Source organism: Phodopus roborovskii, unplaced genomic scaffold (genome assembly GCF_943737965.1).
Source record: "Phodopus roborovskii unplaced genomic scaffold, PHOROB, whole genome shotgun sequence".
Lineage (NCBI taxonomy): Eukaryota > Metazoa > Chordata > Mammalia > Rodentia > Cricetidae > Phodopus > Phodopus roborovskii.
Genome location: NW_026126410.1, coordinates 38520680 through 38664858, shown reverse-complemented (window position 1 = coordinate 38664858; position 144179 = coordinate 38520680). Strand labels below are relative to the sequence as shown.

The window sequence follows — 144179 nt, the reverse complement described above, 5'->3', positions numbered from 1 at the left end:
AGTTTGAGGTGAAAGGGTCAATGTTTTGATAAAAAAAGCATTATAGTTGTAACAGCAATTATAACAGTTGATGGCAGCCACACTGCTAGTTGCTATGAACATTCTTCAATAGCTTAAAGTCACATATACCTGAAAATTGGAATGGATAAGTGATTTTTAAAATATTATACTATTATGGTATTATGGATTGAGAATATATTAATTATTTATGACTGTTTTATTTATTTGGGAAAGAATAGCTTGTATTTACAGAATATGGAACAAGCCTGTGTGTACAAGCTCACCGGCAAATTTTGTCTGATTAACATCAATGTCTTTTGTTATTTTACCAAATGTGTTAATAAAAAATAATATCAAAGACAGTGAATATATAACAATTTGTATGTAATTCATATCAGTTTGCAAAAACCTGTGCACAATTTTATAATATCATACACACAAAGGCACCAATTTAAGATCATTTATTTACAGGAATATCTAAAACTTCTTATTTTTTTAGTTGTAAAATCCTGGCATATTCTGCTTATTTCTCATGGAACTGAAATGGAGAGTGAATTTAATAATGCTTGATGGTACTTGTAATAAAATCAATTTGCTCTTTCAACTTCTGAAAACCCCAGAGTCACAATCTGCTGTTACTTTCAGTATATTTATCTTGTACACAGCAACTTTGATCTACTTAGCAGAAGAAACAATGGCAAGCTAGAATGAAGAACAGCCTGAGAAGGGGATACAAATTCTTAGGTTATGATTACCTGATATTACTTTAATTTTACTAATGCCCATATCCAGCTATTTCTTTTCTTTTTAACCCCCCCCCCGTTTGCCCATGATTGTTCATTAATTTTCTCTCAAGGATTGCCTCTATCTGAAAACATGAACTCAAAAACTTATTATATTAACTCTATGTTTACAATAAAGTCTTTGGTTTTTCTGGACAAAAAAAAAATCATTTAGAGTTGATTATTGAATGACAGTTAATCGAAGATGAGAGCCATTTTATTATGTTTGCAACATTTCAAACTATCATCGAATCATCTTCACATTCAACCACTGCCTTTGAAATGTGGGTTGCTATTGTTTTTTCCTGTAACCATGCTAGGATTTTAGTGAATTTTGTTGTTGTTCGTTTGTTTTCTTAGCTAGATTTCAGAAATTGTTTTCCCATTCCTGTGTTTTTTGTTTTGTTTTGCTACACTGAAATAAGCTTACGGTTAATCTATTGAAGCTAAAATCTGTGGTATGGACTGGTTATTGCCCCTGAACTGTTGTAGTTGAAATCTGGTCACCAATATTTAGCGGCATGGCTTTAGAGATGGGATTAAGTTATGGAGAGGGAATGAGTGGTTAGTGGGATGTGTGTTCCCTGTTCTGCCCTCTGAAGCAGGAAGTGAGTCCTCACCAGACTCTGCCTGAGGGCACCTTGATCTCAATCATCCAAGCTTTGCAGCTGTGAGAAATCAATGGATGTTATTTATAAGCCACTCATAATATTTTTATAACTCAGTAAATTAAGAGGGAAAAATTGATGTTGAGAAATGAAGCACAACTGTAATAAATACCAACGAAATTTGAATGCAGCATAGCAACTGAATGATGGAGCCTCTGGATTACAAACATGGAACACGGTCTCCCAGATGTCAGCCCAGCACTTTGAATTTGTGCTTTCCAGTTTCCAGAATTTTCAGCACATGAGCTTTGCACTTAAATCATGTGGGTGGTTTATGGTGGTATTTCATATAGAATATATTCCCCAAACTCGACATCTTCTATAACTTTATATTTATTTAGGTCTATATAATTGCTGCATCTGTAGCAGCTTAAATTGCTTTAAAAGCTTCAGACAAAAACCTCCTTTCTCATTGTTAACCCTGGACTGGAAGTTACAGTTCATCCTTGTTTCTTATCAGTGTGTCACAAATTTCATTAGCTCATTACCACAGTATAGAGGAATTTAGAATAATTTGGATTGTGGTTCTAAGCCAGATGTTTCTGGATTAATTTTTTATTTACATTATTATATTCTTGTGTGTTTGAAAATGACCTGTGGCCTGATTTTTGTCTGCGAGGGGCTGTAAAGTATATGAAATAATTAGTAAAACTTTAAAATTAGCCTTTGCATATTGCTATTAATCAATCTGTGGGCTTTATTCACATTGTGGCAACTTATGCAAGTTATTTATTCAAATTCCTATCCAGAATAATTTGTTGCATTTATGTAAATATCTCTATAGGCACCATCTGTATTAAATATTTATTCATATGTTATTACTTTGAAGTAATACTGGTTATTTTTGTGCATGTCTTTAAATTCAGATTTGTTGGAAGCTGTTTTTTAGGCTTAAATTCACAGTATGTACTTTTGGCCTCAATTCTACGAACTCAGGTCTACCTTTCTAATAGCTGGGTAGTAGGGAAAACATGATGTTGACATTCACATCTAATTGTCTTTAATTACTTAGTAGTTGTTATTGTTAAGGTTGCCTAAGTGGCAGAATCGAAAACTCAGAAGATGGGCTTTTTGGCATTCCTACAGAGGAATATATAAATTATACTAACTAGTTAGGATGACATGCCCACTGTGGTGACATTTCCTTCCTGGTCCCAGAGCCGCACCAGCCCCAAATAATGCTCAGAGATGCTGTATTAGATATAAAGCTGTTAGCCTGTTGTTAGCATTACTTATTGGCTATCTCTGTCTTAAATGTTAATCCATTTCTATCAATCTAAGTATCTCCAAGATCTGGAACTTCTACCGTGTTGGTCCTACATGTTGAAACTCCTTTCTACCTCCACTTGAATTCTCCTTGTCTCCTAGTCCCACCTATCTTGCTTTCCTATTGGCCAACAGTGCTTTAGTCATTAACCAATAAGAGAAACATATTGACAGAATGACATTTCCGATCACCATGTCTCCTTCTTTACCATGGGCTTCTGTATGTAGCATCATTTTGTCTCAGGTCTAAAGCAATGGAGCCAACTCACCATGGAATGAAATCTCTAAATCCAAGGGTCAAAATAAAATTTTACTTTATATAACTTAATTATCTCAAGCATTTTGTCAAAGCACTGGAAAGGTAATTAACAGCAAATTCATAAATCTGTACTAAAGACTTGAAAAAACAAAGACATTCCAAAAGAAAAGCTTAGCTTTTAAGTAAATATTACTTGGTAAGAAAAGCTTAGTATAAATTATTTGGGGGAAATTGTGTTCTCTTTGTGATTTATGTATATATGTCTGAGTTACATTCTGATTTGAGCATTGGATTAACACACAAACTACAAGGAACATCTCTGTTGGTATGTTATTTTCTACCCTGAGTTCAAAAATATGTCAAGCATTTTTTTTTTTTTTTTGTAGCAACAATAGACTGTTAGATAAAGAAAATCGATGAAGATTTGCATTTGCCACCTGTATAATTTAGTTGGGTTTTCTGGTTAAAAAATTTCTGGTAGGCAGCAATTGCCATCCTGAAGCTGAAATATACATTTGAAATCTCATTATTTGTCAGAACAATTTTGTAAAAGCGCTGTAACATTATCCAAAATTTCCTGTCTAAAGTACACTTATCTTAAATCTTAACTGATACAAAGACAAATACATTTATTTGCCTTCCAGATGGTGTTTTTAGAGGTAAACAAAGTGTTGTATTTATGTTAATGAAATAATAAGCTAATCCAATGACAACAGTAGAGATGTCCACCTCAGGTGTTCTCATTGTTTTATTTACTCTTTTATGCTGCTGTGATATGACCAAAAGCAAGTTGTGAGAAAAATATTTACATTAATATAACACTTGTGATTACAATTCACCATTGAGGGAAGTCAGGACAGGAACTCAAGGCAGGAACTTTTGGAATAAAACCATGGACTGCTGCTCATTGGCTTATTCCAAGGTTCATGTTCAAGTAGCTGTCTTATACATCCAAGGCCCACCTGCCTAGGGTAGAGCCATCCACAGTGTACATGGCCTCTTAAGTCGATCATTGTTGCAGAATATTTGTTTACACTGTGAAGATATGTTTTTGCCAAGGCACCTTCTGATTGGTTTAATAAAGAGCTGAATGTCCAATAGCTAGGCAGGAAGTGGTTAAGAGTGACTTTCAGGGACAGAAAAGACTATGGGAAGAAGAAAGGCAGAGACAAAATGAGAAACAGAGGGAGTTGGACATATAGGATGAAAGAGAGGTAAAAAGTCACATGGTAAAATATAGATTAATAGAAGCAAGTTAATTTAAGGTATAAGAGCAAGTGGAACAAGCCTAAGATAAGGCCATGCTTCCATAATTGACATGAGGTCTCTATGTCATTATTTGGGAGCTGGCTGGTGGGACAAATAAAGACTCATGACAAATCATCAATGGAGACAGCTCACCACAGACATGCTCAGAGATCAGTCTTTTAGAAGGCAGTTCTTCAATTGAGTTCCCTTTTCCCAGTTGACTCAATTTCATATCAGGTTAACATTGTAAAAACTAAGCAACACAGTTATTAAATTCTGTTATATTTTCTTCATGTAGAATGATCCAGGTTCCCCCCCCCCACCAAACTTATATGATACACTTGAGTACTGTCTGAAAATAGCATGTGTTAATTACTTTTTGCACAAATAATCTCACATATTTTTAAGTAAACTACTATTCTGAACAGTTGTTATTTTTCTTGGTCAATAGGTGGGTACTTGGGTCAAAGTATCTCCCATCCCACTGTTGTAATACAATACGCTAAATCTTATACTAAATCACTATTACTTTTTTCTTACACTGATAAAATAATTTTAGTCTGCTTTCATTAAAGTGGATATAAAACATCTTCCCTGTCTCATATGAACCTTTAATATTCTGATACTCTAGACTGCCACTGCTGATTAAGTTTTACAGATTAAATTCTTCGTAGTGCTAACATACCTTAAAATAGAACTTGTTGGAATTCATAGTCATAAAATCAATAACTAGTTAAGTATTGTGTTTCATACCTGAAATAAATAAAAAACTTTCTTAAAAGAAAACATGTAAATTAGAAAGTGTTTGTGTGTGTGTGTGTGTATGTGTGTGTGTGTGCACATGTGCTTGTGCCTGTGTGTCTGTCTATCTGCACATGCATATAGAGGCCAGAATTTGATTTTGGTTGTCTATCTCTTTTTCTCTATACTTCACTTATTGAGACAAGTTCTCTCAGTCAAATCCAAAATTCATTGACTAGTCTGGCCAGTCAGTTTGTCTCAGGATCCCAATTTTTCTCTTTCAAGAGGTAATTCCAGGGAGGCAGACATGCTGGCCATACATTTGCATATCTGTACTCTATCCATCATGGTTGCACAGCAGGCACTTTATCTATGCAGCCATTTACCCATCTCCAAACATTTACTCTTGAGATAGATGAAGCAATTAGAAAAATACTTTTGTCTTGTCAATGACCAATGGCAAAATTTTCTGTGAACAGAATCTCAAACATCATATGCTAAGATCTTTACCCTCAAAGAATAGTACTAGAAGGAAGGGACTTTTGGGAGATAGTGGCCTTAAAGTAGAATTGATGACCCATAAAAATATTACTCAGGAAACCCTTTTGCCTTCTTTACTGATAGAAATTCACCAAGAAGCACCAACTTTAAACTGGACAGCAGGACCTCGCTAGACACTAAATATACTGGCACCTTAATAATCTGATTTCTCTCTTTCTGAAGTATGAAAACAATAAATTTTATCATTTGTAAGAAATACTCTTGCTAGTATTTTGTTTTAGAATTCCATGTAGGCCAAGAAAAAATACTAATTTAGATTCTTAGCTACTGTTAGGTTGAGATTATAATTATTAATAATCACCATTGTTTTAAAAAGTTATGTTATTATTTATAAAAAAAATTTCACCAGGTTATCATATATGTTAATCCATTTATGTATACATCTGTGTGTATGCATCCATAATAGTACCCCATATTGTTAAGTACATCTGTTACTAAATCCCCCCAAATAAACCTAGTTAATACACAGGGAAACAGGATCATCTTAACAATGAAGATTCCAGGAAACATTCTCTCAGGAGATTAATGTTGCCTATCACATTTTTTTTTTACTACTAAATATCAGTGTATTACAAACTAAGTAGCCTAAAGCAACCACTAAGTATTATCCCACCAATTTGGAGTCTCTGTTAAGGGTGTCACAGGCTAACATCACTTAGTTGAGCTTGTCTGGAGGCTCTGTTGACAAACACATTTAAGTGTTCTTACTGTTGACAGAATTCATTCCCTTGTGGCTACAAGGCCGAGCTTCCCTATCTATACTTTTCCATGTGCTCCTTCAAAGACAGTCATGAAGACTTTCCTTGCTTTGGGTTTCTTTCAAACTTTTCTCTTTAAATAATAGACAGAGACTACATACAGGCCTTTATTGATATACACCATTTGACTTATGCTATGGTACAATCTTCTTATATTTAGAGACTTATATATAATAACTGAGAAAAGGGCGTAAGACAAACATTGAATAAAATTCTGTACATTGGCTCATGAGTCACAGAGACAAGGCTCATTTAAAGAACACTGTGATGAATTCAGCTTATGTGGAAAGAGGTGGCATAGAAATATTCATCCTTTATCTATTATTCAAATTAGGGCAATATCTGCTGTCCTTGTTTTTATTTTCCTTTACAACTTGACAGAAGCTAGAGTTATTTGGAAGAGCACTCTCAATTGAGAAAATGCTACCATCATTTTCTTGATTACTGGTTGATTTTGGAGGGCATAGCCCATTGTAGGTGGTACCATCCAGGACAGATGATTTTGAGTTTAAAAGAAAGCAAGCTTAACAAGCCAAGAGGAACAATTCAGTAAACAGCACTCCATGGTCTCTGCTCCATCTTTTACCTCTAGGTTCTTGCTTTGAGTTTCTGCCCTGACATCCCTTCACAAAGGACTGTATACTATACATTAAAATAAACCCTTTCTACTTATATTGGCTGTGCTTTACCACAGCAGTAGAAACCCAGCTAAGAACTAAATAACATTCTCTGGCAGTCACCAGGAATGTAGAACACTAAGAATTTTCTCTGTCCTATCCCCTCTTCCAAATAATCAATCAGAGGTTTATATTAATTATTAATGCTTAACCAATAGCTCAGGTTTATTATTGGCTAATTCTTGCATTTAAATTAACCCATATTTCTATCTATGTTTTGTTATGGTGTTCAAAGCTTTCTACCTCATTTTTCAGCATGTCCTGCTTTTTGGGCATCTGACATGTATCTTTCCCAACTCTACCTTTCCCCCCTCCCCCGTATTTGGTTTGGCTTTCCCACTTAGCTGTTTTTTTGCCTTACTATAGGCCAAAGTAGCTTTTATTATCAACCAATGAGAGCAACATATATTCACAGTGTACAGAAGAGCTCTCTGATAGCAGATACACTATTATAGGTGTTAATATGTATTTGTCAGTAGAGAAAAGATTAAAGTATTATTTATAGATAGAACTTGGAGGTAGAGCAAAAAGTAGAAGTAAAGAGATTCTAAATATAGTAAAATTAATTCTTAACTATTGGAAGCATGAAATTATGAATGGCCATTCTTTTTTGATATTTAAAAATGTTTAATTTTCTTTTAGAATTTTGTAAACTATATTTGTAACATATTCCTTCTCCTCCCCCAACTCCTTCCAGATCCTCCCTCACTTCCTTGCCTACCAATTTCATGTCTTTTATCTCTTAAAAAAAGATACATTGGAATCTTGAAATTCAGAGACAAATGGACGGAACTTGAAGAAAACATCCCGAGTGAGGTAACCCAGTCACAAAAAGAACATGATATATACTCACTCATATATGGCTGTTAGACATAGAACAAAGGATCACCAGCCTACATAATGCACACTGACAGAGAAGCTAGGATACAAAGAGGAACCTAAGAGATTCATACAAGTTCCCTCACAGAAAGGGAAAGGAACAAGATCTCCTGAACATATTGGGAGTGGGGGTGCAGTGTGCAGTGAGTGAGAGTTACGAGAAAGAGAAGGGAAGGAGTGGGACCAGAGAGATTGAGTCGGGGGACCAATAGACGAGAGCAAAAAAAAAAAAAAAAAAAAAAAAAAAAAAAACCCAAAAAACAAACAAAGAAACAAACAAAAAACAATACGATGATAATAAAAGGAACCATTAGAACTATTATAGGTTTGAAGAGAAAACTGACTCACAGAAATGTCCAGAGACCTACAAGGATAATCCCAACTAACAATCTGAGCAACAGTGGAAAGGCTACCATAAATGCCCTTCCTTGATAATGAGATTGATAAATAATTTATATGTCATCATAGAGCTCCCATCTAGTAGCTGATGGAAACAGAAACAGACACCCACAGCTAAACACTGAGCCGAACTCCTGGAATCCAGTTGCAAAGATGGAGGAATGATCAGAAAAGAGATCAAGACCAGGCTATAGAAACCCACAGAGACAGGTGACTTGAACAAGGGGAGCTCATGGACCCCCAGACAGATAGCTGAGTCAGGATTGGACTGACTCAGACCTCCTGAAGTCTAATGGACCTGGGATAGTGGAACTAGGCTGTATCCCTGGTGCAGGAAAGGACTTTGGGAGCACATTCCCCATGAAGGGATACTCCTTTAGCCTAGAGGCAGGGGGGATGGCCTAGTCCCTACTCCAAATGACTTGACAGATTTTGATGATCCCTCCTGGAAGGCATAACCCTCCCTGTGGAGTGGGGAGAGGATGGGAGGGAGGGAGAAGGAACTGGGATTAATATGTAAAATAAGAAAAAATAATCAATATAATCAAAAAAGAACCACACACACACACACACACACACACACACAATGTATTAGCAAGCTGGCCAAAACACATCAGAATGGTTATTAAGAAAGTTTAGACCTTTCTTGATAATGCCAATCAAAGGTGACTCTGTGATAGTCATGTATTTTCTTAGGTTTAAGCAACATTAAATTAAAAACTGAAATACATAGTGCCTTTTTATAAATTTCTTCAGGTTATTTGAAAGTACCAAGAAGAAATTATTTCTTTAAAATTTTATGTTCCCAACTTAAGGTTGGGTTTAATAAAGACTTCCAGATCTATTTGATTGTGTGTAAAAAAAACAATTTTATTTGCTTCTGTGCATCTCAGTCTTATGAAACCTGACTTTTTATAAATTAAAGTTAGATAGCAAGCCATGAGGCTATACACAGCAAATTTCTCCTCTTCTTCTTTGCTTCTAATGGTCCCTAGAGCCAACTTCATCTCTTCCCCAGTAAGCATACTCCCATTGCTGATCAAGATAGGATACATCAATATTTACCATATTTCCACACTATTCCTTAGTTTTGCAATACTATCTATTTTTACAAACTTTCACCAACCTCCTCTTTTAATATTTTTATACAGTTCCAGAGACCACTTCTTCTCTTCTTATAACTTATGCTCTTTTTATTTTGGTAAAAAAAAAAAAAAAGATTGTGTTCAGACTTTTGTTTAACAAAGACACAGCTGGAATTTTAGTATAAATTAACAAGGGTTGCAAACTAATTTTTATTCATCTACGGTTGCCAGGCTATATCTGTCTCCTGGACAGTAAGTCTATCGGGTGATGCTCTTTTGGCGAATCATCAGTATTGGATGGATTCATCATATTTTGACATTGTATTTAGAGTCCATATGGAAGTGGTTAAGTATCTCTCAGATTCAGGTATTTAAGATGATAAAAAAATTTCAATTTTAGGCCACTACAATTGGAAATCAGTTTATATTTCATCATCTAATATCTGAGTAATGTTTCCCATATACTCCTATTTCATCACAATGACTGAAATCTCTGCCACGATTTTACATTTGACTTTATGCAATGTTAACAGTCACCAGGTTTGATGAATGTTTTCATTTGTTGGCCTATTTTTAGTAAAATCATGATGCTTCCAGTGTAAGTTGTTAAACTCAAAAGAGATTACAAGAAATTTTGGGAGACATTTGCAGGTCAAAGAATACATATCATAAGGCCAATTTCATTTTTAGTCTTCTTTTCTGTAACAATATTGGAAATAATCACCCATCTTCCACCCAAGCATGGAAGAATATGAGTGTTTATCATTTTGAAAAAGGAAAATATGTGATGACTACAGAATTATTTAAAAGGGGGCAGAAAGGTTGTAGGATCCAGAGGAAAAGAGATGTTGTTGTGAGTCTCTGTCTTCCAGAAATGTCAGAGAAGCTATAGCTATGAGGTCTCATCAGCTTGGCTATTTAAATAAGACCTGAACAATTATAACACTAATGGACATGATAACACAGGCAGAGAAGAGCTCACAGCATCTCAACAATGGACAAAGAACTATGGGCACCCACAGAATGATAGGAATGAGAGAGATGGTCTTTCATGGAATAGCATCCCAATTAGTTACCCAATACCAAGATGTCAGCCTTGTGATCATATACATAGTATTAACAATAGATGCATTGGGTGGTTGTATTGAAGCATTTAGTTATTTAGGAATATATCTACATAATATTACATGATACACACACACACACACACACACCTTAATTAAAAAAGAAAATGCATTTGAGAGAAGCAAGAGGGTTGTATCAAGGAAAGGGAAGGGGAGAAATGATATAAGTATATTAATTTTTTTAAAGATATGCTAATTATGTAGACATTCAACATACCATTAGTAAATGCATATTCAAAGTATTGCCAAACCTGTAGCCTAATCTTGTTTTATAGATAACTCAGAACACTACTTGTCTCAGTACAGTTTCTATTACAGTGAAGAGACACTATGAACATGGAAATCCTTATAAAAGAAGAAATCTAATTAGGGCTGGCTGGTTCTGAGATTTAGTCTGTTGTAATCATGGTGGGAAGCAAGATGACATGCAGGCAGACATGGTGTTTGGGAAGTAGCTGAGAGTTCTACATCCCAATTGGTAGGCAATAGGAAGAGATAATCAGTCATTAGGTCTACTTTGAGCTTCTGAAACCTCAAAGCCTACCTCTAGTAGCATACTTCATCCAACAATACTATTGCCTATGAGTCTATGGGGGCTATTTTCATTCAAACCACCATACTACTCCACTGTGATTATGAAAAAGGCCTCATGGAAAGTTTCTTCCTTTGATCTAGTGTGTCTTTCCATGTCAGTGCATTACATCTTATAGCTGATTTAAACCATGCCTTAAAAAAGGTATTTGATTTTCAAGACAATTTTCCTTGTTAATCTCCTCACCTGATACTGATAAACTTAATTTTTTAAGAAAACATTTCACAATGGAAAAAACCCAAGTATAGAAATACATGTCCTAATGGCTCCTAATACAGGAAAGGTGCTGTGTTGTGCAAGGCAATTGGAAAATAAAACATGACAAGCTTAGTAATGAAATAGTCATGGTAGAACTCATGATGAGCCTTAGAAAGTAGAGAGGTTACTAGTGAAAGAGAATAATATATTCAGACCATTGTATGGGCAATATCTACTCACATCTCCAAGCAGTTTCTCCAGTTCCTATAACACACAGTTTCAGATAATTTTTAAATTTCATTTTAATTCTGTGTTGTTTTGAATCATAATATATATTAAGACATATAAAACAGAATTCTTTAAGAGAGAAGTCTCTAGCACTAGATATATAAAAAGGAAGGTGCATTGGATAAAGGGTTATCACTATTGCAAGTTTCACATTATTTGCCTGTTGGTAACTCAGATCAAAGGAGAAAGAAAACAAGCTACCAAAGTAAAACTTCTGGGGGTGAATAAAACCAAGTGTATAGGATTTATTGATTTCACATCTTAGATATGCAGGCTTGCATGCATTTTTCATTTGTGCTGACTTGAAAAGTTAGGAGAATGGAGTGGAAAAACATATAATGGGACGGACTTTACTTTTTTTAAAACATTCCACAAGGAGTTCAGTCCATAAATACCCCATCTGTGGAAAGTAATGGTTGGAGAAATGGTTAAGTGTGGAATTATTTATACAGTTAATAACCAAAATCAAGATCAAAACACATGAAAATCAGTCAAAAGACTTTAATGCTGAGGACTAGAGTAGGGATCAGTGAGATGGCTCCTGGATTAAGATCCTTGCTGCCAAGCCCAGTGGCCTGAGCTCAATTTGCAATATCTTCATGGTGGAAGGAGTAAATCGAAGGCTGAAATTGGTCCTCTGACCTTGAAATGCTTGTTGTGACATGAACATGACTCAGTCAAATCATACTACAAACACAAAGCAAACATTCTGAAAAAGAAAACCCACAGAGAAGCAATTATAACCTTTGCACAGAATAATGATGATACTAATATGTTTTACAATCATTGTAAAGTCAGGGGTAATTCTTTTAAAATATGTATTATTTTTAATTATATGTATTCTTTGTGATGGTGTATTAACATTCATGCATGTGTATGTGTGCCTGTGGAAACAAAAGTCATTGGATTTAATTTGAGTTGGAGACACAGACACTTAATTCACAAGACAGGTGTTGGAGTAGAAGTTGGGAACTCTGGAAGAGTAGAATGTGTTTTAACCACTGAACAATATCTCCAGCCCAAGAGTGGTATGACTGGATCATGTGTTAGATATATTTCTAGTTGAGAGCCACAGTGGCTGCACCAATTGGCATTCCCACTGGCTGTGAACTTTCCTTCACCTTTCCACAGAACTGTGCTAGCATTTGTTATCATTTGTTTTGGGGTCTTTGGAATTCTGAGTCGGGTAAGAAAAAAATCTCAGAATATTTTAATTTCCATACCATTGACGGCCAAGGATATTGAACATTTAAAGAATGGTTCTCAGCCATTTGTGTTCCATGCCCCCTTTTAAAATTGGGTTGTTTCATCAATGTTTGGCTTTCTGAGTTCTTTGTATATTCCAGGTATTATCCATCTACCAGATGGATAGCTAGTAAAGATACACTCTTATTATGTGGGATGCCTCTTCACTCAAATAATCTCGAATAATGGCATCCTTTGCTGTCCCAAAGCTTCTTTATTCTTCTTCTTCATGAGGTTCACTTAAAATTTTGTGTTCTACCAATCAGGAAGATCTAAAAGAAGTGGATGATTTCTAGATAAGTATGTGCTACGAGAACTGAATCCAAATGAAATCACTCCTGTAACATCTGATGAGGCAGAAGCAGTAACTGAAAATCTCTCAACTAAATGTATTACAGAGTTAAGTGGGTTTAGCATAGGTTTCTATCAGACTTCAATGATCTAACACAACTTACATCACCAGGATCTCCAATGTTTCCTTTCAGTTCTCTTGAATCCTGTTAGACTTTTCTATAGTCAGTCTTGCTTCTAATTTTATGTCTTAGCATTTTGTCTATCTATTTTATATAAAATTCTATGTATCTATGTAAAATCTAAGATCTACAGCTGAGAGAAAATAATGAGGTATTTGGATTTCTGAGAGTAAAAATTCACTTCATATGATTATTTCCAGCTGCATAATTTTTATTGGAAAGAGCTTAATTTTCTTCTCTGTAGAAGACAATATTTCATTGTTTGTGTGCACAATATTTTCTCTCTTTACTTTTCTGTCCACAAAACCTAGATTGGTTCTATAACTTAGGGTTGTGAAAAATTCTGCAGGAAATATTGATGTGTAAACACATTTTTTTATATGTTGAATTAGAATCCTTTGTGTGAACATCCAGGAGCAATGTAGCTTTATCACATGGTAGATATATTTTTAGTTTTCTAGGTCATTTCATACCCATTTCTGTGTTGACCAGAATATTCTACCTTCTCACCATAGGAATCTGCTCAGTAATTGCTATATTTTCTTAATGACAGTCATTTTTTATGATTAACTTTCTATTCATAAATCTCAGCTCTTTGATGGCAAGTAAAGTTGAAAATTTTTTCATGTTCATTGCCCATTTTTGTATCAGCTCAAGATAACTGTCAAAACGAACATTTCAAATAACACTAGAGAACTATGATCATGAACATACATTTTCCACAATGCACATGCCACTGATTCACACCAAGTTATAGGTGTAGAACTGAAGGTAAACGATTTAAATTATGCACCATGGTAACATGGCTGAATTTGTGACTCAAAGGAATTTGTCATTCTTATGTATGTGCAAATGGCTTATGAAAAAGACAGTGGCACAAGATAAATAGTATGTTGAGCAAGTAGTGGTTAGAAGCAAAAACGAAGTAATTACGTGTACAGTAAATTTCTTTAAACCTAAATTTGATTGATATTTTGTTTTCATATGGCAAGATTAATCATTAATAAAGGAGTTTATTAAATGTGATTTATTAACAGCAAACAAGGAGGTAATGGAACTCATGGGAGAAACATAGCAGAGCAATTTCTAGAGAGGAATGTATTCATTCTGGTTTATGATGGCATTATAAAAACTACAGGGCAGTCACAACACAAGGCCTCTGCCTCCATACCTCATACATGACCTGTTCTTCTTGCTCCTTCATCCCTCACTCCCATTGCCCTTCCTACACTCTTTACCTTTCTACTACAGTAGTTTCTTCACTGCCTTCATGTCCCAAGTACTCTGTGACCATCTCTTTGCTTCCTCATCCCCTCCCAATTTCCCCTTTCATGGTCCAGTTTCTAGTTTTATGAACTTTACTCATACTCATAATTCCATATACATAGAAAATTAGAGTCTTGCATCTGAACATGAGAGATAACCTGTTTTGTTTATATTTCTGATCCTTAATCATTACCTTTAAAGTAGTATTTTCAAATACCATGTATTTTAATGAAGTTTTCATAATTTCATTTTACAGCTGAATAAAACCCCACTGTGTAAATGTGCCTTATCCTCTTTATCCATCCATTTGTATGGATGCTTGGCCAATTCCATTTCCTTGCTTTTATGACTAGAGCAGCAATAGGCACATACTTGCAAGTATTTTTGTGGTAGGATATAGTCCTTGGGTACATGCCCAATAGTGACATAGCTAGGTCATATAGAGTTCTGTTTTCTGACTGTATCTCTTTACACTCCTCCCGGCAATACAGGGTCCTCTCTTCCCACAACCTCATCAACATTTGTTGTCATTTTCTCTTTTGATGAAAATCATTGTAACTTGGTTGAGGTTCAATATCAACGTAGTTTGGACTTGTGTTTTCCCAGATCGCTAAGAAAGTTCTGGTGGGTAGTGTGAATTATCTTCAGCTTGAGAACATTCACAGTCACCTGAGAAATAGGCCTCTGACAGCATATTTTAATGTTGGCTTATTCTTAGTTATCCCTTTCCTACCCTGGTGATACTAAATTGCTGGTTCATTGTGCTAAATATAATTGTTTCTTTTCCACATCTACGCTACTAACCTATTCTTGTCATGGAATTTATTATTTCTCATTTTCTCATGTATGATATTGTGTTTGTTTTCATATGTAGTCTTTTTTTAAGAATTTATTTTTCTTTCTTCCTCTTTCTTTCCTTCCTTTCTTCTTCCCTCTGTCTCTCTCTCTCTCTCTCTCTCTCTCTCTTCCTTTCTTTCTTTTTTTTTCTCAAGACACGACTTCTCTGTATAGCCCTGGCTGTGTTTGAACTCAACCTCTGCCTCCCCAGTGCTGGGACTAAAGTCATACACCACCATGCCCACCCTTTTTAAGTATTTCTGCAGGGTTGACTTGGTTTTCATTAATTTTATGAATGAGTTTGCCCTAAGTATTCTTATTTCTTCAGCAATTTAAAGTGATTATTTGAGTGTGTTGGTTAGCTGTTTTCATTGATGTCATTAACATGGCACAAGATGGAATCATTTGGGAAGAGGAAATCCCAAATGAGAAGATGTCTCCATCTTATTGTCTACAATAAGCTACAAAAGATCTAAGCCAAATAAACCCTTTCCTCCCCACATTGCTTTTGGTTGTGGCTTGTATCACAACAACAGACAGCAAACTAAGATGGAGGGCAAAAAGAGAACCTATAGAAAGAAAGAGACTGTTTCCCCAGATATACTTCTGAGAAAGGTTCAATATCTAGAATATATAAGCAACTGAAAAATTAAATACCTCCTCAAATCAAAACTGCCAAAAACAAGAGGACTAATGACCTAGTTATACAGTTCTGGAAAGAAGATAACAAGTGACTAAAAATATTTAAAAGTTGTTTAATGTTGCTAGACATTAGGATAACTCAAAATTTTTTTAAAAAAAGTACTTTGAGATTGTTATCCTACCCCAGTTAAATTAGCTATTATTAAAATAAATGGCAACAAATGGGAGATTTTGATAAAGAGGGGCCTTACTGCTTATGAAAGAAATACCAAATGGTACAGCCACTGTGGAAATCATTGTGGATTACTCACAAAATCCTAAAAATAAAAGTGCCTTATGACTTAGTTACACCATTCCTAAGCATACATCCCATGATCTACATCCTGCTGCCAAGACATTTGCACACTCTTCTATTGCTGCTTTATTCACAGCAGTAAGGAAAGGAATATGCCTAGATGTCAATCAACTGATGAATGGACATAAAGAGAATGTGCTACAGATACACAGTAGAATTTTGTTCAACTATAAAGAAAAATAAAATTATGAAATTTTCAGGAAATAGAATGGAGCTGGAAAATATCATATTAAGTAGGACAATTTGGGCTCAGGCAAACACCAACACTGTCATCTTGAATATGCAGCTTTTAACTTTTATATATGTATATTCATGTGAAAATGATTGTGGATAGAAGCCAGAAACTAGAAGAGGGTCCACGATAAGGTGAAAATTAAAGCTCTGAAGGAGAGAAGTGAGGAAGGTTATAGAACACTCCTGGGAGCATAAAGGGTACTCTAGATGCTGAAGGGTGAATGTTAAGGTGGGGCATAGGGAGATGGGCGAGAGAAGCATGTGAGTGGGATGGAGGTCCAAACAAGGATAAGTATGAAAATGTCACAAGGGAGTGCTGAACTTTGCATGCTAAATATAAACTGAAGAAAACGCAATGCATGACTTCTTGGTGTAGAATCTCGTCGATGGTTTTTTTTTTTTTTTTTTTTTTTTTTTACCTCTGGTTCGATATAGCTGTTTGGTTCCTGGCTTTCAGGGTCACTGATCAAAGTTCTAGTGTTACTTTGATGATTCTGTGTGAACGTTGGCATTTTTCTTTTTTCCAATTCAGGCTTTAGTATCCATCCCCTCTTCCCATCCTGTCCCTTCCCCCCCCACCCTCATTTCCCTCCTCTGTATTTATATATGTGTAGTATGTGTGAATGAATTTCTGTATGTGTGTATGTTTAAATGCTTGTGGGGGTAAACCAGAGGTTGTTGTCGGGTGTCCTCAAGCCACTTCCATCTTACTTTTTGAGAAAGGATCTCTTACTGAACCTGGCACTTGCCATTTTGACTATACTGGCTGACCAGCAAGGCAGAGGACTCAGGATCCCTGTATCCCTTCACTGGAAAACCTTGCTGAAATAGGCAGTAAGTGCTGATGGGCAGGCAATTCAGTGATTGGGTGGAGGCAGGCTGATGCAGTGGTTGAACAGCCTACTCCTTCTGGGCTGAGTCTTTTCTCTTCCCTATGCCCATCCACTCTCTTAGGTGTTAGTTCTAATTTGACATGCTACCTGGAAATTTTGAGATTACTTATATCTCTCCAGAGTACAAAATCTAAAATACCTCTGATACTTTTCTTATTAATATTTTATAAACTTTAAAAACTTGGGAGAATACAATTTGATTCACTAATGTTACATATTCTATCAATAGTGAAAATCATTTGAGGATCAAATACATTCAACATCTCTAAATTCACCAAGAACACTATTTTTAAAGGTAATTACATCCTTTCCTAATCAATTACATATGCACGCCTGACATTATTTAATTGCTTTATTATTTACTCTTCTTGTTGCTATAGCAAAATGGCTGAAAAACACAGTTTAACAAAAGCATGGTTTATTTTTGTTCATGGTTGCAGAGGAGAGAGACCTTCATGGGAAGGAAGTCAGGAGTTGGAAGTGGTGCAGCCTTCAGCAGGGAAAGCAGAAGCAGAAATCATACTGGGGCTATAGATGGGATGCAGAGTGCAGGGAAGCGGGGCAGAGCTCCAGACACTATAATTATCAGTGCCCATACCCAAGTGCCTATCTCTTCTAGATGGATGCTGTGTCCCCAAAGTTCTCCAAATTCCTAAAACAGTACAATTGGCTGGCAGCCTTGAACCAAATGTTTGAATTCATGAACCTGTTGGGGACATTTTACATTCAAATCATATGGTGTTTCAGTCCTAAACAAAATATATATTGAGAATTTGTCTTTGTTCATGTGAAATCGAGTGTAGTTTTGACACGTTAGTCCAAAAATCATTATGTTGATCTAATTCAATAATCTGAATCATTTCTTTTTGCTGAGTGAAGTAAACATTCCATTTTCATTGCTCATAGGATTTAAAATTCTCTTAGTAGCTTTTTAAAAATTATCTATTGAATGTATTCATGATAGTTAAGTAGATTCAGTTGGATATATATGTATATATGTCTTTATCACTTACTTTAATCTTTTTAAGAATATTAGATGACTTAGAAAAACAGTATTGACTTACATTTACCATGTTATACAAAGCTCAGTACTTTAGCAAATATTGAATGAAAAGTTAAGTGGTTAAATGTGGAATGGTAATGAATTACTTTCTTTCTGGTCACACATTCTCTTCAGCATAAGAGTAAAATAAATAAAACTCCACAATGAGAAAGCATAATTTCTTTTATCTATCATGCTTTCCTTTGAATAGCTATATGTATGCATAGATAGCATTTAACGTGCTGGATAGCAGGACTCAAGAGGAATGCATGGATCCTCCTAGGAAAACAAAACTGAATAGATTTTTGGGGGGTGGACTGAGGATGATGGGTAGGGATCAGAATAAGTGGGGGTGGGGTGGGATGAGGGAGAGATGACTGGAATTTTGGGGTGAGGTGAAAACCTAGTGCAGTACAAACTCCCTATAATATTTGAGGTTGACCCTAGTGAAGACTTCTAGTGATGGTGAATATGGAGCCTAAACCTGTCATCTTCTGTAGCCAGGCTATATTTTATTCATATACCTAAGCAAACAACAGTGTGCCTCCCCCATCTATCACTGAAGCTTATTTTCATAGCAGATGGAGGCTACTACACAAATCCACAACTAGTCAAAATTCAGAGAAAGAACCACAGGGTACCTCATCCCAATTAATACATCCACTGCACAACCCTTAAACCTAATGCTCAGGAGACATGGGGAGATTTGCAGGAGTAAGAAGACCAGGACCCCTACTGCTACATTTGTCTTCTAAACATGGCAGAGAAGCTGCATCTATGAAACCCCAACAGTATGATTGCCTAAACAAGACCTATATAATTAACATACCAGTTGGCATGCTAACATAGATGGTAAAAATTTACACAGTCCTACTCTTTCCTGGGTAAAAATTATTCTCCTGAAGAGAGGAGCTTGAGGTGAGAGGGGGAAGGGTAGAAATTATATAGTATTCTCATGCATAGAATTGTCAAAGAATGATAATTTTGTAAAAAAGAATATATTGAAATACATTTTAAGTTGTATAATGAAATTATCATTTTAGAAAAGATTATGGAAACATAAAATTTCATCTTGTTCAGTTTTGAATTTCAAATTTTATTGTTGAAGATATCTGAGCCTCCTAGGTAAAAAGGAAAGCTGGATGATGAAGTAAGAGTGATATCTTTAAGTTAAGTGATAGTTTATTCATGTAAAACTTGGCTTCTCATTCTTGTATCATTTAATTGCAGTATAAATGTCCAACATATGATTATCAATAGTATTTTTGTGGTTGCACATTCTAATGACATTCACAATACACTTGAGTACCTTGACATTGATGTGTGCAACTAATCTAACTCAAATTTTCACCTTAAAGGAGAAGAATAAGTTCTACCAACTGTACTTAAGCTATGTTATTTAAAGAGGTATTATAAAATATGTGTGCATATGTTCATAAATGCATGCATTATAATACACATTTTCCTTTTTAACTCATTATTTGAACACCGATTGATATTTAAATTCATTATTAAATATTATTCAGGAATTCTCAATAAATTAAAGATATATTTTTTTTCTAGAATTCAATAAAATACACCTCTGGGAGAAATAACATAATTACTTCTGGTGGTAGTTGATTAAGATTTTTTTTCTGTACAAATTTGAATTTTATAATGAAGACAAATTGAGGATGTAATCTAATTTATTGTAAGTCAACCTCCCTAGAGGTGTGTTGTTTTCTATTATTATGCTATTGCTTTGAAACAACAGCAAGTCATGTGTGGTTGCTCACACTCATAATTCTAATTCTCAGGAGGCTGAGACAGGAGGACTATGAGCTCAAAGTTCACACTGGCTACATAGTGAATTCAAAACCAATGTGTCTTCATATAGGAGATCCAAAAATCCAAAAAGAATAAAAACATAAAACTGAAACTATACTTACAGCATTTTGAACTCTCTCTTTTCTAGTGCTCTCTTAAAAGTAGCATGCTGAGAGTTTTATATAGCCACTTCAAAGTGAACAGGTCACTTGGGATTTTTTTATGGCCCACTGTTTAACTGAATCAAGAATTTCTGATCTATTTAGTCAATTAAGATGTAGAAGAAAAGACCACTAGGTTTTATCTACTACCCATGTAAATAAATTTGAGCTAATGCTAAGGGGCATAAATGGCTCTACTGTACCCCAGGCTTCCTGACATCTGTCACACTAAGAAGAAAAGGACAGGAATGCATCAGAAAATCACAGTATGAAAGAAAAGAAACAAGTTGAAAATGGAGCATTCTAGTGGAAATAGAAACAGTCATGGTCAGAAAACAATGAGAAGCCCCATCTCCTCAATGCCTAACTTTAATTCAAATAGTTATAAATCCAACTCAACCACAAAGATGGAACAACCTAGCAGTAATACTGGGAGGTAGAGATAGCAGTTTTGGTTTGTAGGGGCGATTGAGCTTTACCCTAGATTGGTTTTTAAACTTATTGGTTGGTATGCTCATGTACCTTGTCTAGTTAGGGTTTCTATGGTTGTGAAGAGACACCATGGCCATGGCAACTCTTATAAAGGAAAATGTTTAGTGGGGGTGGCTTACACTTCTAGAGGTTTAGTCCATAATAATCATGGCAGGGCATGGCAGAGTGCAGGCAGACATGGTGTCAGAGAAGGCGCTGAGAATATCTCGATCTGCAGGCAGCAGATGTTTGTGTACTACACTGGGCACAGCTGGAGTGAAGGAGGCCTCAAATCCCACCCCACAGTGACACACTTCCTTCCCAAAAAGCCACACCCACTCCATTAAAGCCACACCCACTCCAACAAAGCCACACCTACTCCATCAAAGCCACACCCACTCCAGTAAAGCCATACCTACTCCATCAAACCACACCTTCTCCAACAAAGCCACAGGTCCTAATAGTGCCACTCCCTATGGGGGGCATTTTCTTTCAAACCATCAAACCTGAAGGGAATTTAAATACACTAAAAATTTCTATGGGGTTCTCAAAAAACAAAACAAAACAAAAACCCAAAAATCAATCAAACAAACACAAACCCGAAAACCACTTATAGGATTAACTTTTATGAGATTGTGCACCACATGTAAATAGTTTTTGGATACTCTCCAAGCCATGACAAAAGTACTTCCAAACTTCAGTCTGGATTTTGGTCATCACCACTGGGAACTCTATGAATGGTATTGTTGAGGGTGTTAAAAGCTCTTTCAAATTCCAGCTCTTGCAGCATCTGTGAGGAATTAACAAGCTCAAGATGCATGGGGATACTTTCATTAGTGTGTTTCATGAAGAGCCGATAAATGACTGATTGCAGGTGAGGTTCCGACAAAAACATTTAAGGGCTAAATGATCAGACTCCTGGACATGTGTTGTGCTTGGCTTAGTGTTCTGCACAAGTACTTCCTTTCTTAGACTTCTCCATGTGATTACACTGAGGTTAGACATCGGGCTTCTTTTGATGTACTCTTTTATGACATTTTCCCCAGGTGTTCCTTAACGACGAATGTTTCACGCTAAGAGGTTGTCTGAACCAAAATATTAACCTCTACATCTTTCCCCACATTATTGCTTTATTCATCTGTGTTGTCAAACAGAATCAGCTTGAAAAACGACATTTAAATGCACTCTTGGGGGCTGCTTAATCATCAACTAAATAGACAGTTAAGAATAGTGCTTTCTAAAAGTGATTCAGCTACAGAGATAAACTTTTCTCAGAGCTAGGATGAAGATGGGGGAAAAAGAGGATGAAAGAAGGAATGGAAGATAATCTTTATTTGTTTCTATATCATCTATTTATTTATCCAGAGAGAGAAAGACACACACACACACACACACACACACACACACACACACACAGAGAGAGAGAGAGAGAGAGAGAGAGAGAGAGAGAGAGAGAGAGAGAGAGAGAGAGAGAGGTGACTTGGGAAGGGAAGTATGGGGAACATGTGAAGTGACACTTTATTTTTCATATCACTTATTGGGAAAGATGGCAGAGGTTTGCTGAGAGAAAGGTATATCATATTCAAACACATAGCCATTCCCCTTTCCTGTACTACAGAATACTGAGAGCCATCCACAAGTGAGTCTTATCTGCTATCTCCAGGCCTGTGATGCTGCTGAAATCTGTGGAAACATCTTTCCTGTGGGTATGTCATTGACGGATCAGTGGCTTGCTCCACATAGAAAAGATCTTACTTCTCTTGTGTCCAACAAGAAGATCAGGAGGGAAATCTGACATGGTTGAGGACTGGGGAATGACTTTCTAAGTCTGGTAGCATGAGGACAAGATTCCATTGTGAAATTATGAGATAGTCAAAGAACCATTATTATCATTATGTGTTGAATTGAACCAAATTGGTGTCCCTTGAAAGTGAGTTATTTTCACGTCATTGTCTAGTTTCCTTTGAGGCTAGTGCTTGATGAATGTACAAGTCCACACTGTTAAATCTTAAATTTTGCTTTCTGGAAAGAATTGCAGTTAAACTTGCACACAGTTTATGTTCATTTATATAGCTGCCCTGCCAGTAATTCAAGTTAGATATACAATTTCAATTCTGTTTACTGTACACACACACACACACACACACACACACACACACACACACACATTCATGGATGTGTTATTTTTAAGAAGATATTTGGTAGGAAACTTCTGTAAAAAATTTGCAGCGAAATATATTATGTCATCTACTGTATGAACCTTTCATTTTAAAAAGAGTATCATTTCTGATTTTTTTGTTTAAGATTGCATATTTCTACTGCATCTAAGGACCTTTGTTTGTTTGTTTTTGTTTTTCCAGACAGGGTTTCTGTCTAGCTTTGGAGGCTGTCCTGGAACTAGTTCTTGTAGAGCAGACTGCTCTTGAACTCACAGATATCTGCCAGCCTCTGCCTCCCAAGTATGAGTGCTGGGATTAAAGATATGTGCCACCACCATTATGTAACCTTTTTAATTAATATATAAGAATATGTTTCAACTTTAAAACTGGATGGTCAATGAACTTCAGTAATTTCCTGTCATCTTTATAGCTTGTCTCTCATGTCATATTCCTGTTGTTGAAGATCAGTACCCATCATTCTGAAGATAAACATTTATTCTCTCATAATGAAAGTTTTCCAATAAAGAATAAATCTTCCAGAGTAGAAAGAACTATCAGCAATATATATTTGCTTGGAAATTCTAGTAACACATATCATTTGAGATATGGAAAGATGTCATATTCTACTGACTTAATATTGAATAATTAGTTAGGAGTGTTTTGCCATATTTTATACCGGAAATGCATTGCTAATTAGAATGGATTTAGCATTGCTTTCTTATTTCCTCTAGCTAAAAGGAAAAAAAGGTTTTGTGGAGATTTAAAAAAATGACATTTATCTAATTTCATATGGTGTTCATATAGAAATTACTTTGAACATTTTTATTTCTTTGAATGATAAGGCTTTCACTTGAAGTTTTCCCAATCTTTTAACTTAATGCATTTTATATTAAGCATAATTTGCATCATTATCATGGTATTTCTGGATACTTCTTAATGTAGAAATACATTTCTGTGTAAGTACTCATTTATTCATTTCAACATTCATCTCTAAGTGTCTAGAAATTTGTTTTCTAGAGACTCTCAATGATATAATCACATATTCCTAGATCATGTGTCATGATGTTTTTTAATTTTCCTGTGCACATTCCTGATCATGTTACCTGTCTCAACTGCTGTCCATTTGAGGACAGTTCCTATGGGCTTGCAGATGTACAGCTTTGAGTGACAGTATCCTATGCACTCCTCCACAGTATGCACTGAGTTGCTCAGTTCTTTCTAGTTCTTGACAAAACTCTTTGAACAGTTATTATCTGGTAATTTTTGGTTACCTAAAAGCCTAGCGAAAGTGTTGGTAAAGGCAGATAGCAAGGAGTGTGGGGGGAAAGCCTCCAAAGGAAACCATCAGTTCCTAATGGTCCACAGGCTGACTCATGGCTCTTGTAAAACCTTTTTATGTGAAACCATCCAGGTATTGTGTGTGTGTGTGTGTGTGTGTGTGTGTGTGTGTGTGTGTGTGTGTACACATGTACATATACATCTATGCATGGTATGATATCTGTTATAGAACTTAATTTTATTGGAAACTTGTTATTCATACAATAAAACTCTACAATTTATTTTCTGTCTCCCTGATATATGGAGTTGCAGTGTTTTAAAGATTTTTAACTTAACAAATGTGTTATCCTGAATATTTGTTTGTAATCACTCAGTAGAGAGGAGTTATTTTTCTTCTGTCTGTCCTGGCTTCCTCCCTCTGCCTCAAATCATCTTTTCTTTTTAAATTAAAGTACAGTTAGAAATATAATCTTTGGGTCATAAAGAGCAGACCAAATTATTTTTTAAGTACTTGAAGTAATTTGCACTTTCATCTAGACTGCTGTAGAAATGACATTGTGTGTGAGTGTGTGTGTGTGTGAGTGCGTGCGTGTGCACGCCTGTTCCTATGTGACCCTGTTTGTGTTGTAGTTTTACCTACTAAATTCCTATAAAACTGTCATTTAACTTGTCTCTTCAGACGGCTCATTAGTTTCAGGAAATTGGTACATATTTGGTGAGGGTGAAGTTTTACCTCAGTGTTTCCATTTATGTTGCTAATTCCATGTGTACTTGTGCCTCTCCATACGATTTACACTTTCATATCTTCTAAACACTAATCTGAATCAGCTACTTCTCTTGACATTGTCTAGAGACATCCTGTCATTGACTCCCTTTTATGGTGTTACAAGCTGAAAATATATTTCATTTTTTACTACTGTAATCAAAGCATAAGTTATGGTTATTGCAAATTCACTGGCACATAAGCCATCTTAATCCATGAACATAAAATATTCTCTTCTTTTGTTTCTTTTTATTAAAATAGACATGTTCAGCCTTTGCTGTAGGGAGTGGCACAATAAAGGCTGATTGCCTTCTTCTCCATATGGAGTGCTGTCGCCTCCATGCTATCCACTGTAAACCATTCCTCTGCCAGATGGATTTACAGCTGAGTGGATGTCTCACACTGAGCTTCTGATTTTCTGTTCTATTGTCCTCTCTGATGTTGTTTTCCTCATCTCTCATTGCTTAGCGTACCTGCCTCACCTTCCTTACTAATACCGAGACCTTAATATGCCAGCATGGATGGCAAGAAATTGTAGGTGTAAAGGCATTTACCACCAAGTTTGATGGTCTCCATTCAGTACTGTAACCCACAAGGTGGAATAGGAGAACCATCTCCTGCATTTTATCCCCTGGTTTCTGCTTCAGGCTCTCTCTCTCTCTCTCTCTCTCTCTCTCTCTCTCTCTCTCTCTCTCTCTCTCTCTCTCTCTCCCTCTCTCTCTCTGTGTGTCTTTCTCTGTCTCTCTATCTCTGTCTCTCTGTCTCTGTCTCTCTGTGTGTGTACAGATACAAGCCTATACACAATACACCAAATAAATAAAATACAATAAAATGTAAAAATAAAATAAGTATGTCAAGCTAATGCCTTTTATTTCTTAATTTTTTTTGACCATTTAAAAGTTATTTTATTGAGTTCTTAGTCAAGTGTTACTTGATTATCTTCTTAGATACTGCATCTTTGTTGCTATGGTAAAGGGCTCTCTTAATTAGATTTTCTTTTTATTGCTTTGTAAAGAAATACCATTTTTGTCTATTGATAGTCTACCTACCACATATTATTCATAATACTTTGTAGATAGATTCTATTAGATCCTTCTACATAGGGAGTTATTTTATGTGCAAATAAGACAGTTTTGTTTTTCCTTCTCCAATTTTGGTCTCCTTAACTTAATTTTTATTTTTCTTTCAGTTTACTCATAGGAAGAAATCTGATTGATTGTGCTTTTTCAGGATGTTGATTTGCCTGTGATCCTGTGCCTGTTGCTGGTCTGCCTCCTGAATTTCTTAGCTTCATAGGAATTAGCTGCCTTGGAGATTCACTCCCATATATATATATATATATATGTGTGTGTGTGTGTGTGTGTGTGTGTGTGCGTGCGCACACACAAGAAACACACACACACACACACACACACACACACACTATACATAATGTATAACATGTTGGACGTTGACCATGTGGTACCAAGTCTCATGGTGTTGATTAATCATATTTCTTAAGATTCTAGTCACATTCAGCAAGCCTCCCCTATTACTTGGTAAAATTTTTTTTAATGAACCACAGCTTGTACCAGTTTCCCACTGTCCTTTCTGTAAAGACCTCATCATTTTTTTTAAGAGACAGAATTTAATTCCCGTCCTCTTGACTGGTGTCCTCATAATTAGTGCCGTGGTTTGCTTCAGTTTACATAATTTGGTGGAGTTTGGAGAATCTTAGGTGTAGAACTCCAGAGAGACCTTCCATTGTTACTGCCCTGCTTCCTTGACTTTAGTGACTATTTAGAACAAACTAAGGGCAGTCTCCTCATATACAATATTTAGAGTTGGGTGAGCCAGCCAGGTCTGTGAATAGAATTTACTAGGAAACACCTTATTTATTACTCTGCATGTGTAATGTAGCAGACACCACAAAATATCTTTATGCTTATTCACTTCTAATAGGATTTCCTGTCCAGAGAATTCTAAGTTAATGCATGCCATCCCATTTGTTGTTGTTGTTTGTTTTTCAAAACACAGTTCCTCTGCATGTCTTTGGCTGCCCTGAAACTCACTCTGTCATTGAACTAACAGAGATCCACCTGCCTCTGCCTCCCTGAGTTCTGAGATTAAAGGTGTGCAGGACCTGGCTATGATTAATTTACTAATTTTTCAGTGATTTTAAAAATCAGTTCTTTGAGAATTGAGTGATTTTAAAAATCAGTTCTTTGAGAATTGAATACAATATGTGTTTGATCTTTTCATCCCTTTCTTAAACTACTGCCAAAGATTTCTTCCTTCCCTACCCACTCAACTTTGTATCATTTTTCTTAATCCATAAAGTCCAACTTGTGATGCCCAGATGTTCTTGGATGTATGGCCATCTACTACAGTGTGGTTGACTTACCAGTGTCCACACTCTTAAAGAAAATAACTCCATCTCTTTCATCAGCTATCAGCTGCTGATAGCTCCTTAACTGCTGTTGGAACTTCACGACTATTTCCCCTTTCCATGCTGGAATTGACTTAACTTTCCAAGGTTCATTCTTCCTTCCCATCCTATCTAATGCTCTGTCCCCTTTATTTGCTTTTTCCCACCAATGCCAGTTTGTGCTCCCAAATACTCTTGGATGTCTGGCTTACCACTGGAGTGTGGTCGACTTACTAGGGGTTACACATTTGGAGAAAGCAGACCTTCCTTTCTCTAGCTGCTTAGAATGGCCAAAAGCTCCTTGACTGGTCATGAAACTTCATGAACAACTCCCTTCTCCATGCTGGGATTAGGTCTGTTTACGGCTTGCAGAGATTTCATGCATGTTACCACAGCTGATATTAATTTATATATGGAGCTGCACTTCTTCCTTGAATTCATCCACCACTTCTAGCTCTTAATTATATTCGCCCCTTCTACAATGACCTCTGAGTCTTTGCTCCAGAGTGAAGCTTATATGAAATCTGTGTTCCCTATAGGGCTGAATATTCTACTAGCTATTACTCTATGCATCTTTCCTGGTTGTGGGTTTCTGTTATTCACCATCTACTGCAGATAGAAACTCTTTCTGGCATAGGCTGAGAAAGATAGAGGCCTTAATTTTTAAGTTATAATAATAGATTTGCTTAGCAGTTGATTAAGGGTTAATTTAACAGTATGTATGCTCATTTAGCAGAATAAAAGTAGTAGATTCTGTCCTTGGGTTTATGACCTATCTAGCTATATGTTTTTGGTTTGATAATGGTGCCAGGTATGGGTTTCATCTTCTGGAAAGGGACATAATATAAATGTGAAATGGTTGGTTACTCCCATGACCTTTGTGACATCACACCAGTGTACATGTCCTGTCAGCTGGGGAATTGTACCTCATAGAGTTCATAGCTGGTTATGACTGATGTTTACTGTACCTCCAAGAATATGCATAGCTCCTTCCAGAACTATGAATGTAGTCAGTAGGGACAAAGTGTCTAGGTAACTTCCAGCCTGTTTTCTCCATGTCCTATGAACTAACTGTGGTGACTCAGCTATAGGTTCTTAAGGTCAAATTCTTTAAGTTAACTAAGAGCACTGGCAACAGCCAGCATTGTTTGGGTAAATTTTTTAACTCTGAGAAATGGTTTATTTGGGTCAAAATTCCAGGTTACTCTCCATCATTTTGGGAGTCACATCACATTCACAATCAAGAGCAAAGAGAGAATAAACCCACCCTTGCTTGCTTACTGTTGTCGCTGTTCAGCTAGCATTTTTTACAGCTCAGGGCTGAGCCTATGAGATGATACTTCCCACATCCAGAGTGGAACTCCTCACCTCAATTAGCAATTCATACAAGTCTAAGAGGCAACTTGATATAGATAATCATTGTACTGAATCTCCCTTCTAGATGATTCTAGATTGTGGCAAGTTGGCATTTAAAAGTAGCCATTACAATACTGGCCTAGAATTAAAGCATTCAGGTCCACAGTTACCATTCTTGGTGTCAATCAGCTCCCTGATCAGCAGGCATTTCAGTTGTCAGCTGAGTCATTGATTTGCTTGACTTCACTGATGCTCACAGTGCACACCCATAAGCTGAAAAGAATCATCAGGACCCAACTGTGTATTTATAAAGATCTATTCATTTATTTTAAATACTATAGATATTTACTATTCTTTCCCAGGTTGTGATAGCATAATTTTGCCTCATTTTAAAACTCTAACAGTATGAATTTTTATCTCATTATAAATGTCAAATTCCTTTTCCAGTTGCCATTTCACACCCAGTAGAGAAGTAGTTCTTACCTAGAAATGTATTTTAATTGCTGTCCCAACCTCTTGGATAGTATCATGTATTTTTCCTTATTTCAATATATCATACATCACATATATATATATATATATGATACACACATATATATAATTTAATATGCAATATATAATATATAATTTAAATATAATATAATATATAATTTAAATAATGGTTTTTGTTTATTTTACATAATGACTGACTCCCTCCTCTCCTTCCTCCCACTTCTCATCTACACCCTTCCTCATCCACTCCTCCTCTATCTCCATTCAGAAAGGGGCAAGCCTCCCATGGGAGTGTACAAAGCATGGCACATCAAGTTGAGGAAGGACTGAGATCCTTCCCTTGCATCAAGGTGGGGCCAGGTAATCTAGCACAGGGAATATTTTCCCAAGACCCAGCCTAGCATCAGGAACAGGTTCTGATTCCAACTGCTAGGAGCCTTACAAAGAGATCAAGCTAAACAACTGTCACACACATGCAGATGATCACTAACACTGGGAACAGAGTCCATGATCTCCTACAAGCTCAGGTAAGCTGTCTCTGTGTCCCCATTATGACACCCTGGCTCATGAGCCCCTACTTCCTTTCTTTAGCAAGACTCCCAAAGCTCAGCCCAGTGCTTTGTTGTTGTCCTTTGCATCTGCTTCTATCAGTTACAGGATAGAGTATCTTTGATGATAATTAGGGTAGTTACCAATCTGATTATAGCAGATGGACAGTTCAGGCACTTTCTCTACTAGGAGTCTTAACTGCTGTTATCCTTGTGGATTCCTGGAGGTTTCCCTGGCTTTAGGTTTCCTCACTAACCCCAAAAATGAGCTCACTATCAAGACTTCACTTTTGTTACTTTCCCTCTCCATCCCACTACCAACTGGCCTCCTGCAACCAACCCACCCAAACCATTTCTGATAATAACATTAGTAGCACAGATACTAAGATGGACAATTTATAAATGGGACCTCCTGAAACTGAAAATCTTCTGTAAGACAAAGAACACAGTCAGTAAGACAAAACAGCAGCCTGAAGAATGTGAAAAGATCTTCACCAACCTCACATCTGACAGAGGGTTAATCTCCAAAATATATAAAGAACTCAAGAAAATAGGAATTAAAATATTAAATAATCAAAATTTAAAAAGTAGAGAATTCTCAATAGAAGAATCTCAAATGGCTGAAAGACATGTAAGAAATTATTTAACATGTTTAGTCATCAGAGAAATACAAATAAAAATGACTCTGAGATACCATCTGATACCTGTCAGAATAGCTAAGATCATAAATACTGATGACAGTTTATGTTGGAAAGGGTGTGGAGTAAGGAGAATACTCCTCCACTGCTGATGGGAGTGCAAACTTGTACAGCCACTATGGAAATTGCTATGGAGCATTATCAGAAAATTGGGAATTAATCTACCTCAGCACCCAACTATACCAAACTTGGACATTTATCCAAAGGATACACATCACAAGGATATTTGTCCAACTATGTCCACAGCAGTATTATTGATAATAGTCAGAACTAGAAAACAACCTAGATGCCCCTCAACCAAAGAATGGATAAGGAAAATGTGGTACATTTATACAATGCAGTCTTACTAAGCTATACAATACAATGACCTCATGAAATTTATAGGAAAATGGATGGGGCTAGAAAAAGAACATCATTCTAAGTGAGATAACCGAGGCGCAGAAAAACAAACATGATATGTACTCACTCATAAGTGGATATTAGGAGGAAAGTATAGGATAACTAACTTACAATTCACAGCCCAGAGAGGCTAGAAAAACAAGGAGGTCCTAAAGAGTGCTGCATGGATTTCTGTGGGAAGAGGAAATAGAAGAGATCTCTTGGGTAAGTTGGGGTTGGGGGATAAAGGGATGGGAAAAGGCTTGGTTATTCTTCAGGATCTCACTGCATATGAGTTACTTTGTAGTACTAGAGTAGTTAACTTGAATGACAGTAACTATTGCTATGGAGCCTGAGAAGTGGAACAATCTTTATTATCTGTTAATATTGTCACTTTTGTTTATTATAGGGTGTGATATATTCTTTTTGCTTAACTTCACTGAGAAGTTCCTGAAATCTATGCAATAACAGATATGTAAATGTCTCTAGTGACTTGTTAATATGGCACTCTTTTTAAAAATGTGAAGCATAGATGGAGAAAACAAGATATTTAATGACAGAGCCAGATTTTCCCAATACATATCTACAAATGCAGCCCTACAGAAAGTATTGGAGGGAAACTACAACCCAAGGAAGGTAACTAACTACACCCACAAAACTGTAGGCAACAGAAAATCTAACTACACCAGAAACCAAAGATAAAGCACAACAAATATATTCACAATACCACTGCCAACAACAAACCTAAAGCAAACAAGCATCAACAATTAATGGTCCTTACCCTCAACATTAATGGTCTTAACTCACCTATAAAAAGACACAGGCTAACAGAATGGATATGAAGACAGAATCCATCCTTCTGCTGCATAGAAGAAACATATCTAAGCTTCAAAGATAGACATTACCTCAGGGTAAAGGGTTGGGAAAAGATTTTCTAATCAAACGGAACCAAGAAGCAAGCAGGCGTGGCTATCCTAATATCTAACAAGTTAGACTTCAAACCAAAATTAATCAAAAGAGATAAAGGCAGTCATTTCATATTAATCGCAGGAGAAATCCATCAACACAAAGTCTCAATTCTGAACATCTATACCCCTACTACAAAGGCACCCACATTCCTAAAAAAACACTACTAAAACTCAAAGCTCATATAAAACCTCACACACTTATAGTGGGAGATTTCAATACACCATTCTCAACACTAGCCAGGACCGCAAATAAGAAACTCAACAAAGAAACAAAAGAATTAACAGAAGTTATGTCTCAACTGGAGTTAACAGACATCTATAGAACATTCCATCCAAAAACAAAAGAATATAACTTCTTCTCTGCTCCACATGGAACCTTCTCTAAAATCGACCACACACTAGGTGGCATAACAAACCTCAACACATACAAGAGAATAGGAATAGTCCCCTGTATCTTATCGGACCACCATGCTTTAAAATTGGAATTCAACAACAACATAAATAGCAGAAAATCTGCAAACTCATGGAAACTGAACAATGTGCAATTGCACCACACCTGGGTCAAAGAAAAAATAAAGAAAGAAATTAAGGACTTTCTAATATTCAACGAGAATGAGGATACAACATACCCGAACATATGGGACACCTTGAAAGCAGTGCTATGAGGTAAGTTCATTGCACTAAGTGCCCATATGAAGAAAACAGAGATAGTCACATAAGAGAACTAAAAGCACAACTGAAAGCCTTAGAACAGAGTGAAGCCAACACACCCCATAGGAGTAGACCTCAGGATATAATCAACTTGAGGTCTGAAATGAACAAAATAGAAACCAGGAAAACAATACAAAAAAAATCAATGCAACAATGAGTTGGTTTTTTGAGAAAATCAACCAGATAGAAAAACCTTTATCCAAACTAACAAAAAAGCAGAGATAGAACATGAAAATTAACAAAATCAGAAACGAAAAGGGGAACATAACAACAGACACAGAGGAAATCCAGACAATTTTCAGGTCATACTTTGAAAACCTGTATTCCACAAAAATTTAAAATTCAAAGGAAATGGACAAATTTCTGGATAACTATCAATTACCAAAATTAAATCAATCACAGACAAACAATTTAAATAGACATATAACCCCCAATGAAATAGAAGCAGTCATCAAATGTCTTCCAAACAAAAAAATCCAGGGCCAGATTAATTCAGTCCAGAATTCTACCAGACATTCAAGGAAGAACTAATACCACTACTCCTCAAAATGTTCCACAAAATAGAAATAGAAGGTTCATTGCCAAAGTCTTTTTATGAGGCCACAATAACCTTGGTACCCAAGCCTCACAAAGACACAACTAAGAAAGAAACTATAGACCAATATCCCTGATGAACATCGATGCAAAAATACTCAATAAAATACTGGCAAACCCAATTCAAGAATACATCAGAGAAATGATCCATAATGACCAAGTAGGCTTCATCCATGGAATGCAGAGATGGTTTAATATATGAAAAATCTATCAACATGATCCACCATATAACAAACAGAAAAAGAAAAACCATATGATTATCTCCCTAGATGCAGAAAAAGCCCTCGACAAAATTCAACACCTTTTCATGATAAAGGTCTTGGAGAGATAAGGGATAACAGGAACATACTTAAACATAATAAGAGCAATATATATCAAACCAACTGCCAACATCAAACTTAATGGAGAGAAACTTAAGCCAATTCCTCTAAAATCAGGAACAAGGCAAGGCTGCCCTCTCCATATCTCTTCAATATTGTACTGGAATTTCTAGCTAAAGCTCTAAGATAACAAAAGGAGATCAAGGGCATCCAAATTGGAAAGGAAGAAATCAAACTGTCTCTATTTCCAGATGATATGATAGTTTACATAAGTGACCCAATAAACTCTACCAGGGATCTCCTACAGCTGATGAACACCTTCAGTAAACTAGCAGGATAAAAGATACACTCAAAAAAATCAGTAGCCCTACTTTTTTCAGATGACAAAGAGACAGAGAAAGAAATCAGAGAAACATCACCCTTTACAAAAGCCACAAGCAACATAAAGTATCTTGGTGTAACACTTACCAAACAAGTAAAGGACCGATATAATTAGAATTTTGTGGCTCTAAAGAAAGAAATTAAAAAAGATACTAGAAAATGGAAAGAACTCCCATGCTCTTGGATAGGTATGATAAACATAGTAAAAATGGCAATCTTGCCAAACGCAATCTACAGATTCAATGCAATCCCCATTAAAATCCCACCACAATTCTTCACTGACCTTGAAAGGATAATAATCAACTTTATATGGAAAAACAAAAGACCCAGGATAGCCAAAACAACCCTATACAATAAAAGAACTTCAGGAGGCATCACTATTCCTGACTTTAAGCTCTACTACAGAGCTATAGTTCTGAAAACAGCCTGGTATTGGCACAAAAATAGACAGGTAGACCAATGGAATTGTATTGAAAATCCTGATATTAACCCACACACCTATAAACACCCGATTTTCGACAAAACAGCTAAAATTTTACAATGGGGTGAGGACAGCATCTTCAACAAATGGTGCTGGCACAATTGGATGAGGGTGTGTAGAAGACTGCAGATAGACCCATGTCTGTCGCCATGCACAAAACTCAAGTCCAAATGGATCAAAGACCTTAACATCAATCCAGGCACATTGAAGCTCTTAGAAGAGAAAGTAGGAGGTACCCTTGAACAAATTGGTATAGGAGACTGCTTCCTGAACATAACTCCAGGGGCACAGACACTGAGATCAACAATTAATAAATGGGACCTCTTCAAACTTAGAAGCTTCTGTAAGGCAAAGGACACAGTGGACAAGACCAAACAGCAGCCCACAGACTGGGAGAAGATTTTCCCCAGTCGTATATCTGACAATGGGCTGATCTCCAAAAAATACAAAGAACTCAAGAAACTATTCAACAAAACACAAAATAACCCTATTAAAAATGGGGTACAGAACTGAAGAAAGAATTCTCAACAGAGGAAATCAAAAAGGCTGAAAGACACTTAAGAAAGTGCTCAATATCCTTAGCTATCAGGGAAATGCAAATCAAAACAACATTGAGATACCATCTTACTCTTGTCAAAATGGTTAAAATTAGAAACACCAATGACAACTTATGCTGTAGAGGATGTGGAGAAAGGGGAACACTCCTCCACTGCTGGTGGGAGTGCAAACTCATACAGCCATTTTGGAGATCAGTATGTTGATTCCTCAGGAAAATGGTTATTAGTTTACAACAGGACCTGGCTATCCCCCTCTTAGGCATATACCAAAATGATCCACATCCATGTAACAAAGACATGTGCTCAACTATGTTCATAGCAGCACTATTTGTAATAGCAAGAACCTGGAAGCAACCTAGATGCCCCTCAACTAAAGAATGGACAATGAAGATGTGGCACATCTACACAATGGAATAATACTCTCCAGAAAAAAATAAGGGTATCTTGAATTTCGCAGGCAAGTGGATGGCACTTGAAGAAACCATCCTGAATGAGGTAACCCAGTCACAACAAGAGGAACATAGTATGTACTCACTCATATATGGGTTTTAGACCTAGAGCAAATGATCACCAGCCTATAATTCACACCACCAGAGGAACTAGGATACAAGGTGTATTCTAAAAGATTCATATAATGTCCCTCACAGAACTGGGAAAGGACATTTCCCCCAGAGCACAGGGGAAGTGGGGCAGCAGTGAATGGAGACAGAACTAGGAGAAAGCGAGGGGGAGGAGAGAAAAACACATGCAACTAGGAAGATTGAGTCCGTATAGGAATAGAAGACAGGAAAGACTGAGACAGAGAGACAGAGAGATAGAGAACATAAAAGTGGGAGCCAATATTTGTTTGAAGAGAAAATTGAACCCAATGAAATTTCTATAGAACTACAAGACTGCTGCCAACTAACATTTTGAGCATCCATGGAAAGGCTACCATAAATACCCTTCCTGGATAGTGAGATCAACAACTAACTTATCCATGGAGCCCTCATCTAATACCTGTTGGAAACAGGAGGAAACACACATACATAAACACTGAGTTGAACTAGAACCGAGATACAGATGGAGAGGACAAGACCAGGCTGCAGAAACACAGAGAGACAGCTGACCTGAACAAGGAGGAGCTAATGGGCCCCCAGACTGATAGCTGGGAAGCCAGCATGGGACTGACTCAGGCCCCCCTGAATGTGGGTCTCAGCCAGAAGGACTGAGCAATCTAAGGGACCTCAGACAGTGGAGCCAGGATGTATCCCTGGTGCACAAAAGGACCTTGCGAACACATCCCCCATGGAGGGATAACTTCCTTAACCTAGAGACAGGAGAGAAGTCCTAGTCCCTACTTCACATGACCTGACAGATCTACATGACCCCAACTGGATGGCATTGCCCTACATGTGGAATTGAGGTGAGGAATGGGTGGGGAAAGTGGTTAGGGTGCATGTGAGAGAGCAGAGGGGGTAAAAGGGAGGAAGGGAGGGAGGGGGCAGGGAGAGGCTACTGCGTTGGATATGTAAAATAATAAATTATATAAAAATTGTGAAGCATAATCAAATGTATTTATTTGTTGCAAATTTTGTTAATTAAATTTTCTCAAGTATAATCATTTTATTTTGGACTAATTATCAGATTAAAGACTCAGTAAAGAACTGTTGGCCCTCCTCTTTTTCACACTGTGCTTTCTCAAATATCTCCAGGGTTTATGCCACCATAAGTAGAGGAGGAAGATAGTGAAGGAGTACAATAGAACTGCCCACCATCCCAGAACTACAGAAGCTGACACACCCTCACCCACACACTTTACAAATGTAGGAACTAAATGTAGGAATCAGATATCTTATGTTTAGCCTCTCTGGGTCACTGTTGAGAAAATAATAGTGATATTGACCAAACCCATATATCTGCACGAGTGAACAATGAGAGTGAGAGTGATACTTGATGAGGAATTCACAGTGATATGGACCAGTCTCCCTTAGCTTCCTCCTGGCCTTGGTGTTTAGCTTCTCATTTTTAGCCTTTCTACCATTTCATTTCCCGCATAAGGTTTTATTGCTGTAAGGCAGTGGCGATACCTTTCTATACTCAGGGATTTACGTGTTTCAATTTTGCCAATCCCATGATAATACTCCAGTGAGGAGATAACTTTTTTTTTTAATATGTGTTCTATATGAGCTTTGCAAACAGGTTTAAAAGTGTGCCTATGGGATCAATGTAAAGGAAGTAGGGGCTATGTCTTAGAGCCTGAGACTTGGAGAACAAGGCCTAAGCTGCCCTGTCATTTCCTGAGGATCTCTTTCCAGTTTCTTTCACTTTGCTAGCTTGTTTTCACATACCCAACCCATTGCTCCTTTTATCCTTAGACGTTTTCTATCAAGCCAAGTTTTTCATCTGAAAAACTTGAAAGAGTGGAAGGGTGAATGTGGACGTTATGCAGCTCATAAATCATTAGATGTTACGGTCTGTTATTGTCTCCCACTGGGGAAAAAAAATGACATGATAGAATTCTTAACTCCAGTGATGATGTTAGGAGATGTAGCCTTTGGGAGTTGGTGAAGTCATAAACACCATAATCAGTCAGTTTAGTGTCCATAAAAAAGGTCCCCAAAGAGATTCCTCAAGTCCGTAGTACCTGATACTCAGAAGAGGGCCCACACCAACTCCTAACTGTTTTACCCTCATTTCGGGGTCTCTGACTCTAAAATGATATGATATGTTTATGTTTTTGTAAAGAGTGTATTAGTCTTTGCATTTTATTATCATGAATTATTACCATCTGAACTGAGGGACACAGCATGCTGTATTTCTCGCTCTTTTGATCACCATTTCTTCTTTTTGTTTTAGCTTTTGGTCTCTTGCCTGAGGCTTGACATTCCTCAAGCATTCCTATGTTCATTCCTCCATGCCTTGTTCTCAGCTATATCCCTTATTCTCAACTTCTTGTCCCAGTTCATCACTCTGGATTCATATTTGTACAAGAAAGAATGGAATTTCTCAACTTACGTGGGTGAAACAGCTCACAGATCATAGCTGGATGAGACTCTCTGGCAAGGCATGTATTCCAAGATTCTTTCACTGTGGTTTACAAGGTATACTGTTGGTTATTATAACACAAGAAATAAAAACCCAGAGACAGACATTGGGGTTCAAGCTTCAGAGAAGCAAAGAAGACAAGCCATTATGTCTTACCTGTACCCAGCTGAAAGGGAAATCCTGTCTCCACAAATCCTCAGAGGCAAAAGGCTCATTTTATTCATCTCTACACCCAGACATATCACTCCTGTCTTCACCACCCTAGTGCTTGGATTGGTCAAAGGTATGAACTCTGTTAGTCTTTTAGACTGATTCAATCTCGTGTAGCCCTGGGTGAACTTGAACTCAGGGAGATCCATCTGCCTTTGTCTCCTGAGTCCCTGGATTAAAGGTGTATGCCACTACCACTACCTGTTTTCTATGGCTAACTAATATGGCTGCTTTACTATTTTTACTATGCTTTAATAAATCATAAACTGTATATCACCACAGGCAGGGGGGAAAGAGAAAAACAACTAGAAACCAAGATAGAAGAAGCATAGATCTCACTTTCTAAGGAGATTAGCCAGGGGACCTTAGTTTATTTCCTGGAATAACACAAACACCCTTTAAGATGCTCTATCAAGGAAAAGGGGCTTAGGACCAATGGGCAGATTTGCTTAATTTATCGTCAGTCTTCATCCAAGCGCACATTTAGTATCATCTAGAGAGGACTTTATATATGTTATCATTATGGACACTTAAGATCATGCTGACTCTGTCCTTCTAGATTCTGTCCATCGATTACTCAGCTTACCCAAGAATACACTCTGGGCTCATATGGTCATAAGAGTTGATGCATTGTAGCTGCATGTGGCTGCTTTCCCACTGGCTGCATGTATGTAACACTACTGCAGGAAATGGCCTTAAGTAAGTACTTATGGGATGCCCTACACAGAGGAGTATCCTTCCCCCAAGTAGATTCATGACAGAACCTGCTGTTGAGGGGTTACATTAGAGATAATGCCCAGGGAACATCCTGCTTCCCTAGGATAATACTTTTTCTTCCCTGACAGTGAGGAGAGTGCCGCAATCACTGCAGCTCCTGCTTCTTTTGTTTCTAGTTAATTCAGTACCAAATATCAGTCTGTCTCTTTTTCTTTTCTTAAACTCTTACTTAAGTGTTTACTCCTATCTCCCCAACCTCAACATCATAGTCACAGCCTGCTGTGTTAATATGACTATGTACTTTCCTCTTAGCCTTTTAGCCTTTTCTGTTAAAATAGTACCTACCTACATTTTCTTTTTCTCTTTCTTCCTTTCTTTCTTTCATCCTTTCTTTCTTTCTTTCTTTCATTCTTTCTTTTTTTCTTTTTTGGTTCCTGGCATGGTTAACTGTACCATGCTGAGTTCCATCTTATGAATCACACCTCAACTTGAATAAGAGAATGGTTGGATATTGTCACAAGATTCATGTCACTACAGATTAAATGAAAATACTTTGCCAGGTTCTTCATGATTGTTACTTGCAGGGGCCACAGCTGATGACTGGTGTTCTACTGCACTAGCCTGCATTGCTCCCCCATCACTATGAAAGCTAACCAAGTAGGGATGTGTAGATGGAGTCTCTGTCCCACCTGATCCCACAGCCACTTTGCCCCAAATAAACACACAGAGACTTATATTATTTATAACTGTTCGGTTGTTAGCTTAGGCTTCTTACTGGCTAGCTCTCACTTAATTATTAACCCATAACTATTAGTCTATGTATTTTTACATGGCCTTATTTTACCAGAGAATTCCCTGTACATCCTATCTTCTGGAGAGCTACATGGCATCTCCCTGGTGGCTTCTCTCTGTGTCCTCTCTCCAGCCTTCTCCTTGTCTGGCAATGAAGCCTATACTCCCTGTTTAGCCACTGGCCAATCAGTGTTTCATTCATCAACCAATAAGAGAAACATATATACAGAAGGACATCCTCCATCAGGGATGAAACTTCAACATCAGTACCAACTTCCTTTCTCCGTACTCTATGACTCAGGAATGAGTCAACTTTCAATTTCTGCAAGCTTGTGACTTTAAACTCCAGAATAGTATTAAGTAGTCATCTAGGATTTGAAATGTTGGAGGTTACCAGTTGTCTTATTTAGGGTTACTATTGGTAATATGAAGCAGCAAGCTGTAAAGGAAGGGGTTTCTTTGGTTTATGCTTGTTTTCATATGCATAGTTCACTGCTAAAGGAATTCCATACAGGAATTCAATCAGGGCATGAACCTGGAGTCAGGAGCTCATGCAGAAGCCATGAAAAAGTTCTGCTAACTGGCTTGCTCCTCATGACTTGCTAAGCTTGCTCTTTTATAGATCTCAGGATCACCAGCCTAGAGTTGGCACCATGAATAAGCTTGGCCTTCACCATCAATCACCAATTAAAAATGCACTGGAAACAGATCTGAAGAAGGCATTTTCTCAGTTGAAGTTCCCTCCTTTCAGATGACTCCAGCTTGTGTCAAGTTGACATCAAACTAGCCAATGTATCAGTTGTGGGTAATGGAGCATATTATTTTGAGGGTAAATAAGAATACCCTTACCAACAACTTAAACCTTAAACCTGTCTGACACTGTTTGTGAAAAGGTAACCAAGAGAAGAGAAAGAGACTTTTCCAGCTAAGAAAAGAATAGTGAATATACCATAGGAAGAACTAGAAACAAAAACAAAACCCCCTAAACATCAAGAAAATAAATAATGCAAATAAAAATGGACCATGTAAAAGAACACAATGTTCAGTTGGTAGGGAGGTGGGGAGAATCACGCTTCAGTTAGTACATAATCAAAATATATCATATACATTTTAAAGAAAAAATGGGTGACAGAACTTAACAGAGAGGATTCAAAAGAAGAAATATATATCTAAGTACCTGACAAAGGGGTGATCTCCAAAATATACAAAGAACTCGAGAAACTAGTCAACAAAACACCAAATAACCCTATTTTTAAGAAATGGGGTACAGAACTGAAGACAATTCTCAATAGAGAAAATCAAAAAGGCTGAAAGACACTTAAGAAAGTGCTCAACATCCTTGGCTATCAGGGAAATGCAAATCAAAACAACATTGAGATACCATCTTACTCCTGCCAGAATGGCTAAAATTAGAAACACCAATGACAACTTATGCTGGAGAGGATGTGAAGAAAGGGGAACACTCCTCCACTGCTGGTGGGAGTACAAACTCGTACAGCCATTTTGGAGATCAGTATGGTGGTTCCTCAGGGAAATGGGAATTAGTTTACCACAGGACCCGGCAATCCCCCTCTTAGGCATATACCCAAATGATCCACATCCATGCCATATAGCTCAACTATGTTCATAGTAGTACTATTTGTAATAGCAAGAACCTGGAAGCAACCTATATGCCCCTTAACTGAAGAATGGATAAAGAAGATGTGGCACATGTACACAATGGAAAACTACTCTGCGGAAAAAGGAAAAAAAAACCCAATGGAACCTTGAAATTCGCAGACAAGAGGATGGAACTTGAAGAAACCATCCTGAATGAGGAAATCCAGTCACAAAAAAGAGGAACATGGTATGTACTCGCTCATATATGGATTTTAGACCAAAAGCAAAGAATCACCAGCCTATAATTCACACCACCAGAGGAACTAGCATACAAGGTATATTCTAAGAGATTCATATAAGGTCCCTCACAGAAGAGGGAATGGTTCTCCAAGCAAATGGGATGTGGGAGGGCAGGGAGCACAAGGGAACTAGGAGAAAGAGAAGGAGAGGAGAGAAAAGCATGTTGGACTAGGAAGACTGAGTCATGGAGGAATAGAATACAGAAGAGAGAGAGACAGAGAGAGAGAGAGAGAGAGAGAGAGAGAGAGAGAGAGAGAGAGAGAGAGAGAGAGAGAGAACCTATATCTTAGGATTGGAGAAATTACTTAGCTGTTTGGAGTATGCACTGCTCCCCCAGAGGAATGAAGTTCATTTCCTGGAGTCCATGTCAGGTGGTTCACAGCCACCTGTAATTCCAGTTCCAGGTCATATAAAATCTCTATTCTTCATTGGCATCCTCCACTTGTATGGACATAACTAAAATAAAATAAATCTTTTGTTGTGACTTGGTTTGTACTCTTTGATTCTTTTGGGGGGCTTGCCACTCAGTTCCCGAATAAATACAAAGAGTCTTATTCTTATAAATTCTTGGCCTTAGTTTGGCTTGTTTCTTACCAGCTTTCCTAGCTGGGAGACTGTTTCCTGGAGTTCTCCTTTCCTCCTTTTATCCCTCCTTGGTCCAGTCATACTGCCAGATACAGAATAAGAAGGAAAGAAAAGATTACAGAAAGAGAGAAAGGTAAAAGGTCATAGGCAAAAGGTGTTTAAACTCTTCTACCTATAGGATCCAGGGAACTAGAAATGGACATCGGATGGGGTTTAAGATACAGAAATAATTCAACACAGGTGGCCTGAAGGGGGAAGACAATGATTATTTGGGAAGGAGAGTTTAAGTGGGAGTGGAGATGGGAAGAAGAGTGTAAATGAGATGATACAGGACGGGTTAACTAACACTAAAGATCTTTGGAGAAGCCATGTGAGTCCTACTGATTTTAATCTTCCTAAGTTTTGTATTCAAACACACATGTACACATACACACACATACACACATGCATGAAAAAAAAACACTCAGCTAAAATAGATTTACCCTGTACTGGAGATTTTCTTCTTTTACACCTAGTAGTCCATCATACAGATAGGATTGATGCTTACAAAATTTTCTCATAAGGTGGGTTTTGGGTTGACATCTAGGAATTTGACATTCATGACAAGTTTTTAATTGAAAATTTAGTTTTTCTGTGTCTAGGACATTTGTGCTATTGATGTGAGTCATAGTAGGAAGAAGGTGACCAATTAACCATGTACAAGAAAACTTTTAACCAAGTAACAAAAAAATTGGACTAATAATCAAGCCATAAAACTGAATGCATACACAAAAGCCAACCATGTTTGCATATAAAAGACAAAGCCAACCAAGTCAAACAAAATTAAAGCCTTACAGTCCTGTGAAAAGGACATTAACACTGTGGGAATCACTAAGCACACTAAGCACAGGTTAAAAAAAAATCACATGGAAGGCAAAGCAGGGGTATAATTTCCCAAAGAGTAAATGAGGGATGTGGTTGTATATGACTGGCAGAGCAACATGCCACTGTTTTTTTTTTTTTTTTTTTTTTTTTTTTTTTTTGTTAAGACAATGGAGCAGATGTGTGGTCCTTAATTTGTGACATAGTAGAAAAGCCTGGCATTGTTCAAAGGTCAGAATAGACATTGGAAGTGTTTCTCTTGCCATCTACAAAATAGTCAGAACTTCAACGTATCAGACAGAGAAGACATGAGTGCCTTGGGTGTAATTGGAGGAGAAGGAAAAGTCATTCAACTCAATGGTACATGAACCCCAGAGATTAGGTGTCTTTCTTTAGAACATGTTTTTTTCTTTGAAAAAGACTCCAAATTGAGCCATGACTGTGGATTCCTGCCCATCTGAACTGTTGTCCATTCAGTTTGACAATTTTCATCCAGACACAAGAGAATTTAAATAGAGTCTGATTCCTTCATTCTTTTGCAGTATGTTTCCATAACCCTCGTATGTCAGATGTCTGAGAAAAACTGCATTACATGTCACATGTGAGATCTATGTAGAAGTGTTATTTTAAAAATGTGGTAACTGCAGTGTGGTTGGTTCTTTGCCTGGCTCATAGATCAGAAACCATTGGCTTCTGTTCCAGAACCTTGGCCATTTACAGGGTTAAAAGATTTGAAGTTCAACCCGAGATAAAATTTTCTTCATCTTTTTTTTTTTCTCTCAATCTACATCTGTAAGTTTGGCAAGTGAGGGAACATTTGTTTCTGTCTTCCATATGGCAATGAAGGCGCAGAAGAAACAAGTCTGATGAGGAAAGAGATTAACTACAAGGAGCTGAGCTGAGCTGAGAAAAGGGGTAGAAAACCAGAGAGGATTCCATTCTCTGCTTGAGTCTTTCTGCCACTGTGGCTGCCTCCTTTCCTCAGAGTCCTGGAGGAACCTTTGTCTGCTCACCAACATGCACTCCTGTGCTCTGAGTGTGCCTGTCCCACAGGAGAGCTGAGATCTGCTTCACTGCCTTGCATTGCTTTCAGTTGGATCAGGGTAAAATTCAGACTCAGCCATGCACCTTAGAAATGGAGGTTGCTTTTTTCTAAACCATCGGCACCATGCATGTTACTATGTGTGTGGCTGATTATCTTGTGTCTCTAAACTGTATGTATTATGTCATTATTAAATATAGTCTGGCATGAAATATACTAACTGCATAATCCAGTAAGGTAAGAGTTGATATTTTCACTTCTTATTGGGGTATGTTTCTCTCTCCACTAACAGTCTCATAAATCATCAGCTGGGTCATACTGTGGTAAAGTCTATGTTGTCAACTATGGCCAGCTTGCCTTGTCACTATTTCTTCCTGTTCTTCCTGTTCTCCCCCACACTTCTCACCTGTTTGTCTTGATCATAGATGCCGAGCCTCTTTCTAATCTTCCCTAGGTGCTCTCTGCTATCCAGACTTTTCTCTTTGCTTTGCTTGACAACCCCACATCAACAATTTATGTTTGTGTCTTCCTGAACTCAGCTAGGGCTTTGTATACTGTCCTGTACAAACTCAAACTTCCCATCAATTCAGTTTTGATATTAATGATTAAACACAAATAAGGGCCAGTTTAGAGGTGAAAACATTCAAATCTTGTTCAAGTGGAAAATGATGACTATTTTTAACTATCATAGTTAAGGTTTCTAGTGCTGTGATGAAACACCAAAACAAAAAGCAACTTGGGAAGAAAAGGTTATAGTTGGCTTACACTTCCTCAGCACTGTTCATCATTAAAGAAGGTCCGGACAGGAACTCAAACAAGGCAGGAACCTGAAGGCTAGAACTAATGCGGAGACTGGAGGAATGCTGCTTACTGGCTTACTCCTGATGGTTTGCTCACCCTGCTTTCTTATAGAACCCAGGACCACTAACCCAGGCATGCCCCCACACACCGTGGGCTGAGCCTTACCCCCATCAATCACTAATTAAGAAAATGCTTTACAGCTGGATTTTAGGGAGGCATTTTCTCATTTGAGGTTTTCTCCTTTCAGTTAAATCTAGCCTTCAAATTGACATAAGACTACCCAGCACATCAGTGAATTTTATAATATTTAAAAAGACAAAAGATGATTTCTAGGAAAGATGTTAATTTTGAGTTCTCTTCACAGTGAGAAACAATAAACTTGACATGGCTTGTCTTTCTTAAGCAGTGCCATTTCTTCCCCAATGCCTTCCTCTTAACCAAGTATTTTAAAGCCAACATCTTAATTCTAATTTCTTGAGTACAGTTATATAAACAGTTGAATTTTCTAGTACATGCTCAGAGTTGTCCGTTTCTCCCCTTTCAACTACAATTGTTGCATGGGCTTCCTCCTAACTCCAGGCATTTGGGCCGTCTTTCACATTCTTAAAATGATCTAGAAGCCTTGCAATCATTTTTGCCAACTCCCAAGTACTTCACTAATTGATCATGAAGAACTAAATCAAGACTGGACATTAAATTCATTCAATTAGAAGCAAGGGACTTTCACAGGCTGCTAGGTCAATGTTATGCCAATCTGTTACTAACAAAATGTAAAATATAATTTTGTTTTGTTTTTCTGGAAAAGTTCTAGCTACCTACCCTCAGTGAATGTCTGCTGAACTGTTAACAATTCCTCATAGTTACTCCTCACCTACTTGCTGCATTTCAAGTGTCTTTCCTTCCTCACTGAGCTGGTGGATGTAAGTAACTTCTTGACTGCAGCTTTGACACACATGTTGGTAAAACTAATGACACCATGATGTCTGCTCCTTTTGCAGATGGCTGTAGGAAACAGATGTTTTCAAAATGTTCAAACATTTATTAAATAACAATTTAAAACCTTTCCCCTTGCCATTTCACTGTTCTTTTGGATTGCAATGTCACATTTAGATATCAGTCCAGAGATTATAATTAAGGACATTCTGTTAGATAAAATGTTTACATTGGATAAGGGCTTCTTTCATACACCTCTAAATGCTGCCCATATTACAGGCATGTCTTCGGATATCAATTAACCTAGTCAGGATAAGCCTTCACAACCTGCCCAAAGGCTACTTGTCGTCTTGATACTGTCAAGTTGAAGATGGAAATCATTACACATGCTATTATCCCTTATTGAACTATAATTCATGTTGGGTATCAGTTTGTATTTTATATATGCAATTCCTTCCATTGCTTCTATTTTAATACTTTGCAATTCAATTTAACCATTCATATGTATTCTAGTAAAATCACATGAAAGGTGTGGTTTAAAATTCAATATTATACCTTTGTATTAAACACAGAATAGCAAATATACTCATTGCTAAAACTCTAAATGCCACAAAATTAAAGTGCAACAAAGATGGAAATTTTAATTTCTGTCTTCTCTTGGAACTATCTTTATAACAAAAAATGGATTAGTTATGGGTGCAGTTGGGGGAATGCCATTTGCCGCATTAGTCTAGAATTCCTTCTGTTCTGAAACAAATATCCAGACATTATTTTTAGCCTGTATTGTACATAACTTGTGAAGATCTGTCCTTGGATACATCCCAAATGCAAAATGTAAGTATAACTGTAGAAATAGGCTTTCTTATTTTAAACGAAAAAGGCGGATCATCATAATTAAATAGAACTACATGGTTTTAATGAATTAAGGCTTAATTACTGGAGACTGTATTTGTAGAGGGAGGTCATTTTCTCATTTATTTCTTAAAACTTCCTGGGGAATGTATCACATACACTGAATGTTGTGGTAGCTACTATTCAAATCAATGACCTAAGAGTTGGCCTTTGCCACCATCCTTCCCCATTTGTTCCAGTTTGTTCTCTTGGCGCCAAACACACAACTTTCTGTTCCCCAGTTCCTTATGAGGCTACTTTTTATGGACAAGACTATCTGCTTTTGGGTCTATTAGTTAGATATTATTTTCAACTGGCTTTAGATTCATAAAATTAATTAAACAAGAACCAGTGTTGGTGAGAAAATTGTTCACTGATGAGGATCTTCTATTCAGTGTTTTTCTTTTTTAATTTTTTAAATTTTTTTTTGCATTGTTCTCACTGTCATTCTCTGCTCCCACACCCTCAGTGAGTATGAACCAAGGGATCTTTTAGTTCGCCATGGTTACTGTTCTTACCACCTTCCATTTATCACTCTTGAAAATTCTTCTCAGAAGAATTTTCTTTTTGCTTCCCTCCCTGGGTTGCTTTATCCTTTTGCTTTTCTGTGGTATTTGGTGCTATTAAGCATACATAGCCTCTACTCTAAGCACTCAAGTATGGTATTACTTCTCAGTTTACCTCTTTTATTCTCCCCATTTATAAAATGTCCCATAATGCTATCTGCTTTTTAAAAGTGAGAAAAGTGATCTAAATACCTTGGAAAAGTGCATGATTTTTTTCGGTCCTAAAGATGATGTCACACCCGATGTATTTACTACAGGGATATTTACTAAAAACCTGCTCTTCCATGGCCTAGAATCTCTAGACTCAATGATGAGAACACACACACTCCCATGTGCATTCATAGACATGCCATATGACATATTTTGTAGATGGTCTGCTACAGGGTCCAACTTATCAAACAGAGCCCAATCCCCATATAGGACATTCCATTTCAGCTTGAGCAATCATGGTGTGAAACAGTACAGAGGTAATATGGTGGTGGGCTGAGAAGTGAAAAACATGTGTTTGTACCAACTAAGGAGTGAAACTGTAACTTAAGTGTACCCTATAATAAAGTATGCTGTCCTACAATCATGCCACCAGGGCCACTCTCCATAGGGCCATCGAGGGGCACAGCCTACTCACTACAGTCCTTGGACATCAACATGGCTTTAAGAGGCAGTCTGGACCATGGACATCTGCAGAAGAGCTGGCTCCAGTGGCCTGGTCATAGGAGAGAAGGCTCCACCCCTCATGTAAAAGCAGGTCCTGTCCCTCCAGGGAGATCTAGCTCTAGTGGCACAGGCACAGGTGAGCTAGTCCTGCCTTTTGCTGGCCAGCACACTCAGGGAAGCTGACCCTGCCCGTTGCTGGCTACAGTGTGGTGATGTTGGCTGCATGGGTGCTGGGGAGATGGGATCCTGCATGGGTGCTGGAGAGCTGGCTCTGCCCCTTGCCTGAGGAAAGAGAGTCCAGGCAGAGGCCTGGGCTGATTAACTGAGCTATCACCTAGGTCCACACTTAGGGTTTTGTGTTGGCCAACCTTAACATCTGCTTCATCTGTGAGCTGCTGGAGAACATGAAGGGACCAGTCTTGTGGAACTATAGCCACAGGATCTCCATGACTCAGAGGAACAACAGGATATCTGAGAGGAGTTTTGGTGAGGGTCCAGCATGGATGGTATAGGGCCTTGAACTCTACTAACAACTCAAAGCAACGAACATCTGCAAATAAAGTTGTTTGGGCAAAAGAGTACAATGCATGGCACACCCTAGCTCCAATATCACTACTTTGAATGACTCTTTGAGGGAGATGTGGGCAAGACTGAAGAGCAAAATGATTTTTTTTAAAAAATGATTATTCAGATCAGCAGTTTCTATGGGTTTCTCCAGAACTGCTTACCTGAACAAGGGGGAGCATAGGACTGACACAGACCCCCTGAACATAGGGGCTAGTTAGGAGGACTGGGCAGTCTATGGGGCTTCTGGTAGTAGATTAGTATCTATCCCTAGTAAATGAATGGACTTTGGGAGTCCATTCCACATAGAGGGATATTCTCTCAGCCTAAACACATAGGGAGGGCAGACTTTGAAGACTCTCCATGAAGGGCCTTACCCTCCCTGGGGAGCAGAAAGGGGATGGGGTGGGGTTTGGGGGGGTGATAGGGGATGATGGAGTGGGGGAAGTGGGATTGACATGAAAAACAACCTTGCTTCAAATTTAAATAAAAATACAATTATTATTATTTTATTTTGGGGGAGGATACAAGGGTGGAGGGCAAGAATGGAAGGACTGGGAAATAAGTGGGATTGGGATCAATGATATGAAATTACCAAGTAAAAAGCAAAAGAACCACAACAACCACAAAAAAAAAACCCTCAAAATGTTGGGATTCAGTTAGCTGAGGTCTGATGCTCATGAAAAGTTATGGGAGAGTCTGAAGTCCTGACTGTCAGAATAAACAATGTCTCTTACCACTTGTAATATTTTAACCATGAATTATTGGAGCAATGAGGTGAGACAGAGAAGATAAAGCCAGTGACCTGACATCCCTGCTTCTTAGTAGCCACAGACCACAGACCTACCTGTGCATCTACATATTTGGATGTAGGTATTGATATACTAATATGATCAATATGTATGCTTTTGGAATTGGGTACTTGTATATTAAGCAACTAATTAAATAAATTGACCAGTAAAGTAAGTATTATCAATAAGCTAACAATTACTGATAATGTTTGTCTAATCAGTAAAAACATCTTTTTTTCTCTTGAATTAGAGGGAGACAGTGCTGAGTGGGCACTCAGGACCCAGTTGTCTGGAGAGAGGATTGCTGAGGAGGTGGAAGGTTCAAGGCTATTTGCACATTTCCCCCAAGATTGTCCACAGCATTATCTTAATTTGAATTGCTTTCTCCAAATATAAAAAGTTTACAGCAACTACATACATATTTTAAAAAGTCCCAATACACTGAGCCAAGGAGATGACTCAGCAAGCAAAGGCAACTGATGCCAAGCCCGATTATCTGAGTTTTGTCCCCTGGATGCCCACTATAGAAAGAAAACAAATTCCTGCAAAATTTCCTCTGAAATACACACACACACACACACACACACACACACACACACACACACACACACACACACCAGAGAGAGTGAGAGAGCAATGGGGAAAGAGAGGGGGAAGGGAGAAGGGGAGGGGGAAGAGGAGAAGAGATGGAGGGAGGGAGAGAGGGAGGGAGAGAGAGAGAGAACCTTAGACATAATGAGAGAGACTGATGTTCCTGGCATGTAAAGAGAGGAATTTAAATGTTTCTTGGAAGTCCTGTAGTTTATCTAAGTACAGCATCAATATTATTAGCTGTGATCCACTAAATCAATCCATCCATGATCAGACAAAATTCTGACACATAAACACAATGTCTACTAGACAAACAAAAACGTATAGTGATGTTGTTAGTATGACTTGCTTTTTTCAAGCTGGTGAAAACTTCATTCAAGAACGCTTTTTTTTAAAAACAATCTCTGCAGATGATGAAATATCCAACGGAGTGGTCTTTTATGCCACTCTTAATTCCTGTGTGTATTTCTGATTATTACACACCCTAATATGTATATAGCATTTAATCACTTGCAACATGTCTTTACTCTTCACTTTTACTATTTCAATTCAAATTACAGCAGTTATGGTAACCAATTTCAGGGAAGCTGAAATGAGTCAAAGAAATTAGCAATTTAGCCAATGTCGAATACAAAGTCATTTTCAGAGCAAATGATTGTCATCAATATTTCCTACTCACTAACACATTGTGGTACTTAGGACAGGATCCTCACATAGGCTCACCTGTCTTGCTGTTGGGAGTCTTCCCAGGGGGACAACAGTGCTCCCAATTAACTGATATAGTGAGTGAAATTAGTGCCTGTAAACATCAGAGCTGAAATTAAACCCACAGTATTTCACTGTAGGCTATAAAATATTTTCTTGTGTTCTGATTACATATTTCCTTCCTCATTTAATAGTCTAAATCAACATATTTTTTATGATGGCAGAAGAATGTGGGTTCATATTTTTAGGTTAAATTATTAAATATAAAATAATTTATAGTTTTTTCCTGGAGGTTTCTGTTAACAGTGTCTTCTTTAAACAACTATTTTGAACGCTAATTTTCTGCCATATCACTGGTGTATTGTAGTAGAGAAAGTTCCTGGTTGGGTTAATTCAGATACTACAACATAAATAAATTGGGCTTGTTTAACACACACTCACTTTTATTTAATTTTTTAACGAGAGATTTTTTTCTTTGACAACATTTAAATAGTAGGGAGAAGAAACCTGGAGGAAGATCCATCATTCTCAACTGTGGTTTCAAATCACTGATCAAAAAAAAAAAAAAAAAAAAAAAAAAAAAAAAAAAGTCTAATGATAAAACCTCCACAAGCAACTCTTTTTATCCAAATAATCAATTTTGGTTTTTCTCAATTTGTCCTGAACTGGACATCTATATATTAACTCCACCTTCACCATAAATCAGAGGCTATTGTGCAAAAGAAGTAGAAAGAATAGAAAAGGTAGAGGTTGGAGAGAATACTGTAAAATGCCAGCCTCTCGATATGTTGGGCCTGCTACAACTACAATAGCTATGGTTATCTGCATAAGATCAAACTACCTAAAATACTAACACAGGTAAGATAGATGGTACCCAGGCACTACTCTTTACTCAAGGCCTATTGGCTGTGGATTATTAATGATGGAAGGAGAATATTTATTGAAGATGTTGCCACTGATAAAGATTTCCCATGCTACAGTGGATGGCTCTGCACATGTGGGTGATAATAGAGAGACTTATTTATCTGTCAAAAGATTAGGAGGGTTGTATGTGTGGAGAGATGAGGGTAACTGGAGGGAAAGTAAGGATAGATGTAATCGTATTTTATTGCAGACATATATGAAGTCCTCAAAAATTAATAATTACTTAAAATTAAATTACAATTCAGTAGTTTTTTCTTATGTGTTTAAAATTTTAAACCATTAGGGAAGTGAATGAATGAATGAAAGAAAATTTTATATCTTGGATGATGTATCAAGACTTCTAACCACCAAGCTAATGGGAAACTAAGTGCTGGGTTAATAAAACTGCAGAGTGGAATAAACTTAAGCCTCATGGAGAATAGATTAGATAGATTAGATGTGTTTTTCTCTAGGAATCAATACATAGCATAGTTGCATATGTTGACAAGGTTACATTGTGTTATTTCAATGCCTCTGAGGGGAGATTTATTAGGAACTATTACTAAAATGAATTTTTAATGCTGTGATATTGATCCCATCTTAAGGTATACAGTGAAGTAAAACTCGATCGTGATTTTTGAAATTGTTGATTCAGAAATACGACTCATCATTGTGGATATGTCATGGGTTTAGAAACTTCAGTAGTAGAACTTACATCATCCAAATACATTTATTCATAGCAGTAGACTCAAATTAGTTGGAGTAATCTGAAATAAAATAAAATTATTGATTACTTTTCTAATATTGTCTTGTTTGACTCTTTCATAACTCATTCCCTGTGATGGTGAGGCCACCTGTGTTTATATAGACCCTTTGGCTTAGCTCTGTGCATGTTTACATTCACCCATAGTTCCCCTAGAATTATCTACTCAAGAGACAATCATTTTTTCTAGATGCAGGAGAGAATGTGGTCATTCATTTAAATCTCTTGAAGAACCTACTACTGGGATATGCTGGTTCCATGAGCAGCACTGCCCTCTTCTGGGCAAGGAGAAATCTTGTGCTGTTAATGGTTTGTGGATTACCTAAGAGTGGATTGATAGAGAATTCATGAAAAGATGAATCACAATGAACCATCTGATGTCGTTTAAGTGGAAGAGGCTAATTAAATTATTATAGAATGTTATGATACTCAACCTGTTCACCTAGTACTTCAATTTACTTTGTGAGTTGCTCTGAATAAACCGGTTTAATTTGAATGTGGCAAGTCCTGGGTTTGACATCATAAAATCTGAGATTTAAACATGTGAAAGGTGGTTGGTGTAATATAGTGTTAGCTACTTAATATATTTAGAAACAGCTCATATTTGAGTGATAGGTGTGTTACTTGCTACAACTCACCGTAGGAGATGGGCCACAGACAGACTTCATCTCTTTTACTCCTTGCTGTTATGGTAGAGGGCAAGAGGTTTGAAATGAACACTAAAGTAAGACTGGTTACTTCTTAATATAAAAGACAAAAGTCAGTGTGCTCTCATACTTCAAACTCAAGTCATTTTGAATAAAGACTGAAAATTATGATCATTTGAATAAATCCATTTACAATATTTTAATATCTTGAACAACACTGTCCACTTTGATGTCTGAATATCCAAAGGTGGCAAAACACCAGGTGATTAATAGCACTTTTTCCCATTGTTTTCATGATCAGAATTCTGATGAAGTCCATATCATGTTTAATCTTTCATGTTTTATCAATGCTAGTTTGTCTCAATAAAACAGAGTATAAACCAACATTTCTATAGCATGCTCACTTATGATACCTACAAAAAATACTCCATAGAAATTATGTAAGTAGCAAATTGCTTTTTAAGAAATGGGTAAACTAAGGGAGGACTCACACCTGCATGTAAAATCTCGGGACAAGAAGCAATGTATTTGCAAGAAGGGGAAAAGTGTACATAGATGCTACTGCTATCTGGGCGGTGAAGGGGGTTACTCTCTGGAAATAGTTTCTGTTGATTCTCTTCTTAATTTTAAAAACATGACACCTGAGTGAAATGTCATTGGTTCTGTCCATTGAGGAGATTTTCTTTGCAATCTCTACCAAGGATTCTTAGGAATAATGCAGTCTGATAAAGTTGTATCCTGGGTAGAGCTATATTGTAAGAATTCCAGACATAAACTGGATATATATTACACCAACTTCTTTCAAAGTCATATGTCTGCCTGTGGTAAATTGGTAGTGTCTTACATTGTGTTTGTCTACTCAGTTTTCCCACCTCTATTTTGAACACCAATAGATACTGATCTTCAGTGACTACCTGGAAAGTAAAGAATGTGCTACAACAACTAGTCATCAAACACCTATAACTGACCTGAGACCCTGTAGATCGTGCTCCTGTCCTCTCTCCGAGGAGGTGTACTTAATGATGGGAAATATGTTTATATGGACAGTATAGTCACTTTGTTGAGCATCTGCTTTGTTAAAGCAGGGATTCCTGTTTAGAGAACATGTGGATACATATATAATTTAAGTGATATGAAGGAAGTATGGATATGAAATAATGTCTTTTTCATTATTGCTAGCTAAAATCCAGCACTTCCTTATTTACAAATATCACAAGTAACGAAGACTTTACTACACAAAATACCATTGTTATGCCACTTTTACATGCTGCAGACCCACAAAATGTCACTGAGTCATAATTAATTTAAATTGAATTAGTTCCTGGAATCAGTACTATATTTTATTACCTGATATATTTATAACACAGCACATGCTTCTTCATATGCTATTTGTAGTGACTGCAGAATTGTGTTTAAAATTGACTTTCTTCATCATGTTTAGAGTCCCACATTTAAAAAACATTATATAATCCATAATCAGGCAATATTTCAATTGAAAAAAACTACAAGGTTTGTTTAAAAGATTACCCTTGAAAATCAAAGGAAAATTTGTGGGTGTAACAAAAAGTAACAAACTGTTGAAAACTTAGAACAAAGTGGGTTTTTTTATAAAATGATTTATTTTTATTAGTGTGTGTGTGTGTGTGTGTGTGTGTGTGTGTGTTTGTGTGTGAGTAAATTTCATATCTGGGCTAGTGCCCAAGGAAGCCAGAGAGGGCATCAGATCCTCTGGAGTTGAATTTACAGCTATTCAACACAGGGGCCACAAACTGTGTTCAAGTTCTCCCAATGAGCAGCAAGTGCTCTAACTGCTTAGCTGTCCTTCCATCCCCTCAAAGGTGAGTTTTAATAGGTACTAGGAAATGTGCACACATTCATTTATTTTTATTTGTGTGTGTGTGTGTGTGTATACTTTCATTCTTTTAAGAGTAAATAAGTCTAACCATAGAGAACATTAAGATGTATAATGAACAATGTGATTATGCAAATGTGTATGATTATCCTAAAAGCAAACATTTAAGGAGATGAAGGTTTACCCCCTGTAAGAAGATATTCCAGTTTTATATGTAGTGTCAGAACACTAGCAGAGATGCAGTGAAATGATTAATGGTGATTCACAGATTCTTGCAAGCAGTGAAGAACTTAGGTGTTCAGAATATTGACACAGGCAAAACAGATACAGGTGTGATAAATTTAGGATATATAATCAACAAATTTGGCCTATATTGTGTGTGTGTGTGTGATTTAATCAAACCTTAATAATAATAATAATAATAATAATAATAATAATAATAATAAAAATACATTTGCACTGATCATTTAAGTGATCCTCAAACTTGTGAGTAGTTGAAGATGAGTTTGAACTGTGGATCTTGCCTCTGCTTCTCCAGTGCTGAAATCAGAGGTGTGTCCTACAATGTCTGGTCTGTGCAGTATGCTAGGTAAACATCAGAAATAACCTGAATCCCTTAAGAGTGACAGCCTAACCAAAAACTAACATAAAAGGAAATTGAAAACCTGGAAAACCGACACCACCATATTAAATTATTCACTAAATATTTTTGCATATTTAAACCTGCACCTTTTCTTTTTAAAGACTCATATATTTATTATATATACACAGCACTCTGCCAGCATGTGTACCTGAAGGTCAGAAGAGGGCACCAGATTTCATTACGGACGGTTGTGAGCCATCATGTGGTTGCTGGGAATTGAACTCAGGACCTTGGGAAGAGCAGCCCATGCTCTTAATCTTTGAGCATCTCTCCAACACCCAAACTTCTAATTTTTAAAGTATTGCCATCTAAATAATATGTGGCTTTTGTCACAAGTAAACCTTTTTCTTTTTCCTTTGAAAAATCGGTGTTAAAAGACAGTAGTGTTTTTCAAGGAAAATAAGAAAAAAAAAAAAAAAGAAAAGAAAAGAAAAGAAAATATTTTGAAGAATAAGGAAAATAAAAGGAGGCTAAAGTACAGTGGAATAAAATGAAGTTACAAGACTCAAGAAAATGAAGTTAAAATCACGTGTTATGAAAATAAACTGAAAAATACACCATGATTTTAAGAAATGTGGCAGACAAAATGAACTTTAAAACATGACAGAATAAGAAAGCACTGAACATAGTAAGAGGAAACACAAACTCACACAGATCTTGTGGAGTACTGTCGTTGGAGAAAGAACACAGCTTCAGTTGATTTACTTTTTAAGTATCAAAGACAGCTTCCAGTCTGGCAGGTTTCAAATACCAGCTTTCCATAGATAAAGACTTACTTGTCCAAGTCAAGAAATAAAGGAAACCCAGTGAATGCCATCATATATCTTTTATATCTCACACATTAATTGGGCAGCAAGGCTATTCCACTCACTTCTTAATTCTTTTTTTTCAAAGAATATTTACTTAAGTGGAATTGCACATTATTGTAAAGGTATCAGTTTTCTGTTGTTTACTTTTTAAAGTCAATACAATTATAAACAAAATTAAGAATAAGCCTTTCTGTAATTAAATAACAAACATTAATATTTATGTAATATTAGTAAAAATAAACACTCAATAATTGAAAAAAATCAGAATACTGTAAGCTAAATTTATCAGATCTTAAAATGTCACATGAATCTGTAATTAAAATTTGTTAGTGGTACATGGATAAAGACAGTAACAGAATAGAGGACACAGATGCTAAATGAATCTTCATAGCTATGGAAACATAAAAATATTCTCATGAACCAGAGAAGCAAAGGTAAGAAGGTTTACCTCCAGTGAGGAGTCTGAATGAGAAAAACATGAAGAATACTGAGGTCTTATGACTCAGTTCTAGATAAAAGCAAAGTATTTGGAAAACTGCATGGCACCATCTCTTTGAGGTAAGATGAAAACTAATGAGACATGTTTGGAGGATGTAACATAGGCAAAGTTCTATTGTTTATGTTCTGTGGAGAATGGTTTCAAGTAAACAAACAAACAAACAACAAAAGCCAATGGGAAAGTGTGCTTGTGTGATTAAGACTTAAAGGAACACCGTCCATGTGTTTACACAAACAACTACAGACATCTAAATTTATAAAAGCAACAGGAAGGGTGAAATTACTTCAATCATGTAAAATAGTGAGTTAGAATTAGATTTTCACAGGTTCTACATAGATGCTTGCCTACATACACATTTAGTTATCAGAACCATGACAGACAATACCTGAAATTAAAACAAACAAACAACAACAACAAAATCTATGACCCAAACAACCTTCAGTAGTTGAGCAGTTAAAAGAAACATAGCTCATCCATGAAAAAGAATCCTCAGAAATAAAAAGAAACAAGTATAATTATATGTGACAATGTGCTAAAATTCAAAAATCAGCATACTAAAGAGACCTTATGATGATTCTCATTGAGCACAAAATACAGATTAAGTCATCTTTAGGTCAAACAGTAGATTGGTGTTGGATGGAGCTGTGTGTGGGAATGGATATATACAGTACTTTTTAATATATGAATTGTTTTCAGAAAGGTAATGCTACTTACTTGTAATATGATGATGATTATGTTGTGCTATAATTTAATGAAAAAATATTGATTTATACATGTAATGGAGGGATCTAATGGTGTTTGTAGATATTTAAAAATAGGATGAGTTTGTGAGCATTGGAAACAAACCAGGGCTGGAGAGATCAGGGCTGGAGAGGCGGCTCAGAGTTTTAGAGCACCAGTTGTTCTTCCAGAGGACCCTGGTTGAATTCCCAGCACCCAAGTGTCAATATTTGCAAAAAAATAAAAAAATAAGTGAAGGCATTTGGGGGGACTTCTATAATTTTAGTAAATGACTTAGACCTGTTTCTTGATTCTTCAACCTTGTCCCAAGCATTCAAAGCTGCAAAGGTATGATCATCAAATTCAAACTGTCTTTGCAAATCAGCATATTGGCCTTCACCTAGAAACCAGTCTTAGGAAATTTCAATACCTCTAGCTTTATTTCTCTTTTTTAAGGCCCTAGCTTCCTTTTCCCAACATGTTTTGTATTGTAACTGAGGCCATTTTTTAATATTGCTGTAGCTAAATCTTTTCAGTCTTGGAGGATAATTTTGTTCTGAGTTGTCCATGAATTTAACTTCTGCTTTATACAAGGTGAATGCATACCATATAAACTCTAATATTCCTAGATGATTCCCTTTAACTTCTGCATAACCTCAGGAGTGCACAGTATCTTCTGGTTGTTCTTGTGTAGTGATTGGATTATCTAAGGTTGGTTTTCTGATAACTTTGGGCCTCCCCTCTTCAGCTTCACCACGCAGTGATGTAGTGGGTTCTCTTCTCAATTACTTTGTCTGTGTCTGACTATACTCATTTTCAGTATTCTGTCTTTCTAAGGCTTGTACATTATCAGTCAGGTTTTCACATTTGGCAGAGTCATCAGATCACATTTTTAAGGATAAAATATTAATTGTCAAACATAATAATTATAATTGGCATTATATCGATCTGATCCCAGCTAAATTGATTATCTATCTCTTCATTTATTTTTCCTATTTCCAAGCCGTCTATTGATTGCAGCATTAAACAGAATTCCACCTTCCTGCATACTGATATTTCACATTCTTAATGTGGAATATATGTGTATATATATACACATATATTTATATAATTTCTCAGGTGTTTTTTTTTTTAATCAAATCTGCTGTAACATATGTGGTGGCAGAACTGTGAAGCACTTGGGGCCAGGATCTGGTGGCCAATGACTCCTAAGAAAAATGAGACCCATAGAAGTGGACCAAGAAACTATTTAGAGTTTACATCTTTCTTCAATGGAGTGTAACTGGGTACATCAACCACACCCCAGGGCAGACTCAAGTCCTATAGTCATTGCCCAACACAACATGAATCCAAGTGCCTTTTTGTATATTTTGTTTGTTTTGACATGTTTTGTCTTAATGTTTCATTTTTAATTGTTGAGGTGTTTTGCGTTTTTTTTTTTTTTTTTTTTTTCCTGAGAAAGGGAGAACACACAGAGAAAGATAGACAGAAACAAAAAGCCAAAAAGATAAAGAAAGGGTAAGAGCATGAAGTCTGGTGTGTCAGGAGGTATAAGAACTCTTGGAGGAGTTGGGGAAGGGGAAATATGATCAAGAAAATGGACGTATAAACAAGGCCTAAATGATGACTTTAACTATACCTGCCAGGGCCTTGTCCCAGCTGGGTTTAGGTACTGAGACAGGGAAGGTGCATTCATGCAAAATAAAGTCCAAATACTACATGAGTTTTACACATGTAGCTTGAGTAGCTTGAGCCATCTTTATTTATACTTAAAAAACAAACACCCTAAAGCATTAACCCCAGGCAAAACAAACATGTGTTCCCGAACTTTTAAATCAAAACAACTTTTAAACCAAAAACAATGCTCAGTATTTTGCTTTCTTGACTACATATCTAGCCAGGCAATCCAGTCCTTACAAAAATAAAAGGTGATAAACAGACATACATTCTCAAGAGCAACAAAATTATTTGAAATTTAAAGAACAAATTTACACAAATAGGGGTGATTTGCCATAAGCTGCTTGCATACAGTGACCTTGTATTTCTCTAATTGTTCCCTTGTCTTATAAAATGGTCTTGTATGCCTAAGTCTGTCAGCAAAGCATGAACTTGCTAAGACACCCCGTTTTCATCATGTCACACTATTCTTGATGTTCCCACCCTGACAACCAGAATTGGAAGAGATAGTTAATGTCCCCGGTGTTGCTTCCTTAAATGTGCCTATTAACTTTTATTGCCAGCACTGAATCATAAAAGTTCCCAGGGTCTGGAGTAACAGCTGGTATTCCAAATAAGAAACCTGAGAAACATCAGGTATCAAAGATTTTTAGGAGAAAATTTTGAGAGAAAAAGATGGATTTCCAGGAATGATGACATCTGTCCCATGCATGACCCACATAGTGACATCAAAATCCAAAAAGAGAATCATCAACATAATGAGAGAGAAGAGAGTGAGTTAGCCATGTGGCCTGAGCAGTATCCTGTACTGCCATAGGTCCACCTGTTCTTGCCAACTGAGAGACCATCTCCATGGGGTTCCACTCATAGAGAAGACATGTTGGACAAACATTCATATGCTGATCCAAAATTAGGTCACATGACTACCAATACTTCCATTCTTTGGCATTTGTCCAAAAGACTTAACAGCCTACTCCACAGACAACTTGTTCAGCAATATTGATTATCACTCTATTCATAAATGCTTAGAAATGGAAACTACCTAAATGTTCTTCAACTAAGGAGTGGATAAAGTAATTGTAGTGCATATACACAACAGAATACTATTCAACTGCAACGAGAAATGAAACATACACAGTCAGGAAACCCTAAAGGGAATCAGTAGCTTCATGGGAGACATCATTCTGTAAATATGTTTTTCACATTGGTTAATGAATAAATCACTGTTGGCCAATAGGAAAGCAAGATAGGTGGGACTAGGAGACAAGGAGGAGAGAGGAAGTAGTAGAGAGGAGATTCAAGATGGAGGACAGAGAGAGAAGAATGCCGGCCCCTCTCTCTGGTAAGATGAGACCATGTGGAAATACTTAGATTAATAAAAATGGGTTAATATTTAAGACAGAGCTACCTGATAAGAAGCTAGTAACAGGCCAACAGCTTTATATCAAATATAGTGTCTCTGTGTGGTATTTGTGGTGGATGCGGTGGTGGGACCAGACTAGGAGACCATGAGTTTTGGAGGGATTGGACATAGAATTGGTAAGAAGAGGATAGGGTGATTTAATTATACTTTAGTTAAATAGAAACCCCATTAATTAAAATTATAATAACGTGATAGTGGAAAAACAAAATTCTGAGCTACCTTAGCTTCCATGTGTAACACTGTAATTTTCAATTTTTTTTTTTACTTGACAGCTAGTATTTTATTCAGATAGCAGTCTCATTACATGTGGTTCAAGAACATTCCCATAAAAACTCAAATAAAATCAGATGTTAAAGATCAGTCTTAAAACATCATAGCCAATGATGCCATATTTGTCTATGATCTCTTCAATATAAAACCATATCTAGACCTCAGTACTGACCAAACTATTTAGCACAGCTTCCTTAACTGTAAGCTGTTTGAAGCTACCAGTTTTAGCACTTTGAATTATTTTTTTTTTTCATACTCTGAATAGCTCCAGGGAGTTCAGCAGGGTTTGGGGGGACCAGTTTAACCCTGGTGTAGTACCAAAATGTGGCCAGCTGAGGCTTGGAGTAAGTCATGGCAGTGCTTACTAGTGCTGAGGCCTTCTCTGAGAAGTTATGGATGAACCTGGCTATGGTGTAGGATGGAAGGCATTATTTTCAAATTTTAAAGATAAACTTTTAGACAGTTGGTTTTACTGAGTAAATGGAGATATTACCAGGTTTTAGATTTAGGTGGTAATTTTACATGCTATAAATAAGTGTTGGTTATTTAACTTAGTAGATCATTTTTACATGGCCAAACTCTATTTGATGCAAATATTATGTGCATTTTTAGCATGATCTCACTCTAACTCCTATTTACAAAACCCCAAACAAAAGCCATTAAAAAATAAAATTTGATTGTTATTTGTTAAATAGTTTTTGTTAGTAACATGGCAGAAGAAATTGATTACATGCATAGAGGAATTAAGCAAGTGCATATCTGAATTGATGTTGGGAGCCAGTATTCTTAGGTGAGAGTAATTTGGATTATTGGCCTGAGGTCCAGAGCGAGAGTGGGGTTGGATGCCCTCAAGATACTTAATTTATATCTCTGGCTGATTTTTGCCCATTTCACTTGTATCTAGGTGACACATGTGTGTAACACTGAAGAGACTTTTGAAACAGATTATTGGAGTCCTAAATTGCCAGAAATGAAGAGAGTAGACAAGTAAGTAGGCCATGGTATCTATTTCTTGGATCTGAGTCACAATGAGTTTCCAGAGATAAAAGTTATTGTTCAAGGAAGACAAGAGTACATCTTCTATCCTGTACTGTTAGGGACATGAAGTCCTGTCCTACAGTTAGCCAACCCCATTGCTGGCCTGTTATCAGTGGAAAGATCAAACAAATTCTCTATCTGGGCTGAAATAGCTGGTGGATTGTTACAAGATAAACCCTTCAATAAAATGCAGGAAATTGCCAACTTGGAGTGTTTCTAAGCTGTAGGTGAGCATTGTGTGTCAAAGTTAACAGCTACCAAAAACATATGGCATTAACAGATATCTATGTACCTTCTAAAGCTGAATTAATAAGTAACTACAAACATCACTGCTAAAAATGAATTTACTCTAAGTTTCAGGATGAAGTAAGTTTAGATAAAGTACTATCTTCAGAAAAGAATTTGAAATAGCACATTCTTGCAAACAATGTTCTAACTCCTTACAGCTCATTGAATATAGACAGATAAAGTTGGTGCCTGCATGGAGCCTTCACCCTTATATTCTAGTCTTTTTGGTGTGGAAAGTTATTCTGTAGTCTATAGAAAGGGAAACCTGGACACCAACCCAGTCGCAAACCCTCAACCTACAATCTGTCTTGCCTGTAAGATTGCTGGGGCAATGATGGTATAGAACTTATGGTAGTGGCCAATTGGTGTTTGGTTTAACTTGAGGCCCACTCCATGAAAGGGAGTTCCTACCATACATGGCATGTAATGCCAGGATCCAGAGACTGCATAGCTCAGACACCTAGGATAGAACTAAACACAACTGGCCAAAGAAAAAAGCAAAACAAAAGATATGAAATGATTCTTAATGGTATTCTGATATACTCATAGGTAAGTACCTTGTTCAGTTGTCATCAGAGAAGTTTTCTCTGGCAGCAGAGTCTAAATCAGACATCTCCATCAGGTCCCTCCAATTGGAACTAAGGGAACCCCAAGGGAGAGAGTAAGAAAAGATGGTAGGAATCAGAGGTGACAGAGGACACCAGGAGAACACAGCCTACTTAATCAAATAGACAGGGGTCACATGGGTTAATAGAGACTGAAGCAGCAAACATAAGGCCAGAAATGGCCAGCTCCAGGTCCTCTTTGTATATTATGGCTGTTAGCTTGGTGTTTTTGTGGTGCTCCTAACAATGAGATTGGGTGTGCCTCTGACTCTTCTGCCTGCTCTTGGGACTCTTTTCCTCCTATTGGGTTGCCTTGACCAGTGTTGATGTGAGGGCTTCCCCTTTGCCTTTTTGTTTCTTGTTTTGTCATGCTTGGTTGTAATCTCTTGGAGGTCTGATCTTGTCTGAAGGGAAATGGAAGGGGAGTGGATCTGGGGGAGAGGGGAGGGGAACTAAGAAGAGTGTATGAAGGAGAACTGTGGTCAGGATGTGTTGTATGAGAGAAGAATCTATTTTCATTTCTTTTTTTGGCCTTTTTTAAAGACAGGGTTTCTCTACATAACAGCTCTGGCTGTCTTGGAACTCTCTTTGTAGACCGGGCTTGCTTGCTTTGAACTCACAGAGATCCACCTGCTTCTGCCTCCCAAGTGCTGGGATTAGAGGCTTGCATAACAAATGTCTGGCTATTGTCAATAAAAACAAAACAATTAGGATGGTTAAATACAATAAATATAAAAAGTCTCAAAAAAGAGTTCTGACATGGGAAGCTGGGCATGGTGGTGTATGCTTGAAATTCTAGCACTTGGGAAGTAGAAACATGAGAACTAGGAGTTGAAGGTCATTCATGTCTGGTTTACCTGTGCTGCATGAAGCACTATTTTAAAACCAAAACAGAACACAAACGTACACAATTATAAATTCATAGTAATGTGGATAAAATGACAAAAAGAAGAGATACGAAGAGATATTTTCTTTAAAACTGATAAAATCTCTTCCCCTAAAAAAAGATAGAAATTTACTTCACTATCTTGCTCATGTTTCTGACAAAATCTGGGTATGTATTTCTGGTGGACAGTGATAACCTCTGGCCTTCACTGGATGTTAGAGTTTGAGATTACATTTCCAGCATAGTCCTACATTGATGTTTATGGCTGGGAATGTTTCTGCTTCTCTTTCTTTCTCCAGAGCACAGTGTGCCTAATTTCCTTGACTAATCTCCTGGCTTGTCAGTGACCTTCAAGACTGTTTTTCTAAGAGGCAGTTTTTGCAAAACACATCCTTCCACAGCAGGTGAGGCAAAATTTTCTATACAAAGAAACAGAGCACTTCAAGTGTGTGTGTGTGTGTGTGTGTGTGTGTGTGTGTGTATGTGTGTGTGTGTTAGCACTTGGATGGGGATTGTTAAACTTGAAAGCATGTAAAAGGCAGAGCTCCTGAATGTCAAGAGAACTGTCTGGACAAATGTAATTTTTTTTTCAGGAAATATATTACTCAAGGTTAAAATTCTGGTTTCCTTGAGATAAGATAGAATAGATTCTCTATAACAAAAGACCGCTTTGTATGTTGAGTAAGATAAAAACCACTAAGAACTAGATAAATTGAGGTGATAAGATGAATTGTCTTAGGCAAAGAGGCATTAAAATGTACCTGGCAGACAACCCACATTAGCTAAAAATAAATTACAGTGTAGCATATATCATAGTCATCAGAGGAATAAAGATTTGTGGCTTTTGGTGTACCAATAATAGGCTTTCTAGAAAATCTGGGAGTTGACTGGTCTTTAAAGCATCAGGTTTGAAGGGTGGTAAAACACTATCTGCCTGAACACACACATTCCTAAGTATATGGTTTGAGCACTATAGTACATACTATTTTAATAATGGTAAAGATCAGTAACATGCATTAGAGGTTATAAAGGCAAGATGTTTTAAAGGGAGATTTCAATCACTTGATACTTTAATCTTAAAAACACTACAGGGAAGGTGTCTATAACTCCTCCCTCCTTTCTAGGCAAGAAAGTAAGTGAATTAATGCAAGTAATTGTATGAAGCATAAGTTTGAACCATGGCTAGTGCTCCACACCTCTAATATCTTAATGACCACTCTGCAATCCTCTAGAGATATCATATGAGTCTTTTTCATGATGTCTTCACTATGTCTGCTTTCTAACAGTTAACCAGAACTTCCTGCCTGTGAATCACATGCAAAAACATTGTCTGCCCTGATATACAGCAGGCTCAGGACAGTGAGAGCTGTTTCAAAGGGGTTATATGCTCATTGCTTTTTTAATAGTAGTGACCTTGTAAAACAATGTGAACTTTATATGAAACTTTTTTTAAAGGATAGAAAATACTGCATCTTACTTCACCAATGGAGGAAAATGAATGACTTTTCCTCTCATTTTATTCATTTTTCTTTGTTGTTAAAAAAAAATCACAGCAAACAAAAGCATCAGGTATTAAAAACAATTCTAATATTTCAAATCAATCCAAACTGTAGTCCTTCTGAAACCAACCATTAGCACTCCTTTTTCACCAATATCTTTCTTCCCAGTGAAGATTTTGAAATGGTGCTTATGCTGTTAGCATTTAACTGTGCAATCTTCTTCACAGGCTCCTGTGTTTGGACACTTGGCCAACAGCTGGAAGTGCTTTAATGGAGATCCTAGAACCTTTCCTGCTGTGAAGCTGTCACTAAGCCCTGGCTCTGGCCTGGCTTTATTTGTTGCACATATTCTCTTCAGTGATGGCTGGAGATTCCTGGAAGCAATAGAGTAATCAACTCCTTCTCTTTAAGTTGCTTATCTCAGACATTTTATCTCAGTGACAAGAAAAGGGGTTAAGCCATGATGAGATTAACAACTTTGCACATTGAAATGCCTCCTCTTGCTCTAATAATTCAAATTATTATCTGAGGCAACAATGAGTTTTTGCTATATATTAAACTCGATATACATATGTATCTCTACTTGCCATGAAATAATGTAATATATCTATAGCCCGACTCTTACATGCACAAAGGCTGGACACATCTAGTGGGTAGTACATTGGCAATGTTTTCCTTGATTTGTCCTTATACTGAGTATTTATAATACTCAGTTTATTGACTCTGTCATCTGAAATGGAATACTGTCATACAAGCCCACAGTAGAATAGAAGGTCTTTATGCTTTTCTTCCATCTTTTCATATTTCTTATGTTTTATTTTTATGTGTTTTAATATGCTTTGTATTTATTCTTATGTGTTTATTTGAAACCCACTTGCTACATGCTGGGAAAAAGTAGTGTTTCCATGCTGGAAAGGTTAAAATAAGTCCATGTGTTCTTTAGACAGAAAAAGAAGGAAAAGAAAAAAGAAAAAGAAGAAAAGATTAGCTCTGATATTTCCTTCTAGAGTTACTTCATTCATTATGGTTCACACCTAGTATACATTTCCTATTTTTGATCATTTGTTCTTGTATTTTTCTGGCTCATATATAAAAAAATCAATAAATAATTTATAAATGAATAAAGATATTGTGGTATAGGGTCGACATTTTAACATTATGTATCCTGGGTAGAGAGAAAATGAGATCAAGATTCTAGAAAAACTACTAGATAGAGAATAAAAGGAGATTATGATTCTGACTTTATGCTGGACTGACTGGCTGTGGGATTGTGATATAGTACAGCCATCTGAACATTTATTAATCTCTTTTCTGAAAGTGAGATTATCATTTTATCTGCTGCATAATTCCTATGCATGTGTTCCAAGAGACAGGAAACATGGGAATGGAGAGGATGCAGGCAGAGTGACAGTGGTCAGGCTGGGGAAGGTTGCTGCTTCTGGCACTATTCCTCCCTGTGGAGAATTATTACAACCAAACATCTGATATATCCTCTTCAAGTAATATCTCTAGTGCTGAAATTCTACTAATGCTACCACAAGGACAGGTGGGGATTCTCTGCAGTCAACAGCTGCTCTCCTTATGGCTTTACATCCTCAGACTCAGCCCAAGAAATATCTTTATTTCACCTCATTCTAAAAGTGGAGTACCCAAAGGCAACTACAAGTCTGATGTAGTGAGGAAGAGGATGTGGGAATGCATCTAAGCTAATCCCACATGTTATTGTACTGAAACTATTGTGCAGGAAATTCCACATTTGAGCAGTTTGCTGGACATTTAAAGAGCTTCACAACTGACAAGTTTTATAAAGGTTTAATGTTAAATGGAGGTTTTCAATTGGTCCTTCACCTGAAGGAAAACAGGTAGGCAAGGCTTGTGTGTGTGTGTGTGTGTGTGTGTGTATGTAAAAAACAATTAATCATCAAAGAGGCCATGAATTTAATAGAGCTAATGACAGTATGTGGGAGAGTTTAGAGCAAGGGAGTGATGTAATTACACTACAATCAAAATATAAAATAAATATTCTTTAAAGTCTCTGTGGTTTTATTCATGTGCAAATTGAAGGGTCAGTAAGTATAATGTTTTAGTATTTCTAATTTAGTATGATAAGCTCTAGATGAAGTTTCACAATGTTAATCTATGACTTCTCTCTTTAGAGCTGATTGTTTCTCCTGTTTCTCTGATGTTTCAGGTTTGACATTCGATTTGACCTTCAATCAGAAGTTGACACATACTACGCAGTGATGGATTGGGGTCCAACCCTAAGTCAAACAACCATGAATAAATCTCAAAGCCAAGTATGCACCCTTTCTATTGTCCGTTTTAACTTAGAAAGGTAGTTGAATCAGTTTTATTGTCCGTTTTAACTTAGAAACATAGTTGAATCCGTTCCAGGGAATAGGATTGCAGTGATGTTCACTAATTTCAAAATAGCTCCTATATCTTCCTAAACTGCATAAGCAGCTAAATAACTAACATCATCAACAGAGAATTTATCTCAAGTAGCAGGATGAAGGAAAATCTGAAGAACCATCTTTCAAACAAGAATTTGAAATAGCACATATCTGCAAAATAATTTGTAAAATTTTTGTACATGATGACTTTTTATAAATTAAATTATGAACTTTTATGAGGTAAGATTATAAATCTTGAAACTAGGAAGACAAATATATGAAGGACCTAAATTCTCAATACAGCATAGAAGATATAAAGACTGGATGTTATAGTTGTATTCAATGCACAAAACCTTTTATTCTCTTTTTGTAAACCCAGTTTTTAAAGAGAAAAATTGAACAATGGAATGTTTTCTGTTATTAACTACATTAATTGTACAATTTGCAGCATGTACTGACTCTGAATGTGGGCTTCATCCTGCAATCATGTTTTTCAAACTCATTATGAGTCAATATTTTAACTGCTGTTTGTGGCAGCAATGGCATCACCACTGTGATGGCTGTCAACTTGATGACATCTGGAATTAACTAAAACTCCCAAAATGGAGGGTACACCTGTGAAGATTATTGGTTAATTTGAAGTAAAAAGATCCACACTTTAAACTGGGTGGGTCTTTGAGGTAGGAAGACTAGCCTTTAATCTAGATCTTTTGGGTCTTTGAGGTAGGAAGATTAGCCATTAATCTAGATCTTTTGAGATAGAAAAACTCAACTCTAACCTGGGCCACATCTTCTGCTGGAAGCCTACATATTCACTGTTGGATTAGCTAGACCACAACATGTAAGTCATGTAAGTCATCTGTAAGACATTCTAATAAATCCCTGTATATATAGGTACACACATATGTGCGTGCACGCGCGCGCACACACACACACACACACACACACACACACACATATATATATATATAGAGAGAGAGAGAGAGGAAAGGGAAGGGGACTAATTCTGTAAGTTTTCTTACTCTGGAGAATCCTGACTAATATAAACTCTTGTTTTGAAATCCCTGAGACAAAGAGAGGTCAATAACGTTGAAGTCACACAGCACTATAGTCACACTGCACTTAGGGAGGACTTAGGCTGTCAAGGTGGGAGTCTGGACTCAAAAGCTCTTTTCCATTGCTCCTCTGAAAGTGCAAGGTGTAGGCAGATAATGTCCCAGTCTATTCTTCCTGTTTTGAAATGGCGTGAGTCTTACGTTTCACAAGTGTTACCAAGTAGAACAATCTTTAGAGACTCAAGCACTTAAAATAGCAGAGAGACTGGGAAGAACACACCTGAACTAAAGGTCTTGTAGCAATAGCACATTCTCAAAATGCAACTCACTTATTAAGAGAGAGGAAGAGAATTCATGGTGTCAAGTCATTTTTGTCCCATTCCTATGTTGAAGTAACACCAATTTCCTAATTAACCCTTTATAAATGGCAAGTGTATGAAGTGCAGAGATTGTGATGAAATATAAATGAATCTTAAGATATCACAACATATATTTATCTCATTTGTTAAAATTTAACACAATGTTTACTGAGCTATGTGTTTTTTTTTGTTTTGTTTTAGGTTCTCAATGAGCTGCATTTTTTTTTCACCCTGCTATTGTATGTTCTTTTTGTGGTCATGACACCATAATTTATGTATTTTTTCAAGCAAGCACACTGAAGTCATGCAGCTTGTTCTTCTTGTCAACAAACACATCCTACCTACAATGTCTGCCTTATATCCAAGCTTACTATTGTGTCCATTTCTCCAAGTCTCCACCACTGTGTCCTAGTTCCAACTACCTCTTGGCAAGTTTCCATATATCTCCTTCAAATTCACATATATCCCAGTTAGGCAGTTATGATACTTTAAAATAGCAATCCCTCTAGAGCAATTCTCAAGAGGAAAAGAAGATTGTGGGAAGGTATCCACAGAGGTAAAGGTACTGAAAGCTTGTTGAACTAGGAAGTTTGTATCACCACTACATTAATAAAGCTGGTGAATAAGCTATAAATGAGAGATTAGAAGTTACACCAAAGTCTAAGATGTGACAGATTTGGCCATGCAGATTAGATAGGAAAAGACAGAAGACAATAAATTATGCTGGGAAAATCAATAACTTACATGGAAAATTATGAAATTAGAAAACTTCTTGGTACATAAAAATACCTTTAAGAAATTGAAAACTAAGGATTTAAAAAGTCAGGTATATTCAATTTTACATAGCTGAAAAATCATAAATAAATTTATGGGGCAATTTTAAAAGTGAGTAACAATGGGGAAAAGTATTTCTATTTTTGTTTCCACAGAAAACGAAAAGATGTGGATTCCTTCCAGACTAATGTGGTTTGAACACACCAGACCGCCTGAAACAAGCTGATCCTACATTCCAAACAGCTGGACAAAACAGCCCTACAGACTACAACTAGGATATCTGAATCTTCTTCGAATCCCCCAAGACAGCGCCCCTTACCAGCAGGAAGTAGTTTGGAAAGAACGACGCCCAAATTCCCAAATATTGTGTATAAATGTTTGTTTTCATTTAATTGGACTTTGTTATATAAAATTAAATTAAAAAATAAATAAATAAATAAATAAAAATAAAAGTGAGTAACAAAAAACTAACAACAAAGGAAATGATATTTAATATTTATCAGGTTTAAACATCTGAAAAGTAATGACTATGGTTTGAACATATCACACAAAACTGATGTATTGAAAGCTCACTCTGATATAAGGCTCTTAGAAGATAAATTAATGGAAGTAGCTAGGTCAGTTTTTCTCAACCTGTGGGCCAAAACCCCTTTGGGGGTCAAATGATCTTTTCAAAGGTGTTACATGTTAGATATTCTGCATATCAGATATTTACATTTCATAGAAGTAGTAAAATTAGTTATGAAGTAGCAACAAAAAGCTTTATGGTTGTGAATCACCACAACACAAGGAACTGTATTAAGTAGTCTCAGCATTAGGAAGGCTGAAAGCCACTGATCTAGGTCATGAGGATGTGGTCTTTGTGAATGGGATTGAACTATTTGTAGGGGGAACCACAGAAAACCTTGACACTTTCGTTAGGTGAAACATGGGAAAAGTTTATGGTTTGTGAAGAGGATATTTGGCAGACAATACAATTTTATAGTTGGTTTGACATACATACATACATACATACATACATACATGGTTTACAGTTATGGGTGTGCCTAAACTATGATGGAAGAAATGCAAATTAGAATACATCCTGCGAAATATGATTTGTTCAAATCTAGCAAATATGAAATTAGCATTGCTTTATACTTCAGTACATTAGCATCAGCATCATGGTTTCATGAAGCAGGCAACCGCACAAAATGCTCTTAGTGTCATCATCAGTAACATAGTAGAATTGCCTCCCTCACCCTGCTGCTCCCTCATCTAATGCCCATTTCTAGTGAAATTGCTATGGACACTCCAGAATAACCATGTAGACCATCTACAATTATGACCCAGACACATTTCCATTCCTATGGTTACAACATGTTGCTTTTTTATTCACTGGGTTGATTGTTTAGTTTGTGTGATTCTGTATACAATAACCTCATGAATCTCAAATTTTTATGGAGAGGTCTGCTGTCTGTGTCAACACAATCAAACCATGGCTACATTTTGCAGTTCAAGTCAGTATGGTCTGGGCATGTTTTTCATAAGCATCTGTCTCAGTTCTTGTTATCGCATGCCCCTAAAAAACAATTAAGAAATGGTGACTTTTCTAAGCTTAATTAGAAGAAATGTGAATGATTTCAGTGGTATTGTGAGAAAAGGCCACTCAAGTGGAGAGTGTTGTCATTCCCCCATTGCATTTAAAGTCATCTTTTTTAAAGTTTTCTGCTGACATTGAGAAATGGCAGCAATTTTAAGTGTAAATACATGCATGTGATTTTCATAGCAAGTGATACACAAATAGAAATATGTTAGTGCATTAGGTTTATTCCCTAAATTCCCACCAAGTTCTTCATGAACTTATATGATCAATTTTAATATCTAGTGAATATGTACAGATTCAGTAATATTCTGGGATAAATGAATCTCTGTAATTGCCATTATAACATAATGAGTAAAGGAATATTGATTCAAGACTAACAAGGAATATCATGAATAAGCTTGTAATCTATGAGATTTAGTTTCTAAATTTGAATTATATTTATGTGAATAATTTTCATTGAAAACTCCAAAATTAATCATATCAATTCTTCTCAGAAGAAAAATGTCATTATTCTTGAAAGATGTTTTTGAAATAATATATCTGCCAAAATATTAGTACATATTTGTTCTTAGGATAAAGAGTATCCCAGTTCATGCCATTATTTGTAACTTCAAAATAAACATCGTAGGCACAAACCAGTGATGAATCTGAGTGTTCCTATGTGGAGTGTTTGGCTGTATCTTAGACTTAGATACAAGAGTTCCAAATCCCATCCTGGCCAATATATGGACTATGTGACATCGGAGAGCAGCTGAGGCTTTAAAAACTTTGGTTTCTTTTCTGGGACAAAATGATAATAATGTTGGTTAAGATTTTGGGTGAATGCAACTGATAAATGATTAGCATAGAGCCTACTAAAGACATGTGGTATCTGTTGATAATGATGATATCATAACTACTGGTCAACTGATTTGTCAACATAGGGAGTGACAATTAAAAACTGTGACTGTGATAGCAGATTTTTACTGTGACAGATAATTCTGACACATTAGTAACTGTATGTAATTGTGTTATTCTGAAATTAAGGTAAGAATAATGTTTCTGAAATTTTTTTATGTCATTCAAACTTTTAATGGGTATAGAGAACAGTTATCTTTATCTCACTAGACTTTAGAGGTCATGATCTTGTGTTTCTTTCCCCCTATTTACTATCAAGTAAGCTATAGGTTTGATGTATAGTCTTTATTATATTGAGGTATATTTCATCTATTTCTAACTTCTGAAAGACTTCTATCATGAAGACATATTCAATATTGGCCAATCTCTTTTCTGCAACTATCAACTGATCATGTGATTTTAATCCCTAAGCTTATTTATGTAGTGTATTTAACTTACTGATTTGTATATACTGATATGCTCTTGCATCATAGGCATTAAACAAAGGTATTTGTGATACATAATCTTTTTAATTCTGTTTGGTAGATATTTTCTTCATAATATTGGCTTCCATGTTCATTTGATTTTTTTTTTTTTTTTTTTTTTTTTTTTGTTGTTGTGAATTTATGTGATTTTTCGGTTGTAGTGATATTGGTGGAAGCCAGAAGTTTTTAGATACTACCCTACTTATTACACAGGATTCAGCTGAGTGCTTATCAGGAAAATGCATGAAAATTATCCTGAGACTCAGCCCATACCTCTTCCCAGTGAGGGTTATCAGAAGGCACAGAGAAATAGGTCTGAGAGACAGCATTTTTGTCTTACTAAGTAGGGACAGGAATCTAACCACTTCCCAGATCACTGTTCTCTTCTAAGCAGAAACCATCTGAAGAGAAAGGGCGGCAGGCAGCCAGACCCTTGGAACCTCTGGTTCAGAAAACCTCCTAATAAAGCAGAGGTAGAAGCAGAAGTTACCTGTGGGGGAGGGGGGCTGGAAGTGCTACATGCCAGAGATTCTGCAGCCAAGTAAACTGAAGATCCTGTGCCAGAGGAAGAAGAGATGTCCCTCTGCTATGTCTTCTCTCTTATGGAAGGTAAATTTCAGATGTCATTGTTGTATTTAAGAAAAACAACATGCAAGAGAAAGACACCATGCGAAAGGGTTCAAGCAGAGGGGGTATTTTATTAGGGAAAGGGAACATAAAAAGGGGAAAGGGAAATGGGGAGACCAGCTTTCTGAAAGAGGAGCAGCAGGAGAGTGGAGAAAGGAAAGAGGGGGAGAGAGAGAAAAGGGGGTAGAGAGTGTGGGTGATAGGAAAGGGGAGAGGGGGAGGGAAAAAGGCAGAGGTAAGGGAGAGGGAGAGGGAAGGAGAGAGGGATGAAGTAGGCAGGGCCCTTTAAAAAGGGAACATAGTGAATGTCCACAGGTGTTGCTCTTAGTGGCTGCTGCTGAGGGCATAATCTGTCAGAACTCTGAAGGCAGGCCAGTACAGATGCCTGAATACTAACAGTCCTAAATGTGAGTAAGAATATTTCACCATGGGATCATCGTGTGGCCTGCCTTGGTTATAGCCTGAGTTACAAGTTCAGAAATCTCTATCTATCAGGCATTAGAATGCAAGCAAACATCTAGCAAGGGGCAAAAATATAGTGTGCCCCCAGTTAAGAATGTCTGCTATGGGACCCACAGGAAAATGACTGCTGATACAAGATGGACATTTGCTTCAGGGTTTCTGCTTCATGGAAGAGTCTGCCAGACATTCTGCAGGACACAGAGAAAAGTGACTGACAAACTGCCAAGACAGGTGGATAGTTTAAAGTTTCCTGCTTGTTGAGGAGTCTGCCAGACATACTATGGCCTATGGGCTGAAGATGAAACATTACAGAAGAACTTCAGTTGCCTGACCACGTAGCAAGATGTCTGTCATTTCTAGAGTTTATATACTATCCTTCTGTGGTCTTTGAGAGAGTTGAAGACAAATAGTTATGGTTATAGTTTTCCTTAGTTAGGATTAAAGATAAGTCACATATAGGACTTTAGACTCACAAAGACAGGATTGATGATAAAATATTTTCTTTAAACCTTGCTAAATGTTAATGGACTAAATATTGCTAACTGCGGTTCTTATTTGATAAATATTGTGTTTATATATTTTGCTATGGTAAGGTCAAAACCTTTCTTTATATTTTAGGCAGAAAAGAGGTGATGATGGGAGATGTCATTCTGTAAATATGTTTCTCTTATTGGTTAATGAATAAAGCACTGTTGGCCAATAAAAAAGCAAGATAGGCAAGATGAAGAGACTAGGAAGAGAGAGGAAGTAGTTGGGAGGAGATTGAAGATGTAGGATGGATAGAGGAGAATGCCAGCACCTCTATCTGGTAAGATAAGATCACATGGAAATACTTAGATTAATAGAAATGGAATAATATTTAAGATAGAGCTAACCAATAAGAAACTAGTAACTGACCAATAGCTTTATATCTTAAAAAAAAAAAAAAAACCAATGTCTGCTATGCCTGCTACAAGTTTATGCACAAATATTTAAAATATTTAGTGAAACTATGATGAGGAAGATGTGGAAGATGTCACAGGAATCCCTGGGAACAGCTGCAGAAGTAGAAGACCCCAACCAAACCTGATTCCTAAGTAGTATTTTATGAACAGTTTAAAAGAACCACAGGAAAGAACACTGAACATTTAGGATAAACACATATTGCCTGCATGTGTAGTAATCATCATTCAATATAAAAAACTAAGAGACAAATCTCAGAACTCACAGAGGAGAAATAGAATGCAAATGTGAGGTCAGCCTTAGGACAGCTAGTCAATTCAAAGAAAACCTGTATTACATAGCAAGACTCTAATCTTCAAAAAATCCAACCAATCAATCAAAGCAAAGGAAAAACAAAACAAAACAAAAAACAATGTACAAATAAACAGTTTCCAGAGCCAAACTAAGCAGTTCACCTATACACATTAAATGGTCTAGATATTGGAATTGTTATATTAAGTATCTAAAACACCTATGGTTTGTTGTAAGGACTTTCTTCCAATAGCCTTGGGGTGCCAACCTTAGGGCATGGTTTCTTTTCTTCAGAGGAGAGAGAGAGTTCCTGAATTCTCTTGGGTGGTGAAGACTGGGTCAGGCCTTGTAAGGCAGCATGTAATCTGTCCACAGCTCCATTGGGCAATATGATACAGGACAAAATATATCCATTTGCATAATCCTTCTGTTTTGCCCAAGGGAACTGGGCACCAACCACTTGCAACTTCACACTGTCTGATGCCGTCTTCACCACCAAAGAGAGCATTTGACCTCTCTCTCTCTTCTCTTAAGCCAGGAAGTTTGCAGACAAGATAATACAAGTTAAGGCTGGTAGCCCAAGGCTATAAGAGGAATGAGTTTCCACAACAATAGATTGTATGTCAAGGGATAAATCAACAAGTTGGTTGGCATGTAAGAATTAGTTGGGGATTTGAGGAAAGAAATAGAAATCACAAATAGAGAATATTACTAAAATTCCTCAGTAACTGGGCTCAAGTTGCACCAGTTAAATATTCAAATGTAACACAAAGTAACATCTCAGTTGAAGGAAAAACAGCAGAACATCTTACAGGTGTGGACCATTATCGAATGCATGAGTAAATACACATTGGGAAGGGGTACAAAAATGAAAGAGAAGAAAGGGGTTCAGAGAAAAGTTACCTCTGAAATTACATTTAAACACTTCACGGTGGAAGTAACCACTAATTGTTAAGAGGAAATCTTGAAGGCAGTAGAATAAAATGAATAATTATAGGAAGATCATTTTAAGAATTCCCAAGATTTGTCAGTGACTATGTAAGCCAAAGAAATAATGAAGTTTTTACTATGTTTATCCTACCTAACCAAGAGCATGGGAGGACTTTCCATTTTCTGGTATCTTCTTTAATTTCTTTCTTTAGAGTCACAAAATTCTTATTATATAGATCTTTTACTTGTTTGGTAAGCGTTACACCAAGATACTTTATGTTGCTTGTGGCTATTGTAAAGGGTATTGTTTCTCTGATTTCTTTCTCTGCCTCTTTGTCGTCTGAAAAAAATAGGGCTACTGATTTTTTTTGAGTTTATCTTGTATCCTGCTAGTTTGCTGAAGGTGTTTATCAGCTGTAGGAGTTCCCTGGTAGAGTTTATTGGGTCGCTACTTCACAGGACTTGTCAGATCTACATGACCCCAACTGGATGGCATTCCCCTACATATGGTATTGTGGTGGGGGGTTGGGAGGGGAGGGTGTTTAGAGTGCATGGGAGAGGGCAGAGAGGGCAAAAGGGAGGGAAGGAGGGAGGGAGGGAGGGAGGGGAGGGAGGGAGGGAGGGAGAGGGAACTGGGATCGACATGTAAAATAATAAATTAAAAAAAAAAAAAAAAAAACGCTTTGACTCCAAAATTTAAGTTGAAGAACAAGTTACAGGGGAAAAGGATTTCTATTTTTGTTTCCACAGAAAATGAAAAGATGTGGATTCCTTCCAGACTAATGTGGTTTGATCACGCCAGACCACCTGAAACAGAGTACAAGCTGATCCTACATTCCAAACAGCTGGAATCCCCCAAGACAGCGCCCCTTACCAGCAGGAAGTAGTTTGGAAAGAACGACGCCCAAATTCCCAAATATTGTGTATAAATGTTTGTTTTCATTTAATTGGACTTTGTTATATAAAATTAAATGAAAAAAAGAAATAATGAAGTTTTGTATTTAAACTTCTACAAATACTGTCAAATACTCAGGAGAATTTCATATCCAGAGGAAGTACAAAGTATTAATACCAGAGAAGATGCTTCTTTTCCAGATCAGAAAATTTTGCCATTAGTATAGTAGTGATACTAAAATTTATGACAATATATTCTGTGCTTCAATTTTGCTGCTGTTAGTGAAACCAGGCTCCTAATTATCCAGCCTTTCAGTACAGACTCAATACCTGTGACTTCATTCTTCTAGGCATTCAGTATCCAATCAGGACTGTTGAAATAGCTCTCTTTAAGCACTGGAAACAGCTCTCTTCAAGTGTGAAGATAGATTAATACCATTTCTCATTATTGGGCAAATCCAATAAATACTTCTCAGTGATATTTTCTTTGTTATGTTCCTCTGGAGACTCCAGCCTAACACAATGTTCTTGATTTACACATAGAGCCTGAAATAATTAATTCACTTATGTTGACATATTATTCAACAATGTTGGCCTCTTAAATTCACCTAGTAGTTGGATGTAATGAATATCATTTTCTTTATAAAACATATTTACTGTATCAAGCCTACTGTTATCAGCATCCTATTTTGATAGAATTATAGTAACATTTCAGAATTATGGCCTTAGGGTAAGATATTTGCATACTTCTAGATCCAGAATGATCTGAGTTTTAGTCATTTTGTATGATTCATGAATTGTGATTGGGCAAAGTTTATGATTTTATAGTTACAGAAAGGTAAAAAAAAAAAAAACTCTCAAGACAAATTTTTGCTAAGTACTGCATGGCTCTAGTTAGGTTTCTATTAATGTGTTGAGGCCATAACCAAAGCAACTTGGGAGGGAAGAGTTTGTATTACATATACCAAATTACAGTCATTTGAGTGACTGTAAGGCAGGGAGAACTCAAGGGAAGAACCTGCAGGCAGAAACTGAAGCAGAGACCATGTAGAGATGCATTTACTGGATCACTTTCCAAGGCTTGCTCAGTCTGCTTTTGTATACACCCAAGGTCGAACACCTTATATTTTGGCTTCTAGCTCCTATGGGCAGTGATTATAAATATGTAGCAGGATACTTCACAGAGTACAAGGATTTTAAAGTAAGACCTAGCCAGTCTTGATAAATAAGCAATCTTCTTAGCATCATGTTATCCAGACCTGAGTGTTTATAGAGCAAGGGGCTGTTTTTCAATTGGGTCAGTCACATTTAAAATAGTGATGGAGCCATTGTTTGCAATAACAGTAACAATAGCACAGGATCAGTGGATTCAACTCTTAAACACTGACATTTCCATATGAGTTGCTATTTATATTTGAAACATTAGTGTCAAACTTTTAAAAGGATTCTACTCTTGAGTATAAGGCTGCTCTGACTTGCTTTGAATGAGTAGACCCTGATAAAGAGTATGAGAAGTCATTTTTAAGTGACTTTATTGCATTCCATAATACTAACTTTTTCCTTGCCAGCAGACAATTTCAGTTGCTTTCATGGCTTCCACATGGCAATGGGTTTTGGTAGCAGTGAACAAAAATGAAGGGCAGTATTTGACCAACAACCAGCAAATACACTATATCCTTATTTGAGCATCTTCTGAACTGAGTCTTGCCAACAGTCATTGAGATTGGAAATAAATTGCTCCTTGGGCAGATTTTCAGAGAAGGCAATGATCCTGCTTGGAAAACTTGGTGGTAACCATGTGAAAAACCTTGAAATATAAGAGCGTGTCCTGGAACTTGAGTCAAAGCAAATCTTTTCTACCATAAGTTGGCTTTTGTCATAGTATTTCATGACAGCAACAGGAAAAAAAAATTCTTGTCTTTTTTATTTTCTTATACACTGCCTCTCTACTTTTCCCTTTCTTTGCTGTTTTTTTCTGCACTTATTATTACAGATCATGTTTTCTACCTATGAAAGATTATCTAGATTAGGCAAATTGGGTGAGAAAATTTCCCCAATTCATAGGTGGCACCATTCTTTGGTCAGGGGTCCTTGACTAAAAAAAAAAAAAAAGAAAGAGCTAAGCACCACTACTTATTGTCACTGTTTACTGACAGTGGAACAAGATCCCTCACCCTCAACTACTGTTGCCATAGTCTTTCTTCATGAGACTGTGTCCTGGAACCGAATCACAGTCAACCTTTCCCACCTAACGTTGCTTTTGTATTTTACCACAGCAACAGAAAAAATAATGTCTTAGTCTTTTTTATTTTCTTCCACATGGTCTCCCTACGTTTCCCCTTTCTTTGCTGTTTTCATCCACTCTAGTCATTGCAGACCATGGATACCACATTCCCACCATTCACTTAGTTTGCATTGTACTTTTCAACTCAGTGGATATTTGAAACTTATTTTGGCAGTAAGAGAAGTCCTAAGGCTTGATTTAAAAATATATTGTTACCTTGAAATTCTTGTTGATTCTAAAGTAAGAATCAAATTTATCCTTACATTGCTTCATCAACCATTCTAGTCCTGTTTTCTTCTTAGAACCTATTTGTAGGTTGTTATGTCTTAGCTGGGAACTGGAATGTGTGCTTCAAGGTAAGAAATCACTCTTTCTTCTATCAAGGGACTAACACTAAATATTATCAAGTACTGCCTTCCTATCTCACTGATTCCAATCTATCTTCAAAACCTAACGTAAAAATTTGCCCCATTAAGAAAAAGAGGTGTTTTACTTTAAAGTAACAAATAAACATGAGCTTGTGTAGTTGTTAGAAAGTCAATTTTAATGAAACAAGTATACCAGCTGGAGCCAAGTTGCCCAAGCAATTGAATAATGATTTCTCTACCTTTTCCCCAAGCTTTCCTCTACCTCACAGAATTGAGAGCCCATAACTTTTAACTCAATTTGCCTTCTGCTCAGAAGTAATTTGTTGTAAAACCAGTAACTTTGATGACGGGAATGTTCACAAACCTTCCTTTACGTGTTCTTGATTATAAAGTTTTATATTTTCACTTTCCAACTTATGATTAGAAAATTATTTTGTTTTAAACTTTCTCTTCTTCATACATTTCTTTCCATGTTTCTCTTTCCATATATCATGATGTACTCACTCACATATGTATTTGTTTACATGTATGCATCATAGGGTAGCCTTCTTTCTATCCATATATCTGACATTTGCTGTCAGATTTCTTGATGATACCCATATTGAATGGAGTGATGTGGTATCTCAAAGTAGTCTTAATTTGCATTTTCTTGATAGCAAAGGATGTTGAATACTTCTAAAAATAATTATTGGCTCAGTGCTTACCTTTTGAAAGCTGTCTGCTCAATTCTCTAACCTATTTGTTGATTGGCTGTCTCATTTTCCTGATATTTAATTTCTGCAATTAAAAGTTTCTGGTATTATGCCCTAAAATGTGACAGGTAACTATTCTCCACCTCTGTGGGCTGTCTGTGTACTCTGATGATAGTTTCATTTGCTGAGATGTATCCATACCTGGTGATACTTGAGGCTAGTTCCTGTGGTATTGATTCAGTAAGCTCTTACCTACCCCACCATCTTAAGGGGTATCATCTAAGTTTTCAGAATTTCAGGTTTTAAATTAAGTTCTTTGAACTATTTTAACTTTCTATAAGATGTGGATCAAATTTCTTTCTTCTGCAATTGAGAATGCAGTTTTATCAGCACCTTTTGTTGAATAGGGTTATTTTTAATTTTGCAATATACATGATCTCCTCTCTGTTAAAACTTAGGTGGACAAAGCCTTGTCTTTGAATTGCTAGGTCCTCTATTTTATTTCAGTGATCTACCTGTCTGACTTATACCAGATCCAGGTTGTCTTTATCACTGTGAGTCTTGCAGTGTACCTGGGCGGTGGTGACTAATGTCTTTAATCCCAGGACTTGGGAGGCAGAGGCGGGAGGATCTCTGTGAGTTCAAGACAAGCATGGTCTACAAAAGCTAGTACCAGGACAGGCTCCAAAGCTACACAGAGAAACAAAACAAAACAAAGCAAAGAGGCTGCAGCATAATTTGAGGTTAGACATTGTAATACCTCCAACCACATTCTTACTCCTTTGATTATTCATGGTCTTTTGTTGTTCTAGATGAAGTTTTGGATTAGCATTCTTCCCCCATCCCCCACCCCCCATCCCGCTAAAACTATGAAATGTGAAATTATAATTTTGAATAGGATTGCATTACATTTTTAGATTAATTTTGGTAGTGTAACCTTTTTCACAATATTGTTTCTGCCAGCCCAATAAATGGAAAGTCTTTCAGTCAGCTTGTGTCTCCACTGATTTTCTTTTTATGGTTTTCTTGCTTTCATCCTAAATCTCTCCTTTTCTTATTAGATTCATTATCAGATGTCTATTTATTGAGTTATTTTGAATGGAATAATTTGTTAATTTGTCTGAGAGTAGTACATTATTAATATATATGAAGGTTCCTATTTTTTTTAATAATGCTTTTGTATCCTGTACCATTATTGCAAAACTTGGTAGGAATAAATATTTTCTAGTAGAGTCTATAGGGTCTAAAAAGTTATCCTTTTGAATTTTATTTTCCTATAACCAGTAAACATCATTCTTTAGTATGTTTGAATCACAGGTAATGTCCTATATCAAAGTTAAAGTTAAAATATTCATATACTAAAGTGTAATTAGATTTATTTTTTCCTGAAAACAAAATACAGTCATTTGGTGTGCTTTTCTTAATATTAGCCTTTTAAATTGAACACATCTTCTCATCTGAAAAAAGAACATAGATTCAAAAAATAATAAAAAGGCACACAATAATATCAACGAGCACTTGAATGTTTAAACTTTGCAGGTTCTTTTGAAATGTCAGCATGCAAATCGTGCACTGTGCAGAAGACATGGCTTTTACTTTTGAGCAAAGATGTGACAAATTGCATGAGCAGCTGCACCTTCGTCTTCTGGAAGATCATCCATTCTATAACATCAGTAGTTTTGACACCTTGAACGTTTCCTTTTCTTATGAAATTAGAAATATGCTTAAAGATTTCAAACATAAATTGAAGGGAAGTTCAAATAGGACTACCTCATAAGAAAAAAGGTAGATAGAATGATTGTGAGCTAAACATAAGTTTATTTAAAATTGCACAAATGTACATGCTCTCTAATCATTTTATTTACCAAATTCTTACTTATTCAGAAGACATACAGTTATAAAATTCAGAGATTTGGCATCCATTTGCTTCTTTTTTGATTCTGAGATGTTTTGTTTTTTTTTTGTATTTTAGTATTTTCTTTAAAATTTACATTTGCAACAAACTTGTTTTACATGTCAATCCCAGTTCCCACATGCACCCTTGCCTCCTCCATTGTCTGACACCAAACCCCATCCCACCCCCTTTCTTCACCCCAGGGAGTGTGAGGCCTTTCTTGGGGGATCTTCAAAGTCTGTCAAATCATTAGGGGCAGAGCTCAGGCCCTTCCCCCATGTGTCTAGGCTGGGGGAGTATCCCTGTATATGGGATGGGCTCACTCTTTAGATGTGGCTGTCTGCTTCTGCTTCCATCAGCTACTAGATGAAGGCTCTAGGATGGCATATAAGGTGTCATCAATTCATTAAGGTGTCATCAATTTCATTATTGTGGAAGGGCATTAAAGGTAGCCTCTCCACTATTGCTCAGATTGTTAGTTGGGTTCATCCTTGTAGATCTCTGGGCATTTCCCTCGTGCCAGATTTTTTTTTAAAACCAATAATGGCTTCCTTTATTATGGTATCTCTTTTCTTGCTCTCCTCTATTGTCATAGTGTAGGCTATGAATTGAATGTTTTGATGTTTTTCTGCAAACTTTTTTTTTTTTTCAGAAATTACCAAAGGAACAGGGCCATGAGATTGTAACCATAAAAAGTAAATACGTTAGGGGTACTCAGTCTTCTTAAAGTGTTCAGGGCTGTTATCAGAGGAGGATATAATTTGTGAAGAGGGAGCAGGCATTGTCCTCTCTCTTTTTTTATTAATACACATAGGAAACAGACAGACAGACAGACAGACAGACAGACAGACAGACACACACACACACCATATACAACACATTACTGTTTCATCACTGTAATTTGACATGTTTTGACACAGTAAGGCTGGCTTAAGCAGATGTAGCATTTTCAGCCTGACTATTGTTGTGAAAAGTACATTTTTTTCAAAAGTAATCTTTTCATGGTATAGCAGAAAACACTGTAAGATAATGTTTTCTAAGCACAATATTCTCAGTGAATAGTGACATACAAGATAGTGTTAAGGTATACCTAGATATTAGATTGTAGAAAGACCCATCTTGCTCAGAGGTTAATAGAATTAATGCCATACAAATAACTATCCCACTAAAAGCAATCTACAGACTCAGCGGAACCCCAAACATATTCATGTAGCATTTTCCTCAGAAATAGAAAAAGAATCTTAAGGTCATATGGAATTACAAAAACCCTTAGATACCCAAAGAAATTTTTAACATAAAGGACAATGCTGGGGTATTATTAAATTTCAAGTTATGCTACAGATTTATAGTAATATAAACAGTATGGTACTCATACATAAAACAGGTATATAGATCAAGGAAACAAAACAGAAGACCCAAACATGAGTATAAATAACTATATCCATCTTGAATTTGACAAAGATACAAAAGAGTACACCAAAAATATATACTGGAAGACAAATTAGCTTCTTTAACATGTGATGGTAAGCAAACTGGATGTCCATATAAAGAAGTATGAAGTTCAACTATATGTATCACTTTGCACAAAAATCAACATCATATGGAGTAAAGAATTCCAAATAAACTCAAAATGATGAAACTGCTAGGAAAATACATAGGCCATAGGCAGTATCTTATGATGAAAAAACAAGTGTACATAGGCTCAGGAAAGGACTTTTTGAATAGAATTCCATTCTGTCAGGAATGAAGGCCAACACTGACATATGGGATCTCCTGAAACTACAAGACTTCTGCAATATAAAGAATACCACTGACTGAAAGGGAAGCCCACAGAATGGGAGAATCTTTGCCTGTTCTACATCTGATAGAGAAATCATATCCAGAATATGTTAAAGAACTAAAAAATAAAATATCAAATGATCCTGTAGAAAATGTGATATGAATCTGAACAACTGAGTTCTCAGAAGAAGAAAAATACCTAAGAAATACTTCTAAAAGTGTTTAATATCCTTAGCAATTAGGGAAACACAAATTAAAGAAAAACTTATCATAGACAAAATGGCTAATGTCAAGTAAACAAATGACAAATAATGTTGGCAAGGATGTGGAATAAAGAGAACTTGCCTTCACTATAGCAGGGCTGCAAAATGGTCCAGCCAACACAGAAAGTAGATCTAATATTTGAACAATCTACAGAACTCCTTGTCTTATGTCTAATGGACTTCATCTCTTACTCTACAGGTACTCAGCCATATTCTTTGCTGCCATCTTCACAACAACTAAGCAATAGAAACAACCCTAATGTCTGTCAACTCATGAAGGAATGTAGAAAATGTAATACATGTGCACTATGTAATACTATCCAGCTGTATAGAGTAATGAAATGTTCAGGTGAATAGGTGTAACTAGAACATAAGGTATTGAGTGTGTCACCCGGACCCAGAATGGCAAATGACATGTATCCTTTTATATTTGTGAATAATTAGATGGGAATATGCAACCTGGAATAACCATAGAAACAGGAAAGCAAAAGGGGACATAGCAGGGGTGGGGTGGGTTTCTAAAGAGTCCTAGAAAGGGGATAGTAGGATACAGGTGCTATGGAGGGGAAAATTGAGGAAATTTTTGGGTGGAGGAAGGGATGGATACAATGAGTGTGAGGGAGAGAGGGAAGGACATACTGAGAGAGAGAGAGAGATGGAAGAGTGATCAAGAACAGTAACAATGGCTACAAAATTATTACATGTTTGCAATGCATGTAAGTATACATGAGTTAAGTGTATGTAACTAATTTAAATAATGTTATAGAGCTTTAGGTAATAATTCCTGTCCCCAAGATCCATAGAATATCTAAAATAACTCCAAAGCTAGCCAAGAGAAATAACCCTTGGAGTTCTGGGCCAGGGATACACAAAAGAATCCTGAACTTATACTGATAATTGCTATATTACTTAGTTCCTTCCATAACTTGGAAGTAAGACCTTGTTGCTGAAGACATCACATACCTTGGACACATGAGTTGGAGAATTTGAACTTGAACTTATTTGGAATCCTGCCCAATGAGGACTGGCTTTAATAGTACCAGAGGTGCTATACAAGCTTCCAAGGGAGGAGAGAAATGAAAACTTCCTCCCAACTACAAAGCTTATAAATCACACCAATTAGTAACATGGCAAGATACATGAAAATGTGCAATAGTAGTATGCATTTATAACTTGAGGACAACAGTTACCTAATTAAACTGAAGACATTCTCAGTAAAGGGGAAATTACACCTCATGCTATAAATATAGCTACTACCAGTGGCTGGTAAGAACATGGAACTTAGAGGAGACCAGAAAACTGCCATGTCACTACCCCAGTGTCTTAGTTAGGTTATGAAAAAAAAAAAAAAACTCATTTACTTGAGGGGGCTTGTTTACAATTTCAGAGCTTCAGTTCATTATCATCATGTCAGGGACCATGGTGACATGCAGGCAGACATGGTGCTGGAGGAGTAGCTGATGGCCCTACATCTTGCAGGCAACAGGGATGGGATGTGACACTGGGTGGTATCTTAAGCCTGCCGAAACAGTGACATACTTTCTCTGATGAGGCCATATCTACACCGTCAAAGCCATACCTCCTTATAGTGAAATACATTCAAATAAAATCACCACACTCAGGATAACTGTCAGTTGCAGTCCAAATGCGTATTATTATACTCACAGTTAAGTGTATTTGCCATCTCTCATCAAAGCAGCTTCATTTTTCAGCAAATAGAGTCCATCTTAAACATCCCAAACTGGTCAAATGTGGAGGAAAATTGACTCAGTGGTACCCAACGCCAGATGATACATCTAGAAAATAACTATCAAGTCTAAAGCATAGGCCACTTCTCTGAAGCAGGACAGAAAGATTTAAGAGCCCTGAGAACCCAGAAGTCAGCTGTGAGAAAGTATCTTCTATATGTGACAAGGAGTGTCCCTGGGGACTCTTAAAAGATGGTTGCACAAACAAAACTTGTACAATGATGGCATCAGTTAACATGCCAACATGAAAGGGAGAAATTGATGGGTGATATCATTTTGTAAATATGTTTCTCTTATTGGTTAATTGTAAGGAGTTTGGTTTTTCTGCCCACCGCCTGGTATTGTCCTGCTGCCACGCCAGCCCCAAATAACACACAGAGACTCTGTATTTGATACAATACTGTTGGCCCAGTTACTTGATTTTTATCGGCTAGCTCTGTCTTTAATTATTAACCCATTTTTGTTGATCTATGTATTTCCACGTGGCCTCCTTACCGGGGATTGGGGCAGGCATCTGGTCTCCCCAGTCTCTCCATCTTGACTCCTCCTTCCTACTTCCTATTTCCTCCTTGTCTCCTTGTCCCTCCTATCTTCCTTTCCTATTGGCCAACAGTGCTTTATTATTAACCAGTATGAGAAACATACAGAACGACCTCTCCCATCAGTTAATGAATAAAGCACGGTTGGCCAATAGGAAAGCAAAATAGGTAGGACAAAGAAACAAGGAGGATTCTGGAAGTAGTATGGAGGAGATCCAAGATGGAGGATGGAGAGAGAAGAACGCCAGCCCCTCTCTCCAGTAAGATGAGACCATGTGGAATTACTTAGTTTAATAGAAATGGGTTAATATTTAAGACAGAGCTAGCTGATAAGAAATTAGTAACTGACCAACATAATTATATGTAATACAGCTTCTATGTGTGTTATTTGTGTCTGGCACAGCTGTGGGACCGGAACCAGCAGGGGAAAATCCTACTCATAACATAATGGCACCTTCAACATGGCTAATAAGAACTTCCACTTAAAACTTAAGAAAAGCTTTAAAATGTGGTTTAGAAACAAAAGAACAGAGATAAGCAAGGCTTCTTGGTAACAGCATTTTTCTCAGTTGGTCCCTGTTTTGCTAGAGACAAGCAGAAATTTGCGCGGCTCCCTTAAGGGAGTTTTCCTGACTCAGCATAAGCGGCAAAAAACTGCAAAGCTTTTAAAGAACTCTGCTAACAACTGAATGGTGTGTATGAGAGCTAGCAATGGCAGTGACCACATCTCCAAGCCAGCAGCGTAGACCAAGGCAGTGAGCACAGCTCTCAGTTCTGGTGGTAAAAGTACCCACCACCATCTTTGATAGACCATGGCTAATACAGCTGTGGCTTTCATTTTAGCAATGTTGTTGTTTACCAGATAAAAGACTCATGGCCAAAAAAGATAAAGATTTACAGTAAAGACAGAGTCAGATTAAGAAAAACCTCTAAAGATTTACAGTGTGTTTAAAAATATACGTACGCTTGGGAGAGAAACAGAAACAGGATAAAATGGTTTAAAAAATAATGAAAAGAGTGAGAGCAGCTGAGTGTGGTGGCACACAATTTTAATTCCAGCACTCGGGAGACAGAGACAAGCAGATCTCTGTGATTTCAAAATAAACCTGGTATACAGAGTTAATTCCAGGACAGATACAAATAACACAGAGAAACCCTGTCTCAAAAAATGAAAAAAAAATTAGAAGTAGAAGAAATAGAGTAATAGCAAGCCATGCAAAGGTAGAAAGCACAGAGAGAATCTGGATACTGTACAGTTTTATATTGTCTTTGTGTCTTTTGATTGCTGAGGAAATAATAACAACTGTTAAAGGAAATGCTGCTGGGTTAATTCAATTTATATATTTTAAAAATGCTATTTGGTGTTCGGTATGCCTCTTATATTTTCATGGGCATGTCCTTCTTCAGATTGGGAAAGTTTTCTTCAATGATTTTGTTGAATATGTTTTTGGTACCTTTGAGCTGGGCTTCCTCACTGGCAATGGGGAGTCAAAAATCCCTAAGGCTGGGACTCAGGATGTTCCTCATGACTATAGGCAGATCTAGTCTGGGCCTGGCACTCTCCAGCTGAGGCCTCTTTAGCATAGGCCCTGCTATGGGGGTCAAGGATCCTGCCAGCAGGAACTCAGAGTGGTCTCACAGAGATAGGCAGATCTCTGGGAGGGGCCGGGAACTCAAGTAGAGGACCAGCAGTGGAGGTCAGAGTCCAGGCAGGTGGAAATTATGGGTGGTTCCATGTGGATAGGCAGGTCTAGTGTGCTCAGAGCCTCTCCTGGATGTTCCCCTTAGGTGGCTGGATTGTTGGCTCCACCCTCTGTCCCAGTGCTCAACCAGAGCGGTGGGATAGTGCGCAGGGTAGGGCACAGGGTAGGGGGAGGACAGGCTCTCAGTAGGGGTGGGTGGGGGGTGTATCAGAGCTCCAAGAGTGCTCTTGATGTGGACAGGACACAGGGGCAGGGAGATCCGGGGCCAACCCAGGGAATTCCCAGGGAAAGGGTTTAGTGGAGAGTCTACCCAAATTGGTCCCAGACTCACCTCTAGCTCATTTAGAAATGTAATGTATAATTAGTACAGTTTATAGACAGTTACCTATGATAGTCAAAACTTAGAGTTAAGTTAGGTTTTCAAGATGTATTTGAGATGGATAGGCATTCTTCAAACCTTTCAAAGACCTGCAGAATATGGCATTTAAAATGGTTTAGGGTTTTTCTTAACAGTGAGACATAACTGCTTCTGGCAACACATCTGTGTCAGAAAGGAAGATGGACATCAAAGAAACTAGTTATGGAGTTTGCCTCTGATATGGAAAAACTAGCCATTTTGGCAAGATGCTGCTCTTGTCTGGACTGTTTTTCTTTATGCTATACAAACTGGATATGCAGGACCCATAGAAAGTGACTGCTAATACATTGCTGTAGGGTTCCTGCTTCATGGAAGAAAAGTCTGCTAGACATTCTGCAGGACACAGAAAAAAAGTGACTGACAAACTGCCAATACAGGTAGTTTAAAGTTTCCTGCTTTACTGAGGAGTCTTCCAGACATAATATGGCCTATAGGCTGAAGATGGAACATTACAGAACTTTGGGTGACTGACCAGGCAAGCTATCTCTGTCATTCTAGAGTTTATATATTATCCTCCTGTGGTCTTTGAGGGAATAAAGACAGATAGTTATGGTTATAGTTTTCCTTAGTTAGGATTAAAGGTAAGTTACATATATGACTTTAGACTCACAAAGAAGGATAGATGATAGACTATTTTCTTTAAATCCTATTAAATGTTAATGGATTAAATATTGTTAACTGTGATTATTATTTGATAACTGTTGTGTGATATATTTTGTATGATAAGTTTAAAACCCTTCTTTTTATTTTATACAGAAAAGAGGAGATGATGGGAAATGTCATTCTGTAAATATGTTTCTCATATTAATTAATGAATAAAGCACTGTTGGCCAATAGGAAAGCAAGATAGGCAGGACTAGGAGACAAGGAGAAGAGAGGAAGTAGTAGGGAGGAGATTCAAGATGGTGGACTGACGGAGAGACCACCAGCCCTGCTCTCTGGTAAAGTGAGACCACGTTGAAATACTTAGATTAATAGAAATGGGTTAATTCTTAAGATAGAACTAGATAATAATAAACTAGTAACAGGCCAAAAGCTTTATATCTAATAGAGTGTCTCTGTGTGTTATTTGGGGCTGGTGCGGCAGTGGGACCAGACCAGCGGGGAAAACTCATAACAAGAAATCTTACTGGACCTCACCTCTCAATGAATGCACACAAGCAATTAATTGCTTTTGAAAGAGGAAGAATCAATTTTCTCCAAGGATGTGTGCCCTGATAGGTTATCTAATCCCAAATTGTCAGCCCTAAATATATGCATATATGGACAACAATAAATGACTCAGAAAATTGTGTGTGTCTGTTGAAATGATTAATGAGAGGGGTCATAAAGTTGAGAAGGAGTAAGTAAAGACATGGAATTAGTTGGAAAGAGGAGAAGGAAGTTTGTAAATGAAGGAACTATAGTGATCATGTATAAAAATCTCAAAAATTATAAGATACATTTTAAAAAACAGGGTACTCTAGATTGATATTTCTTGGTTCAAAATTCTACCTGTGTTTCTCACCATTGGCTTTGGAGAAGGTAATTGTTACCAGTTGTGTTATTTTGCATGTCAGAAATATCAAGTGAGAAATATAAAGCTGGTTAGTTTTCAAAGTAAAAATGATCTCCAGCAATACACACACACACACACACACACAAGCTTTAAAAAGTCATGAATAGAGTTATGTTCAGTAGGAATGCAAAGAAAATTTTAAATTTTAATACTTCTCAGATCATCACTAACATTTAAAAATGTACATAATTTCTATTAATTAAATCTATTTGTTTTACATCCAGACCACAATTTCCCCTCCCTTTTCTTCTACTATTCCTTCTTCCTACTTCATTTCTACCCTCCCATCCAGCTCTCCTCCATTTCTGTTCAGAAAGGGGCAGGTCTCCCTTGGATATCAACTAGATATGTACCCAAATTTTCAGTTTGTCTTATCCATAATTTTATTTTTTTTAAAGTGTGTTTTAGTAAAGAGTGTGTTTGATAATATTTATTTTTGTATAATCTTGACACACCCATGAAGAAGGAACCTCAAACCAGAAATTGTCCCCATCAGATTTGCCTGTGAATATGTCTGTGAGGCATTTTATTGATTGCTGATTGATGTAGGATGGCCCAGTCCACTGTAGATATTACCATCTTTAGGCAGCTATAAGAAAGGTGACATAAGCATGGAAATGAGGCAGTGAGCAACATTCTTCTATGGGTTCTGCTGTAATTTATGAAAAGAAGCACACACTCCAGAGAAAGACTCAATGTGACAGGGTCCAAGCAGAGGGATTTTTATTAGGGAAAGGGACCATAAAAAGGGGGAAAGGGGAGGGAGAAGACCAGCCTCCAGGACAGCCAGGGAGAGGAAAGAGGGACAGAGATAGATAGATAGATAGATAGATAGATAGATAGAGACAAACAGACAGAGGGAGAGGAAGAAAGAAAGAAAGGAAGAAAGGAAGAAAGAGAGGAGGATGGGAAATGAACAGCGCCTTTAAAAAAGGGAGTACAGTGAATTTGCACAGGTGGTGCTCTTAGTGGCTGTAGCTGAGATCATATCCTATCAGAACCTCAAGGACAGGCCAGTACAGATGCCTGAATACTAACAGTCTTCTCTTTTTATTGTAAAAAGATGAAGAGTTAGAAAGGGGTAGCAGGTGAGACAGGGATGAGGACACCTTGTTCTCAAGACTACCTTCTGCTTCTGCTGACCTGGGTGGCATTGCTCACCTGAGAAAGGTGGTTTGCTAGCCATGTCCTGGAAAGCTGAGTGTTTTACTTTATTGTCCTGGCTCTTCTGAACCATCGGGTGCCTCCTGGTCTTGCAAAATGCCATTCTTGGTGGATCCAAATCTACTCCCTTAGGCTTAAAGCACCCGATCCTTTCCCATCTCCACAGCATCACCTGGACATGTTTGGTAGCCTTGTGCTTGCATCCAGAACCTCAAGGGCAGGCCAGTGCAGATTCCTGAATACTAGAAGTTTTTGGTTCAGTTTCTGTCTTGAATTCAATAATCGGGTATTACCTATAGTCCAAACAAACCCTTCCTGTTCCAATTTAATGTTGTTCAGTGTTTCCTTACATCACAGATGCAAACTACAGTAGTAATCATTATATTTGAATAAATTACCTAAACAATAGCTGATTTTTGATATGTATATAATTTAGATATACTCCAAGGTCTAATGACTTAGAATAAATTTGAAAAATATGCATTGTATTATATTTTACTGCTTATGCATGAATGCGTCTAATGAAAATAACCATGACCCCAAAATTGCTGTCTGTAAATACATAATAAAAATTCATATTAGGAAGAATTATGATTTTTAGTACATACCGTATATTCTGTTTTAACTTTCAAAAGATAAATAATTGGGATTCAAAATAGAAATAATTGCTTCTCAGCCTTTTTGTAAAAGATCAAATGTAGTATCTGTTTTTATCAGTTTAATATGTGATATCCTCTATCCAAGGACAATATAAATTAAATGGATTTTTGAAAGTAGGAGTTGGAATAGGAGATTGCTCTGTCCCCATCCACTCCATGCATCTACCTGATATTGCAGTATCTCCAGGGATGGTCAGAAACAAACAAAACAAATTAAATGAATGAATAACAGAAGTAGATAAACGTTTAAAATTGAAGATTCACTACAAGGGGAAAAAAAAAGACATGGATTACACTACAGCATTTTCTTCACAAAGTTGCTTAAGCTTTACTGTATGTCATGCAGAGTATTTATGTTCTTCTCAGGCTGAATCATTGGTACTTTAAGAAAAGTAACTGGTATAAAGATAAGCTGCTGTGATGCTGACAAGTATTTAATTGGAATCCTCAACACATAAAATTTACCAACATAGCTAGAGATTAGAGAATTAGAAAATTAAAGCTTTTGAAATTGAATGGAATTATTTTGAAGTCTAAGACTGTCACCAAGTCTTGTTTTATTTCATTACAAGTGCTCAGAGGGCTAGATCTATATATGTACAGGAATCATAGTACAAAATTATGAAGAATATTCACTCAGGAAGGCTCAAAGGGTTGTCCATTAATAAAATGTGGATTTCTGCATTTGTTGTGATTATCAGAAGTGGAAAAAATTATTAAAAATTAAAATTTGAAAAATTCAACTTAATCAGTAGCAGTCTTCGCGTGAAGGGAATGAGCTAATTTATTGAGAGTGCATCAATATGGGAGAGAGTTATTTTAATGAGTATAAAGTGGTATTGAATGAGCATAAAATATTTGTAAAAGTTACTTTCTTTTTTGTTACAAACTTTAATGCTTTAAGCTGTAGAAAATGAAGTTTTACTTTTTTTTTTTACTTTAAAAAATTATAGCATTCCTCATGTATATGGAAAAGGGAGGAAGGCATTAGCACATTTAAAGGCAAAATATTTCATGATAAGAAAATCTCACAGTACAAAAGGATAAAAAGGATACCTAGGATAGAGAGAAAAAAAATCACTACAATGATTCCTAATAATATTCTGCTGTATTTATAGATTGGTGCCTAGCACAATTGTCATCAGAGAGACCACTGCCAGCAGCTGATGGGAGCAGATGCAGAGACCCACAGCCAAACATCTGTCAGAGAGAAAGAGAGAGAGAGAGAGAGAGAGAGAGAGAGAGAGAGAGAGAGAGAGAGAAAGAGAGAGGAGAGATCCCAAATTGGAGATCTCCATTGGGTCCATACCCTTGATCTCAGGCCCCATGGGAGAATAGGAGGAAGAATTGTAAGGGCCAGAGGGGTCTGGGACACCAGGAGAACACGTTCTGCACATAGGGGCTCACAAACACTGAAGCTGCAATCACAAAGCCTGCACAGGTCTGTACTGGATCCTCTGCATATACGTTATGGTTGTTTGCTTGGAGTTTTTGTGGGGTTCCTACCAGTGGGATCGAGGGGGAGGATATCTCTGCCTCTTTCTTCTGCTCTTTGGACCCTTTTCCTCCTACTGGGTTTACTCAGCCTGACTTTATATGTGGGTTTATACCTAGTCTTATTACATCTTTTTATGCTGCATTCCATTGAAAATTCCTAGGAGGCCTGCTCTTTTCTGAAGGGAAATGGAGGAGGAATGGATCTGGGCAAGAAGGCAGGGGACTGGAAGAAGAGAAGGGAGGGGAAACTGAGATCGGGATATATTGAAAACAAAGGTAAAATAGAACAAAATAAAAGTCCCCCCCCCATCCCCAAAAAGGATTTGTTTCCTTAGACTCTGGAAGATGAGCAAGTATTTTTAAAAACAAAGAGGAGAGGGAAAGTGTCTTGATCACATGAATCAAGAAGCATAAAATCATTTATGGAAATGAAACCACTTTTCCACTCACCTTTCCTCTGGCTTCAGTTCAATCCAAATATACATTCAGAACGTGCCAGAAATCAATTCAGGTTAGTCTGAATTTTCCCCTGGGGTTGTCGATTGTGATTTTTCCATAGACTTCCCGGTGTCTAAACCATGTGAAAATTATCTCACACTAGCTGTGGCCACAGTGTCTAAGATACATCGTGTTGCCTGTTATATATGATAGATAATAAATCAAAACCCACGATTTTTAGAAAGCATCAAATATTTCTATAAATTAAATCATTAAATAGCACTATGTTATTCAGTGTGACTCCATATATACAAATTACCAAATTAAGAAAATTTACTTCTTTATAACATACATTTATTGTAAGATTAACTTACATTGGCAATATACAAATCTGTTTGGACATCAGGTCTGAGATCTAATCCTTAGAAATCTTAATCTGTATGAATGATGTTGGCATTGCTCACCAGCTTAAACTGTTGCAAAGTTTGTCTAAGCTGAATTCTGAATTCTTGCTTCCTTTTATTAGAGTCCCAAAAGTTTTATGCATGAATAGAAGTATATGTCTCTGTGACAAAACCCACCATGAACCAGGGATTCTGATTCTCATGGGTATTTCACTGTTTCTGACAGAGGATTTAGGCTGGTCTTGTGTGACTCCAGGAGGAAAGACTGTTAGAAGCTTGTATGTGTCCTTCACACATCACTATCTACCCCTTTGATTTTGCTGTGTTTCATTTCAAAATAATGAATCATTAACACAAGACTGTGTGCTAAGCTGTGCAGCCATCTCTTCCCACAGATCTCTAGATCTGAGCTTCATCTTGGAACTTCTTTTATAGACTACAGAATATCTCAATAGGAGAGTAGTTAATGTGAATGAACTAATTTGCCAAAATGAATTGAATGGGGCCAGAGAGATGGCAGAGTGTGTAAAGTGTTTTCTGTGTAAATATAACCGAATGCATTCAGAACCTTAACACTCAAGTGAAAGCTCAGCTCTGAAGCATGTGACTGTCCAAGTGCTGGGGACAGGATTGATAGGTGGACCTTGAGCACTTGGTGGCAATCCAGTCAGTTTGAAGTGGTGAGCTTCAGGCTTATTTAGAGTCCCTGCCTCATAAAATAAGGTGGTGAAGGAGTAGAAGACTCCAGACCTCAAGCTCTAGCATTGCAACACAAAATAAATGGGTTAATTAAAAAGACTTTAAATGTTATGGACTCCAGAGGAGAATATACTACTATCACTTTTCTAAAAGAAGAGTATAATTTCTAGTTTCTGGGACTGTGCTCCAAAATTCTGCCTATTGATCAGCTGTAGTTTTCTAATGTCCCCATGCACACATCTACCAAACACTCCCATACCTAAGACTCAGGGAACACTGTGCAAAAGTATGTGAAGAATGTAAGAGAAAGAGCATCAGGGAGTTTGCAGTGAGATTCTGTCTCTTAGCAGTAGCTGAACTGCATCCTGTAAAGTCTCACCAACACAATTGTCCAAATGTGAGCTGAACAAGGATGACACCAACAGATATGGCAGACTGGATGAGGAAATGCCCAGGAGGCCTCAACCCAACACAAAGTACTACAGGTAACTGAATGAAGCTGGGAACTGGTTCTCCCCAGGGAAGAGCACATTGATTGGTTATCCAGTGTCAAATGATCATCCATGATAACATACATACAAGTAACAGTACATGGTCATATTTAGGAATATTTGTGTATATACATGTAAAATATATGTGCGCAATGATAATTGATATAAAAAGGGGCTGTGCATTTGAAGGAGAGTAGAGTGGCATGTGGGGGATTTGCATGGAGGAAAATGGAAATGTACTTAAAATTTCAAAAATAATGAAAAATTATAATTTCTGACTGCATTCTAAATATTTATTCCTATACCTACAGATAAATGTAGCTTCCACTCCTCATTTACAGCAGATGGGACTACTAAAGCACTTTGCTACCAGTCAAAATGCAGAGAACAACAGATTGTGGGGTGCCTAGCCTCAGTTGCTACATCTACAATACAACGCCTACACATAAGGCTTAGCACATCTCAGAAGAGGGGCAGAAATAGTGTAAGAGGCAGAGAATCAGGACATCTGCTGTGAGACAGTTTCTTCTGTACATGACTGGAAAGCTGTAACCATGAAATATCAACAATACAGCTTCCAAATTTAACCTTCACAATGGCAACACCACTTGCCATGACAATGTGGGTGAGGGAAATTTCACAAAGTCTCACTCCCAGATGAAGAACTATAGACAATTAATGTCTTCTGAGAGGGAGAAGGAATCTTTTCCAGGAATAAGCCTTCTGATAGATTATCAGCTCCCACGTAGTCATCCCTACACACATATGTACACAATCGATGCTAAATGAAGTCACTAGTTTATTTATACGTATGTGTGCATGTGTGTGTGTGTGTGTGTGTGTAAAAATGATTAAAGAAGAGGTCATAAATTGGAGAGGGAGTGAGAGGTACAAAGGAGTTGAAGGGGGTAGAGAAAATTAGAAAATGGTGAAAATACTGTTTCATGTATAAAAATTTGAAAGCATTAAGTTAAAAAATATTTAAGCTACACAATAAGGCTAACATGAAAACGTGGACCTTGCATTCTTAAAACTGAGGAATGAAGTTAACATTAACACTTTACAAGAGACACAAGATAGTTGGCCATCTACATTCATATTCAGGTTTAAAGTATGGATGTGATTTGTTACTAAAGAAACCTTCATTTCATTGGGATGTAAAGTTTACTAGGGAATTTGAAGGTATCCTGTTGGGAAAGCAGGAAAAGGTCCATTTTGTGTTTGTTTAATTAGAGTTGCTACATCCCCATGTTATCCAATCTTTCAAGGAAGTTTTACCCAAGACTAAGGGTAAACTTGTATTTTAAAACATGATTTGACTCCTGTGTGAATTTTCTTCTCACAGGAATAACTTGTCTCCTTGAATTGTAGTACATACTATTAATTCATTATGAGTGCAAAATACTAGTGTTTTAGTTTGATACTCCAGCTGGGAAACTCTCAATCACAATTTCTATGTGACTTTGAGTAAAACCATTCATCTAAATCCTACCTTAATGTTCATTGTGCCTATGAATATTTGAAAGAAAATATAAAAATGCAGAGTTAAAGTTATATATTAGACAGATAATAAATATAAAAGAAAAATGCTGTCCTCAGAAAGAACCAAAAGTCATGAGGGATGGCAGTTTTGATTAGAGATGTCAAAACTAGTGATGTCTTGCCAAGAGATGCCTGTAAGATAGCATGTCAACACATCATATTTCTAGTTTCATGAACTTCTGTGATCCCAAGATAAAATGCAATGAGCTCTTTCACTTAAGCAAAGAATTTACTTTATGATACCATACACATTTTAAGAATTTTTATATGTATATATTTTATTATTTCTGTTTTTAAAATCCTTAATTTTTTTTAACACACATAGGTTCCATGCTTTATTACTTTTAATTTATGAAAGATAAGTTTACATATCTTTTTTTTAATCCAGGCAAATTCTGCAGATTTTCTGGGATTTGCAGTTCAGTGGATTTAATGGTTCTAAAGGGAGGAAATGATGTGTAAAATAACCAAAATGTACCAATTTGGAGCTTACACAAAACCATGTAATCTCTAACACACAGATATAATGCCTTCTATTTGTTTTCCTAATTCTGTCTGAAGCATGCTGGCATCTATCTGACACTGACACTGTCCTTATCTTTGAGGCACTGAAATGGCTGGAACTGATGAACTAAGTTCAGCCCAGACTATGATCAGCTCTGTTTAAAAATTATGCACTGAAGAAGGATTATGCAATCTAGTGATTATGGAAATTAAGCTATCTCAGTGGTGAGATCCCTGATGGATGATTTTGGTAACAGAATTATTATATGTTTGGCTACTTTATTATCACTTGTAGATAGGCACATGTTCTCATCAGATCGGTTTGTTGTGGTAGTGGCACTTGCAATACACTTTGGGACTTTGTTAGAAATATATAATGAAGCCAGTACGTGTAGGTGGGCAGAATCTGCCTTGGATACTCAATATGGAAATCAGATGGTATTGTATTTATCTCCCATACAATTAGACATCCTAGAGATGGTGTGTTAGCAACTTTCTAACTCCACAAACACTAAAGCAATATTATTTCTTTCATGAGTACCACTTATTATGTATGTTTATTCAGCAAATGATTTACCTACCAAGCAGAAACTGCATTTGGATTTCCTTATATGATTATGATTATGGACACATACACTTTTTTTGGGGGGGAGGGAGTAAAGGATGATAAGTGTGTCAATTCAAACAGGGTTTCAGAGAATATATCAACCCTTTAAAGACCAAAAATATCGCTTATGATGTTAACAAATCTCTCAGATATATGCATATCCTTTAATTAGATATGGTAACATAATGAAAAACCCACAAAGGTGCCAAAATAAAACTCACCAGGAATAAAGACCAAGTGAAGATACTTTTGAATGAATTAAAGTTAATCTATTAACACAAGTTGGAAGTTTAAAAGTGCCAAGAGGTCAAAGTAGAATTCTCCAAGATCAAAGAAAAAGCCTGAGAAAAACCAATGTGGGTAAAGCATAAAATCACTTCAGAAACAGCAAACCATGAAGTTTATATATGGTTCCCTTTTCTATTTCTGCTCAAAGTAAATTGGACAACATTACAGATTGCTTGTAATGTGTATACACATAAAGACATAATCATGGCAACATGAGAAATATAAGACAAAGTAGTAAGAGAAAAAGACATAAACATCAATAAATTTTCTACCATTTGTGTGAAGTAATACAGACAACAAAACAGGTTTACTGAGTGTGCAGTTCACTCATATCAAGAATAATAGGTTTTGTCTTTTATAATAATTTGGTGTTCATCACCAAATCAATTTCAGAGAATTTCAATCATTTGCTAATCAAACATCATAGACAGGAAGTGCCATTTCTCTAGCAGGCTTCCCATACTTCTCTTGATCTGTTCGTGTTGGGCAGTCATTATTTTTCTGTATACTCTATATACTTTCTATATATACTATATATTCTGATGCATATACTTGTTAAGGCATTGGAAAGTCGAGGACATTATAATCCTTGAGGTAGCACTATAAGGCAAAGAGTTCAAGGCAAAAGTTATTTTTCAGAAAAAAAGTGAGACAAAGCTAAAATAGGTCAAGTTGTCAGTAGCAATCATAAATTTGTACACACTAATTGATATGCATTTTGGCAACAGTACTTTCAAAGATAAAAATAGCAAAACTTATGGGATTAAAGGAGAAAGTAAATGATGCATTAAAAATAAATTGGCAAATATTAGCAAAATTGAACCCAGCAATGTGTAAGGAAATTTAATTCATTTAAACTAAGTAATGGGATTTTCTCATAGGGTGTGAGCTTGATTTAGTAAATGACACATGACCAAGATATGATAAAATAATGAAGGAATAAAAACAATCTTTTCCACAGATGCATAATGGAATTTGAAAGACAAACTGATAGGTAATTGTTATCAAGTTGTCTATTAGTTAGGGACAGAAACCATCCTAATCTGACTAACATTACTGTCATAGAAGCCCAGGTACCAGCCACTCACTAACCAGAACACATTCTGAAGGCTTGTGTCCTTGGAATAAAGTCTGAGGCATATGGTTGGTCTCAGGACTGAACAAAACCTGAATTGGAAGGTAAAAATGAGCTCATTACTACCATCCTTCCTTCCTTCTTCACCTCAAGTGGCACTGTACCAGAAGGACTCAGTTTTCCTGAACTCACAATTTTCCATGTGCAGAAAGAAAATAGACTTTTCATCTAGCAGCTCTAGGACTAGCATCCCAGTAAGTCTCACCTCTAAACTCAGGTAAACTCACTGTAACAGATGTACACTTAACTAAACATGCCCTGGGCTTATTACAAAGAAGGAGGAAGTCCTGTTAGTTTTAAGAATGTTACTTGATAATGATCATGATTAAAATAGTGGTAAAAAGCTATCTTTCTACTCATTTTAAATTGTGTTTTCAGTCAAATTCCATCTTTGGGAAAAGCCAAAGTACTATGAAATTGATCATAATATCACTTATGGTACTGATTTCCTGTCCATGCTTGTATCCATACTTCCTGGAAAAAGTTAGGAAATTTTTATGTGAATGTTGATAAATGGCAGGTCCCTTTACTGTGACTTTATTTTCAGTGAACAATTTGTTATTCCATATCATCATTTTGTGAAATTTATATAATACAACATATAATGATTTTACAAATTTTAAATAATATGGAAATTGCAGAGGTTTACATACATAATAATACATTTCCTCCACAAATGAATAAATGTGCCCATGTGTAATAAATATCAAATTCTACCAGTTTGCTTCTTGTAGTATCCTAACCTCTCAAAACATTTTTATCAATCATGCAATCATACAGCTGCCTCTGATTATACAAGATAATAATGAGGTATGTGAGGGAAATAATTGAAATTCACAATGAATTCCCTAGCCACATATTGGTCAGTAGACTAAATGTCTCTACCTCCTAACCTTTAACTAGAGGCATTTCAGGGAAGAGTGTTTCTACTTCCCTAGGTTCAACAATCCTGGAGGAATTAAAAAGTGTGAAATATTGAAATGGCAAGGAGCAGGAGGAGGTAACAACAAAGGGCATTACTGATCCACAGAAAATCCCTAAATAATTAAATGTGCAATTGAATGAAAAATTCCAGTTCTCAGTCTGTTTTCGAGTACATTGTAGTCCCAACAGCCTGCTGCATAACAACAGGAGTCTATCCATCAGGGTTTATGCATTTTGTTCCTTCCCAACTGTTAATTTACATGTACTTCAGAGAGTGAATAGGAACATTTTTCATTTTTAGCAGCATACAAAATTTTACATGTGATATGTAAAATTAGATAAAATACTAAATTGACAAATGGATAATGTATGTTAGGTGACTCTCATTTCATTTCATAAACAAGAAATATTTGATGAACATGAATTGACAGTTTGGATTATCTAGTAGTAAGAGTCTTTTCACATCTTTTGCTATTTCCTCACATGGGGCATATTTAGTGTTGCAAATGCCAATAGAAGCACGGTAGCTTCTCCCAAAGACTGACAGTTAGCAGCATGTGAGTTTCAGGATGGCAGAGACCTTGGCTCTTTAGGGTTCTCTCACCAGTATTTTATTAATGTCCTTTATGGAAGAGATGAGTGCACCTAACTTGAGGAAAGTATATAAATCTAATTTAAAGTATAGTATAACACATAAAACACATTTAGAGAGAAAAATGAGTATTTATATATTTAAAGAGAGTCAGGAAAATAAAAATCCATAAAATATGACAAATTATGAAAGGAATAATGAAATTTGGATCAATAATTTTTGGGATCCTCATTCCAAAAATTTGCATCATACATATATAAAATTGCGCAAATATTAAATAGGACAGTTAGACACACCTTGCTCATATTCACAGAGTCCTTCCTGTCTGGTTACCTCACAGTTAACAGGGATCATGATCTCTCCCTTTAGGACTCATGAGATTTCAGATTCTGCCTATCATGGATAGGCCAGGTTGCCCACATCCTCAAAAATTATACTCTCTCCAGTGCAAATATCTGCTCAGTAAAGGGTGGAGGGCCTGGAGAGTTTCTTCCCTCTATATGCTGATATTAGCTGGCTTGATATTGTGCAAGTAACTATAGCGACTCTGAGTTCATAATTCCAATAGCCACACAAAATCCAGAAAGTAGTGTTTCACAGTCCCCTCCTCAACCTTTAGCTGTTAAGTTTATGTTTTTTCCATCTCCTCTTCCTAGATTCCTTTGTATGGTCCTATGTGTTAGACAGCCAATGTCACCAACATCCACCTCCTCCCAATTTTCTGTTTGTCTTTCTGAATATCTCTTAACAATTTTGTTCCTATTCTTCTTTCATTATTGTGCTTTACAACATTTCAATCCTGTATTGAATAAGCCCCTTCATGATTTTCACCTGGGTATTACATGCAAGTAGAATTGAATTTTACTGCTGGGCCTTTGAAAACATGGTTTTTATTGCTCTTCCTTTGTTAGAGGACACTGTCCTTAATTGTTCTTATAAAGTCACTCCCAGTAACCATAGAAATAGCTGCAAATGTTTTAATTTTTAACTCCAACTTAGAAATCTATGAAGTACATACATTTTGTTGTTCTTGTTTTCAGCATAGACATTATTACTTGTTTTTCTGGTATTTCATGGTGCTATGTAGAATTTTGGCCTAATTTATCTTAGCTTTTTTAGTTTGTTTCCCTTTATTGCTTATGAATTGTGCTTTTGTACTCATTTTATTTAGATGTTTGAGTTGGAAGAACATATTGAGATGACAAAGTATGGACAACCATGTAATACATTAATATACCTTTTGCTTGTAAACTCAGACCTTTCAGAATTCTTTTATAATTCACTTCTTGAGCTCTTGCATCTATGTTGTAAGCTCTGATTTTAGAACCCATTTTATATTATATTTTATTTTATTTGTCCACAAAATGAGAGACTAATTTACCTTTTGGAAGTCCACTATTGGTTATACTCCTCTTAAAATATGACCTAGCTTTTCATATATTCTCAGAGCTAAAGAAGTTTCAAATGTAACAAATGTCACAGCAGCTAGTATAGCACCCAAAGCCAATTAATTGCACATTGGGGTGTAAAGACTTAAGAGAGCAAAAGTCACTCTGGCGTTCATGAGAGGTAATGGTTAAGCACAAAGAATGAAAGCCATTCCAGGTGGAGTGTTGTTCAGCATTATCTCAAACAATAGCCCCTGAAATGATCTGGAAAGCTGATGAAGAAGAAATACAAGATTGAAATTCCCATAGCAGCTGGGCATTTATCTTAAAAATGAATCTATTTGATCATTACTTATTTAGAAAAAGAAGGCAAAGAAATGTATTACAGTACATACCAGCAAGGGGTATCCCTGCTGTGTGTCATGCAGGGGTGGCAGGATGGGAACTTTGTACTCTCACTGTGTCTTGTCCCCCACATACTATGCTATCGAACATGACTTACTCTCTTTGGCAAGTCAATGCATTCAGATCCTGCATCTCACAAACCTTCCACATGTCCACTCTTTATTCTACTATTTGAAGAACCGTGTTCCTGAGAGTCTGTGAGAGATCTGCAAGCCAGCGATCCCTTCCTTGTCCTTGGTGGCCCTTTTGTGAGATCATGCACTTGGGTTATCCTGAGATCCTCTTCATTTCTTCAGCAGTTTTCAATTTTCAGCAAGGAGACATTATTCTCTCTAACCACCCTCTTCTCTTCATCCTTCTCCTTCTCCCCTCTACCACTACGACCCTAATCTGGCAAGTGTTATCCACACCAGACAAGTTTTCTTTCGCTGAGCTTTACTCCTGGTCTCAATACATTGTTTATTATCTAAAGGATCATGACATCTCCTCTCCTATAGACTTCCTGGTCTGTATCTATGTAATTTGGAAATAGATTGGGGTTATGTAGTTTTACAACCCAGTTTTTTTCAAGTGATTAGAAAGATAAATTGGCATTTTATATACCAAAGAAAGTGACAGATCTCAATAAATAAATATATGATTTTTCCTAAATATTTTCAGCAGGAATTATTTAAAATTAACAAGCCCCAATCCAGCAGTATGGTAAAAGTTGCTTAAGGTTTCTGACTTTCTGGATATTCTAAATGCAGTTATAGTTAGCAAGAGAATTCCCCTGGCAACTTATTCTTGGAGATAACAGATAACAAAATCAGAGGCTAGAAGAGCTCATTAATGTGATTTTTTTTTTCTAGTACTAGGTCTCTTGACAGGTTACACTTGCCTAAAAATATTCCAGACCCAAATTCACTAAGTTGGGATGTCAAGTCCAAACCTGTAGGGATTTTAATGATGTGTTCAGTGTGTACGGACCCAGAAAGGTCATATACATGCTCCACTACTTGGGAAAGGTGAGAGATCATATACTTGTATGAAGCTCACAATTGAGTCTTTAATTATTGGTAAATTTATTGCAGGCTATTAACTATCCTCATTTGTGACAGTCCACTAAGAAATCATCCTTAATCAGCAACATAATGATCCCCATACCAGACCCCTTAAAATCTTTTTAACCCAATACTCTAACTCTAATGCAGAGTAGTTTTGAGGTGAAGCATGTTCTACTGTAGGACAGAATCTACCTAGATACATTTTTTGAACAGTCAAGAAAGTTGTTGTTTCTGTACGAATTTGAGAATTTCAGCATCAGCATACAAATCTTTAGATTCCTATGATCCATATGTAAATATGGGGCCTGAACATTTTTAAGGTAATTAAATGTCTGTGGAGAATTTGAAGGAAGTCTCCCAAATGACTGATTGGCTTCTTAAACTTGGAATGCAATGAAATACATTTGTTTTTGTTTTTTGTTTTTATTTAATTTATTACTTTACATGTCGATTCCATTTCCCCCTCCCTCCCTCCCTTCCTTTTACCCTCTCTGCCCCCTTACATGCACTCTAAGCACCCTCGCCTCCCATCCCCCCACCCCAATTCCACATATAGGGCAATGACATCCAGGTGGGGTCATGTAGATCTGTCAGGCCATTTGAAGTAGGGACTGAGCAGTCTAAGTGACCTCAGACAGTGGAACCAGGATGTATCCCTGGTTCACAAAAGGACCTTGTGAACACATCCCCCATGGAGGGATAATGCCTTAACCTAGAGACAGGAGAGAAGTCCTAGTCCCTACTTCAAATGCAATGCATTTGTAGGATGCATTGAAACAATGTGGAGTAAGACACAAATGAAAGAAATAAGCCACCATGGTGATCTGTTAAACAAAATTTTTGTCTTTATCCAATCGGGAGGGGGGGAGGGTGAAGTGGTTCAGCAATTGCATAACAAGAAGAGGAGGTATGAAGTAATTGGATAAAGAGAATTAAATGATGTAAATGGGCAAAGGCTGAATCTCAGGAGACTTCCAAAATTCTCTAATTCCACACTGGCTCCCCTCTGCCCTAATGTGTCTTTCATATTTGGGAGAGTAACTGTAACATGTGACACAATTTTCACATTCACTTTTTAAAAAAATGGGACACAAATATTCAGTCTTAGTCTTCAGGCAAAAAGGGAGGTTAGAAATATGGGTAGAAATGTACTGTACACATAGAATGCCTTTTGCGTTTTATCTGATTTATCTTTAGTTACTAATACCAGTGTAACCCCCATTAACATTATTTTATTGGGGAAACAATAGAATACTCAAGTTCCTATAGGTTGGAATAGTGTTCCCTGCACAACATTTGGAGTTTGGGCAATGCAAATATTGTGGTGCATGCATTCTAGGAAGTGCTTGTGTGGCAAACACTGTGAAAGAGGAAAGCATTTCTGCAGAGAGAGAGAAGAAGCAAACACAGTCAGGAAATTATAGGAAACACTTCACCAGTGATTAATACTTTAAATGTAGGTATCCTTGAATACAAATATGAAAGAAGGAAAGTCTTATATAGAAACATTAATACTTATAAAAAGAAATATAAAATTGGTAGAAATAAAGGGAATTTCAATTTTGGTATTGAGACATTAATAAAACAACAAAGATGATTGTAACATAAATTCACATGATTATATAACTTTTCTTAATAGTAAATTTAGTTACTATGTAACATGTAAGAACAGTAGCAGTTTTTGACCCCTATTCAATTTGACTTGATTGCTGCTGTTAAATATCTTGGAAGTTTATTACAATCAAAATTCACGCATAAGAGATTCTTATTTTGGAAAATACTATCACATTTATATTAAAATGAGCATTATGAATTGAGTTTCACTCCCAAGGGAGTCATCAGTTTAGCACAGTAAATAATATTCTCAAAACCACTGAGGCATCTGAAAAGCAATTTAGGATATTTAGACAACTGATGTTTTCGACATAAAATAAACTACATTTTAGCTACTTATGCATTGTTTGGCACTAAAATGCACGTCAATTTCATAAACATCTTATGCATTATGCTCTAATATACAATTCTGCCTGAGTGTATTTTAATAAGTGGCTGACATATTTATGGAAAGAATAATCAGAATTCAGTTGTTACATCCTCACATCCCTGAATTGAGGAGCTTGATATAGTGAGATTATAAAACTCTAAAGGCCCTTTTCATCTGTTGATTATTACTGTAGTTCTATAACTAGGCTGTCTGAAAAAAAGTCATCTTATTACAAAATATGTAAAGGCAGTCTAGTGTTTGTGCATTAAATCTAACATTAATCAGGAATGAATTTCAAGGCAAAACACCTTCAGTAAATTGTACAGATGAAGATAATCCGTGAACCCTGCTAAACAGTTACTTACATACATGTATTTTTGTAGCACTGGTATTTAATTTTAAATAACACTGAAAAAGTTGATATAAAAATGCTTGGATTCTTTAATTAGTCAGCATGACTAGAGGTCTATAAGTCAAACTGTTGTTTGAAGACATATGTGTATGCAAAAGTATAATGATGAAAATAGAAGTAACTCTGATAATTTTCCAATCAATTATTGGCAATATATTCTCAAGATGACAGTGTTCAACTGTTCAAAATTGCATAGAAGTTTTATTAATGAATAAAACATTTGTGATGTCTAGTTTGAATTGTCAGCTTGACAATGTCTTGAATCATCTAAGAATAGAGTCTCAATGAGAAATTGCCTAGATCAGACTGGGTTGTGAGGACACCTGTGGGAGATTGTTTTTCTTACTGGTATTCATTGATGTGGGGCAATTCTCTGGGTAGGGAGTCCTGGGCTATATAAATACAGGGGGGGGGGCATGAGTTAGCATGTGCACATTTCTTCTGCTCTTCTCTTTGAATGTAGCTTCGTAAGGTTCTGACCTGACTTTCCTACAGTGGAAGTCTAGAACCTAGAACTGTGACCTAAAACAAATCCTTTGTTCCCTAGGTTGCTGTTTTTCAGGCTATTTTATTGTAGCAATATAATGAAACTAGGATCTTTGTTAACAATTGTGATGGAAAAATGCATTATTTCCATTATGCCAGCAATAGGGAGGTATGCCTAGTATCATGGCTACTTATTTAAACTGGTGGGTAGTAAGCAATAAAATTAAATCAAAGTAGATAAGTGAATATTAAATTGAAGTCATGGATAAAAAACTATCAAGAAAATAACAAACTTGAAAAATTCACAATATGAATAAAAGCGCTTGTGTGTGAGCTGAGAAACTGAGCTTGAGTACCAGAATCTGGTAATATACAGAAACACACACATACACACACACCCTAGAGAATCCCATACTAATAGCACATACAAATTAGAAAGAAAATACATAATTCCCATGAGGGCTTCAAACAAAGAGGACATGTACCACACTTCTTTATATATTAAGTCTATGGTATAAGTAAAAGTTTTATTCAAATATCAATAAAATATTGACTTGGCCTTAAAAATAATTTTCATTGGAAAGCGCCAGGAATGCATGAAAGGATCTGAGGCTCCTGAGTCAGGATTCAAGGCTCATAATAGGAAGAAAGGTACAGACAAATACATGAATCAGATGGAAAATGTAGAACAAAAATCTTCTCTATGTGAAAATTTCCCATGGAATATACATATATATTTTTCTTGACCTTCATAAAGACTTTTTTAAAAAACAAAAGCATAAAATTATTATAAAAAGTTGATGTATTTGGCCTAAATAAAAATTTTATTAGCAATATTGACAGTAATATTATTTTTGGGAACAAGATGTGGAAACCAATCATAGTGGAGATAAGAATAATGACACAGATATGATTTGCATACTATCAACTAACTTTAGGGCATCTACATCTACAAGCACATGAGCACAACCAAAACTTATTTTCCAGGTACCCTGAACTTTGACAAGAAGGGGGTAATAGAATTGGCTAAAGATAGATGACTCTTCACCAAGAAGCAAATATTAAAGCAAAAATTAGGTTTCAATACATAAAATGAAGAAATCACATTTTTTTCTGATGATGGCTGTGTGTATATGTATGTATGCGTGTATACAATAAATCACAAACCCATCATCTCAAAAAATTTAGTGTTTATGACACCATTTGGTGTGTGTGTGTGTGTGTGTGTGTGTGTATGTGTGTATATATATATATATATATATATACATATATATATATATATGATAGATTGTTTTTTTTTTTACCCTCAGGCTAGATAGGAAGTGTATTTTTGTCTTTGTTCAATCCTATGTCTGATTTTTCACTGAGTAGTACTTAACCCTGCTAAATATAGACAACATTTAATTGAGTGAGCTGTAATTTTCATCCTTCAATCATACTGATAATAGACATATTAATTAATATTTAGTAGCACATATAGACTTTTGGTTTTCTAAAACACTGACAATAACTGAATTTCCTCATGAAACGCTGGGAACATTAATTTCTGTAGGAGAGAGAAACACATTAGGCTAATTATAAAGAAAGTTAGACAGAGATGTTCACATATACTTGTGAAATTCATCATTATTTGATAAGGAATATAAAAGAGAATAAGGAGAACACGAGGGATCAGGAAGACTGAGTCAGGGGAAGAATAGAGGACAGCAAGAAAGGAGATACCATAATAGATGGAGCCACTATAGGTTTAGAGAGAAATCTGGCACCAGGGAAATGTCCAGAGATCTACAAGGATGCCCCCAACTAACAATCTAAGCAATAGTGGAGAGGCTATTTTAAATGCTCTTCCATGATAATGAGATTGATGACTACCTTATATGCCATCCTAGAGACTTCATCCAGTAGCTGATGGAAACAGAAGCAGACACCCACAGCTAAGCACTGAGCAGAACTCCTGGAGTCCAGTTGCAAAAAGGGAGGAGTGATTAGCAAAGGGGTTAAGACCAGGCTGGGAAAACACACAGAAACAGCTGACCTGAACAAGTGGGAACTCATGGACCCTAGTCTGACAGTTGGGGAACCAGTATAGGATCTAACCAGGTCCAATGAATGTGGTTGTCATGTGACAGACTTTGATGATACCTCATGGAAGACCTCATCCTCCCTGGGGATGGGATGGGGCAGGATACAGGAAGATGGGAGGGAGAGGGAACTGGGATTGATATGTAAAATAATATTGCTTCTAAATTAAATAAAAATATATAAGTAAGAAAATGAAAATATGTAAAGTTCAACTTTACCTTTATTGTAAAGTTCAACTTTACCTTTATTGTAAAGTTGCTAACTTCTAGAAAAAAAATACCTCATTTTCCCTTTCAAAAGTTAAACTTTTAACGTAGATGCTCTTACGTGTTACTAGTATTATCATTTAATTCACTGATCATTTATTTCAGATTTCCTTTCGTAAACTGGAGAAATGTAGTTGTTTTGAAGTGCATAGTGTCATATTGGTGATGTTTTCATGACAGTTTCTCTGAATTCTCAGGTTGCTGAACCACCTGGGCTCTCATAGAAATGTCCTACCCTGTGTTATAAGTGGAACATGCTAGCCATTTGGCAATACAGATTTCAATAGGGTGACTCACCATGGCCTGCTTTCAAATGAATGCCACGCCTACAGAATTTGGGACATTGGTTGTATAATTATTTGGATTATTTATTATTGACATGACAGACCTGTTTGTTATGCCTTTGAATAACTGAAATATATTTCTACTCTGTTAGCATGATGGGGACTCATTCCATACCATAAATGTACAGAAATGATTTACCTGAAAATTTTGGATATACTGAACTCCAGATATAACGTGACATACAGCTAGCATGAGATCACACTTCTCTACTTCATCAGCAAGGCATTCTGTGCCTTTCCCACACTGAAGCCCATTTTTCCTCGGACATTTGGCTATAGAAAGCCAGTGAAGATGGTATTCTCTCTTTGAAGGTTGGTATTCTTGACCCTGAATTTTAACTTAGCAAGTTGCATTGCCAGTGATTAGCACAAGATGACATTTTCCCCCTTGCTCCCTTCTCACCACTCCCTGTCTTTGTCTGTTTTACTCATTTTCTTCTTATTCTTTTTTCTTCTACCATTTTCTTCCTGTTATAAGTACTCAGGAACTCTTAATCATATGGTGTCCAGTTCCATCTGCATGGGGTTGTTTTGCCAATATCAACATGTGACCCTAATTCTTAGGCTATTTTTCTCCTTGAATTAGCATCTGTAAGTCTGAGACTCTTATGTAGTTTGAGAAATAAATTGATGCTGTATGGGGAAATGAAAAGTTACAGCATATTCAGACAAAGTGTTGATGATAGAAAAGAATGTCATTTTCTTTTTCTTAGAATACCCATTTATAGTTATCAAAACACCAGGAGTAAGAACATAGATTGGCAATGTTCTTAACACAGATACACAAGGACATTGAAAAACAAAAACAAGCCAGCAATCACACAAACAAATGAACAAAACAAAGGCACACATTAAGGTAGAGCATTGAGTGGGTTGCAATTGACCTGAAGCTTGTTGACAAGTCAACCTAACTTAAATCTATGGGCTCCATGTTGGGTGAAAGATCCAGTCTCCATAATAAATACAGAAAGTGATTGATGAAGACATATGTCATTCACATGTGGCTTATATACACATGTGTACACATGTGCACTTAACAGTACAGACACTTTATGTACAACACATCACATAACACACTTATTTGTGACATATCTCACTTCATAATATATGGGATGTATTTTCTCTGTTAAGGATACAAACATTTTAACCACTTTACTCTTTAAGAAAAAAATGAAGGAGCCAAGCAAGTATGATGTTTCACACCTTTTAATATCAGTGCTTAGGGGGCAGAGGCAGACAGATCTCTATTAGTTCAAGGCCAGCATAGTCTATGAAGCAGGTTCCATGCCAATATCTCATTTAAAAAGAAGTAACCATAACCTCCTGCCCTCCATCTATTATTTTAACACCCTAGCTTATTCCTCAGGTTTTTTTCACTCATCTATTTTTACCAAGTTTTAGACCTACAGATTCAACAAGAGGATGCTGAAGATGCTAATAATATGTTTGCTAATTAATAGTTTCCAAAGATCAATGTAAGCTTTTTTCTTAACGTAGTTTAAACAACCTTCCCAGGAGGTTGCCTAGGAAGGATTTATAGGTGTTTGTTCTAGTGTTTCTGAACAAAAGTTGTTTCTAGTGATGGTTCAGGTTCAATAAGTTATTGATACAATCCTAAGGAGATTTTTTTTTTCAAAATTGTCAATACAATTTACTGATGGAGACAGACTAGTTCAAGTTCCCTTCAAATTAGAGAAGTTAAGAATTTCCAACTGTATTCCTTTCCACTGGACATGATTATGCAATTTCTGCTGTGAGACCCTTGCCTACTATGATCAAACAGTTTTGTAGATGTGACTGAAATATTCATGAGGAGTCTAATGATAGCTGTATGAGTCCTTAAAAAGAGTGAGGCAAAGAACCTTGCCCTTAGTAAGGAGAAGTGTGGTCATGGAAACAGAATGGGGTGATGCATGCAGAAGCCATAGAGTATGGGAAGAACAGAGTCCTGGAATCCTTGGATTTCTACTAGACACACAGGTCTCTATTCAGTGAAGCATATCTAGATTTTCACAACATTGCATCCACAATGTTTTGGCCAACTGCTTTTGCGGAGATTTGTTACTATAGCTATCTATCTGAAGTTAGTACCTTTCTAAGACCTGCTGTGCAAGATGGGGGTGGAGGAATTGTAGAAAGCGAGGCAGTGATGACTTGAACAGCACCGTTTTCCTGACAGAAATCACAGTGGCCTTTGACTGCTTGTACATGACATGCACAGGAGCAAGGCTGATCAAGTCCATGTATGAATAGGGGAGGGAATTACAATTCCATTCTAGCCAGGGAACTATTGGCAATTGCTGACTGTTGTTGGGGAAGGAGAGTCAGTTTTCCTCAGGGATGCTGTTCCTGAGAGGCACCCATGCTCCATTCTATGGCTTTACACCAGTATAAATACAGGCAGCATTAAATGGATTCAATGGCTCTAAAGAGCACATTAACTTGGGAGGAAAGCATGGTGGGGGAGAGGAAAGGAATTGGAGTAGAGAAAATTGGACATAGATTGATCAGAGCACATTAAATACACATGTGAACTTCACAAACAATAAAATATACTGCTTTAAAATAAACTTTTATTAAACAAACAGAAGCAAACAATCCAGTATCCTTTCAATAGTAGCTCTTTCCTCAGGCTTTATGCCTGACTCTTAACCTCTGAGTAATGGATCACAGGTGCATGGCATGTAACATTTGTCCATAGCTTTATGCTAAAATTTACATACTCTTAAATTACTTCAGTCCATTTTCATGCAATGGGCTCAAAATTAAATGCATTTATTTCAGTTGTAATCACACAAGGCAACCACTATCAATGCTCTCTCTACATACAATGTAAGCAAAACACCTATGTTAATGCATAATTCATCTTCTAATAGATTTTGTACTTTCTAAAAAGGAGTTTTACTAATATGTTCATAAGTAAGACGTGGCCACACAACAATTAAGCCTCTTCTGCTGGAAGATAAAATATTTACAAATGACCCTGTTTAGAAATGTGACATCTCTTAAGTTTTATCTATGTTTGATTGAGTAAACACTGTGCTGTGATATTGCCTTGCCAATTATACCAGAAGAACGATGAGAGGATCTTCTTCCCCTTCCCTCAAGTTGGGGTTGGCCCAGCATTGTCTAAGTCCCTTGAAAGCCAATAATTCAGAGGAGAAATTAGATGCCCGTAGAAAAAGAGAAGAATCTTACAGCAAACATATAATTGCACCAAACATTTCCATCATGGCTGCAGATGGGGGACTATTTGTTACTGCATTTCAGAGATAAATAAACTAGCGCAGGTGTAGAGGAAGATCTCTTCCTAGATCTCTGAGGAGACAACTGCATCTGAACCTGGCTGCTCCTTCTGAAGCCATACTTTCCTTTCCACAAATGGTCTTAGTCGAAACGCTGAGAAACAACCATCCTTACCTCTCCATTGCTCCTTCTGATTGCCTAAATGTGGAAGTTTCAAGCTATGATTTAGGTCAAGTCCTAGGAGAAAAATAGAAAAGTGTGAATTTGCAGAGTGGCTGCAAGGGGCTCACTTCAGCTGCAGGATGATGCAGGCTCCCTTACAGGAAGACAGTGATTCAGGGATTAAAAGGTCCAGCCTTACTGAGCAGAGAAGTCATCTGGGGTAAAGAAGAGACAGCCTAGTCTCATGAACATAGTAAAGTCTTGGAGGGACAGAGGGAATCTGGGAAAGAAGTTCAGATACAGAACCATTCATTTCCAATGTGGCAGGTCAGGGGGCTTGAGTAACTAGAATAATTGTAAGATCGTAGGTTCTGAAGTTATAGCACTAGCTATGCATTTAGTTAAAAAGAAAATGAGACATTAGGGTTTCTGTTTTTTGCTGTTTTGAGATTTGGGGTCACACTGTTATGTATCCCTGGCTATCTAAGAACTCTCTATGTAAACCAGGCTGGCCCGAGCATGGATCTGTCTGACTCAGTCTCTTAAGTACTAGAATTAAAGGCATATACCACCATGCCTGGCTTAGCACTTTTGTAGTGAGATCTAATTTAATTTTGTTACATTTGCAACAGAGAACTAGTGGCTTGTCATTTCCACTAGATTGGTTGGCTGGTGAGCTTCTGGGATGCTCCTGGGATGTTCCTGGGGTGCTCCTGGGGCCCCCTGCCTCTGTTTCCCATATTTCCAAAGTATTGGGGTTACAGGCAGACGCCATTACACCAACTCCTATATAAATCCCGGGATCCTTATTCAGGTCCCAATGCCATTCAGGTCCCTGCCATTTACTGACCCACTATCACCAAGCCTAGGTTTTAATCTGTTAAATAAGACGAATTAGTGTTGCTGTATTTAGAAAAGCCACTTTAAATAAACTTAAATGCATACTGGGGGACAGTTTGAGTAAATTCAAATATATTTTGTTCTAAAGAATAAACCATATTCAACTATAATTATCTTCAGACTTGAGGGCTTCCTGAGACCTGTAATTCCATCTTGGGAGTGACTGAAGACCAGAGGAACAGGGTTAAGGATAAGTTCTTTAGGATATTTGTTCATGATACTTAAATGGCATCTGTAATTCCACTCCTGCCATAATCTAAAGGAAATGACAAATGGAAAATGAAATTAGATTATGTCTATGCTGTTGTGATTGTGCTATACCCTTTTTCTTCATACCTCTATTGTGAGTGAAAAAAATTTCATTTTAAATTGGGTCCTAGAGATTAAGAAAAATCAATAAGGAACTTCGGTGTGGGGAGCACCTAAATGAACAGTATACTCTGGGACCATGGAATTTATCACTCTTTAGTTGACAGCTGAATTTGCTTGCTCAGAAATTATCAAAACATAAATTATGAAGACCTATCCCACAGAGATTTATATTGATCTTATTTTGAAGACATGAAAAGATTTTGGACATAAATACTCAAGATAAAAATGTTCTCAAAATAAAGACTCTAAATGAGCTACAATGGCTTTTGGATAGCTTATGATTTTGCAAATGTTATGGTTCTATGTCTGTACAAAGATAATGTTAAGATGACATTCAATCAGTGTGAAATATATTCTCCGTCATGTCATTTGGCTTCCTGGGTGTTTGTTATTCAGCAGAGCTTTCTATATAATGACCTTGACTTAACCTCAGTACCCATAGCTCAGCATTTATGCACACTTGTTTGCTGCTCTTGTTTGTAAGTATGACCCCAACAAATTTTATGATTCAGAGTTCATTACAGGGCAAAATGATTCACTCATAAAGCTTTTTATTCCAAGTCTAACCCATTACCAGCCATATTTTCAAGTAAATGTTGATGACACAGAAGGAAAGGAGAAGTCTAGAAGGAAGAGAGATGAAGAGAAAGTGAACAAGACAATGTAGATAATGATGAATAATCATGACACAGGAATATTTTTATTCTGAGCACTTCTAGGTAAGGTGAATGCATTTGCCTGTCTAAATGAAGACTGCTGTGCTGAGATGTGACTAATTTTCTAGCACTTTCAGCATATTTTCCTGACTCAACAACTTCCTAACAGTGATAAGCTAATATCTGTAGTATGCTTGAAAGTTTTCATTTTTGATAACGTTTGTTTTGTTTAGCGAAATCTTAATTATATCAAAATGCATTGAGAAGATTAAAAACCTTGTCATGATTGCAAGAATGGAAGGCAGGTTAGAAAATTGAGTTTGAAACGGTTAGCCTAGACAGATATTTGGTGAACAGTAGATTGTTATATCAGTTACTTAGTAACTTTTTGGAATTATACAGGTGACAATTGTAGTTTAATGAAGGGGAGGTTCATTCTGACTTATGGTCTACCATGATGGTGAAAGCATGGAGTAGGAGCTTGGAGCAGCTGGTCATGTAGCATCCAGAGTCAGGAAAAATGGGGCATCAAAATCCATGCTCAGCCAGTTACCCTCTTTTATTTACTCCTAGATTCCAGCCAAAGAAATGGTGCCACCCCCACTTATCTGTCATGTCAGTTAATCTACTCAACACAAAGCCTCATATGTGAGCACACAGGCTTGCCTATTTGTTCACTCCAAATCCTATCAAGTTCATAAACAAGGTTAACCATGACAGTGGTAAATGAGAATTTCCTTGTAAGTAAAGAGGTGATGTTGGGCTGATAAATACAATTTATTCATGTATCAAATGACGACAATAATATGTCTTTCCTGAGTTCTTTTGGAATGACATATAGAGACAATTTAGAGATATCGTAGGACTCTTCTTGGGAAAGTTCACCTTGTAAGCGTTGGTGACTTACAAAATCTCATGGTAGATGAAGTTCATAGACAAGTTGAATAATCAAATCACTTCATTCTTTGTCATATTTTCTAAATTCACTTTTCTTCTGATCTTGAACATGGAAAAACTTAGACTTTATAAACATTATAACAGAATGTTAAGTGGCAGATGGGTAAATGATTTGGTGAAATCATGGCCCTATTTTGAAAGCTGGTGTCAGTGAATGGAGATACTGGGGCATCTGAGACTAGCAATTGTCCTTTAAGTACTCCTGGGCCCCTCAAGTGACCATGCATGTTTTACAGCATCTCTTGAGTACACATACTGGGAAATTCGTGTTTCCTGAAGACACACAGTTATTGAAACCACTTCACCATAGAAAATAGTGATTGTTATGGCCATTTTACTATTTTTTATATTACTTAACATTAAAGAACAAAAGAATGTGTTAAAAAAAACCAAAATCCACTAACAGTTAAACTACTCAAAGGTGTTAAAAAAAACAAAATTCACTAACAGTTAAACTAATCAAAATTATAATTCTGAATTGTTCTTGTGCTTTATATCAAACTATTTTTTTTTTTACTTTATGATATGCTTTTTTATTTTTTAAAATTTCATTTTACTTTCCAATTACAGTTCTCCCTACCACCCCTACTCCAGCCCCTCTTTACCTCCCCACCCAAGTCCAACTCTCATCTACTCCTCCTAAAGGGTAAGGTCTTTCATGGGGAGTCAACAAAGTTTGCCACAATAAGTTGATGCAGGTCCATGCCCCTCATCCTCGCATTAAGGCTGAGCAAAGAATCCCACCATAGAAAATGGCTTCCAAAAAAGTTATTTCATGCACCAGGATGGATCCTAGTCCTACCACCAGGAGCCCCCAGGTAGAACACACTTCACAACTGTCTCCCACATCTGGAGGGTCTAGTTTAGTCCCATGGTGGCTCCACAGCTGTAGGTTTAGAGTTCATGAGTTTCCACAAGCTAGGTTCTGCTGTCTCTGTAGATTTATCCATCATAAGCTGGACCTTCCTTGCTCTAATATGATTCTTTCCTCTCTTCAACTGGATTCCTGGAGCTTGGCCTGAAGCTTGGTTTTGGATCTCTGCATCTATTACTGGATGAAGGCTCTATGATGACAGTAAGCTCCTATAACTATTTCTTCCTTATTTGATGTGGTAATCACTCTGAACTGTAGAGAATAATAGTTCCCAGATAGATTTCTGTAACCTGTACTACAATTCTTTATATGTTGTACAGTTTTACGTGTGTATCTTTCTAATAAGTATAAGACACAGATCTTTATATTTTAAAATAAATTGCAGTTACTTATCCATGTTACTATGTATCAATTCAGTTTATTTATTTATTTGTTTGTTTATTGCTACTGTAGAGTATTCCAACTTTGTAAAAGTCACAGTTGCTTGAGATTATGGCTGAGAATGAAGCTAGCATTTTCCCTGCTTTGCTATCATCACTGCAGTGAAGTGCTAGCCGTTGCATAACCAGACAAGCATTTTCCATAGGACACAACCTCTCAACTTTGGCTTTAGGAAGTGTAGGCTTGATTGCTTCATTAGAAAGTTTTGACTAAGGATATTTCTCTGCTTAAAGGTTAGTGTTCCTTTGTCTTTGCTGTCAAGTGGCTAGGACTCTGTTAATTATAGAATGCTTTAGAGACCTATTACTTTGTATTTTCTTATGATGACTGAATGTGTGTTGCATCAGTTGTCCAGGGTGTGTATTTCAGTAAATGACATCTTCATCTTTCATCTGAACCAGGCCATGTTTGTTTCTCATCTGACCAATAGTCTTATTTGACACATTCTCATACACATTGGGTTTTACTGAATTGAAGGACACCAGCATGATGCTTTGCTTCATCATGTGCATGAATAGAGATTATTAGATGGTCTCTTAGGTCACTCATCACCTTGTTATAATGCATCATTCATCAAAATATCAAACAGAACAATCAGTTATAGGGGAAATTTTAATTCCCAGTAATTTTTGAATTTCATGATTGAAGTACACAGGCAACACACATCTTTCTCATTTACTCACATATTTATAGGAACACAGAAGCATATTTTATTATTATATTTTGCCAGCATAACAAAAATTGGAGCTTGATTTTATGATCTTCAATTTAATTAATTCTCTTGTTCAAAACAAGCTGCATTTCTGAATATCAATGAAATATTAACAAAAGGATCAATGCTTTTGATATAGTTCTTTAAACAACATGAGCTTCTTTTAATGAACAGCCACATAATGTTTTTAAATATCCCATTTGATCCCCACATGATCTTCCAGTCATTGACTTGTAATGACTTCACATTTAAGTTGTCTAACAAAGAATTAAACATGAACTCAAGTGACTGTTATAAACTATCATAGTGTTCATCCATTTAAAGTTTTCATTAGTTTTAGTTTTTCTCATTATACCATTATCTAATGTTACAATTCCCAATTTGTCCTTCATTTCTCATAATTATAGCAAATCAATTCTTTGGTCAGATAATATTATCCTGCATATTATAAAGTTCTGATCAATATGAAATTAGAGTCATTAACAGAGTACCAGGTGATCCTACATTCAAAACAGCTGGACAAAGCAGCCTTACAGACTACAGCCAGGATTTCTGCATCTTCTTAGAATCCCCCATGACAGCGCCCCTTACCAGCAGGAAGTAGTTTGGAAAGAAAGACGCCCAAATTCCCAAATATTGTCTAAAAATGTTTGTTTTCATTTAAATGGTCTTGGTTATATAAAATAAATAAAAAAAGAAATTAGAGTCATATATATATAATGACAAGGCTATGTAGCAAATTTGAAATATTTGGATTAGATTATTTATATAGTTTCTTTAATAAAATTATAATTTTCATATATTTGTGGGTAAACAGTATGCTTTAAAATTATTTTTTCAACAAAATCCAGAGTACCATTTTCCATACTCAAGTTAGTTTGTTGCAGACAGGAATTATTTCTGTGAAAAAATGAGATGGTGATGTATAATCAAGTCAAAATTTGTCTGTCTGGTAAGATGACTCAGTGGGTAAAACCACTTGCTACAATTTCTGGAATCCACATAAAGATGTAAGGAAACATACATCATGTCATGCATGCCCACATACATAAATACATGTCATGCATACAAATAATGTACAAAAAGTTTTGCAAAGTGGATTAAAAGTATAGTAAAATTACTTGGATGGTAATGCAATGTGAAGAACCTGTAAGAAGACTGTTGATACTAAAATGGGGGAAAAAACGTAGGAACCAGATCCCAAATTCACAGACATCAAATGAAAATCAACAAATAAGAACATAGGAAAGATTCACTCAGTAAAGGAAACCTCTCCAAGCAGACAGGAAACAACCTGTGGAACTGGAGAAAGTATTTGCCAGCTAAACATTTGACAAAGGGTTAAACCCATAATACACAAAAGAAATCCCAAACATTCATCAGTGTCTAAATAGAATGCTTAAAATAGACAATGGGGTTCGCCTGGGGTCTGCCAGAGATCCCCATTGCCAGGCTTCTGCTGGAGAGCTGGACCTCTGCCAGAGACCCACCTATCCACGAGGGAACACCCTGAGTCCCTGCCTGCCTGATCTTTGACCCCCATCCCTGGGCCTCTGCCAGAGAAGGAGGTGAGTCTGGGACCAGTTCAGGTCATATCCCTCTCCCCTTCCCTGGGAACTCGCTGGTTTAGCCACGAATCTCACTCCCCCTATATCTTGATCCTGGCAAGAACGCTCCTAGTACTCTGATCCACAAATCCCCACACACAGAACCTGCCCTCCCCCTACTTTGTGCCCTACCTAGCCCACTGCCCCACTGCTCTGGTAGAGCACTGGGACAGAGGGCAGATCCAACAAGCCTTCTACCTTCAGAGAACTTCCTGAATCTTCTCTGAGCACACCAGACCCGCCTATCCATGCAGGACAACTATTAATTCCTGCCTGCCTGATCTTTGACCCCCATCGCCAGGCCTCTGTCAGAAACTGACATTGCCAGGCCTCTGAAAGAATGCTGGGCCTCTGCCTGAGAAATGCCTATCCATGCAGGACCACTCTAAGTACCCCCTGCCTGACCTTTGACTGCCATTGGCTGGCCTCTGTCAGAGTCCCTGCTGGAGGAGAGGCCCCCTAGAAAGCTTAACCACCCAGAGCTACACACATCAAACTCCTGACCCACCTACACCCATTGGGAGAGTAGCATAGAGACTCTACTTGCACCCACTGGAAGAAGCAATGGGAAGATAGAAATACAAGAAAACACCTAAAAATAGAAAGACAAGCATGACACCACCAGAATCTAGGGACTCTACACCAACTAGACCTGAATACACCAAAGCACATGAAGCAGAAGAGAACAACTTAAAAAATATCTTCATAAAATGATAGAGGCCTTCAAAAACGATGTGAGAAAATCCCATAAAGAAATGGAAGAGGCCAACAGTCCACACTACTTCGGGAATTCTCGGAGCAACTCTGAACAAGGAGACCTGCCTATCCACGCAGGACCAAGTGTAATTTCCACCTGCTTGGTCTCTGACTCCCCACCTCTAGTCCTCTGCTGGAGAGCCGGGCCCCTCTCAGAGATCCACCTATCTCTGTGGGTCCACTCTGAGTTCCTGCCGGCAAGTTCCTTGACCCCTAAAGCAAGGCCTCTTCTAAAAAAAGAGGCCTCAGGATGAGAGTGCCAGTTCCCAGTGAGATCTGACTACTGGTGCAGAAACATCCCGAGTATCAGCCCAGCCTTTTTCCTCTTCTGCCAGCCATTGACTAGAGTCATTGGCTAGAGTCCACAATACTTAGGGGAACTTCTCAGAGGGAATCTGAACACAGAGACCTGCCTATCCACAGGGGAAACCTGTAATTCCCACTTGCTTGGCCTCTGACCCCCACCTCTTGTCTTCCGCTGGAGTCCCGGGTGCCTCCCAGAGGCCCACCTATCTCTGCAGGTCCACTCTGAGTTTCCACAGGCATCTTTTACAGGATCCTCATCCCTGACCCCATCCCCCAGTACCTGTCTGTGGAGAGATGTCCTATAAAGCATGGACCACCCATTGATACAGATATTGAACCTCTGACTCACATAAGCCCACCAGGGAAGTACCATAGAGAGAGGGGGAGACCCCACCAACACCTACTGGAAGAAGCCATGGGAAGACGGCAATACAAGAAAACACCTAACAACAGAAAGACAAGCATGACAACCCCAGAATCTAGGGAATCTATCCCAACTAGAACAGAACACAACAAAGAAGATGTGAGAAAATCTCTTAAAGAAATGGAAGAAAAACCAAACAAAAAAGTGGAAGAAATGAACAAATTCCTTAAGGAAAGTAAAGAATGTACAGAATACCAAGAAAAAACAATTAAGCAGGTGAAGGAAATGGTTCAAGACTTGAAAACTGAAATAGAGAAAATAAAGACAACAGAAACCGAAGGAATGCTGGAAATAGAAAAACTGGGTAAAAATTTGGGAACTACAGATGCAAACATAACCAACAGAATTTAAGAGATCGGAGAGAGAATCTCAGGCATAGAAGATAAACTAGAAGAAATAGACTCATCGACCAAAGAAAATCATAAATCCAACAAATCCTTAACACAAACCATCCAGGAAATGTGAGACATCATGAAAAGGCCAAACCTAAGAATAATAGCCATAAAGGAAGGTGAGGAAGCCCAGCTCAAACGTGCCGAAAACATATTCAACAAAATCATTGAGGAAAACTTTCCAATCTGAAGAAGGACATGCCCATGAAAGTACAAGAAGCATATTGAACCCCAAATAGGCAGGACCAAAGAAAAAAGACCCCTCGACATATAATAATCGAAACATGTAGCATACAGACTAAAGAAAGAATATTAACAGCAGCGAAGGAAAAAGGACAGGTAACATATAAAGGCAAACCTATCAAAATTACACCTGACTTCTCCATGGAAACCCTCAAGGCCAGAAGGTCCTGGATAGATACTCTACAAGAGAACACGGATGCCAGTTCAGGCTACTATACCCAGAAAGATTCTCAATCACTATAGATGGAGAAAACAAAATATTCAATGAAAAACCAGATTTCCCAATACGTATCTACAAATCCAGCCCTACAGAAAGTATTGGAAGGAAAACTCCAACCCAAGGATGATAACTATGCCCACAGAAATGTAGGCAACAGATAATTTAACTACACTAGAAACTAAGGGTAAAGCAGAACAAATATATTCACAATACCACTGCCAACAACAAACCTAAAACAAACAAGCATCAACAATCAATGGTCCTTACTCACCCTCAACATTAATGGTCTTAACTCACCTATAAAAAGACACAGGCTAACAGAATGGATATGAAGAGAGAATCCATCCTTCTGCTGCATAGAAGAAGCACATCTAAGCTTCAAAGATAGACATTCTCTCAGGATAAAGGGCTGGGGAAAGATTTTCCAATCAAATGGAAATAAGAAGCAAGCAGGTGTAGCTATCCTAATATCTAACAAGTTAGACTTCAAACCAAAATTAATCAAAAGTGATGAAGACAGTAATTTCGTATTCATCGCAGGAGAAATCCATCAACACAAAGTCTCAGTTTTGAACATCTATGCCCCTAATACAAAGGCACCCACATTCATAAAAGAAACAAATACCAATACTCCTCAAACAGTTCCACAAAATAGAAACAGAAGGTTCATTGCCACACTGTTTTTATGAGGCCAAAATAACCTTGGTACCCAAGCCTCACAAAGACACAACTAAGAAGGAAAACTACAGACTGATAACCCTGATGAACTTTGATGCAAAAATACTCAATAAAATACTGGCAAATCGAATACAAGAACACATCAGAGAAATCATCCAACATGACCAAATAGGCTTCATCCCTGCATTTCAGGGATGGTTTAACATATGAAAATCTATCAACGTGATCCACCATATAAACAGACTGAAGGAGAAAATCCATATGATTATTTCCCTAGATGCTGAGAAAGCCTTCAATAAAATTCAATACACTTTCATGATAAAGGTCTTGGAGAGATCAGGGATAACAGGAACATACCTAAACATAATAAGAACAATATACAGCAAACAACCTGCCAACATCAAAGTGAATGGAGAGAAACTTAAGCCAATTCCTCTAAAATCAGGAACAAGACAAGCCTGCCCTCTCTCTCCATATCTCTTCAATATCACACTGGAAGTTCTAGCTAATGCTATAAGACAAAAAATGGAGATCAACTGGTCCAAATTGGAAAGGAAGAAGTCAAACTGTCTCTATTTGCAGATGATATGATAGTTTACTTAAGTGACCCAATAAACTCTACCAGGGAACTCGTACAGCTGAAAAACACCTTCAGCAAACTAGCAGGGTACAAGATAAACACACACACACACACACACACACAAAAAAAAATCAGTAGCCCTACTTTTTTCAGATGATAAAGAGACAGAGAAAGAAATCAGAGAAATATCATCCTTTGGAATAGCCACAAGCAACATAAACTATCTTGGTGTAATGCTTACCAAACAAGTAAAAGACCTATATAATAAGAACTTTGTGGCTTTGAAGATAGAAATTAAAGAAGATACCAGAAAATATAAAGATCTCTCATGCTCTTGGATAGGTAGGATAAACATAGTAAAAATGGCAATCTTGCCAAAAGATTCAATGCAATCCCCATTAAAATCCCACCGCAATTCTTCACTGATCTTAAAAGGATAATAACCAACTTTACATGGAAAAACAAAAGACCCTGGATAGCCAAAACAACCCTATACAATAAAAGAAATTCAAGAGGCATCACCATTCCTGAATTTAATCTCCACTACAGAGCTATAGTTCTGCAAACAGCCTGGTATTGGCACAAAAATAGACAGGTAGACCAATGGAATTGAATTGAAAATCCTGATATTAACCCACACGTATTAACACCTGATTTTCGACAAAACATCTAAAATTATACAATGGGGTGAAAATACCATCTTCAACCCATGGTGTTGCCACAATTGGTTGAGGGTATGTAGAAAACTGCAGATAGACCCATGTCTGTCGCCATGCACAAAACTCAAGTTCAAATGGATCAAAGACCTCAACATCAATCCAGCCACATTGAACCTCTTAGAAGAGAAAGTAGGAGGTACCCTTGAACAAATTGGTATAGGAGACCGCTTCCTGAACATAACTCCAGGGGCACAGACACTGAGAGCAACTATTAATAAATAGGATTTTTTTCAAACTTAGAAGCTTCGGTAAGGCAAAGGACACAGTCAACAAGACCAAAGGGCAGCCCACAGACTGGGAAAAGATCACCAATCCTATATCCGATAAAGGGCTGATCTCCAAAATATACAAAGAACTCAAGAAACTAGGCAACAAAACACCAAATAACCCCATTAAAAATGGGGTACAGAACTGAAGAAAGAATTCTCAATAGAGGAAATCAAAAAGGCTGAAAGACACTTAAGAAAGTTCTCAATATCCTTAGCTATCAGGGAAATGCAAATCAGAATAACTTTGAGATACATCTTACTCTTGCCAGAATGGCTAAAATTAGAAACACCAATGATGACTCATGCTGGAGAGGATGTGGAGAAAGGGGAACACTCCTTCACTGTTGGTGGGAGTGCAAACTTGTACAGCCATTTTGGAGATCATTATGGCGGTTCCTCAGGAAAATGGGAATTAGCTTACCACAGGACCCGGCAATCCCCCTCTTATGCATATATCCAAATGATCCACATCCACACATCAAAGACATCTGTTCAACTATGTTCATAGCAGCACTATTTTTAATAGAAATAACCTGGAAGCAACCTAGATGCCCCTCAATTGAAGAATGGATAATGAAGATGAGGCACATCCACACAATGGAATACTACTCTGCAGAAAAAAATAATGGTATTTGAAATTTGCAGGCAAGTGGATGGAACTTGAAGAAACCATCCCGATTGAGGTAACCCAATCACAAAAAGAAGAACCTGGTGTATACTCACTCATATATGGATTTTAGATCTAGAGCAAGGGATCACCAGCCTATAATTCACACCAACTGAGGAACTAGGATACAAGGTATATTCTAAGAGATTCATATAATGTCCCTCACAGAAGCAGGAAGGGACAAGTCCCTCCAGAACACAGGGGAAGAAGGGGAGGTTTCAGTGAATGGAGAGAGAAGTAGGAGAAAGTGAGGGGGAGGAAAGGAAAACACATGCGACTAGGAAGATTGAGTCCAGTTAGGAATAGAAAACAGGAGAGAGAGAGACAGAGAGAGAGAGAGAGAGAGAGAGAGAGAGAGAGAAGTAGAGAGAGAGAACATAAAAGAGGAGCCAATATTGGTTTGAAGAGAAAATTGAACCCAAAGAAATGTCTAGAGAACTACAAGACTGCTGCCAATTAAAAATTTGAGCATCCTTGGAAAGGCTACCATAAATGCCCTTCCTGGAGAGTGAAATCAACAACTAACTTATCCATGGAGCCCTCATCCAATGCCTGTTGGAAACAGCAGCAAACACCCATACATAAATATTGAGTCGAATTAGTACCCAGATGCAGATGGAGAGGACAATACCAGGCTGCAGAAACACATAGAGACAACTTACCTGAACAAGGAGGAGCTAATGGGCCCCCAGACTGATAGCTGGGAAGCCAGCATGGGACTGACTCAGGACCCCCTGAATATGGGTTTCAGCCAGAAGGACTGAGCAGTCTAAGGGACCTCAGACAGTGGAGCCAGGATGTATTCCTGGTGCACAAAAGGACCTTGCGAACACATCCCACATAGAGGGATAACTGCCTTAACCTAGAGACAGGAGAGAAGCCCTAGTCCCTACTTCACTACCTGACCTGTCAGATCTACATGACCCCAACAGGATGGCATTCCCCTACATATGGAATTGGGGTGGGGGGATGGGAGGGGAGGGTGGTTATGGTGCATGTGAGAGAGCAGAGTGGGTAAAAGTGAGGGAGGGAGGGAGGGAAAAAGCAAGGGAGGGAGAGGGAACTGTGATCGACATGTAAAATGATAAAGTAAATAAAAAAATAAATGGAAGTAAAAACAAACAAAAAAATTAGAAGAAATGAACAAATCTGTTAAAGAAAGTAAGGAAAGACAAGAAAATAAAAAACAAAAACAGAAAAAAAAAAACAGTTGAAGGAAAAAGTTCAAGACTAGAAACCTGATATAGAGACAATAAAGGAAACAGAAATTGAGGGAATGCTGGAAATAGAAAAACTGGGCAAACAATCAGGAACTACATATGCAAGCACAACCAATGAGATTGAAGAGAGAATATCAGGAGCTGAAGATAAACTAGAGGAAATAGATTCATCAACCAAAGAAAATCTTAAATCCAACAAATATCTATTAAAAAAAAAACAGGATATGTGGGACACAGTGAAAATATCAAACCTAAGAATAATGGGCATAGAAGAAGGCGAAGAAGCCCAGCTCAAAGGTGCAAAAAACATATTCAACAAAATCACTGAAGAACTCTTTCTCAATCTGAAGAATGACATGCGTATGAAAGTACAAGAAGCATACCAAACACCAAATAGACTGAACAACAACAACAAAAAAAAAATCCCTTGACACATAATAATTAAAATACCTATCATACAGAATAAAGAAAGTCTATTAAGAGCAGTGAAGGGAAAAGGACAGGTAACATATAAAGGCAGATATACCAAAATTATAACAGATTCTCCATGGAAACTCTGAAAGCCAGAAGGCCCTGGATGGATAGATGTTTTACAAGTACTAAGAGTCCACATTTGCCAGTCCAGCCTACTATTTCCACCAAAACTCTCAATCATTATAGATGGAGAAAACAAGATATTGAATGACAAAGCCAGATTTTCATACTATGTATCTACATATCCAGCAATACACAATATTCTAGAAGGAAAATTCCAACCCAAGGAAGTTGCCTATGCTCACAAAGTCTTAGGCAATAGATAATACAACTTTACAAGAGCCCAAAGGATAAAGCCGAGCAAATATATTCACAATACCACTGCCAGCAACAAATCTAAAACAAACAAGAATTAACATCACTGGTCCTTAGTTTCCCTCAACATTATGGTTTTAATTTGCCTTTAAAAAGACACAGGCTAACAGAATGGATACAAAGACAGCTGCATATAAGAAATACATCTAAGCTTCAAAGACAGACATTACCTCAGTGTAAAAAGTTGTGAAAAGATCTTCCAATCAAATGAACATAAGAAGCAAGCAGCTGTGGCTATCCAAATATCTAAGAAGTTAGACTTCTAACCAAAATCTACCAAATAAAATGAAGATAGTAATTTTGAATTAATCACTGGAGAAATCCATCAGCACAAAGTCTCAGTTCTAAACATCTATGCCCCAAATACAAAGGCACCCACAAAGGCACTCTTACCACTAGACAGGCCCACCAGACAGAATCTTAACAAAGAAACAAAAGAACAAACAGAAGTTATATCTCAATTATTGTTTAACAGAAATCTATAGAACATTCCATCCAAACACAAAGAATATACTTTCTTCTCTGTTCCACATGGAACCTTCTCTAAAAATGACCACATACTAGGCAACATAACAAACCTCAACAGATACAAAAAAAAAAAAAAAAAAAAAAAAAAAAAAAAAAAAAAAAAAAGAAAGAAAGAAAAAACGGAATAGTCCCACCATGCTTTAAAGTTGGAATTCAACTATGACACAAATAGCAAAAACACTACAAACTCATGGAAACTGAACAATGCACAATTGCACCATACCTGGGTCAAAGAAGAAATAAAGAAATAAAGAAAGGAATAAGGTTTTTCCTCCTGCAGCCAGTTTTGTCTTGCCGTCATTTCAGCCCCAATTAACACACTGATACTCTGTATTTGATATAATTCTGTTGGGCCGTTACTAGTTTCTTAACAGCTAGCTCTTTCTTAAGTATTAACCCATTTCTGTTAATCTAATATTTCCACGTCTCTTACCGGAGAGCCCACTGGCATCCTGCTCTCTCCAGATTCTCCATCTTGACTCCTCCTTACTACTTCCTCTTTCCTCCTTGTCTCCTAGTCCCTCCTATCTTGCTTTCCTATTGGCCAACAGTGCTTTATTCATTAACCAGTATGAGAAACATATACAGAATGACATCTCCCATAAATTAAAGTCTTCTTAGAATGAGGATACAACATACCCGAAATTATGGGACACCTTGAAAGCAGTGTTTTGAGGGAAGTTCATTGCACTAAGAGCCCATATGAAGAGAATTAACAGCACAACTGAAAGCTTAGAGCAAAAGAAGAAAACTTACCCCAGAGGAGTAGATACCAGGAAATAATCAATTTGAGGGCTGAAATCAGTAAAGTAGTAACCAGGAAAACAATACAAAAAAGTCTATGCAACAAAAGTTTTTCTTATTTTTTCTTTCTTTTTTTTTTTTTTTGAGAAAATCAACAAGATTAAAAAATCTTTATCCAAACTAAAAACCAGTGAGAGAACAAGCAAATCAACAAAATTGGAAAGGAAAGGGGGGAAATTACAATGGACACTGTGGAAATCCAGACTTAATACTTTGAAAACCTATACTCCACAGAATTTAAAAATTTAAAGAATATGAACAAATTTCTGGATAACTATCACATACCAAATTTAAATCAAGAACAGATAAGCAACTTAAATAGACCTATAACCCCTGACAAAATAGAAGCAGTCATCAAAAGCCTCCCCCCCTCAAAAAAAAAAAAAAAAAAAGCCCAGGGCCAGATGCTTCAGTATGGAATTCTACCAGAAATTGAAGGAAAAACTAATACTAATACTCCTCAAATTGTTCCACACAATAGAAGCAGTAGGTTCATTACCAAACTCTTTTTATGATGCCACAATTGCCTTTGTACCCAAGCCACACAGTGATACAACTAATAAAGAAAACTACATGAACATTGATGCAAAAATACTCAATAAAATACTGGCAAATTGAATACAAGGACACATCAGAGAAATCATCCAACATGACCAAGTAGGCTTCATCACTGGGTTGCAGGGATGGTTTAACATACAAAAATCTGTCAATGTGATCCATCTTATAACCAAACTAAAAAAGAAAAACCACTTGAGTATATTCCTAGATGCTGAAAAAGCCTTCAACAAAATTTAACACCCTTCCATGATAAAGGTCTTGGAGAGATCAGGGATAACAGGAACATACCTAAACATAATAAAAGCAATATATAGTAAACTAATAGTCGACGTCAAACTGAATGGAGAGAAGCATAAGGTGATTCCTCTAAAATTAGGAACAAGGCAATGCTGCCCTGTCTCCATATCTCTTCAATATTGTACTTGAAGTTGTAGCGAAAGCAATAAGACAACAAAAGGAAATCAAGGGGAAACAAATTGGAAAGAAAGAAGTCAAATTGTCACTACTTACAGATGATACAGGTTTACATAAGCCACCTGAAAAACTCTACCAGGGAAATCCTACAGCTGATTAGCACCTTCAGCAAAGTGGCAGAATACAAGATAAACTAAAAAAAAATCAGTAGCCCTACTATATATAGATGACAAAGAGCTGAGAAAGAAATGAGGAAAACATCACCCTTTACAATAGCCAAAAACAACATAAAAGTATCTTGGGGTAATGCTTACCTAAAAAGTGAAAAACCTATATCCCAAGAACTTTGTGTCTTTAAAGAAAGAAATTAAAGAAGATACCAGAAAACGAAAAGATCTCCCATGCTTTTGAATAAGTAGGATAAACAGAGTAAAAATGGCAGTCTTGAAAAAAGCAGTCTACAGATTCAATGCAATCGCCATCAAAATCCCAGAAAAATTCTTAACTTTCCTTGAAAGGTTAATAGTCAACTTTATATGGAAAAATCAAAGACCTAGGATAGCCAAAACAATTCTGTATAATAAAGGAACTTCAGGAGGTATCACCATCCCTGACTTCAAGCTCTACTATAGAGCTATAGTTCTGAAAATAGCCAGGTGTTGGCACAAAAATAGGTTGATCAATAGAATGGATCGGAAATCCTGATATTAACCCACACACCTGGGAACACCTGATTTTTGACAAAACAGCCAATATTATGCAGTGGTAGGAGGAAAGCATTTTCGACAAATGGTGCTAGCACAACTTGATGATTGTGTGTAGATGACTACAGATAGACCCGTGTCTATTACCATGCAGAATACTCAAGTCCAAATGGAGATAGGACCTCAACACACATTCAGCCACACTGAACCTCTTAGAAGAGAAAGTGGGAAATACCCTTGAACAAATTGGTACAGGAGACAGCTTCCTAAACATAACTGCAGTAGCACAGCACTGAGATTGACAATTAGTAAATGGGACCTCCTCAAACTGAGAAGCTTCTGTTAGGCAAAGGACATAGCTGACTAGACCAAATGGCAGCCCACAAACTGGGAAAAGATTTTCATCAATCCTTCATCTGACAGAGGGCTGATCTCCAAAATATACAAAGAACTCAAGAAGGTAGTCAACAAAACACCAAATAACCCTATTAAAAAGTGGGTTACAAAACTGAATAGAGAATTCTCAATAGAGGAACCCAAAATGGCTGAAAGACACTTAAGAAAGTGCACAGCATCCTTAGCCAGAAGAGAAATGCAAATCAAAACAGTTATGGGATACCATCTTACTCCTGTCAGAATGGCTAAAATTTGAAACACCAATGACAGCTTATTCTAGAGAGGATGTGGTGAAAGGGGAACACTCCTCCCCTGCTGTTGGGAGTACAAAGTTGTGTAGCCATTTTGGAGATCATTATGAAAGTTTCTCAGGAAAATGGGACTCAGTCTAAAACAGGACCCGGCAAAATCCCACTTGTAAGCATATACCCAAATGATCCACATCCATGCAACAAGGACATGTTTTCAACTATGTTCATAGCAGCATTATTTGTAATAGCAAGAACCTCGAAGCAACCTAGATTCCCCTGAAGAATGGATAAAGAATTTGTGGCCCATTTAGAATCTTGAAATTCACAGGCAAATGGATGAAACATGAAGAAACCATTCTGAATGAGGTAATCGAGTCACAAAAAGAGGGACATGGTATGTACTTACACATATATGGATTTTAGACATAGAGCAAAGGACCAACAGCCTATAATTCAGACCTCCAGAGAAACTAGGATACAAGGAGGAATCTCACAGATTCATACATTGTCCTTCACAGAAGGGGAAATGATAGGAGATGTCATTCTGAAAATGTTTCTCATACTGGTTAATAAAGCACTGTTGGCCAATAGGAAAGCATGATAGGTGGGACAAGGAGACAAGGAGGATCTGAGGAAGTAGTAGGGAGGAGTCAACATGGAGAGACTGGAGAGACCAGACGCTGGCCCCACTCCCTGGTAAGATGAGACCACATGGAAATACTTAGATTAATAGAAATGAGTTAATAATTAAGACAGAGCTAGCCGATAAGAAACAATTAACTGGTCAAAGGCATTATGTTTAATACAGAGTCTCTGTTTGTTATTTGGGGCTGGCACGGCAGTGGAGCAAGACCAGCAGCGGGCAAAAAAACCTACTCCTTACAGGGAAAGGAACATGATTTCCTGAGCATATTGGGATTTGGGGCCAGTGAGTGGAGGGGGAGCCAGGAGAAATAAAAGGGAGGAGAAGAAAGCTTGTGGGACTAGAAAGATTGTCAGGGGCTTAATAGATAAGAGAAAATAGAGAGAGAGAGAGAGAGAGAGAGAGAGATACCATAAAAGGGGGAGCCATTATAGTTTTGAAGAGAAAACTAACTCTAGAGAAATGTCCAGAGATCTACAAGACTGTTCCCAACTAACAATTTGAGCAACATTGGAAAGGCTACCATAAATGCCCTTCCCTGATAATGAAATTGATGACTAAATTTTCTACCACCATAGAGCCCTCATGTAGGAGCTAATAAAAGTAGAGGCAGACACACACAGCTAAACACTGATCTGAACTGGAATCCAGATGCACAGAGGGAAGACAAGACCAGACTACAGAAACCCACAAAGATAGCTGTTCTGAGCAAGGGGTAGCTAAAGGGTCCCCAGACTGATAGCTGGGAATCCAGCATTGGACAGACTCAGAACCCCTGGACATGGGTCTCAGTTAAAAGGCCTGGGCAGTCTAAATCGCCTCTGACAGTGGAAACAGGCTGTATCCCTGGTGCACAAAAGGACTTTGGGAGCACATTCCCCCACGGAGGGATACTCCCTTAACCTAGAGGCAGGAGGGCGGGCCTAGTCCCTACTCTAAATGAGGCAACATATTTTGATGACCCCTTCTGGAAGGCATCACCCAACCTGTGGAGTGAGGGGGGATGGGATGAGATGGTATTCGGTGACGGGCTTGGGAGACTGAGAGTGTGATGGAGGGAGGGAGAAGGAATTGGGATTGATATGTAAAAAAAGAAAATAAAAGAACTAGAAAAAAATAGACAAATTGTCTAAATACATAGTTCTTTTTTAATTTTGTTTTTTTATTATTTTTTAATTTAAATTTGGAAAAAGCTTGTTTTACATTTCACTCCCAGTTCCTACACCCCCCCCCCCATCCTCCCCTGTTCCATCCCATCCCCTTCCTGATCCCAAGGGAATGTGAGGACTTCCATGGGAGTCTTCCAAGTCTGTTACATCCTTTGGAGCAGGGTCTAGGCCCTCCCCCAAGTTTCTTGGCTGAGGGAGGATCCCTCTACAGGGAATAGCCTCCCAAAGTCCATTCTGATACTAGGGATAAATACTGACCTACTACCAGAGGCCCCCATAGACTGCCTAGTCCTAACTAACACCCACATTCAGGGGGTTAGTGTCAGTCTTATGCTGGTTTCCTAGTTATCAGGTCAGCAATTTCTATGGGGTTTTCTTCTTTGTTCCACGCCTCTCTCTCTGCAACTGGATTCCAGTGGTTGGGCTAAGTATTTACCTGTGGGTGTCTGCTTCTGTTTCCATCAGCTACTAGATGAAGGCTCTAAGTTGGCATATAAGGTAGTTATCAATCTCAGTATCGAGGAAGGGCATTTAAGTTAGCTTCTCTACTATTGCTTAGATTGTTAGTTGGGTTCATCCGTGTAGATCTCTGGACATTTCCCTAGTGCAAGATTTCTCTTTAAAACTATAATGGCTCCATCTATGGTGGTATCTCTTTTCTTGCTCTCCTCCATGCTTTCCCTGACTCAATCTTCCTTTTCTCTCATGCCCTTCTCTCCCTTTTTCTTCCTCCTAACTCCCTCTCCCCTCCCCCATGTTCCCAAATTGCTTGGGAGATCTTGTCCTTTTTCCCTTCTACAGGGGACCATGTATATCTCTTTTAGGGTCCTCCATGTTTCCTAGCTTTTCTGTCAGTGTTCATTGTAGGCTCTCAATATTTGCTCTATGTTTATAATATCTGTACATGATGAATAAAGAGGTACATTCCTCCACTACTGGCTGGAATGCAAACTCATACAACCACTTTGGAAATCAGTATGGTGGTTTTTCAGGAAAATTGGAGTCATCTACCTCAAGATCCAGTACCCATTCTTCAGCATATACCCAAAAGATGCACATTCATACAACAAGGATATCTGTTTGACTGTGTTCATAGCAGCATTATTTGTAATAGCCAGAATCTGGAAGCCACCTAAATGACCCTCAAGTGAAGAATGGATAGAGGAAATTTGGTACATTTACATAATGGAGCACTACTCAGTGGGGAGGGGGAGGGCAGAAACTTGAAATTCTCAGGCAAATGGATGGAACTAGAAGAAACCAGGTAAACCAGTCACAAAAAGACAAATACAGTATGTACTCACTCATAAATACATGATTCTTAAAAGAAAATTCACATGTGTCCAAAAGTATAACAAGAATCACAGTATTATTAGTAATCATGGAAATTCAGAGAAACACCCTAATAAGCTCCCCTCATTCCAGGGATAGGCATAATCAAAAAGATAAAAGCACAGGGCTGGAGATAGCACTTTTTCAGATCTGTGCTTGGATTCCAGTATCCACATGATGACTCAGAACTGCTATAGCCTGAGTTTCAGGTGATCCAATACAGTCTTCATCCCTCCACAGGCTCTCTCCTTCTCTTTCCTCTCTCTGTCTCCCTGCTTCCCTTCTTCCCTCCCTTCTGCCCTCACTTCTTCACCCCCTCCTCCTTCCCTCTCTCTCCCTTTCCCCCTCTCTCCATCCTCTCTCTCTCTCTCTCTCTCTCTCTCTCTCTCTCTCTCTCACACACACACACACACACTCCAAGAGAATGAAAATTTTGTGGAGAAACTTTGATAAATGGCCTCTAAATTGTGTATGAAATGTAGTCTGTGTCTTAAGTCTATAACAATGTGAATTTCTCTTTTAAAAACCCAGAAGAAAGGAGTAGACTTAGGTTGTGGCAAGGAAATGGCAAATGTTTGGGGAAGTAAATGGATTTAGCATTATTTAAACAGTACACAGTATTTACATATCACAAGATCACTTGGACCTCATAAATATGTATAGCTTTTATATCTAGGTTAAAATTTGCTTAAGCAAAGCCCATGGGAAAAAATAATTATTCTAAAAAGCAATCTAACATGAGTTACTTAGGTGGTCTATTAGCTCTAGTTCCATAACATCATGAAACAAAATTAGTAATTTAAATCAACAAAAATCCTCACGATTCTAGAGACTAGATATCCATAGTCATGGTATGTGTAGGGGCATGGCTATTCATTTTATAGATTAGGACCTTTCCATTGGTATTTTTTGTTCTAGGATATTCAGACAACATCTGTATCAGACCTCATTCTGTCTTAATCTTAGAATCCTCCATTTAAAAGACCACTTGGTGTTCTTCCTTGTGTGTGTTTGTGTGTGTATGTGTGTGTGTGTGTGTGTGTGTGTGTGTGTGTGTGTGTGTGTCCTGCTGTCCTTTTCAGAAGGACACAGTGTTCAATGGATTAAGGGTCTGTTTCAGTCTAAGAGGAAGTCATCTAACATGAGCAGATCGTAACTGCAGTGACACCTTTTCTGAAGTTCACATCCTAAGATACTATTAATTAGGACCTCAAGAGAAGGCTATCAAAACTGCTAAATATCATTGTTAATTCATTAGTATGTTTATTACATATAATTTTTGTAATATATATATTCAATAATATATTCTATTATAATTTAAGTCTCATGAAGTTAAGAATGCAATTATTTTAAAACTGGAAATCACAATGTGCAAATTATTTGCACAATTTAACTGGATAATTGTATGCTATGCAGTTTGAAAATAAGTTACCTGCATCCTATTTATCCACTCAGTGAAGAAGATATGCTGAAGAATTAATATTACTCAAAGGTGAGTTAATTATTATTCCTCAAGAATGTACTTCTATTTTGCTTCCTTAGTTGGGTTTAGATGTATGAAACTTCTTATTGTCTGCATTATAATATTATCTGACTTGTCATGTGAATATCCAGGCCATTAAAAAAAGACCTCTGGAGACAGACTATATAATTGGGACTCCAGTTTCCATCACTTACAATAATTCAGCCCCGGTCACTTTCCCTCACCTTTCTCTGTATCTATTTCTTTAACTGAATGAGAATAAACATAATTAATATCTACATTTTTATAAAGATTTATTGGTTTTATGTGTACATGTGTATTTCTGAGTGTTTGTATGTTTAACAGATGCACAGGGGAGCCTGTTGGATGTCAGTAGAGGCCTGGAGCTGAAGTTATATGCAACTGTGAGTGCTTCATGTGGATGTTATTAATCAAACTTGGGCCCTTTAAAAAAGCAATTAGCACTCTTAACTATCAATATACCTGGCCCCTCAATGTTGGTTTTAACTAAATAAAATTTTCTAAACTAGGTAGAAAATAATCTGACAAACATACATATCATGTAAATAACTTTTATTCTACATAAGGATCTTAGATACAGAAAGTATTAATACATGTGATGTATAGCTGCTCTTCAAACATTCCAAAGAGCCAAATATTTAAATGGATAAAATATACTGAATGTTCACACGGGACGTGAGCTAGCTAACTAAGAGAAGTGACTAGGAGTGTTCATTTTCAATATCATGGAAGACTTGAGTGTATCTAAGATTTCTTGATCAGAGCCAATGATTTATACAAATTGTACTGAGGTCTTGACTTGTTTCATGTAAAGTGGTAGTTATTTAACAAGACTTGATAAGTGGAGGGGTAACTTTAAATCGTTAAATTATCCAAGTGTAGAAAATTTAAGTTCTCAAGTTACCAAGTGTTCAAATCTCTCTCTCTCTCTCTCTCTCTCTCTCTCACTCACTCGAAGGGACATTAATATATTTAAGGACTATTAAGGAACTTAGTGTCAACTTGAGTGGATACTTGTCAAGACTTGCATGTTCTCAGCAGCACCATTTACAAGCCTTAGACTTCAGGAGAAATTACTCAGTGAAAGCAAATATATTCCCCAAGTTAAAGAGACTGCAGAGTCATAGAAGTCTCACAGGTGAGTGTTGTTTCCTCTAGTTGGATAGTCATAAATTATAGATTGGTTCATTCCTATTACTTTATAAATTACATTTCCAGAGGAATAACTTAACATCCCACAACTGACTCTACTATAATTTTATTGACTATTATAGATTTAATATCATAAAACTTAATTATAGAGACAAAATGATACTTTGTATTTGTTCAAAACATAAAAGCATATCTCAATTTTAAATCCAGATTGTAATTTTACATGGTGGTTAGACTATTCTAGACTAGACATTTGCACATACTATGCATTTCCTCTTCTTGAATTTCATAAAGTTTCCAAAAGGAAATGAATAAAAATGTTTAATTCTTAAAATCAAGAATGAAATGATCAAACATGGATTTAGTTGTCTTTCAAATCTGCTTCCTTCTTATAATTTGAGCTATGGAGTTCTATGTCATGAATATTGTTTTATAAATTATGACTTGATAATCTATATCATAGAGTTTGAATAGAGAATTCATTTTATTTAATGCAGAATTGTAACTTCTCTTTAATCAATGTAATTGTGAAGTGCTTACATCTAGGGCATTTCATATGATTAAAGTGGAGCATTGAGGAAACTATACACCTTCTATACTTCCATTCAAACCATATGATGGCACAAGGTAACAAAGAAGAAGAATAAAAGATGGTATTTGTGGAATATTGATCTCAGATCCATACTTGACATTTTGCATATGCTAGAATGTGATACTCAGTGACTCCTGTGTTAGAGGCTTGTCAGTCATGTGTTGGTGTGAGAAGTAGTAGAGGTCATTAGATCTTTGAAAATGTTTCACCTAGAATGATGGATGATTCTACTTGATTAATTACCATTAGAGGGAGTCGTTATGAAGTGAACAAATGGCCCTTCTCTGGTTTCCAGTCTCCTATCTTTCCTATATGAACCTTTCCACACATAGCTTCCATGTCTATTATGCCTTCTGCTTTGAGGCCCTGAGCAGAATTGAGCAGACACCATTGCCATGTCCTTGACTATCAAAACCCTGAGCTGAATCAACCTCTTTCCTTCACACAGAACATTTCATTTATTAATTAAGGGAACACATACTTAAAGTGTGTGATACATAGTGAAGGGCATATCATTAAATGCAGGATGGTGTGCCCAGTATACACTAAAACTTTAAGAAAGACCTTCTCAAGCACAAAAATCTGAGAAACTTTTGTTAAACATTCATTAAAGAATAGAAGAATAATACTTTTTAATGCAGATTTTGCCTTTGTATAAACAAACAATATTCACGGATGACCCAAACTAACAATCTAAGCAATAGTAGAGAAGCTACCTTAAATGACCTTCCGCGATAATGAGACTGATTGCTACCTTATATGCCATCCTAGAGCCTTCATTAAGTAACTGATGGAAACAGAAGCAGACACCCACAGCTAAGCATTGAGCTGAATTTCTGGAATCCAGTTGTAGAGAGGGTGGGATGATGAGTAAAGGGGCCAGGACCAGGCTGGGGAAACCCACAGAAACAGCTGACCTGAACAAAGGTGAGCTCATGGACCCAGACTGATAGCTTTGAAACCAGTATAGGAAACCAGTATAGGTCCAGGCCAGGCACCCTGTATGAGAGTGACAGTTAGGAGGCCCTGGGCTGTCTATGGGGTCCCTGGTAATGAAACAGCGTTTATACTTAGTATACGAATAGACATTGGGAGACCACTCCGCATTGAGGGATACTCTCTCATTCTAGATTTGACAGATTTTGATGATTTCCCATAGAAGGCCTAACCTCACCCTTTCCATGGATCAGAAGAAGGATGAGATGGGGGACAGTGGGGGACATGGAAGAATGGGAAGAAGAGGGAACTGGGATAGATATATAAAATAAGATTGTTTATTCTAATTTAAATAAAAACAAAACAAAACAAAAACATAAATAGATCAAGGATTTTACCCAATGATTTAGCAGTAAAACTACAATCCATATTAGGAACCAGGTAAACTGTTCTTGAATTTTATTCAAGTGCATGCTTCTCATTCCAGGGTGATGCTGCCTTCCAGGGGGCATCTGGCACTATCTGGAGACCTTCTAGTTGTCACAACTAAGAAAGAGACAAAAGGGTCACCTACTGGGCAAAGGGTGAGGAAGAAGGGACCCCTAAGTTAATAAAACCTCAGTCAGACATGTTTATCAGTTTGGCAAAGAATTCATTTCCTTTAATGGAACTGATCTTTAGGCTCTCGTTTTCAAAGTAACCTTTCTGGATCTGTGATCATTACATAGAGGAGCCCTTAACATTTACATAAGATACTCTACAATTGCTTCATTTTTGACTCTGATTCACTTCCTGATCAATGTGTTTTACATGATTCAAGTATCAACACTCCTCTGAGTTTTATGTTAATTAATTGATGTTAATAGGTATTGCTCCAGTCTTTGAGAAGCATTCATATCAGTGATCTATCTTGTTTTTTGACTATTTCTGGAAATTCATATAGGAAGTCCAAATACAGGAAATTATTCACTCTTCCAAATCTGATGACCTAACTCCTGATCATTAAATTATTTAATTCAAGAAGGAACATAAGGTATAAATATTGATCAATCATAAGCATATAAAGAAAACTTTGTTCTGTAAATAATGAGTAAATTTTTTTTCATGGAAATACTTCAAAGATTATTTTGGATGAAGAATAAACTCATGTTAAGGAAACAATCCCGGAAAATTATGCTATACATCAAATCCATAAAAGAGTAAACATTCCTGATTTTTTTTTCTCTTACAATTTGTTGTTTAAGACACAGCTCCCTTTCCTTACTGAGACAGACATGGTGCCAGAGAGTTTGGTGAATTGCTTAGGTTCTCCCTATGGTTTCAAGGTGAACAGGAGGAATCTCGGGGTTGCTTGGGAAACGGAATATCTCCTTAGAATATAAAGCAAGCGATGCTGAAGTTATGCTATGGTCAGATATGGAATGATAAGATATGGAAAGTTTGTTTTTAATAAGAAACTATTATGAGGAAAGCCATGCATGTAGGAAACTGTTCTAAACAGATGGTTCATATGTAATAACCAGTCTCTTAGATTACTTATTCAACCAAAGTTCCCTAAATCAGTTCAAGAAAATGCAGACACCCTGGAGTAGAGTTGAGACAAGATTCCATACAGCTTATCTACTAGAAGAAGACTAAATTTTCATCTTTGAAAGTTACTGTGAGTTTAGTTACTACACAGTAACTCTAGCAGGAATACTAGGGATTATAACTGTCCTCCTTGGCACACATTTTTTTTTTAAAATAAGATAATTGTAAATTATTTCATACTTTAAAATGGGCTCTCTTAAAGTTCCTAATCATGTTTTTCCTGTGAAATGAATATTACAACATGTTTAGGAATATTTATAAATACTGAGACAGATTTCCAACATATAGTTACTATTACCGTTATTTCTCAGGGCATGGGATATGAGATTTCCACTACCCAAGAAAATGAAGGAATGGTGTACAAACATGTAACAGAACATCCAGTGTTCATTATGTATTCTTATAAAATATGTATTTGGGGGTAAGTCATCATTATTTGATGTTTCTGACTTAGGCATGTTTAATTAATGATCCAAGTCCAGAAGCCTTACAAGGAGAACTGTACTCCCATAAATGTATCCATCAAGTGTGGACTTCTTTATTAAGTTTCAGGGGAGAAACTCATTCGCTGTGAGGTTGGTGGGGAACATTTTTTGTTCTGAGAAGCTCATACTGTTCAGATTCTGTAGCTTCCATAATTAATGTGAATATTTCAATCCGTTGTTTTGAAATATTCATAACGTTTCCTTTGCAATTTTGCCTTGCAACCCATGTCCTCTATTCCCATTAAAGCAGCCCGAACTTTGTATCTTCACCATGGCAGAGGAGACGTAAGAGAAGAGAATATAAGTCCTATTATTATCTGCAGCCATTAAAAAAAAATCCTGATATGAAAGAAAGAAAATTTAGGAACAGATTTCTGGAATTAATGTATTTTCTTAGAGTCTTCATGCTTCTAAATTGGAGAAATGGTCCTATGTTTGTAAGATAAAAGTATAAATAGACAAGGGTGGAAATCAGCAGACACTAAGTTCTGCCTAAGAATGCCTTGCACCAGCAAGGACATCAAGGTCAGGGAAATAGCAGCCACATGTGTTGATCTATTTATCCATTGAAAGAACAAATGAACAATGTGTTTTACTCCGTCTTTGAGGTACAGCCTAAATGATGTAGGATTATAATAGTGACAAAATGTTTCAAGAGGATATCATTTATGGATTAATGTGAATAAATTCATACAGATACATATGAATGTTGATGTATCTTTTCATACATTTTATACACCCATCTGGAAGGCAGTGAAGGTGTGTTCCCATGTATTATATTGTCCTTCTTACACACAGTACTGTCAAAACTCCTGCTACCATCAGTTTTTCAGAATCCCAAACCACCTACTATATGGAGTATGGTAGAATGTGGGGATAGATATTCATCTAGTGAGAATTTCTACCACAGAGAAGAATAGAAACATGAGACAGAAAGAAGTTTAAATTATAAAGGATAGCAAAGATAATACCAAGTTTAGGCTCTAAGATTCAAATTTTGACTAAACAGGAAAACAATCAGGACAGGGATTGTGTCAGCAGCTCCTTAGGATATGGAGGGCAAACTGTCATATAGGACATTGATGGCCACAGAGGCTTTTAATACAAGGTAGCTTCAGAAAACACTCTCTAGGCAAGCTTCTACCCCCTACCTAGCTTGTGCTGTAACATCGTGATGACTCAACTTTAATTCCACACTGCAAACTTTAGCCAGTCATCAAATAATTCATGGATTTGATTCAGGATTTTACATATTGATTTTCCATGGATGTTTGCTTTTTATTGCTTTTATATGTACATGTCTGCATAACTTTATCCATTTGTATTATATTCAATGTTTCTCAGAAACTAGGTTAGCCTGCCACAGTCCTGTGTCAATTCCTGCATTGGCTAGAGCATTCCCTTTAGCGAACTCTGAGGTAAGTCCCATTATTTGACTAACTATACGATCGGCAAGGTATTCAGCTCTCAGAATACTAAGACAGGTATTTCTGAGGGGGTAAAATCTGAGGATGTACAGTGAGCAGGACAATGATAGAGAGAATTTATCTCTCAGCCAACTGTTAGAGGTTAAGTGTACATTCTACCTCTTCTTTGTCATGTGGCAAAGGTCATTTTTTCATAGAACAAAGAAATGAGGTTAGAAAGCATCCATTCAGAATACACTAACTTTATCCTCATCTTGCTCTCCTGATTTCAGAAGATAACAAATCAGATTTACATTTACATATTGTATACTGAGGCAAGACACAGAAGTGATCATATGAGCTTCTTGTCCAGGAGCCAATCTGCATCACAGATATGTTAAGTAATAAATCCATTAATTTATCCTACTGTTATGGCCCATGGGTATATCAATGGTCAGATAGAAACACCTCTGGGCATCACATTTTACTAAATGTAGAAGGAACACATAGAAACTAAAGGCACTGTATGTTAGGGGCAAGTGGTTGGTTTGTGCATGTGTGTTTGTGTGTGTATATGTGTGTGTGTGTGTGTGTGTGTGTGCGTGTGTGTGCATGTGCGCTTTGGTGTACATTTGTGTGCTGAGTGTACATATATGTTTTCCTGTAACCCTCCATGAGTGAAGAACAGAGGAATACATGCAGTGCATGGAGTTTTCTGCTCTATCACTCTCTACCTTTAGTCCTGTGAGACAGGATCTCTCCCTGAGCCTGGAGCCAGCAGGTCAAGGAATCCTCCTGTACTCACCACTACAGGGCTGGGATTGCAGGATACATGCAGCTCCCACAGGTTTTTGTTGTTGTTGCTCTCTCTCTCTCTCTCTCTCTATATATATATATATATATATATATATATATATATATATATATATATCTTGGGTGCTGGAAATTTATATGCAGACACTCAAGCTTATGCAGCTCATGTTTTACCTGCTGAAGCTATTTCCCCATGGCCTGCTGAGGAAAACTGAAAACAACACTAGGCCAGGCACATGGGAGTTGTAATTTATAAATAGATATATATTGTGAACTTCTTTGACAGAATGGTGTTTGCATTTGCTTTGATTGCTTTGATCTTATCTATGGATTTCAGTAGTTCCTATTACAGGTAGGGAAGGACAAGCAATGATAAACACAATCTATGCATTCCCGTTACTTAAGGAAATATCTTATCATCATTGTATCACAGTACAAAATCACAACAACAAATAAACAGAATGTCTGCAGTCCATGTCTGTTATCCTCCAACACCCCAAACCTGGAAGACCATGGCATAGGCCAATGTATCATTTCTTTGGCTTCTCAGACAAAAAGCTTAAGTAGGGCTGTAAAATGCCACTGGAAGAAGTCTTTGCACATCAAGCCTTCCATGGAAGGATGCATATTTAACATGGACTGCATTTAAAACTTGAAAATCAGATGATATTAGATGTGAATGAAGAATGCTATTCTGCCTTTAATGAAAGGCAGGTAGGAAACTATAGTTACGTGATTTTGCTACACGATTTTAAGTTTTGGTCCAAAACATAACATGTAAGAGATGGTATTATTTTGCTACTGGTCCTGATCCTTGAATATCCACAAAATTGGTGACTTTACAAAATTAGTGACTTAAAACAATGTAAATGTTTTATTTTATTGCTCTTTAAGTAAAAAACTCCAAAGTTAATATGCTGTCCTCAATAACCATTGTTTAATGTGACAAAAATCCATGTGCCATTTGAGTTGTTGGTGAGGGGGACATAAACCTCCTAATATATAGATTTAGCCATTCCTCTTGATTGCTCACATGGGAATCAGATCAAAAGGCCCAGTGCTGAATATCACATCCTACCCTTTTGCAAGGTGCTGAGAGATCAAGCAAGACCTGAACTACAGGCTTCCTCCTGGATGACTGAATTTCATAGTGCCAGAGATTCTCTCCAGATAATTTGAAGAGATAAGGTACAAACAGTCTTTCTAGGTCATGAACCTTATGAACTGCAGTGCCAGCTTGTGAGGCAAGATATGTATATACTCACCATGCAATAACTTCATGACTGGCAGGTAGGTAACTAACTGTTCTCTGACTCCATTGGGGAGTCACCCAGCAGGACGGAATCCAGACTTTCTAAAATGGTCAACAACACACAGCTGCGGGTAGTGATGGCCATAGGCCTCATGTGGGAACAGTGTGATTGGCAAGGTGGAGGGGTTCATTAATGATGTTTTGCTAAAATGACATGGCACCAAACTGTATTCTAAATGTCTATGTTTGTACCTGTAGGAAAATATTCATCCTCATCAGATCTGCTTGTCTTTGTAGTGAATGCAGTTAATACAGCTATTCATGACTGCTAGATACATTGAGATTAAGGGCCTGTTGCAGGCTTGGTCCTAAGCAAGGACATCTTTATTATACAGTGCATGACACAAGGCACATTATGAAAGAGGGAGCATTGCTTCCTGGAGGTACTAAGTGAACTCAGCAGGGTTAAGGAAGAGTATATGAAGATAGGAAGGAAGTGGTGGTGTGGTGTAGGAGGAATTGGAATGAAGGTAGGAGAGGTGGGCTTGATAAGATGCATTATATTTACGCATGGAACTTTCAATCGTTAAAAAGATTAACAGAAAGAAGCACACACACACACACACACACACACACACACACACACACACACAATCAAAGTTTGCAGAGGTCGCACGCATTGCACCAAAGATCTCCAAGTTGTCACAATCACACAAGTCATGCAGAAAACTGGTACAGAGGGCATGCCTGCTCTTTCTGAATCTACAACTGTCAAGAAAACCTTTAAAGAAAAAGATGCTCATATTTTCTTTGATAGTACTTCCAAATCCATTGAACATGCTGCAAACTGCATTCCTTGAGCAGGTTAAAAATCAAGTGAAAAGTCAATGTCTCTGTCTTTGAGACCACTGCCCTGGGCTCATGAACTCATA

At 37.1% G+C, this 144179-nt stretch overlaps 1 non-coding gene across 1 annotated transcript; it reads left to right on the top strand.

Moving 5' to 3' along the window:
* Positions 1-91939: 91939 nt before the first annotated feature.
* Positions 91940-92137, top strand: LOC127220830 (U2 spliceosomal RNA). Its single transcript, XR_007834397.1, has one exon. It is a non-coding gene; the product is annotated as a U2 spliceosomal RNA (small nuclear RNA).
* The last annotated feature ends 52042 nt before the right edge of the window (positions 92138-144179 follow it).